The sequence below is a fragment of the Natator depressus genome, chromosome 3 (genome assembly GCF_965152275.1).
Source record: "Natator depressus isolate rNatDep1 chromosome 3, rNatDep2.hap1, whole genome shotgun sequence".
NCBI classification, from domain to species: Eukaryota; Metazoa; Chordata; order Testudines; family Cheloniidae; genus Natator; species Natator depressus.
The window spans coordinates 147,245,846-147,390,024 of NC_134236.1; the positions used below are offsets into that span (position 1 = coordinate 147,245,846).

Below are 144,179 nucleotides of genomic sequence, written 5' to 3' on the forward strand. Positions count from 1 at the left end.
GAGCCACCAATGTGATGTGACCATGAAAAGGGCTAATGTAATCCTAGGATGCATCAGGCAAGGTATTTCCAGTAGAGGTAGGGAAGTGTTATTACCATTGTAGAAGATACTGGTGAGACCTCATCTGGAATACGGTGTTCAATTCTGGCATCCTATGTTTAAGAAAGATGAATTCAAACTGGAACAGGTGCAGAGAGGGGCTACGAGGATGATCAGAGAAATGGAGAACCTGCCATACAAGAGGAGACTTAAGGAGCTTGGCTTGTTTAGCCTAACAGAACAAAGGATGAGGGAAGATACAATTGTTCTCTCTAAATACATCAGAGGAATAAAGAGCAGGGAGGGAGAGGAGTTATTTAAGTTAAGGTGCAACACTGTCACAAGAACAAATGCACATAAACTGGCCCTCAACAAGTTTAGGCTTGAAATTAGACAAAGGTTTCTAACCATCAGAGGAATGGAGTTCTGGAATAGCCTTCCAAAGGAGTAGTGTGGGCAAAAAACCTTTAAATTGGAAATTTGCAGAAAAACCTCGGAAAGGGTTTAAATTCGGAAAAATTATAAACTGATTAATTGGACATAAAATGAGTGACAATAGTATCAGGACCCTTTGGAATGCTTAGGATAGTAATTTGTTTTAGGAATAAGTCTTTAATTAAATAAAAATTAAGAATACTGTAGTTTCTAGGGCACATAGGGGTCCATTGCATATGATGTAATAACTTCACTTTCTGTGATGCAACGGTGAATTCCACTTCCTGTGGGGAATGACTCAGCAAAATCCCAGACAGATACATTGTAGCCCATAGGAATACATGGGACTTTCAAACAGGAAGTAGCTAGGGTTCATCCACAGGTCAACTGAAAAACTGAGTAGGAATACATTGAGCCCATAGAAGTCTATGGGAGGAGGACCGACAAGTACATGTGACTAACTGGAAGCTGATTGGCTGAGCTTGAGTGTCATGTTGGTACACGACATAAATTAGCATATGCAAATCCCTGAAAGCTGATTATTATCGTAATTCAGCCAAATTATCGCTAATGAGCTGCAAATCATATATAAAGGTGACAGCCAGCAGGCTAAACCCTTTTAGGGGACAGGGACCTGAAGGAGAGCGGAACGCTGCAGGCCACCCGGAAGAAAGAAGACGCCCACAGAGCTGCAGCAACCACACCAGCGGAACCCTGCTGGGTAAGAAAGCTAACTATTTCCTTACAGCAAGCAGCAAAGAAGCTAGCTACCCACTATCAGAAGCATCGACAATGCTCCCTAGAGGCCATCGCTCGCAAAGCAGCTACTACTGCAGCAGCACCACAAGCCACAGCAATGGCATCCCAGCCACGCCGCACGGTAGCACCGCAACGCACGCTCGCTCGCCTCGTTCCCGAGCAGCTCTTGCAGTTGGGGTAACAGCAGCCCTCCCAGGGTTCCAAGGTTGCCCCGGCAACAGCCGCTTCTGCTACCCAGACAGCAGGAGGCCACTGCAGCAGCCACCGCAGCAGCTACCAACGGGCTTCAGTCCCTGCCACCACGGAGCAGCATTTACCTCCACAGCAGCTTGCGGTGAACTCACCAGAGAACCTGCGCTCCCTAAATTTACAAACGATCCCTAATGGAGACAGAGCAGAAGGACCTTGTAAGACAGTTCAGAGGGACTTTTGAATTTGTAAGTTGAATTTTCTTCTATTTTAACATCCTAGAGCAGTGGTGGGCAACCTGTGGCCCGCATGTGGCTCATCAGGGTAATCTGACTGTGGGCGGCGAGACATTTTGCTGACGTTGACCATCCACCGGCACAGCCCCCCGCAGCTCCCAATGGCTGCAGTTCACTGTTCCCAGCCTATGGGAGCCGCAGGAAGCAGCAGGCTGCAGGGACATGCTGGCCGCCGCCTCCCACAGCTCCCATTGGCTGGAAACGGTGAACTGTGCCCACTGGGAGCTGCGGGGGGCCGTGCCTGCAGACAGTCAATGTCAGCAAAATGTCTCGCCACCCACAGTCAGATTACCCTGATGAGCCACATGCAGCCCACGGGCCACCGGTGCCCACCACTATCCTAGAGCGTATGGGTTTCAATTGTAAATAAAGCTGAATGCCTGTGGTCTGAGTTCTTCTCCTACCCATTTAGTAATTGCCAGGCCAGTGCTTACTAGATGCTTAGTTTTAAGTATTTAATATTGAATGTTTAATATATGGTTACATGTTCAATTATTATATTGTTATAAGTTATAGAATATTAAGTTAATGATTATATTGTTATACGGTAACTCCTCACTTAACGTCATCCTGGTTAACGTTGTTTCGTTATTATGTCGCTGGTCTATTAGAGAGCATACTCGTTTAAAGTCATACAATGTTCTGTTATAATGTAGTTTGGCCACCCCCTGCTAGTAGGTAACTACTTTGTGACGTAAGCCAAGCGACACTCCTGCTTCAGTGTGGCAGCCATTGTTTACGCTGTGTCAGTATTCCCTGAACATTTCTAACCCGTTGTGATTGTATCACCCAGTATCATGAGTCAAAAACGCCCAGCAAGTGATAGTGGAGTGCCTAGCGGTAGCAGTAAGAAAACCAGGAAAACCATTAGTTTGGGTATTAAATGAGATGTTTTAAGGTGTTTTGATGCAGGTGAGTGTGCAGTAGACACTGGCATCGCTCTAGGTCTTACTCTGACCACTGTGAGAACAATTCGGAGTAATGCCAACAAGATCAGGGCTACTGCTCAGTGTGTAACACCACTTAGTGCTACTAAAATAAGTTGATCAAGAAGCAGTTTGATGGAAAACATGGAGCATCTTCTCGCAGTGTGGATAGAGGACCACAACCAGCAGAACACACCTCTAAGTTTGCTAGTGATACAAGCTAAGGCAAAAAGTTTGTATGACAATTTGAAGAGAGACCAAGGTGAAAGATCATAGACAGGGATGTTCATGGCAAGTCAGGGATGGTTTGATCGGTTCAAGAGGTCCTTCCACCTGCGTAACATCAAGATGTCCGGTGAGGCCAATAGTGCTGATACTGCAGCAACTAAAACATTCCCCAACTATCTCAAGAAAATAATCGAGGAAGGCGTCTATTCACCTAAGCAAGTCTTCAATGTTGATGAAACAGGCTTCTCCTGGAAAAGAATGCCTGAATGGAGTTTCATTTTCCCAAGAGGAGAAGACAGCTTCCGGATTTAAAGCAGCTAAAGACCACCTAACCTTGCTTCTAGGTTGTAATGCTGCTGGAGACATGAAGATGAAACCCCTGACAGCGTACCACTCTGAAACACCATGAGCGCTCAAGGAATTTTCAAAGGAGCACCTTTGGGTCATTGGGAAATCGAATAAGATGGCGCGGATAACTGGAGCTATTTTTTCAGAATGGCTGACTCTCTCTGCCGTCCCTGCATGGAAGGAATACCGTGCCAAGGAAAATCTTGATTTCAAGATTTTATTACTTATTGATAATGCACCGGCTCATCCAATCAACCTGGACAACCTGTGCGAAAATGTCAAAGTTGTCTTTCTGCCACCTAACGCCACATCACTCATCCAACCCATGGACCAAGGAGCCATCGCTGCATTTAAGGCATATTACTTATGCAGTACTTTAGACCAGCTCAGTCATCATAGGCACCAATGGGGAAGACAAGCCTACATTTCGGCAATTTTGGCGTGACTACAACATCCTCAAGTGCATCAATAGCATTGGTGAGTCCTGGGCTGAAGTTACTCAGGCAGGCATGAATGGTGCGTGGGGGAAGTTGTGGCCTGAATGTGTCAATGATTTAAAAGGATTTAAAGATGTCCCTGATATGAAAAAAGATATCCTCGGCTTGGCCAAGAAAGTGGGTTTTGATGAGGTGGAAGAAGCTGATGTTACAAAACTTCTGCAATCACACGGAGAAGAGCTACAACTAGAGGTGATGAGAGCAATGGAAGAAGAGGGCCAAGAAGTAGAAGAACCAACCCATTGAATTTTGACTATCAAACGTCTTTCTGAAGCTTTCCAAATGATTGAAGCTGGCTTGCAAATCCTTAGTGATGACTATCCTAACAGGAAACGCAACTCCAGAGTGATTAGGGGAGTTGGTGATATAACAAATTGCTATAAAGAAAGAAGAAAAAAAAGGAAAGCAAAACAACAATCTCTAGATGTGTTTTTTCGAGTTGGGAAAGTTCAGCAAGAGGAGCAGCCAGACGATCCACCGTCATCTACCCTATGACTTCACCACCTCAACCAAGCTTCACAATCATCATTGGTGAGTACAGTATTAAATTGTTTGTTTAAAGTTATTTAAAACTTATACTGTATATGTATATAATGTCTTTTGTCTGGCAAAAAAAATTTCTCTGGAACCTAACCCTCCCTGTTTATATTCATTCTTATGGGGAAATTGGATTTTCTTAACAATATTTTGCTTAGTCGCATATTTCAAAAACGTAATGATGACATTAAGCAAGGAGTAGCTGTGTGCCAGAGTTAAATTGAAATTGTTATTGTTGTGTTGTGTTTTTATTTGTCGTGCCGCTTCTTTCCCTTTTTAATTGTAACCTTATTTTATCTATCTGTACTGTTTTACTATAACCACTCACTTCTAAATAAATATTACTTTTGTTTTCAAAGATTTGCTGCTTGACTGTCTATTCTTGATCAGAGGGCTGTATCCATGTCCTTTCAAGAGAAAGTTAGCCAGCCATGGCTTTCCCTGGAACCTCCTTTAGGGCAGGCCACAACCTTAATTACCAGAATAGATAAATTAAATATAAATTAAAAATAAAGGTTTTAAATTAAGAGCAACATTTGTAGGCAATATCATTGGCTTAATGCAATTGTTTTCAAATCTTCCGGTAACACTGACTCTACATGACCTAGCTGCTTCTGATAGGAGGAAGAGCTCTGGATGGTCTCTCCAGGGTTCCTGATTCCTCTGATGCAGAAAACCAGGTGCTGAATGTCATCTCACTAAGAGTCTGCTTTCGGAGCTGGCCCTGGCCTGTGAATGGCCTTCCTGGACCCATCCTTCAACAGACCTTAGTGGTTCACATTACTTTATGTTCAGGCTGCTGAGTATTTTTTTACATCCTTGGGTGAGGCAATGGGGATATGGAAAGGGAATGGAACCTCTGTAGTTGGGTTTTGGTCCAAGTAAAAGGTGCTGATCACAGGCACATCCAACAGCACAGGACAAGCACAGTTGACATTGGAAGTACCTAATTCAGCACTGAAACAATTATGGCACAAAAATCACATCATAAAGCAGCAAACCTTTAAAAAAAATCCCCAGCATGATATTGCAATGCAAGCAGGTGGCCTTCATTACTTTGTGAAAGCAGCTGCACCATATGTTACTCCCCTGCAGGTTAAAAGGTGAGCATTTGGAAATGCTAGCTATGACTTCTTCCACCTTCAGCTACACATATGAAAATGTCTGATATTTGGCTGCTCTTGGGCTGACTCTAGGAGAAGGAAGGGTCACCCTCAGTTCTTGTGGCCCAGGGCCCTCCTAATATTAACAGGGTTTGTTTTAACTTTAGAAAAAATCTAGGTTATCCGTTAGGTCTCGTTACATCACCTTCATGTCATCTCAGGCTCATATTTCTGATCATCCACTAGGGGGAGCTAGAATGTAACTTGCTGCCAGGCAGATCTCTTTAAAGCAATTGATGAAGCATAACTATTTAAGGGATGTTTCAGAGTAGCAGCCGTGTTAGTCTGTATTCACAAAAAGAAAAGGAGTACTAGTGGCACCTTAGAGACTAACCAATTTATTTGAGCATAAGCTTTCGTGAGCTACAGCTCACTTCATCGGATGCATTCAGTGGAAAATACAGTGAGGAGATTTATATACACACAGAACATGAAACAATGGGTGTTATCATACACACTGTAAGGAGAGTGATCACTTAAGATGAGCTATTACCAGCAGGAGATCGGAGCGGAGAAAACCTTTTGTAGTGATAATCAAGGTGGGCCATTTCCAGCAGTTAACAGGAACGTCCGAGGAGCAGTGGAGGGTGGGGGAAATAAACATGGGGAAATAGTTTTACTTTGTGTAATGACACATCCACTCCCAGTCTCTATTCAAGCCTAAGTTAATTGTATCCAGTTTGCAAATTAATTCCAATTCAGCCATCTCTCGTTGGAGTCTGAAAGTACCCCTCCTCTTCCTCATGAATATCAGTGCTAAAACAAAGCAGTCCCCAACATTTGGACTGACCCCAGGCCTGATCCTGTGGGGGCCTGAGTCCCTTTTACTCCCACTGACTTCAATATTTTTTGGTGCCTTTCCAGAGTTGCACAGCATCTTCTGGATCACAGAGGCATATGTAAGGTCCTCATTTATCCTAGCACATCTCAGCCCTGTTCTCTTGCACACTATTTGTATCATAGGCTCTGACTCCGTGGGTGCTCTGGGGCTGGAGCACCCACGGAGAAAAATTAGAGGGTGTTCAGCACCCACCAACAGCCAAGCTCCCCTCCCAACTCCCCAGCACCTCTCGCCCACCCGCAACCCCATGGATCTACTCCTGCCCCTCCCTCCCAGCGCCTCCCACCCACCACGAAGAACAGCTGTTTCACGGTGTGCCTGAGGCTCCGGGAGGGAGGGGGAGGAGCGGGGACGGGGCGACCGCAGGGGAGGGGGCAGTAAGAGGAGGGAAACAGGTAGGACAGGGGCAGAACAGGGGTGGGGAGAGGTGGGGCAGAGGTGGTCTGGGGTGGAGTGGGGGCAGGACCTGGGGGACGGGGGGTTGAGCACCCCCTGGCTAGCGGGGAAGTCGGAACCTAGGATTCATATCAACACAAACACTTCTCAGTGCATATGACATTCCAGAATTTCTTTCTTCTAGTTTATTAATTATATTAACTAGGGAAAGGCACATTTTACATAAAAATAAGAATTGCCCTGAACTTTTGCTCCATCTCTTGAAAGGAACTTTTATAAAGTTAAAAAAATATGTAGTCCCTTCCCCAACCCCAATTTTTCACCAGTTGCTTTGTACTTTATGAGACCAGTTAGGACTTCGCATGGAAATGTTGAAATGCTACAAGGTCTTACTACATGTTCTTGTGTCAATAAACAGGAAGTCTCACGTAAGAGCCTCTGTGGGATTCTCAGTGAAAGCCTATAGAGCTGAGCTAAGATGGGTTTGGGTTTTTTTTTTGTTTGTTTGTTTGAATGGGAGGCCTAAAATGTGACTTCAGAATCCATAGTTAGACACTGATAGAAATGTCTGATTGACTTCACTGGAAACTGTGAGGTGCTGAGCACTTTTGAAAATCAGTCCACTTATTTAGGTGCTTTAATATGAACGTAGGGGTCTAACTTTAGACACCCAGTTTTTAAAATCTTGGTCCCAACAGGCTTAGACATTTTGCATAAAGTTTTGGTTGCTGAACTGAACAACTTACAGTATTTTTATTTTTTTGATTTGGCTATTACTAGTTTTTCTAGGAAGAGGATTGAAAAAGGAGAAGAGATGTTTGAAAACAGAGAGGTTTGGAACAGAAGAGAACAAAGACAGAATGATGGAGAAGAGAGGAACTGGGTGGGTCATGTTCCTGTACCAGATATGAGCTGGTCACAGAGCTTCTTACTGAGGAAGATACACACCAGATGTGTTCATTGTAAGATCCTTTAATGCTCTCCCAGGTACTGCTGAAGTTACCTTATTTAAGCTGTTACACCCAGAGAAACCTAGTGGCTGAACAGTATAATACAGTTGAGCATTCCACTACAGGGTGGCAGGAGGAAAGAACAGAGACATAATGGAATAGACATCTGAGGGTACGTCTAAAGAGCTTGTGGCAGTGAGTCTCAAAACCTGGGTTGACAGACTGTCAGGCTCACAGGGCTCAGGCTACCATGCTAACAACAGCTGTTTAGACACTGAAGCTCAGACTAGAGCTACAGCTCTGAAGCCTGGGGGAGGGGAGTAGCCCAACACTGCAAGCCCAACTGAGTCTGTGTAACAGCATGGCACCCACCTCTCATGAGCACCCCATTCTGGTCAGGTGAGTCTGCAGTCTTTATCCAGTTCAAATAGTCCCTCAACCCTGGTATGAGGGCTATGCTCCTAGGGCTTCCTCCCTGGAGACTCTTCATCCTTTCTGGCCCTAGCTGTTCTATCTTCAATTCTACCAGCTAGCCAGGAGCTCTCTCTTGCTCCCCGAGTCCCTGCCAGCAATTGATCTGTCTGTGGTCCTGTTGCTTTTTCAACCAGACAGAAACACCATCCACATTCCTTCAGATTCAGGCAATCACTGATTGACTCTGCCCCTGCAGCTCCTTTTATGTGAGTCTGCTGGGCCCTGATTGGCTGCTCCCTGCAGCCTCTCTCCTTGGCAGCTTCCCCACAACCACTATAGGCTGCTTGAAGGACTTTTCTTCTGCTTCTTTCAGGGACAGAGTGTGGTAGGACCCTGAGGTTTCTAGCAGGAGGCCTCTGGGTCTAGGCCACCCCATCACAGTCTGTCAACCCAGACTCTGAGACTCGCTGCAGCTCACTGTGTAGATATATCTTGAAAGGGGATAGTTAAGCTGAGGGATGCTGTGAAGGAAGAAGAGATGCAGGATTCAAGTGGAGGAAGGAATGACATTGTGCATTAATACTTCAGCGTGTATCCAAATCTCTCCACCAGCAAGGCAACAGTTACTATGATGCGTTTGCTAGTTTCAGAGAGCAGAATAGTTCCTGTAGTGGGGCAGCTGCCCCACTCCTGCAGAACAGGGGATAAAAGCAACCCTGGAGAAAGCTGCAGCAGGGAAAGGGATTAAGAACAGCTGGGTGAAAGCACCTGCGTAGCTGATCACAGCTGTGGCCAGCTCAATTAGGGCCCAGCTGGCCCTGATAGGAGGGCTGGGGGCCAGGAGCTAGAGAAGTCTCTCTCCAGCGCTGTGGGAAGGGCTAGCTGCCTGAGAGGAAGGTACCTGAAGCAAAACAGGGCTGGGGAAGAGCAAAGGGAGCTGGGGAGCTCCAGCCTGGTAAACCCCCAGGCTGCAGGCCTTGTTTAAGGCCAAAAGGTACTGGGGCTGCAGAAGGGCAGCCTGAGGATAGGAAAAGGCAGCAGGTCCTACCCCTGTGCCAATGATGAGTGGCCATTACAGACTGCTGTCTGCCCTAATGAGCAGGGGCTAGCTGATGACTGGCAATAGCCACTGAAGCAGGGTGGGTTTAGAGGGTTGGGGTTTCCCCTGGGAGGGGAGACCCAGGGTGTGGGGGTACTGCTGGGGCAGAACCCCAGGATAAAGGGTATCAGGGTCTGGGAGGGACACTGGGCCAGTGGCAGGCGAGACACCGGCCTGCAGAGGGTGTGTCATAAGCAGGAGAAAAAAAAGCTAATTCCCAGATGACCAGCAGGAGGTGCTGTACTGGTGAGTCATTGCATCGCTACAGTTCCCTTTCTTTTTATTCTTCTTGTTTTTGAGTTTGGAGCTGAACTAGTTTAGTTATCTTGAGATTTGTTTATTAGCAGACCCCTAAACAAAGCACAAATGCTAAACATGAGTTTATCCAGAAACACAAAGTTTCAGAACAAACCCATGTTCTCTGAATTACTACAATACAGGAGCCGCAGGGGAAATGTTGAAGAAAAATATTATGGGGGAAGGATGGAAACAGAGAAGCAGGAGAAGAGACAAAACTGAATATTTGAAGAAACATTAAAAACAAAGGAAGATGGAGAAAATCCATCCTTGCAGAGAAGGAGCTGCTTGCCAGTCACAGTCAGGAAGTGCTGCTTGTAGAAAAGTTAAATCACACTTTTGGGCCTTATGGAAAAGTCCTATAGGATTTAATAGAACATGATAACTTTTCTATATGTTTTCTGCAACATCCTATTGAATTTAATAGAAATTTACACCCTTCCACAGATTTATGTAGGCTGGTTTTACAGATAAAACCCTGCATAAAAAGCCTTCATTCTCTATTATATTCTACAAGCTTTCAGAGTAGTTTGACAGAATCCTATTACATTTCTATAGAACCTTATTGGTTTAATCTCTAGTCCATTCCATAGGACTCCCCCATAAGGGGAAAATGGTCAGTTAATCAGTAGTGGTGGCCCAAGGCATAGGACTAAAAGCCAACCGGCCAGAACACCATGCTGTAGGTCAGGGGTCGGCAACCTTTCAGAAGTGGTGTGCCGAGTCTTCATTTATTCACTTTAATTTAAGGTTTCACATGCCAGTAGTACATTTTAATCTTTTTTAGAAGGTGTCTCTCTCTATATAAGTCTATATATTGTATAACTAAACTATTGTTGTATTGTAAAATAAACAAGGTTTTCAAAATGTTTAAGAAGCTTCATTTAAAATTAAATTAAAATGTTGATCTTATGCCGCCAGCCCGCTGCTGGTCTGGGGTTCTAGGCTGGCAGTGGGCTGAGCAGGGCCTGCGGCCAGGACCCCAGCTGGCAAGGGGCTGGCAGCCAGAACCCCAGACCAGCAGTGGGCTGAGCAGCTCAGCCCGCTGCTGCTCAGGGGTTCCATCCGCTGGCTCCTGCCAGCTGGGATCCCAGTTGCTGGACCTGCTCAGCCTGCTGCCAGTCTGGGGTCCTGGCCCTGCCCACATACAGTGGGTACCTACCTTCTCCCTGGTTCTGGCCATTCTCTTCCCCTCTCTCTGCACTGAGCTGAGGGTGGGAGTGCACTGAGCACAGGGCTGGGGGTGAAGGAGCAGGCTGGGGTTTGGGGTGTAGGGTTTTGTCAGGAGCTAGAATGAGGAAAGGGGTTCAGGGTTAGGGCAGGAGGTTTGGGTGTGAGCGCTTACCTGGGCAGCTCTCATTTGGTGGGAGGGGTGCAGGTGGGAATGTGGGGGGGCGGAGGTGCAGGAGCTCCCATTTGGTGCTCAGGGTGGGAGTCAGGGTGTGGGGGGTGCAAGAGTCAGGGCAGAGGCCTGGGGCATGGGTGGGGGGGGGCGTGGGTAAGTGTGGGGGTGCCAGAGTCAGGGCTGGGGTTGGGGGTGGGGGGTGTGAAGGAGTCAAGCAGAGGGCTGGGTGTGTGTGAGAGGGCTGCAGGGCTCAGGGCAGGGGCCTTGGGGGTGTGCGGGGCTGCAGGGCTGGGGGTGGGGGGGGGGGGAGGGCTGGGGGTGTGGGCTGGGGTCGTGGGGTGCTCATGGCAGGGGGCTGGAGGGGATATGCCCCACTTCCCCAAGGCCTTGCCCCTGCTTCTTCTCTGCCTCCGCCAGAAGCAGCGAGCATGCTGACTCTGCTCCTCCCCCACCCCCTCCCTCACAAGGGCCATCAGCTGATCGGTGGGCAAGAAGGGAAGGACGGAGAGGAGGAGAGGCAGGAACCCAGCACACTGTGGGAAGAGGCAGGGGAGCCGGCAGGATCAAGCTTCTGCCCCTTGCCCTCACAGGAGGGGGCAGGGAGCGGAGAAGAGAGGGCCGGGCCGGATTTTTAAAGGCACGCTGCTGCCTGCCGGGACCCCGGCAGGCTGCAGTGTGCCATCTTTGGCACGGGTGCCATAGGTTGCCGACCCCTGCTGTAGGATGTATGGCACTCTGGCTGGCTAGGAAAGGTGCAGACAAAGCAGCAGAAAGACATTTGCCCAACCACCGGCTCTTCTCCTTACACAACCCATTTAGGATTGGCTGGGAACTGATGGTGCAGTGTCTGTGGAGGTAGCATCAGCCAACCCTTTAATCTATCCCTGTGGAATGTGGGAGAGTTCAGGTGCACGAATTATAGACCAGTGGTCGTGTCAGGGTACATGGATTTCTCTCCTCTAGTTTGACTCGGAACATGCCAATGGTTGAATGCCAAAAAATGTGTTTACAGTACCAGTTCTCCTGAGGGTAGGCCCTGTATATTAGGGCAGAGGCCAAATTACCTGAGCTAGTTAGGAAAACTGTTGAGGATGGTGGGGTGGGGAAATAAGACAGAGGATTTACCTGCACTACAGCTGCACAGCTATGGTGCCTTAATTGTGTTACGGTAGCATCACGGTATAGATGCTTCCTATGGTAACAGAAAGTTTGTTTTTTTTTCCATTGTTATAGTTAATCCACCCCTCTGAGAGGCAGTAGCTAGGTTGACATAAGAATTTTTCTATCAATGTAGCTACATCTACACCAGGCAATAGGTTGGCCTAACTATGGTGCGCAGGGTGTAATTTTTTCATACCCCTGAGCAACATAGCTTGGTCGATCTAATTTTTCAGAGTAAACCAGGGCATAAAAGGTGATTCAGACTTAGCCTGTTCAGTGGCAGAACCAAGTAATGGGAGCTGAGGGAATAGGAAGAGATGGGATAACATGGAGATTCCGCACAGTTCTTATGAAGATGCGGGGAGCCTCCAGCCCAAGTGGAGGAAATTTAAGCTAATTCTTTGGTTTTGGAAGTGCTTCTAGATAAGATCTCTTTAGCAAAAGATTCCCAAGGGAGATCTCAGTACTTTGCCTGTTTTGTTTAGATATTTAAAATAAAGTCAACACACCTAACTCTTCCCTTTGATATCTCAAAATTACAGTGTCTTATGTTTACAGTGACAGAGTTCAATTTCTCTCCTCCTAACTTTTACTGAGCTTGACTATCTGCAAATTGTCTGTTCTAATCGCCTCATGGTGGCTTATTTGGTCTTTGGCTTTATTGGTTTGGTCCTGACTTTAGATTCTCCATAGGTAGAGCACATTCAGCATGGCACTGTCTTACATTTTGTCTCCTGTTCTTTCTATTAGGAGTGTGTTTGCGGTGACGAATGTTTATAACAACATGACCCAAGGAATTTCATCCTCCCCTGGAACATTGTGTAGGAGATCTTAATGGACAAAGAAAAACGTCTGCTGGGTTGTAGCCAAAAGCTTGCACTTGCTTAAAAAAAAAAAATCATGTTTAACCTTCTGGTATTGTGTACAACACAGGTTTTTTAACAAAATATTCACTTCTTGGTTTACAACCTAAAATGGAATCAATGAAAGAGGAATGAGCTCTTTGCTTGCCTTTATGGCAAATCTCTTAATCATGACAAGTTTAATTCTGCCTCTTGACCAGATGCCTTACAAGGCTGTACTGCTCAGTTTATGCTTGTACAAATACTCATAAGTGGTAAAATAAATTAGGGGTAGATTGAAGAAAAAAACTAAATGGGATAAAAAGAGATGATGATTTTTTATTTGCAGGTGCAATGTTCCTGAAACTTCAAACAATGGTGAAAAGTTGAAACCCAGTTTTCACCCAGGAAAAATTTCCATTGACTTGAATAAAAGCTTCTCCTGAGTATGAAGTGATGTCCCAATTCAGCAAAGCACTTATGTCAATGGGGGTTAAACATGTGCTTAAGGGGTTTGCTGAATATGGGCCTGAATAAGGACTTCAGGATTTGGCTGAATCTGATTTTATATGATTCAGGGGTTTGGGCAAAACTGAACTTTACTGTAAGATAGCATGCCAAAGCAGGACAAATGGCAGTTAATTCATTCCAGTGTCTTTATTGTGAAGAAAATAAATACACTCAAAGATGGATTGAGGCATAGATACTATGTAGGAATAGGGCCTAAACTCCTTGTGTCATGATTAATTCAGAATCTCAGCTTTCATTTAAAAAAAAAATGCAAGCATCTAGCACTCATGACTGAAGAAAAGTTTGAAACATGATCTGAGCATAACTGATGCAGCTATGTGTGTCCAGTCTGCAGTCCGCCTGAAATAACAGCTCTGAATGTGGTGAACTACCCCATGTAACTCAATGGACTGTTAACTCCAAGACCCACTGTTCAGAGTGTGGAGTCGGGGAGGTCCATCAACACCAGCCCAGCAGAGCACTGTGTGCCAGAAGGCTAAAAATACAGCAGCCCTGGTCCCCCAACTAAGCGGACACCCCTTGCTGCTGGAGTAAGTAGTGCACTCCCCACTTCTGCCTGTCTCCAAGGGTGAGAGGACCCAAGAGCAGGGTACACTTCCTGCGGCTCCTGGAATGAAGAAGGATGCCCCTTGCGCATGCACCTGTGAGAGAGCTGTGCAGGAACTGGAATTTTTCTCCTGCAGAAAATTTCACATTTAAAAAAATACATCCATTCCAAATTGGAACAAAAGGTCAGCTATGTAAAAACCTTTCACAGGAGAGCTGAAATGGAAATTTCAAAAATTTCTGGTCCCATCATCTTAGGCTCCCAGCTGTCTAGTACACTGCCTGGCAAACTTCTGAGGAGCTTGGGAGCCCTGAAGGCTGCTGAGGTGGGCTGCGGAAGTGGCCGGAAACCAGGCAAGTTTCTATCCAAAGTTTTGTTGAAATCAACACATTCCCACAGTTTTGGATGAATCTGCATTTTCTGATGGGGGGGAAAAACATTCCACTGGAAAACTTCCAACCAGCTCAAGCCTTCATCACTACCATACCTAACGTGGGAAAGAAAGAGCCAGTGTAAGGCAGGATCATGGGGTTGGGGGGGGCCATGAGGGGCCTTGCTGTATGGTGTGCCTCGCATCCTGGCTTGCCTTAATCCAGCCCTGAATATACTTTTAACAATGTAAGGTTGCCCATCCAAAATTAGATATGCTCACTCAATGCCATGTAGCTATTGAAATACTACAGGCAGCTTGATCATTGTTTTTAAGAAACAAAGGGTGCCTGTTAGTAACATTATACTTCATTTATTAAAAACCCTTTTTTCCATTAGACTTGTCTGTCTTTTTTTTTTATCTGGAGAGGAAAGTGAATTCTCTTGGTATATTTGCTTTTATTATATATTTTAGTTGTTTAAACTCATGTTTATCAACTTAACTGACTTATCCTGGTCTACACGACAAGTTTAGGTCTAATTTAGCAGCGTTAGATCAATTTAACCCTGCACCTGTCCACATGACAAAGCCATTTCTGTCGACTTAAAGGGCTCTTAAAATCTATTTCTGTACTCCTCCCCAACGAGGGGATTAGCGCTGAAATCGACATCACCTGGTCGAATTTGAGGTAGTGTGGATGCAATTCGACAGTACTGGCCTCCGGGCGCTATCCCGAGTGCTCCATTGTGACTGCTCTGGACAGCACTTTGAACTCCAATGCACTAGCCAGGTACACAGGAAAAGCCCCAGGAACTTTTGAATTTCATTTCCTGTTTGGCCAGCATGGCAAGCTCATGAGCACAGGTGACCATGCAGTCCCAGAATAGCAAAAGAGCTCCAGCATGGACCGAACGGGAGGTACCAGATCCTTCACTGTATGGGGAGAAGAATCTGTGCAGGCAGAACTCCATTCCAAAAGACAAAATGCCAATATATTTGCCAAAATCTCCAAGGACATGATGGACAGAGGCTACAACAGGGACCTGCAGCAGTGCCACAAGAAAATTAAGGAGCTCAGGCAAGCCTACCAAAGAGGGAAACGGCCACTCTGGGTCAAAGCCCCAGACATGCTGCTTCTATGATGAGCTGCATGCAATTCTAGGGGGTCCCCCTACCACTGCCCCACCCCTGTATGTGGACTCCTGCAAGGGGGGAGTCTCCTGCAACAGGCATGAGGATTTTGAGGATGAGGATAGCACACAGCAGGCAAGAGGAGAAACCATTCTCCCCAACAGCCAGGAACTGTTTATCACCCTGGAGCCAATACCCTCCCAAGGCAGGCTCCCAGACCATGAAGCTGAAGAAGGCACCTCTGGTGAGTGTACATTTGTAAATATAATACAGGGTTTAAAAGCAAGTGTGTTAAATGATTGATTTGCCCTGAAGACTTGGGATGCATTTACAGCCAGTACAGCCCCTCTTTTTTAAATGGCCAACCCAACGGGTGCTTGGTATGGGAATGAAGGGTATTGCTGTTTGAAACCATTTCCACATGTTATGAAGGTTGAAGAAGCAGAGAGAGTGTGGCTTACCATGGCTGCCTGCAAGCTGAATTCTGTTGCTCGGCCCTGTGTGTGTGAGATCTCTCACGCCAGACCGGCAGACCCTCAATTTAAGAGGCAAAAAGCAACCTTGTACTGAAAGCACATCTGCTATGTAATATTAACAGCTTGGTTCACCGTGAAAGAGTTTACCCATTGTTCTCTAAAATGTCTTTTTAAATACTACTCTCCCTTTTTTCCTCCCGCAGCTGCAAATGTTTCAACGCTCCCACTAGCCTCTCCATCCCAGGGGCTAGCACAGATAAGAAGGCAAAAAAACCCACACTCGTGATGAAATATTCTGAGCTCATACAGTCCTCCCGCACTGAAAGAGCTCAGCAGAATGCGTGGAGGCAAATAATGTCAGTCCAGGAAAGCAGAAAATGAATGCGAGGACAGATGAGGTGGGGGGAGCATGATGAGAGGAGGCCGGATGCAATGCTGAGGCTACTGGGGGATCAAACTGATATGCTCTGGCAGCTGGTGGAGCTGCAGGAAAGGCAGCAGGAGCCCCTGTGTATCGCCCGCACTCCTACCGAAGTTCCAGAGCCTCCTCATCCAGATGCCCAAGCAACAGAAGGCTGGCATTCAATAAGTTTTGAAGTGCACTGTAGCCTTGTCCTTCCCTCCTCCCCCTCCCCTCCTGGGCAACCTTGGCAGTTATTCCCCCTATTTGTGTGATGAATTTAATAAAGAATGCATGATTTTGAAACCATGACTTTATTGCCTCTACAAGTGGTGGTTGGCTTACAGGGAAGTAGAGTGAACCAAGGGGGTGGGTTTTCATCAAGGAGAAACAAACAGAACTGTCACATTATAGCCTGGCCAGTCATGAAACTGGTTTTCAAAGCTTCTCTGATGTACAGCATCCCCTGCTGTGCTCTTCTAATCATGCTGGTGTCTGGCTGCACATAATCAGCAGCCAGGCCATTTGCCTCAACCTCCCATCTAGCCATAAATGTCTTTTCCCCCTTACTCTCACAGATATTGTGGAGCAAACAGCCATAACAATGGAAATATTAGTTTCGCTGAGGTCTAACCGAGTCAGTAAACTGTGCCAATGTGCTTTCTATCACCATTCTGCATTTGCTCAGCCTATAGCTGAACAGCTCCTTATTACTGTCCAGGGTGCCTGTGTATGGCTTCATGAGCCATGGCATTAAGGGGTAGGCTGGGTCCCCAAGGATAACTATTGGCATTTCAACATCCCCAATGGTTATTTTCTGGTCTGGGAAGTAAGTCCCTTCCTGCAGCTTTTCAAACAGACCAGAGTTCCTGAAGATGCAAGCGTCATGTACCTTTCCCAGCCATCTCATGTTGATGTTGGTGAAATGTCCCTTGTAATCCACCAGTGCTTGCAGCACCATTGAAAAGTACCCCTTGCTGCCAAGGTGGTCCGGTCCCAAGATAGGGATATGTGTTCCGTCTATGGCCCCACCACAGTTAGGGAATCCCATTGCAGCAAAGTCATCCACTATGACCTGCACGTTTTTCAGAGTCACTACTCTTGATAGCAGCAGCTCAGTGATTGTGTTGGCTACTTCAATCACAGCAGCCCCGATGTAGATTTGCCCACTCCAAATTGATTCCTGACTGACCAGTAGCTGTCTGGCATTGCAAGCTTCCAGGGGGCTATCACCACTCGCTTCTCAACTGTGAGGGCTGCTCTCATCTTGGTATTCTTGCACTTCAGGGCATGGGAAAGCAAGTCACAAAGTTCCATGAAAGTGCCCTTACACGTGCTAAAGTTTTGCAGCCACTGGGAATTATTCCAGACCCGCAACACTATGCGGTCCCACCAGTCTGTGCTTGTTTCCCAGGCCCATGATCAGCAATCCATTGCATGAGCCTGCCCCATTGCCACCAGGATGTCCAAATTGCTGGGACCCGTGCTTTGAGAGAAGTCTATATCCATGTCCTCATCACTATCACCACCCTGCTGTCGCCTCCTCGCCTGTTTTTGCAGGTTCTGGTTCTGCACATACTGCAGGATAATGCGCAAGGTGTTTACAATGCTCATAACTGCCGTGGTGATCTCAGCGGGCTCCATGCTTGCCGTGGTATGGTGTCTGTAGGAGAGCAGAGTTGCAGCAGAAGCGGTGACTAAAGACGGATGCCACAAGAATAGATATTTATACAGAACAACGAGAGGACCTGCGAGGTGGATTCAGGAGAGCAGAGTTGCAGCGGAAGCGGTGTCTGACGACGGGTAGCAGCACCCAGGAGGACCAGAATGGATCCCCTGAGCTGCAGGAGAGAAGAGTTGCAGCAGAAGTGGTGGATGATGATGGTTAGCAGACCTACTGCACCGTCTGCTGCCAGCAGCACCCAGGACACAACAATGGCAGTGTCGGTGAGCTGAGTTGAGCGGGCTGCACGCTTGCCGTGGTATAGCGTCTGCGTGGAAAAAAGGCACGAAACAATTGTCTGCCGTTGCTTTCACTGACAACATGTACCCAAAACCACACGCGACAATGTTTTTGCCCCATCAAGTATTGGGAGCTTAACCCAGAATTCCAATGGGCGGTGGAGACTGTGGGAACTGTGGGATAGCTACCCACAGTGCACCACTCCGTAAGTCAATGCGAGCCATGGTAGCGAGGATGCATTCCACCGACTTAATGCACTTAGTGGGGACATACGCAATGGACTGTATAAAATCGATTTCTAAAAATTGACTTCTATAATATCGACCGAGTTTCGTAGTGTAGACATACCCTTAGATGCAAATGAGATCAATTTGAATTACAGAGTCAAAATAGTTCAAAGTTGCAGGGTGTTTTTAGTGTCATCAAAGCAGTGTTCCTGCAACGAATAGGGACATTATTCCTTATATATAAATTTCTCTTCAGGAGCTACGGTGCCTCTGCTTTCTTAGATCAACTGTCATATTTCTATATAATTAATCTATCCGTGCGCAATCCTCTTCCACATATTGGGAGGAGAAACAGCAGAGTTTGGTTATGCCTGATGTATGATTTTAATCTCTCCATGATATTCATGATTGGAGACTGGAAGAAAAAAACTGAAATCTAAGTAGTAACCTGACCTTATAAACTAACGAAGTTTTATCTGTAATCATGGATATGCAGAACCAGAGTTGAGCTAACATTTACTTTTTATTACTTGTAAGCACTGATGATCTTAGTGCCGACAGATAAAGACAGCCGTTGCCTCAGAGATTACAGTGTAGGAGGCATAAGAAATGTAATGTGTTGGTTTAGAAATAATGGCCAAAATTCTCAGCTGTGCCAGATCTCTTTCAATACAGCAGGCAGGAAAGGGTGGGGGACAATCAGGGAGCCTGTTACAGCTTCTTGGTTATCTGCTTAGTCCTGGCACGGGTTAGAACACCTTGTGGGCTGTTCCAACATACACCAGATACATCAATTTTAAGGCCAGAATGGGCCATTATAATTATTTAGTCTGATCTTCTATATAAGGGCACATAGACCCTCACCCTATGATTTCTGCCAAAGTCCAAAAGGACTGTCCGCCAGCTGTGGATAGCCAGAGCACATCACACCCTGGCCACAGAGAGAGAGAGAGAGAGAAGGTGACAGATGAGAAGAGGCAGATTTGGAAGTCATCAGCAAAGAGACTGAAGACATGGAAATAAGGTGTCAAGTAAGAGGAAAAAGAGAAAGTGTTGAAGGATTTGAAGGATTCCTGCAGAGATTGGGAGTGAGGGGTGCAGAAAAGAGGAGGAACTGCCAAAGTGGATGCTGAAAGAAAACAGGGTCATGAAAGCCAAGGGAGGAGAAAATGGCAATGGGGAGGGAACGATCTAAGGCTGCAGAAAGATCAAGGAGGATGACAAAGGAGTATTGGCCAACAGGCTTAACCACAATGAAGTGATTAGTGACCTTGGTGGGTGTAGTTTCTGTGGAGCGGGTGGAAAGTAGGTTGTGGAAATCCAGGACAGCGTTAAGAGAGGACCCAAGGCAGTGATTGTAAATAGCCTATTGGGGAAGCTTACAAGTGAATAGAAGAACACTATTTAGAAAGAGTGATGGGGCTGATGGTGAGGATTTCTTTAGCACTGGTGATACAAAGCATGTTTGTCCACTGAAGGAAAGGAGCCAGACACAGAAGGTCAAGAGTAGCTAGGGTGAGTGCTGGTTACAGAGTGACTGGTGTGTGGTGTGCTGGCATGCCTTAATACAAGCTTCAGCTCTAATATCATGGCAAAGGTTCTGATTCTGATTCTCAGTGCTCATTTGTAATCACCTGCAAATCATTATTTAATACATTGCTTGGGACCTGATCGGAGTGATTTCCCCATTTGCTAGTTTTAAACAAAGCTTAGGCAGGCTATAATGCAGCAGTAATTAATGACACTGCACTGCCAGTACTTAACACCATCTGAGACAGACCCTGGCTGTAGCTATAACACTGGACACTCCACTATGGAATATGGAGTCTTCAGAACAAAGAAACACTAGGTTAGCAATAGCTCTCAGGGATGGTCTTTTCCCTCTTTCAGGCCTAAGTGTGTCTCATAATTTTTCCTACAGGTACGAAGTGCTAGTGCTGTTTACTGGAGAGGAAAAAAAGCAATTTTACTCAGAGCAGGTTGTTTCTTATGATGATATTAAATGAAATAGCAAATGTTATCTGTTTGCACATACAGTGCAAAGATGTTCGCATTTATATAGTTTGAATAATTTAAAAAGTTGTCTGTTACATTCATACTTTTTAGGCCCAGATACTCAACAGTATTTAGGCACCTAACTGCTATTGAAATTGTGAGTTAGGTCCTTAAACATCTTGGGGATGGGAGTTAGATGTCTAGTTTGCTTTGAGGTACTGGCCTTAGCCCCTTGTGACTAGGTGATTATGTCTCTCTGCACTCATGCTGCTGGTGCTCCCACAGCTGTTGTTGGCAAGGGGTTAATATTTTCCTTGGGACGTGTTGTAAACACATGTATTCCTCCCTCTCTGCCATTGATTTCATTGGTTCTGGAATCTGCATCTGGTTTTTAGAGTTATGTTTTCTGACAGTGTTACCGCAGCAGTTTCTCCTTTGTTTGGGTTCATGCTAGAAATATACGGGATCGTATGGTGAAATATACAGTGTAAGTGTGACTAATTCCCTGTGGGTTACTCACAGGCTATACCTAGGAAGAAACTAGTGTTCACAAGCCTCTTGAGAAGAGAGAATTGCAAATCTTTAATAAAACAATCAACATTTTAAGTTAGTCCCAAATATTCGGGTTTAACCAAAGGCAGAAAACAACCTGGTGTTGCACCCCCAAAAGGTTTTTATCAAGGTCAGCTTGGCTTATATGCTACAAAAACATCCTCAGCTTTTCAAACAGGCCAATAAATTGGTCTCTGGGGAATCAGAATCTTGCAAATAACCCCCTTCCCTCACACTACCTTTTAGACTTGGGAGGAAATAGTGAGTCAAAAATTATGCCTCTGAACCAACAAGCTGCTAGAAGAGTTCAAACTAGTGTAAGCATGGGCAAGTGGGGTAAGTTGAACAGTAAGGCAACATTCAGATCAAGATGATGTCATGGTCTGATTTGGAACATTTTTAATACAGAGTGAAAAGTGCACAATAAACTCTCTAGAAATGGTCTGGCAGCCAAGCAATTTCATTTTAATATAGGTGACGATATGGTCATTTTTAATAGGTTAGTCTGTAGTGAGCCAAAGTAGGGCCCTATGAGAAGAGAAGTGAAGCTTTATAATAGTAGCTTGTATATAGTCAGGGACTAATTTCCATTTCAACACTAATAGCCTTAAAAGTAGACTGAGGTCAAGGGAAAACAGAAAGGCTTATACATTTTTATAAAACAATGTAACACATTTATTCCAGAACCAATTATATCTAACATTAGAGACCAAGTGGGTGAGGTAATATCTTTTATTGGACCAATTTCTGTTGGTGAGAGAGACAAGCTTTTGAGCTTACACAAGCTTGTGTCTCTCACCAATAGAAGTTGGTCCAATAAAAGATATTAACTCACCCACCTTGTCTCTCTCATATCCTGAGGCCAAAATGTCTACAGTAACACTGCATCTACCTAACATGGACAGTTATGAAACAAGAAGCTTGTTTAATGGCTATCAAATTATATTTCAATAGACTGAATAAAGGGAAGTATGTTCTTCTAGTTACAGTTTTTTGTTGTTGTTGTTTTGTTTTTTGAATTAAACAGTAAGCTGTGGCAAGCAGTGGATTTCTGGTCAGTTTCTGTAGCGTCAAAAAGGAACAAAGTCCAAAATCACATCAGCTCAAATAGGTCCACAATGTAATGAAGGTGGCACAGAAGTGCTGGTAAAACGAAACCTCTTTATTTCTTGGCCCAATCACATGACCAAAGACAGGATTACAAGAAGTTTTAACTCTGTCACATGGCAAGGGCGAGAGTCCACTGGCTTTGGGCACTATTCTTATATATAATTACAGCTGGGCAACATTTTCCAATGTTGTATCTGAAGAAGTGTGTTTTTTATGCATGAAAGCTTATGCCCAAATAAATCTGTTAGTCTTTAAGGTGCCACCAGACTCCTCGTTGTTTTTGTGGATACAGACTAACACGGCTACCCCCGATACAAGTTGTGGAGGGTTCCCTTCTCCCCACCCCCCCAAAAAAAAAGGGTTTGTAAGAAGTCTAAATTTCAATAAATAAAGAAATGTCAATGACACTTCCATTATATTTTCCGATTTTTGAACAATTGACGGATCTGCTAAGCAGGGGACTACAACTCCCATCAGCCCCCTCCCCACTGCAATCCGCTTCCTCCTGGCCAGGGCAGGGAAAGGGCCTGTTCCAGGAAGTGGCCTGGCTCCATCTGGAAGCAGTGGCTGCATGGCTAGCCAGGAGCTGCAGAGAAGCCAGGTAGAGATCAAAATTCCCACTAACTACATGCAGAGCTGTGAATGGAACAGGGGTGACTGCCACACATCACAGCTGGGTACAGGTCTGTGTGGACCGATGCGGGAGCAACCGCAGGTAGGCAGGGAGCCAGTGCAGAGGGGTCCTACTAAGAGACACTATCTGAGTCTGGCTTGGAAAACCCACAAGTTCTTGTTTGCTAGAATAGAGATTGGGCTGGAGAGGGAACCCCAGGTACTAGGCCTGATGAGCCCTAGCTCTTGACGGGACTGCCACCAGGGGCCTAAACATTTACCACCATTGCTTGCGTTGAACTATAACTGTTTAAACCTCTGTTCCTAAGGTATTTGCAACCTTTCCCTTTCCTGCCATCCCTGGAAAAAAACCCTTTCCCTTAGCCATGTGTCTGAGGGTCTACAGTGCAGCTGTGAGCATGCTTCCCAGTTCAGATGGACAGGCAGGTACTAGCTCTGCACAGGCTTCTGGCCTGACTACAAACCCAGCCACACCCCCCTGGCTAGCCTGAGCCACTGCCTGTACTGCACCAGCTGCACTGCTGGTTCTTTCACGCTAGTTCAAGCGGAATTACCCCATGTCTGTCAACCAAGCAAGGAAGCACACTTCCAGCTCCCGCGTAGACACACCCGGCATGGTCACTGGAACCCGCAAGGGTTAGCAGCAGCCACAATGATTAGCTGCTGAAGCATCGCCAGCACTTGCCTTGGAGCCCTGGTAGACTTAGCACACTACCAGCAGCTGGTACACTGCTTTGGTGCACTCCCATTACCGAGCTGCCCCCATCACTATAAAACTAGAGAACTGGTTGAAATATTTGGATTGTTTTTTAAAACAACAGTTGTCAGAAGTTTTAAATGTTTGATAAAAACCACAAACATTCACCAGCGTCCAAACATCAGGTCCAAACACAGAAATGTACTGCTTGGTATGTCTGCCTTTGCCACCTCAAATGGCATTAGATTGGAAATGTGGAATGTCACTGGGCTGGGCTTCTCCCCAGCACCATAGTATGCGCTGCAACACCCCGTCTCTTCCAAGGAGGTTTGTTTCCTTAATAAAAGCAAGTAAACAGAAAAACAGTCTTAACTCAGGCCTTATTTGCAGGTGTCAGCTCCACCCCTCTCAGAGGCCTCTGGCAGGCTCTGCTCCTGCTTCGGGACAGCAACCTCAGGACCGTCTCCCTGAGCACCTGGTCGCCTTTGCTCCAGGGGACTCACCGCAGTTGTCTCAGTCAATCCCCACTGTTCCTGCCTCCTAGCAGCCCTTTATAGGCCAAGGTGTAACCCAGTCCTCTTTAACTGGCTACCTTGGATTCACTTACTTTGGTCCAGGGGAGCTGGGCCTAGTCTATCCACAGAGGACCAGCTACCCTATGACAGGAGGGCAATATAGTGTAGTTTAGCAGACTTACTATCCCTGAGCAAACCATTGTGGCTTTTTCTGATGGTTTCCTGTTAAGGTCCTGGCCCTCCAGCCAGATTCCTCTGGAGTCTTGCCTCTTCCAGCGCTAATGATGTTCTTCAGGTTCCAAATAACATCTTCCCCCAGCACTAAAGCAAACAGAAAACTCCCAAAGGTCTTCTGCCCCTTCTGGGACTTGCTTTCAGTCTGCCTCTGAAACAATGGAAGCATCCAAAACATAAATACCACTGGCTCTCTCTCACTCCTGATGGGTTTGAGGTTTCAGCCTCTCCATCCTTTCCTTAGGACACGGATTCACAGGCTCCTCTCCTCAAGTCCTGCCCCGTTGCAGGGCCCACTACAGTGTAACCGTAGCTCCTGCAGCTATATCTCTTTTCACCTTTCCTTACCCAGCCTCTCCTCCCAGAAGAGGCCTTCCACACCCATCCTCTCACCCGGGCCTCCCCCCTCTGACTGCCCTGCACTCTTTCTATTAAGTTCGTCCCTCAGCCTGACCAATGGAGCTACGGTGATTGACAGTAACTGAGGATCTGCCCTGTGTGGTTTTCACAGAGTAGCTGCAGGCGGAACTTTATTACCTTTCTGTGGAGTAGGGATATATTCGTCTTACTTGCTTTTTCAGCCTACAGCCAAGAATTCTTCCTTCCCCCTATATCTTTATTTGAAATAACCTCACACCCAGAAGTTTGGATCCAAGCTAAACTTTCCCAGGTTGCAGGGCAGTTGGATCCTGTGTTCTGGTACAAGCTAACTCAGGGTGCATTTGCACTGCAGTAAGGGTTGTGATTTGCAGCTCCCGTAGATGTGCCCATGTTAGCTGTACTCTAGCTAGCTCTCCAAAAAAACAGAAGAGAGGACGTGGTGGCATGGGCTTCAGCACCAGCTACACAAGTCCACCTGGCACCCCTGGATACGTACCCACTTGTGCAGCTTCTATTGTTAGTGAGCTAGCTAGAGTACAGCTACTGTGAATACATCTACACAGGCTGCCATTCACTTCTCCAGCTGTACTGTAGACATAACCTCTTTGACATGCTGGAGCGGGGGGTCTTGGAGCCTCTCATCAGCTCTTTGATAACATTCTGCTACCAACCTCAAAGGATGTTTGGGTTGATTTCCCGGTCTGTAGTGGAATTCACTCCCCTCTGTACGCGGCTCAGTCATCCTTGCAGATGACTTATCCCTGGCCCTATAATAGATTTCTGAAGAGCAATTTTTATTTGTTTTACCTTTTAAATGGTCTAGAATTGTCCCTGACTCGAGTGTACACAACACCCAGGGCTTGCCCACAAATCAGGGTTATGTGTGCATTTGGTATGTGGATGTGCAAGCCCTGAACTCATTCACACGCAGTCAGTGTTTTCCATATAGAAGACAGACGTAAGCATGTTGTTGAAAATTTGGGCCGTAATATTTTACAAATTATAATAATCATCAAAAGATTTTAAGTTACATTTACTGAGCCGCTCTCCCACAAGTGATTTATAGTTAAGTTTACATACTCTCCAGAGTCTAGGGCTTTTTAGATGGAACTGAGTCCAGTCTTGCCAACTAGCACTGGGATGCTGGTTAACCTTCAAAGAAACTGAATTGAAATCATGTAACTGTTTTCATTATAGCCTCCACCTGGACTTACATCACAGACCCACCTAATAAACAAAAGCCCTGTCCACTGAGCCCTTTCAGGCTATAAGTTTTCAGTTTATGTAGTGATTTTTAGTAAAAATCCTATTTTAAAAAAGTAAAACTTTACTGTGAATGCCTTCATATTTCTTAGAATACCCTCCCCATCTCTATTGTATTTTGCTCTGTATTCATAGAATATCAGGGTTGGAAGGGACCTCAGGAGGTCATCTAGTCCAACCCCCTGCTCAAAGCAGGACCAATCCCCAATTTTTGCCCCAGATCCCTAAATGGCCCCTTCAAGGATTGAACTCACAACCCTGGGTTTAGCAGGCAACTGCTCAAACCACTGAGCTATGCCTCTCCCCCCCACCCCATTATTCTTTGCTAATTTTGCCAAACAATTTTTCTGCAGACTTTGGTTTACTTGACTCTCTGGCTTGTACTTCTGACATTTGGTTTTAAAGTTTGGACTAAAGAATAAAAGGTCTCACATTTTCAAAGAATGTGTAATTTGCCTTAATGGGTTGGTGTACTACACCTGTGTCTATCTAGTGGCACATGTCTTCTTTAGTAAAGGTACAATTGCTAGGGGATTCTTTCTTCTATTATCCCTCAGAATGATAGTTTAGCTGAGAACTACAAAACTAATTGATTATTAAAATAATTTTACTTATACTGATGAAGGGAATTGGGCCTCAGGGTGGAATCTGTTTTACATGTCCTTGGCCAGTTGGAATACTAAGTTACCAAAAGCATAAATCCATTTTTCTAGCCTTAATGTACTTCAGTGAACTTTCTACTAAATGTAATAATTGTAGAGCTTTAGGCAAAAAATGTTCAGACTTTGGCTTTGATGGAGTAACACCAGTTTACACCTGCAGAAGAACTGTCCCATGTGTTTGAGAACCTGAGCTAATATCCAATACCTTAAAGAACAGCCATATTTGGGACCATGTGGTTTACTAGAAGAAAAGGGCAAAAAACAGTTTTTCCAAACTGCAAAAGTTTTTGAATATTTTTCTTGTCCCAAATTGGGACAAACAGTTCAAATTTTTCATGAGCCAGTAATCCAAATTTTTTGTGGATTCGGTCAGTTGAAACATTCCACTTGAATAATTTCCAAATGTTTTGTTTTGATTTTTTTTTAAATTAACCTTTTTCAATATAAATGAAGTCTTAAAACAAAAAGTTGTTCCAAATTAGAAAAATAAAACTTTTGGAAATTGTCAAAACATGCCATTGTGATCATTTAAAAAAAGATGTAATAGCTTTTTTCAAATTAGATTAGTCTAAGCCGACCCTTTCCCACAAATAGTTTTGGGTTTGACAAAATGGCATTTTCTGATTTAAAAATAAATAAATAAATATTATAAAAAATTCCCAAGCAGTTCTACTTACCAGTACATTGCTGAGTAGTCCATTGGCATGTATTATTTTACATGCCTAGAATCAGAGACATGCTGCTTGTGCCAGGCTTGACATTGCTACTCACGACCACAGCATTACTATGTATGAGAAAGGTGTGATATGTGGTCCTGTTGTTGCGATTCCACTTGTTTTTACAGAGATGTCACAATGCAGTTGTGGGCCCTCTTTTCTAATACTGGCCTTAAAGTGTTGCCTGTGATCCAGAAGGTTTCTCAACTTTTTTGACACCAGAGACCAGCTTGCTGCCTTCCTTAAACTGTCTCATGAAGATATCAGGGACTGGCCTTGGTCCACAGACTGGTCATTGAGAAACACTGATCTAGAGTGCTTAAAGCACTATTGTTACATGAATGCTATTGTCTAGTTAGGCTGCGTTTTTTGTTTAATGAGATGGCCCATTGTCAGAGGGTGACACTGGCCTTTTAAGAGGGAGAGGTTAGTTCACATGAGAGTGGTCAGCTGACCCCAACTGGGCTTAAAAGAAGGCACTGGGGGAGAGACCGAGATGGCAGAAGAGTAGTCAGGAAAAAGACACATGAAGGCTGCCTGGGAGTGAGAAATTGACAGGTGAAAGCTTCCAGAGACTAGGAGACTGTAGGAGGTCCCTGAAGAAAGGTGTTAGTGGTTCCTGGGGGAAGACTGAATGTGGGAGACCAGCAGAGGAGTTACCTGCTGATGTCTCCAGGCAAGAGAGCCGGAGACAGGAGAACAGTGGAAGGACCTACCTGCCAAGAAGTTAATGGAACAGAGGAAACAATGGATGCTTCGCTGGTGAAGGTGAACTCCCAGCAGACAGGCTGTTGCACTCCAGCTGAAAGGGGTTGGTGGCTTTCCTAGCACAAGGACAGTAGCGGATCAAAGGAGGGCCCACCTGTGGAGAAGCTGGAGTGTGGTATGGGCTATGTCAAGGGACTAGAGGATATAGATTTCAAGGGCTGTGTACACTGAGTGTGAGAAAGGGACTCTGTCTGGAACTTTAGTTAAGGACTGCTTTGCACTATGTTTTGGTAATAAGTTGGCCCAGAGGAGTGTATTAATGAGTCAAAAAGCCTTACATGGAATTACTGGAGACTCTGAAGAAGGCAAACTGAGGTGGGCATGCCTAATTTACTGCAGCCTTCTTCTGGAAGGTGCTCCAGGTGGTGTTGCTTTATGACATCCATCATATGGCAAGAGCTGTCCTGTTTGAACCTGTTATTTAATAACAGACGTTGTTATGCCACTAACTAGTTTATGTTGCGATGCCAGATAGGATGATAAGCTATGTGTACTAAGGTGAAGGAAACTAATGCATGAAGCTGTATTTGACAGCTGAAATGTGGCAACTTTTATCAATCACACATACTCCTATATCCATAATGCCCCAGTTATGGAAATAACTCTTGGTTGAACTCAGAGCATCTGCAGGGGAGGTGCAAGTCTAGAAAATCCAGTCAGCTATACTTACAAGTCCTGCCTGACAAAGCAGTGGAGTATTGGGAATTCCTACTGGTGCACTGAGAAGTTGACTTGGAACATACATGCAAATCTCGCTGACAGGAGGATTTAACTCTTAGGCCCAAACCCAGTCCACAAGTAGTCAAGTTGGATGTTGGAGAGAGATACAGATGAACTGAACTGGGGGAACACCTTCAGGCTGTGGATTCCCCTGGCCCCAGCTCAGCAATGCCCCACCTCCTCCCCCATGGTACCAGGTAAGAAGCTCATGCAGGTTGTGTACCATCCCCATCTGGTTTCCACATCCAGTCTCCTCCCATGAACCATTTCCACAGTACAGGAGGCACCATAGAGAATGGGGTGGATTTGCCTCAGTCCCCAGTTCTGTCATCCTTACATTTAGTAGTACTTTATTCAAAAGTAGCCCTGATAGAATGAATGGGGCTGCTTGAGGTGTAAGATACTACTCACTGTAAGAAGGGGTGGTAGAATCAGGCCATTACTGATCAGTAGGAATAGGATCCAGTCTCTAAAGTCAGTGGGGAAAACTGATCAATGGAAAGAACAGGTTGGTAGGATAGCCTAGTGGACGGAGAACTAGGCCACCTGGGTTGAAGTCCCAGCTCAGCCACACCCTTCCTCTGTGACCTGAGACAAGTCTCCCCAGTGCCTCAATTCCCCATGTGTAAAATGCAGCTAAAGCTTCATACCTCCCAGAAGATTTGTGAGGTTGAAATCTGCTAATGATTGACAAACACTCAGATACCATGGTGATGAGGCCATAAAAGCACCTGGATAGATCAGACTTCTGTAGTAGCAGGACTAAGTCCCAAGGGAGTGAAGGTACAAATCAAGTACATTTATAATTCTGCTTAGAAAGAAATCAGCAGAGACACAACATAAGTTTTAACATGCTGTTTTGTAGCAAACCACAGTCTGGTCTAAACTTGTTTTTAGCATTTCAATTATGAATGTGATAGTTGCAGAAAGACGGTCATTTTAAAGCATATTCAAATAATTCTTCATTAGCGCACACATTTGCCCCGTAAGTATAACATAAATACCCTGATTATTAAGTGGATCTTAATCCTACAACACTTATGACTCAGACTTTCCAAAAAAAAAAAAAAGTTTTTACAATACTGTTGAGCTCATGGAACAATGATTAAAATAAGACTAAGGTTTATTTTTAACTAGAGGGTACAGTACAGAAAATAGTTTGTCTTCTAAAGAGGGTTTTGTGGCTGAAATGCATAGTATGTCTACTAAAAAAGAACAAAGGATATGTAAAAGGATCCTCCCTAGCCTGCTAAAGTTCTTTGAAAATAGGATGTTCTTGTACATAAATGTTATAGATGAGTGCTGGTATATTATTGTTCTACATTAGTGCAAGTGCAGTTTAGCTTTGTCAGTATTTTATGTTGGTAATGTATCAGGGTTCTGTTTGTGTGTGCACCCATGCCATTTAAAAAAAACAAACAAACTAACAAAAAAAACACACCTTGAAAAACCAAAGACCAGCTGCTCAGCTGGGGTAGGCCCCTTGTCTGGTACCATATATAAGCTTATGAAACTAAACTGTGTAAGACCTCTGCAGTGTGCCTCGCATTTCAACAGGGACTGAAGCAGTGGTGGTGGGAAATCTCTTTCCCTGGACCAAAAGCAAGGCAACAGCTGACCCCAAATATATTGATTTTGAACATTATTTTTGTCACACTGTAACTGCCTTTTTCTGTCCTGTGTTATCTCATGGTAACCTTAGGTATCAGTCCCAATCCTGAAAGTTAATGGGCTCGTGTATAAGTATTGTTTGTTCTCTCTGTGTTAACAAACCTTGTTCCTGTTTGATTACTAACTCTTCCTTTTTCCTGCTCTTTGTTTACTATAATACATTTCCTGTTTATGAGTTTATAATTCCCAGACAAAAAAGTTGTAAATATGCATCAAGAACTTAGAGGGAAGACTGTCTCAGTAAAAAGTTTGTGTAGTTTCAACCACGCCAAGCATTTGAAAGTTCCATCATCTCCCCTCCCCCCGATCTCTTGGCTTCTCCCTTCCCATTATTCTAAATCTTTCTCTTTTAGCTCTACTCCCTTTGTCTTCGTGCACACTACTTTCCCCTCTACCCTAAAAAATCCTCGCTCAAACCCTCTTGCCAGTCCTGGTGATAGTGGCCATGGATGCTAAGTACCTGGGAGCTAGCAAATGAGAGAGGACAGTCCACAAGAACCGTGGGGGAGCCAGTGCAAATGAAACCCTAGAGGAGGCAAGCATTCAGTTCCAGCAGTAACAGTGAAGCCAGAGGCTGCTCTACAGTAAAAGGGACAGAAGCAGGGAAATCTATCCAATGTAGCATAACCGACCCCATTGCAGGATGTCACTGCACGTGCAGTACTGCCAACCCCAAGTGTTTAAAAAAAATAAATAAAAAGTCAGGCCCCCACAATCATGGGATTAGCGTAAAAATGAGTTAGTTAGTTAGTTAGTTAAATAAATGTTGTGTTCTCTTTATTTGCCTCTTGGTGTGGGAGCATTAGGGTTCATATTGCCAGCTTTTCCCCCCAAAAATGAAGGCTAGAAACTTTTTTTTTTTTAAATGAAAGCTGGTAATATCCAGATTCCAGCTTTAAGAAAAATAGCAAATATTGCACAAATCATGATAAAATCATGAGAATTGGCAACACCTTGAGTGTCATGCACCAGCCCCTTCTGCTGTGTGGTCGTGTGCAGGGTCTCCCACCAGCTCAGAGGCAAGTGTTGCAGGGTGCTCCAAACAGAAGGCTCTACAAACTGTAGCCCACAATGGGGTCCCCAAAACACTCATCCATTTGAGCACAACGATCCTTTATTAGGGCTACCAGAAACACAACAGGCAATTCTCCAATGCACGACGTGTGTTAGTGATTACTGTAAATGCACAAAACAACACTTCCTAACCCAGGCCCCAAGAGCAGTGCACGAGAGGGGTCTACAAGTTGGGCTTCTCAGGCACAGTTCCAGGGATCCTCCCTCCAGACCACACTCCACACAGAGGCAATCAGACATTGGCCTGCAGATTTCCCAGGCAGAATGCAGCCTGTCTGTCCAGCCCTTGCTGTTTCATTGGAACCTGGCCGCCCTGATCTCCAGTTTGCAGGCCACTTCTAGGTATATGCTTGTTTGCAACTACTCCTGGCCCCCTGCTGCTAACAGGCTACTTTCCTTCTCAGTTCTTGGGCTGCCTCTGCCCAGCCTTCCTTCCACAGACAGTTCCCAAGTTGCTGCCTCCAATCTGCTGTTCCTCTTCCCTTACAGCCTCTAGCTCCCTCTTGACCTCAGGGTTGTATTTCGGTACAGGAGGGATTATGGAGCCCTTTACAGGCTGGATGTTGGACTGGGAAGTAATGAGCCAGCATGTTCATGACACTAAATCAAACCCTCTAGTAATAGGGTTTATATTTTAAAGGGATAGCATCCCTTCAAGGAATCAAGTGCCATTGGGGCATCATTTGTATATTTGGTGGGAGGAAGTTGTGAAAGCATCCATCTCTCACCAGCCACCACAGGCCTCCATAATCAGCTGTGTTAGAGAGGGCACTAAGAGCTAAGGCAGCTCGGAAGGTGCCACGGCTAACAGCCCAGATCACATATGACAGGAAAGAAGAATATTGGGGGAGACCAAACAAAGGACTTGTCATTGCTATCCTGCTCCAGCTCCAGCAGGCAGTTTCATGCAGTTTTCATTGTCTCAAAGATGTATCAAACTACGGGGCCTTTAGCCAAACTTTCCCAGCCCAGTGTGGTCTGGTGAACAGATTTAAGTGGCTGCTAAAGTCCCAAAGACTGTTTCCTCATTAAGGATTATGACATTTGTCCAAAGGCCATTCAGAGGTCCAGTTCCCTGTTTTTTGCATGTTAATTAACCAAAAGAGTTATTAAGCAGCATACAAACAGAAGTTAAAATGTTACCTTAGTTACACAGCACCTTGTGTCTTTGCTTGCTCACTAGGTATTCAACAATTTCAAACATTTCAGGGCCAAGTCTCTGATTTACAAGAGGCCATGCCTACTCTTAATTGGTTTTGAGGTAAAATAGCATCCTAAAAATCCTCCTCTTTACAATTATTTCAGTCTATCAAAAATGTTTTAACATTTGGGGTTATAGTTCCGTGAACATACACAGATTTTAAAAGAACGATTGAATTAGAATTGGACACTTACCTACTTGTTGCTAAATACCATTATGTAGTAACTTCAGTGGAAACAACAGCAATTAATTCACACTACCATCATCAAGTTATATCCCTAACATGGTAAATAAATTTGTCACCACTGTATAATTACAAGGTAATAACATTTTACATCCAACCTGTAAAGTACATTTCAAAGGATCTCAAAGTGCTTTAAAAGACATTAAATTATGACATGTCACAGCACTTCTATGAAGGTAATTAAGTTTTACCCCTGCGTAAACTAAGGCACAGGTAAGTTATGGCCAAAATATTCAAACTTGGGTGCATAAAGTTAAGCACCTACATAAACAACTTCAGTTGGAGTTAGAAAATAAATTTGCAGTTGGAGTGCTTGCTACCCCTGAATGCATCTGATGAAGTGAGCTGTAGCTCATGAAAGCTTATGCTCAAATAAATTTGTTAGTCTCTATGGGGCCACAAGTACTCCTTTTCTTTTTGCGACTACCCCTGAAAAGCATGCTAATTCTTTAGATGCCTAAACAGAAATGTAGGTGCCTAACTTTAGACTTGAAGTTTTTAGACTATATGACTTGTCAGTGCTTCCAGTGAATCAGTCGCAGAACTGTGAATAGAACCCAGAGTCATAGATCCCTCTCTCTTGACCTTACTGTTAGAAAACAGAATCAAAGACCTAACGGTAGGGCAGTAACTCTTTGCCAGAGGGTTTTCATTTTCACTGATTTCCTTAGGTAAAAATGCACACATCTGAGTTTTCACATTTTTGTCAAAGACTTTGCTCTATTTTTAAGCCTTTATTTAACCATATGTAATAGTTAGTGAGTTTTATGCTTTTAAAATAAATGTACAACATTCTGCTCATTATCCCATTCCTTTACTTGCTACTGTGTTCAGCTTGTCCCATTCCTGGAATGGGTAGTCATTTGCTTACAACTTAGACAGAAGATAATAATCAGTTTGGTTGCCAAGACTTAAAATAGTTCAGGGTGGTGCTTGTACTTTTTTTTTTTTTTTTTTTTTTTACATACACACACACACACACACACAAACCCAACAAGCCGCAGTCCATCGCAGATATATCTGTGTATCTAAATATCAGTTTTCTCTGCATAAGAGGGAATACGTCCTAAATCACCTCCCTAGACTTGTTCTTTGTATTGGAAAACATACAATTAGTGTCTGGTTTTAGGTCTCAGAGTTCAGACAGAAAAAGATACAGCAAAGTCCCTGTTACAACTTGGTCTAAGGTCTAGTGGCAGTAGCATGTGCAATTACAACCAGCAGAGCTACTGCAGTCCCCACATGGAGTCTATCCCCACATTTGTATACTGTTTTCCTTCTTTCTTCTAAGCTGCAATATAGCCATCTGGGGTGGTTAAGAGTCTCACTGAATGACCTGCTAGTGTCTAACCCTGCATGTGTGTACAACAGAAGGTGCTAGAAGACACTGTCTCTTCCGCTCCCCACCTTGCATCCTTTAGTCACTAGTCATAAATGCAGTCCTTGTGTTCTCATGGTGCACGTATGCGTAAAGGAAACCTGGCACAACCCCCTCTGCACTAGCTAGCACAACTGAACCAGCATGGCATAAGCATACACTTTACCAAACTGTTTATCGCGGTGTCTATCACAGGAGGCATTTAGAGAGGGAGAGGAAGGGTGAACAGTGCCAGCTGTGTGGGGAAGGGGGAAATCTCAGCAGTTTTAGAGGGGACTATAATGTGTTCATTAATTTATTTGTAATACTGTAGCACTTAGGAGCCTTAGTCATGGACCAGGACTCCATTGTGTTAGGCGCTGTACAAACAGAGATCAAAGAGACAGCCCCTGCCCCAAGGAGCTTACAATTTAAGTGTAAGACAAGACACCAGATGGATACAGACAGATTGAAGGGACAGTATAAGAAGCAACAGTGAGACAATACTGGCCAGCCTGGTAGGCAATGGTCTCTTACCCCCAACAGCTTAACTAGTGTCAAGCTTTGAACGCTCACCACAGGAATCAAAAGTAAAATACGTATGAGACAGTGTGCCTAATTGCTGTCTAAAGTTCAAGCCCAGTTTATGGTAGACATGTACTGCAAAAAATCAACTTAAAAACTATTATTCTTCTGTTTCCAGCAAACACACAAATATATAGAGAAAAGCCCCCCTACCAAACTATCTACATTAAGCAGCCCTGTGAGCATGAAGACTCCATTAAAATATTGTGCAATATAGCACGCCTGAGCTTTATGGGTAGTTCTCACTGTGGGAGGTAAACAATTGAGTCATACCCAGAAGGAACGTGAGTGAGTGAGTGGTTTTAAAAGGGAAAAGATAGTAGATAAAAGTGAGTGAAAAATCTGAATCTATACTTTACAATGATAGCAAGCTTCAGCTAGGACTGTAAGCAGCTGCACATATATTAGCATTAAGGCCCTGATTCAGCAAGGTACTTCAGCATGTGCCTAACTTTAAGCATGTGATTGGCCCAGCTGAAGTCAATAAGTCTATTCATCTACTGACTGTTAAGACAGATGCTAAAGTAGCTTGCTGAATCAGGCCTAAAAATCACATAATTCCCCCCTACTAGAATAGATTCTAAACAGACTCACCTGCATCTGACTGGAGTTTTATTGTTGTCTGTCTTTCTGAGCCAGCTTTACCTACTGTCTTCATTACAGCCTTCTCCAGAAGGACAGAACACATGAAAATGTTTGCTTTCAAACATTCCAACAATGGCATGAGATACTATAGTAGTAAACCAGAACCCCCTAAAGCAGATTGTAAGTAACCTCATTCTTTATAGTTCCAGCAAAGTAATCCCAGGCCACAGATGTCTAGCCTTTCAGCTGCTGTGCATGTTGCTTTGATTCTTATCATAATACTGACAGCCATTGTGTAATTGATTGCACATTTTTTATCTAGATCAGCTGGCTATTTGCTTCCAGTTCTAGATAATGCCTATAAAAGCAGGCACCCAGGAAACGATAGCCTAACATGTGACATATGTTTGCATGACCAGATAGGCAGGTCTCACTCCCATTATATCAGTTATGTATTTTTTGAATGTACTGTTTTTTTTCTTGCTCTGGATGGCTTTGCAACCAAATCACTTTAGTTAGGCAAGATGACTTGACGGTGATTTTCTGAACAGTCAGACTATACTACAGAATAAATTAAATGTCAGGCCTGACTACTTTGGGCAAGATTTTTCCCACTCCTTGAAGGAGTGTGTAGATGAGAAATGCAAGGAATGAAATTTCCCTTGCGTACTTCTCATATATAGGCCAGGCACAATCACTGCCTTTCACCCCCAGCATGTTAGACTGTTCCCTCTCGGTATGTCTACACTGCAGTTAGACACCCGTGGCTGGTCCATGCCAGCTGACTTGGGCTTGCAGGGCTCAGGCTAAGAGGCTGTTTAACTGCAGTGTAGATGTTCCAGTGTGGGCTGCAGCCTGAGCTCTGGGACCTTCACAGGATCCTAGAGCATGGGCTCCAGCCTGAGGCTGGATGTCCACATTGCAATGAAGCAGCCCAAGCTCTGCAAGCCTGAGTTAGCTGGCATACGTCAGCCACGAGTTTTTAACTGCAGTGTGGACATACCCATAGTACCTCAGGAGGGGAGCAGAAAGTAGGCAGAACTGTGGCTTCTTCTCATAGTCTGATGCTTTGAAGGTCTCCCTTTAAATAGGCTGTTTTTGCTTTCATTGGCAAAATTATGCAAACAAACTTATTGTCCCATGTTGAGAGTAAAATGCTACCAATGAATTCTATGACATGCATGTATGTCACTCACAGTCGAGGGAAAGATTAACCAATTTAACTTGCTGCTGGATATAAAAGAGACAGACCCAAATTCTCCCCTCATTTTGGTCTGGTATGCATTAAAACAGCAAGTGTATTGTGGGACCCAGTTGTAATATGGTAGTCCTCCACTCTTTCAGACATAGGTCATATGCCATATAGATGGGCCAACCTGTTCTGAACTTCAGAACAGCCTTAGAGCCCTAGTCTGCCCCCCATTATATGGGTGGAACTCACGCTGACTCCAGTGAGAGAGTCTTTGCACTTTATCAGGGCTGTACTGTGAGCCCAATGAGCATGGTTCAGTTCTACCAACACTGCAAGATCAAAAAGTGGTTTAACTTGGGAGTCTGCCATATTGTAACCTCCTCCTCCAGTGTGGTAGCTGCTATAGTGTGGATGGACCCTTACACAGGTGTAATTCCTGTTGAAGTCAGTGGGTTTGCACCCAGGTAACTTAGCAGAATTTAGCCCATTTTATTCAAGTTTTAAAAAATTTGGTCCTAATGGTGTTCTGCAAAATTACCATTGTACTTACCATATATATCATCGTTTATAGCCAATTTGTTCCTATGCTGATTACGTTACCCAGATCATCTGAAGACATCTGTCCATGAGGTTGCCTTGGGAAGTAGAATGGATTAGTGACTGTTTGTTATGTGGGTGGCTGAGAAGTGCATATTTTCCAGCAAAAGTCTTAGCATTGACCCTGCTAGTTAATAACCATCTTTCCAAAGATCAAAGGAAAGAACTTGATCTGGAGCAGACTCTGTCATACCTGGTAATTTACATTTTCCTGCCTAACGTCCTAGCATGTTTTTAATGATTTATCTCCTTTAGATGATGGATAATTCTGTGACTTTATCAAACAAAATTGGTACAAAACTGTCTTCGGACGATAACTGTGCATGTTAGGTTTGTACTGTCCTTGATGTGTTGATGGGAATTCCAGGTATAGTTTGAGAGTGGAACACCCTTGGGAGATGAAAGAGCCCTTGGCAGTGGAAACCAATGAAGTTCCATTGTGCAAGAGAGCTGCAGGACGCACAGAGGCTATTCAGTGTTTAAGCACACCCTGCACAATGTATAACTCAGTCTCTGCTGACGGATCCCCTATCAACCCTTAGGACATTAGGATTGCTGGGGCTACTTAAGACTGCAGTGGCAGAGCACCTCCACAGTCACTCTGCAGCCTGAGGTGGAGAGGATCTCTTACCCTGACCTCTCTGTGGAGATACCCGGTACTGAGTACACCAGGTGCTGATGCTAATTCAGGTTACGAGCTGGATGGATTTAAGCCTAAATTTATTATCATGTTTACGTCAACAGTTCAAGATTGGACATATGATCCCATAAAGATTGTAGATTTGAAATTTGATCTGAACTCTAACATTACAGGGTTCACCTTCTGCTTAAAGGAAACTGCAGGGGGAAGGGAACAGAAAGGTGACAGAAACTAAAAAAATAAATTGAAAAGTCATGTATAACAGGATAAGAGATCAAGCAGGGAGAAAGGAGACAGACTGTGAGACAAAAAAAGAGAAGGATGAAGAAAAATATTCTAATTATAAAATTGATTTTGTGTGTGTGTGTGTGTGTGTGTGTGCATTTAGTGTACAGGCCACACACTTTTGCCACATGGATTTTGGGAGGGTGTTATTCTATCCCTTATACATAGAACAGGCTTTCCCATTAGCAAGGAAAACATTTATTTTAAATATTGAATCACCCTTGACTAAAACATGGGTTTCAGTTACAGGAAGATCAAGTTCATGAACTCCAGCTAGATTTGTGAAACCTGCAATCTCCACAAAAATAGTTCACAAGGTTCACAAAACATGGAACTCCAGGAAGTTCACCTATCCCTAAATCACCAACCATTCCACCGAGTAAGCTGCTTTAAACTGCACACAAAAGGAGATATCTGCTGGAGCTAACTATGCACCAATACTAAAGGAAAAACAGATACCACAGCTAACCCATACTATACTAGAGCTATCACCTTTCTGCAGGGTGCTCAGATAGCACATTGACGAATGTGGTAAACAGGAGTAGGCCATTAATGCCGTGCTAGGGTCAGATTCAGCTACATCGGTGTGCAAAGGAAGGAGGCTAAGTAGCCTCCTTCATTTGTGCATGATTCTCTTAAGAGGTGGGAAGAATTCTAGTCCAAATGCTAGACTTCCCTTCTTTCCTAGGAGCTCAAGGGGCTCCAAAGGAGATAGAACCATGGCTCTGCCCTCCAGTGCAGGAGCCATCTCAGAAAGAAGGGTATTCTACACCCTTGTAACAGAGTGTGTGCTCCCTTTGCATGCTGGGGCCCTTCGGGAGGCATTCTGCCCCTTCCAGAGAGAATGCTGGTGGGTGCTCCCACTGAGATGATCTAGCACAGCACTGCACCTTAACAGAAGAAATGAACATTCACAAGAAGGTGCTAATTGCTGATGGTTTTGCAGCATCATCTCCCCAGCACACTTGGAGGAAGTTACTGATTTAATTCTATTAGAAAAGGAGTACTTGTGGCACCTTAGAGACTAACAAATTTATTTGAGCATAAGCTTTCGTGAGCTACAGCTCACTTCATCCGTGAGCTACAGCTCACTTCATCAGAGGCATCCGATGAAGTGAGCTGTAGCTCACGAAAGGTTATGCTCAAATAAATTGGTTAGTCTCTAAGGTGCCACAAGTACTCCTTTTCTTTTTGCGAATACAGACTAACACGTCTGCTACACTGAATTCTATTAGAGTTTAGCCCGCCCCACCCCACTTCCTATGATGTGGAGTTCCTCTGTAGGCAATGTGGTGTCTTTTTTGATCTTTACACAATAAAAATAATATGAAGAAACCACCAGGGTGCAGTTGGGTCCAAAATAACCATTTTACTAACTCTACGTGAATGTGCAAGGCCTGCCTACCTAGCTACATACTGCTGCTCTCTCTGGTTTCTGGCGGCTTCTAAAATATAGAACCCAGTAAGCACCAGTAGAGGGTTCACAAACTATTTGAAGAGATACCATCCTATTCCTTATACTCTACAGGGGGATTCCAGGGAAGTGGCTAGGTGGTGATGCCTCTGGAAGCACAGGTCTGCAGAAGCCATGGTGCCAAGGGGGCCAGAGTAGACTGGAGAGCAGCATGCAGCCCCAAGGCCTCTATATGGATGACCATAGCATCCTATCCAGGGCTCCAGAGACTCAGGGGTTATTTGACATGACCTTCCTGGTTGTTCTATGGGAACAGAAGAGCAAACACTGCCTCCTAAACAGATGAGAAAACTACATGGTTATTTATTAATGTAAATTCATGGAGTTTTGAGTCTGCTATGTTGGAATACCCTGAATCATGTGATTGCTACCTGAATATGCTATCTGATAGCATCTATACAAGGCATCCTGAGCAGAGCTTTTCTGATTTAACTTTGTCCTTGTTAAGTACTCTTCTTTTTCAGATATATCAGGAGTTCTCAAACTGGGAGTCGTGACCCCTCAGGGAGTCATGAGGTTATTATGTGGAGGTCGTGAACTGTCAGCCTCCACCCCCCAAACCCCGCTTTGCCTCCAGCATTTATAATAGTGTTAAATATATAAAAAAGTGTTTTTTAATTTATGGGGGGGGGGTCGCACTCAGAGTCTTGCTGTATGCAAGGGGTCACCAGTACAAAAGTTTGAGAACCACTGAGATATATGCTGCTGTGCTACTCTTTCCCATGCCACTGTTTGCACAGTGCAGTTTACTTTTTTTTTTTAAAGGTGGTTTCCTTAGTAAAGTGCAGCTGTTTCCAATATGCATGTATTGCAGTGCAAGCAGTGAGAGGCTCCCCAATGCATGGGGGAGGCCTGCTGGTGAATAGCAACAGTGACACAAGCATTTATATGGCAAAAGCATGTTTGCACCTACTGAATTGCGTTTCTCAGCTTGTTGGAAACACATCGTAGGCAAACTACTATTAAAAAATGTTTGTGTGTCTTGACTTTCACAATAACAGAATTATAATTTTTATTCTCCTCTCACATCAGTTCTATACTGCTGAACCCACACTGATTTCAGGGGAATTAGTTCTGATTTACACCAGCATAAGTGATATCAAAATCGGGCCTGTTGATTTTATTTATTATAAATTGTACAATGGGTCAGAATTTTGACGTCTGTGGAGATACTCTGGATTTCACAGTGTTGTAATGGAGATCAGCATCTGGCTCAATATGTCTGTCATTTTCATTTGCCATTAAAGGTTTTCTGACATTTTTCAATTCTGACTCTTGAAAACCCCTTTGGGGTTTATATGTGCACCTATTACGTGGCTATAGATATTGTTTTGACTGGGATTCTTGCAAGATGTACTGCAACTGCTCAATTTTGAAAACATCTGGGGCTCAGGATAGAGCTTTCAGTGTTTGTGCCTGTCTGTTCAACATACAGCTGTGAATTCAACTTCTGTGGCTTCTCTACATAGTTTCACCCAATCCTGCATATATACAATTACCCAGAAGGTTTGCCACATTCTAGAACAAACTCATTCTATTTGTTGTGGATGTTTATGTGACCAGATATACTGTGCTGAACAGTATTTGAAAAATATTTGAGGCATGTGCTCCATCCCAACCACTCATTCCCTTTCCTTGACCTGCCCTTTGTGGAGAGCAAGGAATGTTAAATATTTCTTGTGGGTCTGCCCAGCCTCGTCCTTTATTTACACTTACTTTCCCATTCCCTTTTCCTGGGGCACCTTTCAGGATATTCTCTTTCCTATTCAAGTAATAAAGCTCTGGTAGGGCTTGATCCTTCGTCAGTGAGAGATTAACCATTAAAGGTTTGATCCTGTGCCCATTGAAGCTTCTGTGCAGAACTAGAATTAAATAGAAAAAGTGTTGAAGAGCATGTGGAACTAAATGATGCTTGGTCATTAATGAAACCTTATTTTGAGACTAAGCTCTCTTCCTTGCTGCTTACAGGAGGTTTATTTTTAAGCCATGTGTAAGAGTTAGTACTACCAACACTTTTCTTCTTGGTATGGATCGGGCCCAGCCTTGCTGCTATTGAAATCCATTGGCTTCAATAACCGCAGGATCAGACCCACTGTTTTTAATACAGATTCCATATTTAAGAACAAACCTCTCAGCCAAAAGAGGTCAGGCTTGCCTACACCCAGAGTTTAACAACAGGTGTTATTTTAAACCTGTTGAGTTGAACTCATGCAAAAGGCTGTGTGGACACTGATTTTGGTTTAAATCAGGCTGATTTCAGTTTAGCTTATGTCACTTAGGAACAGCTTTAAACTAAATCAAATAAGACACTCAAACCAGAATGTACACAGCCTTTTGCACCGGTTTTGGGTGGAGACTCATCCTTACGTAAGGGAGTTTTAGTCATTCTAGCAGAGATATACAGTTGATGGGAAGATGGACTGACATGAAATATTCCAAAATCAAATGATCACACTGAAGTCCTTAGGATACTTGTTTACTTAAGTGGGAATGCAACACTTCAATACTTTCTTTTAAATGCTTTCAAATCTTAACAAACCCCTTGTTGAGGTAAAGACAGTTGTTATTAATGCTGCAGCTATAGTAGCTGTATGTTCATTTCCATTTCAGAATTTAGTTGTTTTGAAACCAGGTACATCCTTTCCCTCTTATGTATTATTCTTTAAATTAGTGCTGTGGAAATGGGAAGCTGTTTTTCTGCTAAGCTGATGTGAATGAACAGTTCTAACTAAAGCTAAACCTACAGCAGAGGAAGGAGAAACTTGCAAAGCTTTTTTCCAAAGCATTTCTTTCATTGTAAGTCATCTCAGATTTAAACTCTTTGGGGCAGGCTTGGGCTGTCTCCCTCTATAATGCACAAGATGAAGCACACTGTTGGTACTGCATACACCTGACTAGCTTCTGAACATTCATACTCTTAGGAATTAAAACATTATTGATTACTATTTTGCCATTAATGGGCCTGATTCTATTATCCTTACTCATGCTGAATAGAACTTGCAGACGCAAGTATCCCACTGAAGTCAAATGGCTACTCACCAAACTAAAGGCTGAAGAATTAGAGCTGAATTTGCACCAGATGTCCCAGCTATTATGCAAGATGGACCTGAATTAAGACTCCCTGAAGTGTAAGGGTGTTTGCAATTCAAACCTGTGTCTGGATTCAAATGTTCCGGATGCCACTGATTTTATAATGGATTGAACCAAATATGCTGACCCATGTTTTCAAAAGTAGCCAGTGACTTTGGGTGCCCAAATTTAAGACACCTCAAATTGCCTGATTTTTGGGAAGGGCTGAACACCGACCTTCTGAAAGTCACGCTCCTTCCAGGGTGTCTCAAGTTGGGCATCCAAAGTCATTAGTGGCATTTGAAAATTTGGGCCCCTTTAACTGTGGGGTTTGAAATCCAGATCAGGCCTAAAGGTTGTGACTCTACTTGCTAGCTTTTTCTTTTTATTAAGTAAATGACAACACCTGAATATAGGCTCACAGGCCAGTATCAGAGGCTCAGCTGCTCAGGATTTTTCAGCACTCAACGACTGCCTGTCTGCCTCCAGCGGTCATGAGGTTTGTAGCCAGCTGTTGACTGCCTGCAGTGCTGGGCTGTGACTTGAGCTTCAGCACAACCACTCCCAGCCTTAAATCGCAGCTGAATCTTTGTGTGCTTCTTGGTGATAAAGGAGACATTTGCCTGCAGAGAAAGATACAAAGCAGAGCTGTAGCTTCCTCATCCTTTCATCTACAGAGCAGGATAAGGAAACTCTTGGCAGTGGAGAAGGCCTACACAGTTAATATATTTACGTGTGCCAGGGAGAAGCCTGCCAGCCCTGTGGCCTGAAAGTTTCACTGTGAGAATATATATCCCAACAACAAAATGTGCCTAAGATTGAGCCAAAACAGCACAGCTATCTTTTTCTTTTCTGACCACTGACCCATGTGATTGGCAACATTTCTCCTACACAAATTGTTAATAAATTTAGCCCTTGCATAAGAAGGTTCTTTGGGGAATTCTAAAAATGTTTTGTTTCCAGAGCTGTTTAAGGGGGGCGGGCAGGTGGACGTTTGCCAACATTCTGGGTAGAGCCAGTTATCAACATATTTAGATTCCTTATAGGTTTTGCCTTGTTTGAGGTGAAGTAGTCTGACTTTCACGTCACTGCGTAGAACAGCTTGGATCACACTGAAATGCCATGTTAACTGAGAGCAAGATTGTGCCTTGCATGAGTATGTGGGGGGTGGGATGGAAGTGTAGGGAGAGAACACAAGAAACCTCTTGCCTTTGAATCCACCCCACAAGCATCAGGCAGAATAGCAATCTCAGCACAACACAAGGACTGCTCCCCTCTTAGTAGCCCTGGGCACACAAGAGGAAGGATGGTCCAGTGGTTAAGGCACTAGTCTAGGTGTTGGGAGACATGTATTCAAATCCCTCCTCTACCACAGACTTTCTGTGTTAGCTTGGGTAAGTCATTTAGTCTCTTTCTGCCTTAATTCCCTATCTGGAAAATAGGGATAAACACATTAAAGATTGTGAGGTGTCAAGATACGACAGCAGTGAGGGCCATATAAGTACTTAAAATTGTACAGTCCACCCCAAAGTGGGAGGGCATAAGAGCTGACTGACAACAGAGAGAGATCACACTGTGTCATCCCGAGTGAAATAGAAACCAACCTGGGGTGTGTATTTGTACATATTCCCTTTGCATGCCTGCAACAAGAGGAGGAATTACCGTTCCCATGGAGTACGGCAGCTCTGCATCACTGCTGGTGCAGGACTGCATACAATGTATAGAACCTGCCCTTTCGGCAATTTGAGGCCAGCTTTTAAAAAAACTGGTATTAGTTAAAGTCTGGAATGATGTCTGTTAACCTGCAGTCAGAAGGGAACAAGGAATTTAAACTAGAGCGGTAAGCAATTGATGCAGCACAGTGTTCTTAATTTGGCTTATAGCACGTCCATAAACCTGATGCTTCCTGATAAATTTGTTGAGAGTCCTGGAGAAGTGGAAGAGAGTTCCCAGTTGAGCAACTGAGGCAAAAGAGAAACTATACGAGGAAATTAAAATAGTAAAATCCAACTAAACCCTGCTCTCCCTGCTCCAATCTAAATCAGGAAACAGAAGAAGGTTTCTGTGAGACAGGGGAAAACCTTGACATGTTTATTGTGGGCTCCCTCTCTTTTGAGTTATCTCTAGCCTGTCCTTTCTTTAAACTGGTGATTAAACAGTCTCACTGATTGTAATTGGACAAATAATGCTAAGCTGTGAGCAAGCAGGCCTCCTTGAAATTGTTCTTTCTGCACTGAGCCCTGGAACAGGAATCTGAATAATCCAACTGGGAATTGAGCAGGATCCAGAGTGCTGCAATGAGACCCCAATAATAAATACTGACAAAGCTAAAAAAAACATCCTGGCTTGTGGCAATTTATGTTGTTATATTTGTTTGATAAACAATTTTTGAACTGCAGCATTGTTTCTTGCTCACTGAGATGGTTTATCACTTATTATCTCCCATAGTTCAAAGGATGCTTCCAATGCAGTTGCTGTGGAATCCAAGATACACAACTTTGTTTACAGAATGAGCTCGCTCCATTAAACTGCTTCCCTCCCTGCCCCCTGGGTAATTAGCATTTCTCAACATTCAGCTTGCTAACAACATTCAAAAATGGGATTATAGCAGTACTTTATATGATGCTTTTTGTTTCTGATTGAAAAACACTGTGTGAATGCAGCGATGTCTAACTCAAAAAAATGAAGGTGATTGCAGACTCTTGTGAGGATTATTTTGGCTGCTGCAAGCATACGGTACAATTGTTTTCTATGCATGGCCAGATCTAGGAACTATGGTGTATTTTTTTTCACTCTGGATTGTTCATCATTGCATATTGGAGAATGGTTGACTGGCAGTGTGGGTGCAAACTCTAGTTCCACAATAAAAACATAAAAACAACAAGGAGTCCGGTGGCACCTTAAAGACTAACAGATTTATTCGGGCATAAGCTTTCGTGGTTAAAAAACCAACTTCTTCGTGCCCAAATAAATCTGTTAGTCTTTAAGGTGCCACCAGACTCCTTGTTGTTTTTATGGATACAGACTAACACAGCTACCCCCTAATAAAAACATAAATACTCATCCTTTCTCTTTGTAGATGAGACATTTCTCTCTAATAGCCTCAATTTGTAATAGTAGGTAATACATGCATCAGAAAAGGGTGTGGGTGAGTGTACACACACATCTAGTCATCCTCTAGGCCTGATATCAGACAGGTTTGAAAGACAAATAGCTGCTTAAGCTACAGCCATACCAGGAAAATGTCAAACTGATTTACATTGTTCATAGTCTTGGTTACTTACCAATATTAATTTACAGTTAGATAATGCAATACCTACATGTAAGTCTACTTAGAACTACTCTGTTGCTAAGAGTCTGTCAATTAGAAAATGTTTTGTATTATCCCCTTATCTCTCGTGTATTTTTTAATCATTAGATTTTTCACTGAATACAAGTGTTTGCTATGGGTGTTTTGGTTTTGTGGGGTGGGGGGGTTGGTTTTTGGTTTTTGATTTGGGGGGAAAGGGGGATATTTGTGTGTGTGTGAAAATAAAGGAGATGGGCCTAAACCACAAAGTTCAAATCTAGAGCCATTACTTTCACAAATTTTTGGTGTGTTTGTATCAAGGGTTATGGTCTGACATATTATATACATGAAGGGAATAGCTGTGACATTCAGTCCCAATCAGAACTTCCTCAGTTATCAAGGGCATAGGACGAGTGATACAGAGAGTAGTTATGTGGCTTGTTTTCTAGGCACTATAATCTAGTGGATTAGGTATAGTGGTAAGCACAGTATTCAAGAGAATTTGCTTCGAAAGCTTTCTTCTGAGGCTGACTTGCTGTTTCAGTCACTTGAACCAGTCAATTAGGTTTAAAAAAGGATCGTTGATTTTGGATATACAACTGAAAACAGGTGGTACCCGTTCTCAGAGGTGCTGAACACTCAGCTGCTCTCAGTGATTTCATAAGCAGAGGCCATTTTGAAAATGTCTACCTTACCTTCTAAGAACCTCTAAAGTACAGATAAATATTATCTACTCCTCCTGAGACTGGCTAAGAGACTGGTATCCCAAGAAAGCAAGCAAGGAAGAGGAGCTGCCTCCAAGGGAGGAATGAAGCTAGTTGCTGAAATGCATTTGAACTCCAGTTCCAACATTTAACAGCTGCTTCTCTCATATAAGTAGACATAAGCTAATCTAAGACTTTTTAAATTATACTCTCAATTTTCCGTATTAATACAAGCAATTCCTTTTAATCCACAAACTCCATATTTTCACTTTGTGTTGAAAGAGTAAGACTTAGTCAACCTTCAATATACTACACATTCAACAGATCTGTTGTATGGGCAATTAATAGCATCCAGGGGGAAAATTTTCCAACTTAAATGAAGTCATAGGAACACCTGTGATTTGCTCTCAAGGATTCCCCAATCCAGATGTGGTGAAAGAATTTACCAGAAAATAAATTATGACATTTCTGTAGATAAACTGTGTGTTTTTTATTTTTAAGTTACTGGTTCCTTATACAGTACAGTTCCTCATCCTCATGTTTCATATACACACTTAGGCAAAAGGTACATTTCAGCCAAATTCATAGGCCACCCACCAGATAAAGCAGTACTGTTCCTACAGCATGAAGAAAGTGAAATGTGCTGCTGAAGCAGTGAAGATGGAAGTCCCATATGCCGTCATGTTGAATGTGTGCGATTAGCAGGAGTATGGAAGTAATTTCTGTGTATTACCAGCAGAAAGTGGGAAACAGTGACTCTGAAAAAGATTTGGGGGTCATGGTGGATAATCAGCTGAACAGGAGCTCCCAATGTGAAGCTGTGGCCTAATGAGCTAATGCAATCCTTGAATGCATAAATAGGTGACTCTCGAGTAATAGAAGAGAAGTTATTACCTCTATATTTGGCACTGGTGCGACCGCTGCTGGAATACTGTGTCCAATTCAAGAGCCTACAATTCAAGAAGGATGTTGATAATCAGAGAAGAGCCACAAGAATGATTAAAATATTACCCCAAAAATGAGTTTTGGGCACTGCTACACTAACCTGCCTATTGCCTGTTTAATCTTTCCTTCCCAAGGTAAAAGTTCCCAGGGTTGCTAAGGAAACACTAAAGGACATGGATATAATCTTCCGATAAAGTAATTAACACAGGCAATATTCTTTCCAAAACAAAGGTATCTTTTTATTAAAGTGACTAATAATCCCTAATACAGTGTATCCTAAAAATCCTAAATAATGCTCAAAATCCCTGAGACACCAATCCCTGATGGCAAGTTAAATAGCATATAATTCAAATGATACTAAGCAAAGCAATTTGTTGCAAGTGGCCAGTTTGCAATAAATTGCTGACAGTGGATCTTAAATTGCTTTAAAGTTTACATAGATAAAATACAATTAAAACACACACTATATACTATCCTATACTATACGATACTAAGTGGCGGGACCTATTGTGACCTGTGGAGGGTGAGGAACCCCGGTGGGCCAGCCTGTATTCCACCTTGGTCTCATGGCCTGCCATGGATGTTAGTTGGCAGCTCCATCATGGAGCCAAACCAGACAGTCTCTACGGAAAAGAATAAATGGACACAAATCAGACGTCAAGAATTATAACATTCAAAAACCAGTCAGAGAACACTTCAACCTCCCTGGGCTCTCAATTACAGACTTAAAAGTGGCAATTCGTCAACAAAAAAACTTCAAAAACAGACTCCAACGAGAAACTGCAGAACTGGAATTAATTTGCAAACTGGACACCATCAAATTAGGCCTGAATAAAGATGGGGAGTGGCTGGGTCATTACACAAACTAAAAACTATTTCCCCATGCTAATTTTACCCCCTACTGTTACTCACACCTTCTTGTCAACTGTTTGAAATGGGCCACCCTGATTACCACTACGAAAGTGATTTTTCCTCCTGCTGATAATAGCCCACTTTAATTGAATTATCTCATTAGAATTGGTAAGGCAACCCCCATCTTTTCATGTACTGTGTATATATATCTTCCTACTGTATTTTCTACTCTATGCATCTGATTAAGTAGGTTTTAGCCCACGAAAGCTTATGCCCAAATAAATTTGTTAGTCTCTAAGGTGCCACAAGTACTCCTCATTGTTTATGCCTTTTTGTGACAGTCTCAAGGAGCTCAATCTATTTAGCTTAACAAAGACAAAGTTAAGAGGTGATTTGATTACAGTCTATAAGTATCTATATGTGAACAAATATTTAATAATGGGCTCTTCAATCTAGCAGAGAAAGTTATAACATGGTCCAATAGCTAGAAGTTGAAGCTAGTCAAATTCAGACTGAAAATAAGGTGTAAATTTTTAACATTGAGAGTAATTAACCATTGGAACAATTTACCAAGGGTTGTTGTAGATTCTTCATCTCTGGTAATTTTTAAATCAAGATTAGATGTTTTTCTGAAAGATCTGCCTTGCGAATTATTCTGGGGAAGTTCTATGGCCTGTGCTATGTAGGAGGTCAGACTGGATCTTGGAATCTGTGAAAAGGTGAAGTTTCAATTCTTTTCCCTGTTTTTTGTTAAAGAAGAAAATACTACCATCAACATGTCCCCAAATCCCTTTCTTTTTGAGACAAAGATATCATCACTGGGGCTGGAGGTCGCATTCAAGATCTCACTCTGAATTTCTTGGTCACATTGTTCAACTCAGGTGAGATTTCCTGGCACTTGCAGATGCCACGAGGTTTGGAAGGTTTTTTTTTTTTTTTGGGGGGGGGGGGGGGCTCTTGTTGCTACATAACTTGAAATGTCTAAGTTACACTCCTGTTTTTGACAAGAAAATGAGCCTCCCTCCATGCCTCTGCTAGCATAAACTCCACATGTCCTGTCAAATTACCTTCAACTTTGTACATTTGAAGTGTTCAGATCTCTAAGCTGCAATATTATCTTGGTATGAAATGATTACTCCCTGCCCAGCTTCCATTTCAGAAGCAAAAAAGTTACAATCCATTTGGTAATTTCATTTTTTAAAATGCACACCCCTAATTTTGTATGTTAAATAGAAAATGTTAGCACTTTTTTTTTTTTTTTTTAATTTCTACATGTTTACAAGTTTGGTATTCCCTACTCCCCTCCACACACACTACTTTAATTTTGGTTGAAACAGAAAAATGCAGTAGAAATATGAGGCAAATTGTAGCTGCAAGTGGCTGCTGTGGAGAAGTTACATTGTTTGAAAGCTGAGCTTCACCAGCTTGTCTTCTCTGTAATTGTGTTGTCTCCCGCAGAGAAGACTACCAAAGAGCACTTTCTTTAAACCATGTCTGTTGCAAGGCAAAGCTGCTGCTTGTTCTGCCAGTCCTTGGTTGGGTTAAACTGGATTTGTACAGTCTGATTTAGAGTGATTGTTAGTAATAAATATCATTACTATATTTTGTTTTTTATTACTTCCTTTTTACTCCTTCAAATTCCTATGGCCCAGATCCTCAGGCTCCTATTGATTTCAGTGCGAGTTAGATTCCCAAATATCTCTGAGAATCTGGGCCCATGTGACACCAATCTTTCCTCTGGTGGAAGAAGACTGGACATGACTTTTTCTATCAAGAACTGGCACCATGTTGTGGGACAGATTTTCAGCTGCTCCTCTGTAAACTACCCCACCTACTCCAGCCCAGGATCAGCCACACACCATGCACTTGATCCCTCTCTGCCCTGTAATGCCAGTGGAGGGGAGTGGGCAGCGTAGAATTTGCCCCACTGGCTATATGCCACCCAGTGATTCCTTGTTGTCGGGAGTTGCATCCTCACCAAAGGACCAAAAGTTAAACCAAAGTTTAAAAGTTATTTTGTGGCACTAAGGCAGCACAAAACTGCCTGAGGCTTTGTCTACACTGGCAAATGAAAGATAAAACTTTTGTCATTTAGAAGTGTTAAAAAAACACACGCCCCTGAAAGACAAAAGTTTTGTCGACAACAAATGCTGGTGTGAACAGCACTTTATCGGCAGGAGCGCTGTCCTTGTAATACCCTGTAGTCCAGAGCTCTCCTTTCTGCCACCCATCTTGAGCACCAGCCCTCCCTGTGCATCCAACTGCCTGCAGCTAGTGTCACCTATTCAGAAGGGCCACCCTGCTGCTTCCTCCTCAGACTAAGTGCACCAGACCACATTGACTTGCTTCTGCTTCTCAAAAGGCATCAGAAGTTTACTGTCTTTGTCCCAGTGGAAAAGCTTTAAAGCCCCATTAACAACCTCTGTCCAAAGTATCTTTTTAAAAATAACGTTTTCAAAAACGGAGGAAATCAGAGTAAGCCAAAGGGAAGCACTAAGAAATCATCTCATGTAAGGCCTGGTGAAGAGCCTCCTGAGGTAGGGTAAACACTTTAAGTAAAACAGTGTTTGTTCACTGTTATAGGACATGTGGCATAGTACCACTGCAAGAGGTTCTCTCCTTCCGTCTGTCAGCACCACTTGTCTCAGTCCATGAAGTTGGCTTCACCCCTTTCAGGTAGTGTGCTCCTTGTTTGTACTGTTTAGGTCTAATGATCCCTATTCCCATTTTAGACCTGAAAGCAATCTCTCAAATAGTACATGGACAATGATACTCTCGGTCACACCACCACTCAGTAAGCTTATTTCTCTGCCTCCTTTCCTTACAATTGACTGTCACCTTGGCAGTATATTTGAACTGCGTTCTAGCCCTCCAGTCTGCATTTGAGAGACATGGACCAGACCAAAAGTTATTTGCTCATATCAATGGGTGAATACATGTTTAAGAAGTAGGTAAGGGTCAGCTACTGCTTTCCCCAAACAAAATGGCTTCTCCTCTGCTGAATTTTGGGCAAATAAGTTACATTCCCTTTTTTGTTCTACACAAGGTTCTTGTACTAGGTTTTCAGACGAGTTTATCAACCCCCTTGGCATCTCCATTTTCTCCTGGCTAATTGTTTGTTTAATTAGAGTATGCCACAGGCTCATATTCTAAACCCCTTTCTATTTTAATTAATTAACTCAAATATGATCTGTCTCTGATGGTATTCAATCCATCAAGTGCTCTAAAAAACTTCTCTCCTTCCTTGCTATTTAAACCTATCAAATACTTGTAAAAGTTCTCCCTTTGTCATCATTTATAACAACAATAGTTACTAAACAGCATTAATTGTAATAGGTTTAACTTAGTCTGGTAACAGTTGCTTCCTAAATCAATTAGTATTTCAATGACATGTAAATGTAGTGAAGTACAATTACTATTAGACTGTGGCAGGAGAGCTTTGGCTGTTGTACACATTCCTTCCAGCACTGTAAAAACAAAAAAAGTGGATGCTTGAAAATACCCAGGAGACCCATATCATCAAGAATAAGTTTACTGCATTATTGTTAGGTTGTGTGGTTTTTGGAAGCATTTGGAGTTTTCAATAATGCCATAAGATCATGCAAAACCAAACCCCTCCTCCACACATCATGCACGTTTTCCTGCGTAAGAACTCTTCTGACCATTTCTTCAGTATACACTGGTTTAGAGAAACTATGTAAATATCCCACTTTTCTTAAGTAAAAATATTTATGCGTGACTTTAGGGTTCAATGTGCATGAGTTTGACGTCCCTTGACGCAGATGACTTCTACCCACAATTCTAGCGCAGCAAAGGCAGTGCCACTGCGACAATCCCTACTCTGTACAGGTGGTTTAAAAAAAAACTAGAACCGCAAAACTTCAATAAATTCTGAACGCTGTGAAATTTCCCCAACCAGCTATTACGCTATACTACCTCGCTAATATGCCTTAACTCCAAGTTGGTGGGAGCACCTGGAGAGTTAAAAAAAAAAGTTCATTCTCTATATTGATATAATCCTTGTCCTCTCTGCTAAGAGTGCCAGTAAGCATTTCAGCTGAGATGGTGACTTTTAAACATAGGTTCATTAAGCCTGAGCTAAGACCATAAACTCATTTGACATAGGCCACTAAAGAGCAATAATTTTCAGCCACCATCAATCTGGAATAGACTAAAACAGGCAGTGTTGGAGTGAAAAGTTGCCATATACTCATACCAGTGTCCTATACCATCAATCCCTTTGCTATAAGATAATTGACATTATTGAAGGGGTTTTTTTTATATCTGTATATAATATTTATAATGAACTCTGCTTTTCATATATAACAATGGATTTTTCCCCCAGAAAAAAGCAAACAGTGAAACAAGTGATGCTACCATAGGATTAGTCAAAATCTATGTTAGATAACCCATTTGGTAGTTCCATGAGTTGTAGGGTGCTTATAAGTTTATATTACAGCACAGTTGTGACAACTAAAAGGAACTCACTTTTCTTTGGGGAATGTGAACTCTGCTCCATTGGTGCAATGAGCCCTGCATTGAGACATAAATAGGAAATGCCACTGAATTTTCTTGACTTTCAAAAAATGACACTAGACAGCTGTGCTGGTTAAAGCTAATATTGCCAGAACGTTAAAATCACTTGAATTTCCCTTCAGGACACTAGATAGCATTAAAGAAGTCTTCTTTCAACTTACAGCACAGAGGGTGCGTGGACCTAGAAATGTACTGTACACTAATGTAGTCTAAAGGACATTGCATTATTCTGTTGAATGGCTTATTGAGTTATCAGTTATAAACTGATTGATCATCTCTCAGATGATCAGTACAATTTTGCTACAAGGAATGGTTAGCTGGTGAAGTTCACACCATGCTGGGAACAAATTCTGTATACTCTCTATATCAGTGGTTCTCAAACTTTCGTACTCCTGACCCCTTTCACACAGCAGGCATCTGAGTATGAGCCCCCCCCTTAAAAATTAAAAACACTTTTCTTTATATTGAACATTATTATAAATGCTAGAGGTGAAGCGGTGTTTGGGAGTGGAAGCTGACACCTCGCGACCCTCCATGTAATAACCTCGCGACCCCCTGAGGGGTCACGACCCCCAGTTTGAGAACCCTTGCTGTATATAGTCCAGACTTATCCTCTTTACTGGTAACGCAAAACGATAAAACAAAACACAAACGTCAATCTAGGCTTTCTTCCCAAGCTTGGCTGTTCCTTAGACTTTCCATGGAGGACCTCTTCTGTGCCACTTCCTCATTCTCTCTATCTCAGAGAAGGAAAGATGTTCCAACCCCGCTTACATTCTTGTTGTATGTAACAAGATGCATCTGTCACTATGACTCAGCTGTAATTAACCTGCATCTTTTGCAGGGTTCAGACACCTGACAGCAAGATGATTTAGATGAGCTGTGTATCATTATACAGGATATTAGGCCAATGGAAAATAGGCATCTAAATATCTTTGAGGTTCTGGGCCTTAGTGTCTGCCATCCTTTTACAGATATGTGACTGGTTTGCTTTTTCTTGTTTACTCTGTAGTGCAATACACAGTTTCCCATTTATAATATGGCTGAAAGGCATGATATGCCCATTAGTATGTTTCATCCACTGCTAATGAATGTGAGTGTGCAGTTCAGTTTTATTGCACTGAAAGAACCTACGGGACAGCGAAACAGAGATACCCCTTTGGGGGGTTCCTGGTTGACCACGTCTGTAATCATTTTAGCAGTTTTAATAGCTTTGTCTAGAGTAACTTATAAAAAATAGTCTTGTCAAAAGTTATTGGAGTCGTTAACAGGATGACATATTCCTACATTATGTTTGTTGCTATTCATGGAAAAAATTAAGGTAGCGCACATGTCCATGTGGGAGGCACATGTTACTCTTCCCACTGCTCTTCATTTTCATTACATAACATATTATGCTATTCTCAGGAACATGTATGTAGGTAAGTCCCATTTAAAACCTTGAATTTTCTTAAGGAGTAAAAGTCAAATGGAAGGGGTATGATCATTTTGCACCTTTGCCCCATCTGATCTCAAGTTAAAGAAGGGGGTCCTGTGATTAAGTTCAGACCAAAGAGTGGCTTTTTACACCAAGCTAGAATTTGGTTCCTAAACCTTGCAGGAAGTGGTGTTGGTGTTTCAGTTGGCACTCTGACTCTGTACTTAAACATGGAGCTGGGTCAATGCTCAGAGGGCACTGAGATGCCACCTTTACAAGGAGATGTAAAACCGAGATGTTAACCATTTGTTCTTAAAATTTGCAAGGCTTTGGGTTTTTTTGTTTTTTTAAGTAGGCTGTTAATCAAGTGTCCTGGCCAGATTCTAACTCCAGTACTCTAATGCCATTCTGCATACATGAAGGTTCAATATTCTTCACTTTCACCCCTAAATTACTGTGTATTGTGCAGCTGCTAGGCAGCTGTTACATTCCGCCTTGTGCACAACTGCCACAGGGAATTTCCCTAGGGAGCATTCTATTATCTGTCATCTAAGGGCATGCTTGTCCGGGGTTTTAATGTTTATTAATGGTAAAAATGGCTTGTGGTCTGTCACAAGCAGAATGTTATCAAGATCTTGCAAAATCTGCAAGCATCTCACACACCCACATGCTCACCAAATATTCTGTCTTTCTATTTGGGCATTCTAGATTTGTTCGAAAGCCATCTGGAACAATGTGTTGCCAGCTTCTGATCATCTTCATTTAAGTAAAGTAAGTAAACTAGCAACTCAATAAGACCGCAGCTGCTGAAATGGCTGTAGACTTGGAAACATAATGAGGAGGTCAATAGATGCTTTAGATCCTCAAAAGCATATCCTTGTGATTTATCCCCATCTGTTTTAAGTAGGTTTATAAATAGCTTGGCCTTTTGAAGTCAGGTTTGAATAAAATTTATATCCTACTGAGGAACTGTGTGGATTTCTACATGTTTTTAGGTGGTGGCATTTCAGCTATGACTTTGACTTTTTCTTAAGCTGCCTTCACCTCTTCTTTATCAGTTGTGTGCCCTAAGAGCAGAAGTTGGATTTGTCCTCAAATATATTTTTCTCTTTAATTTTGGTCCAGCAATCTTTGTTGTCAACAGGATTTGTTTTAACCTCATTATGCTCTTCTGATTTCCTAGAGGCAAAAATGTCATTCATATTAATTGCCACTCCTTCCAGAATCTCAGTCATTTACTTTGGAAGATTTCTAGGGGGCTTGTGATAATGAAAGCAATCTCTTCCAAAGAGCATTATAAAAAGTGCCAGCCTAGAAGAGTCATGGCAGATTAAAGCTTGCCAGAATGCCCCAGCTGTATTTACACTAAAGTGTGTAACTGAGCTCACAAGATTATTAACCTAGTTACAAACCACAGTGTAGGCAAGGCCTAGTAGTGATTCTACTCAATTCCACTCCACAGTGCCAGTGCCAAGCTGACAACTTTTATAACATCCTTTAAGAAAGCACAGCTTTCAATATCACAAGTGTACCCGAAATCTCTAATCCTTGGCTGGACCCTAGGGTTATATGCAACCAGCACAGAAGTTTGCTCCTTATCCAGACTCCGATTTACATTCATGTCACAACTAACATGTTAGAAAAAGATTAAATTGTGGTGTAGACAAGTCCTTAGTGAGGTGATCATTACTGGAGCAGTTAACTTGGAGATTCTCTCTTACACAAGGAGGAAAATATACCTTTCCCTCATTCACTGAATTTCTATAAGTCTGCACAGATATGGATGTACTTTTTAGAAGGCAAATACAGGTACCATAAGGGCACATCACAATCCATTCAGAAATGTGTTCTGTTATGTCCTTCTTCTCCCCCTCACCCAGTTCTTCTTTTATTGTGGGAGACAGCAGGATTGGCACTCTTGTGGCTGTGCTGAATGCCTATGGCACAGCCACCTCTTTCAATAAAATCCACACTGGTTCTTCTTTAAGCTGGTTATTATGACTGCACGCTGTCCAGCTTCCTCTGTGTGTTTTATGAGACCCAGCTCAATGGTTGTGGTTCAGCATAGGTGGTTACTCCACTAGCGATAAAGGTGTCGAACACATGGAGGCAGATTATAAGGCCCAGTCTACACCTAAAACTTAGGTCGACCTAGTTACATTGCTCAAGGCTGTGAAAAATGTCATGCCCTGTGAGACATAGGTTGACCTAACCCTGCACTGTAGATGCAGATAGGTTGTTGGAAGAATTCTTCCATTGACTTAGCTACTGCCTCTCGAGAGAGTGGATTTACTACAGTGATGGAAAAAACTCTTCCATCAAGGTAGGAAGTGTCTACACTACGGCAGCACAGCTGCAGGGCCATAGCTGTACTGCTGTAGTCGCTGTAGTGTATACATACATCAGTTGGTGCAAATCAGTAAAGCTCCTTTGAAGTCAGTGAAGCTACATTGCTTTACACGAGCTGAGGATTTGGTTCATACTCTTTTAATTAATTTTTTTTAAGCAAGTACAGGCTGTGAATAGACTCAGCCATAGGCACTGACTCTGTGGGTGCTCTGGGGCTGGAGCACCCATGGAAAGAAATAGTGGGGGCTCAGCACCTACCAGCCACACACTCAGCAACTGTTTGGCAGCAGGGGAGTGGGGGCAAAGTGGGGGCAGGAGAGGCGGAATGAGGGCAGGGCACTGCTGGGAAGTGCTGGGGCAAAGAGTTGGGGTACAGGAGGGAGTTTGGGTGCAGGACGGGGCTCAGGGCTGCGGCAGGGGGCTGGGTTGCAGGAGGGAGTGCAGGGTAAGGGCTCTGGGAGGAAGTTTGGGTGTGGGAGGTGGGTCAGGGCTGGGGCAGGGGGTTGGGGTGTGGGAGGGGGTTCGAGGTCTGGGTTTCAGGTGGCACTTACTTCAGGTTGCTCCTCGTAGTGGCTGGCATGTCCCTCTGGCTCCTAGGCAGAGGTGCGGCCAGGCAGCTCTGTGCGGTGCGCACTGTCCCCATCCGTAGGCACTGCCCCCGCAGCTCCCATTTGCCACAGTTCCTGGCCAATGGAAGCTGCAGAGCCGGTGCTTGGGGGCAGGGGCAGTGCACAGAATCCCTGTGGCTGCACCTCCACCTAGGAGCCAGAGGGAAAGCCAGATGCTTCCGGGAGCCACGCGGAGCAAGGGCAGGCAGGGAGCCTGCCTTAGCCCTGCTGCGCCTCCGACCGAACTTTTAATGGCCCAGTCAGCACCACCGCCAGGATCCCTTTTCGACCGGGCATTCTGGTTGAAAACCAGATGCCTGGCAATCCTACTCACATTCTGCTCAGAATCACAGTAATTTGTGCCCCTTAATCAGTTTTGGATTTAAACAACAGTAATACTGCAAACTTGAGATTAACAGTTCAAGCCTGTTCAAGAATGTCATCTTTAGACACAGATCCTCAGAAGCAGACATTTCCCTCATTCCTTTGCTACAACAGACATGCTTCTAGAGTAACTTTTGTCCTTACACTTCCTGTGCACGTCTCCAGTGGATGGGCAGACTTCAATCTTGCGTTCTCCCTTTTACCACATTTCTGACCATAAAACTATAGGTGGGGTTTAAAGGAATTTTTTGCAATACCTCTCCTTTTCTCCTATGAAAATGTCTTTGCTCCTTTTGCACCAGGTTTCCATTACTTTCTTGTTGGGAACTTGCATTCCCATGAGTTCACACTGCACATCTTGCCAGTGGATTGACTCGTACTTCTCCATGCACTGTGTTAAGCTTCATTGTGATTCAAAATGTATGTAAGCTCTAATTCCACTCAGGCCATTCCATGGGTTTAGCATGCTGACAGTCATGCCTTGCATTGCACTTTAGCATTCTCTTTTCCTTACTGTTACAGAAGTGTTCTATAAAAAAGAAATATAAATAGTTAATAGACAAAGTCCCTGTAGATGGTGCTCAAGAATATGCAGCATTGTTCCTAAGTTTTGCAGGCTAATAAAACTGGTTGTTGTACATTGCAAATGGCTTCTTGTGTGCAGTTCTTACCACTCACTTCTGCTGCTTAAAAATGTCAGCTTTTGACTCCATGCCCTGTTGCATTGGTAAAGAACAAGTCACTTTCTTCTAACACTGAACAAGGAACCTTATTAAAGTAAGGAAAACATTTTTGTCACTAAAACTAATCTGTCTTTCTGCTTTGCTAGAGAACTTCTGACTAGAACTTTTCCTAGCTCCCCTTCTCTATGTATAAAAAGGCAGTTACTTGTATCCTCATATATCTTTTCTCCTTTCTTTCTCTTCTCTTTTGGGGCTACTTCCATACAGCTCCCCTTCCCCGCCCCCCAAGCATGGAACAAACTAACAGTCACAGTGCTACAGGCCCTACCTTCTCCTCATGCAAATTCTTCCTAGAGGCCCACTTCTTCTGGAAGGTCCACTGACACTAACCCACAAAAGGAAAATCCCACCTCCTGCCCAATGTTACAAAAGGAGAAGAAAAACAATTTAAACAAACAAATAAAAAAAGTCACCCTGAGCTAACATTGGGTCTCCCAGTGCATGATGTCTTATTGGTGCAGAGCTCTTATGCCTGGTCTATACTACTGCTGTGGGTCAATCTAAGGACTGGTTTACACTACATCATTAGATCGACATTCCCTTCACTGGGTTGAATTTATAATGTGCGTGTCTACACTACAGAGCCCTTCCCACTGACCTAAAGGGCTTTTCAAATTGACGCCTGTACTCCACCTCAGCAAGAGGAGTAGCGCTAGATTCGACCTTCCAGGTCAAATTAGGAGTAGTGTAGACACAGCACAGTGTATTTCAACTTGTTTGGCCTCCGGGAGCTGTCCCAATGTGCTCCAATGTGTACGCTCTGGACAGCACTTTCAACTCCACTGCACTTCAGCCAGGTAAATAGGAAAAGCCCTGGGAACTTCTGAATTTCATTTCTTGTTTAATCAGCGTGGAGAGCTCACCACCACAGCTGACCATGGCTGCCCAGGTCTGCAAACGCACTGGAGCATACAGGAGACACTGGATCTGATTGCTGTGTGGGGAGAAGAGTCTGTGCAGGCAGAGCTCCGAACCAGCAGAAGAAATGCTGACATCTACGCCAAAATCGCACAGGGCATGGGGGAAAAAGGCTACACCAGGGACACACAGCAGTGCCATGTGAAAATAAAGGAGCTCAGGCAAGCCTACCAGAAGACAAGGGAGGTGAATAGTCGCTCTGGTGCTGAGCCACAGACATGCCACTTCTATGAGCAACTGCATGCGATTCTAGCCGGGGACCCCAACACTGTTCATGGATACCACCCAGGGGACCCAGGCGGCCATAGGCAACAACGAGGAGGACATTGTTGATGAGGAAGAGGAGGAGGAGGAGAATGTGCAGCAGGTAAGCAGAGGATCCATTCTCCCTGGCAGCCAGGAACTTTTCCTAACTCTGGAGCCAGTCCCCTCCCAGGATCCACTGGTGCGGGACTGCGATGGCGGGGAAGGCACCTCTGGTGAGTGCACACTTGTAATAACACTACAGGGGTTAAATGCAATTGTGGTTACTGTTTAATTTGAGGTAAACAATTGGGATGCAGTGGCGGGCAGTGCAGCCATGCAAAGGGTGCTCCCCGGAAAAGACTGTTTATGTGCCAAGAGTTTCCACAGTAAAAAATGTCCCTGGGTGTGACCTGACACTGCTTACCCTTTCGTGTGTGCTTACTATGCTTGCCTACAAACCGAAATCTGCTGCCCAGCACTCTGCCATGTGTTGTACCTTACTGGCAGGCTCTTCTTTTAAAACACAAAATTTGGCTGAGTACCGCAGGGAATGTATTTACTGCTATGAATTGTTTCATTCATTGCAACTGTTAACCTTTTGTTTTCAACAATGTATGCTTTTCCTTGCAGCTGCAACATGTTCTCTGGATGCTTCCTCCACTCCAGCACAAAGGCTGTCCCAGATTAGAAGGCGAAAAAAGCAGACAAGGGAAGACATGTTCTGTGATTTGATGTGTTCCTCCGAGGGTGACAGGGCCCAGCTCCATGCATGGAGGCTCACACTCTCAGAGAGCATGCGCATCAACCAAGAGGGCAGGAAAGCAAGCAGGGAACAAGAGTGTAACACGCAAGAGGAGATGTTGCAGCTTATGGGGGCGCAAACAGACATGTTGAGGCATCTGGTTGAAGTGCAGGAAAGGCAGCTAGACCTTAGAGTCCAGCTGCACCCAATGATGAACGAACTGCCCTCCTCACCAAGTTCTATATCCTCTTCTCCCAGATGACCTAGAATAAGGGGATGGGGGGAAAGTTCCGTTATCCCTTGAACTCAACTCCAGGGGATGGTTGATGGGGCAGAAAGCTCTCATTCCCACATCTTAGATTACTAGACAGTGCAATTGTAATAAAATATGTGTCCTTGCCCCTCCCTCCCTGTGTTATCAGGCCCTTACCTGGTTATCATTGCTATTCATTGCTGTCTGTGTTCAGTGTTTATTAGCATAATAAAAATGCATGAATTGAGTATAAGAGGCTCTTTATTCACTGTGCACATTGTGGTTGGTGGAGGTTTAGTTTACAGGGCAGTACATGCAAAAAAGGGGGCAGGTTCTTAAGGAAAAACACACAGAACTGTCACATTGGTGTTGGATCATTCATTAAACTGGTTTTCAAAGCCTCTTAGAGACGCAGTGTGCCTCAGTGTGCTCTTCTTATTGCCCTGGTGTCTGGCTGCTCATAATCTGCCTCAGCCCCCCAGCCCACCAGAAACTTTCCCCCCTTACTTTCACAGATATTATGAAGAACACACCACGCAGCAACAACAATGGAAATATTGCTTTACCTGAGGTCTAACCTAGTGAGTAAACTGCGCCAGGACCCCTTTAGACGTCCAAAGGCACATTCTACCACCATTCTGCACTTGCTCAGCATATGGTTGAACTGCTCCTTACTGCTGTCCAGGCTGCCTATGTACAGCTTCATGAGCCACAGGAGCAAGGGGTAGGCTGGGTCTCCAAGGATAACTGTTGGCATTTCAACATCACTAACAGTAATTTTCTGGTCTGGGAAGAAAGTTCCTTCTTGCAGCTTTCTGAAGAGACCAGAGTTCCTAAAGATGTGTGCGTCATGTACCTTTCCCAACCATCCCACGCTGATGTTGGTGAAATGGTCCCTGTGATCCACTAGCGCTTGCAACACCATTGAGAAGTACCCCATGTGGTTTACGTACTGCTTGGCTAGGTGGTCTGGTGCCAAGATAGGGATATGCATTCCGTTTATCACCCCACCACAGTTAGGGAACCCCATTGCGGCAAAGCCATCCACTATGTCCTGCACGTTTCCCGGAGTCACTATCCTTCTTAGCAGAAGTGAATTGATTGCCCTGGCTACTTGGATCACAGCAACCCCCATTCTAGATTTACCCATTCCAAACTGATTCCCGACAGACCGGTAGCAATCTGGCTTTGCAAGCTTCCACAGGGCTATCACCACTCACTTTTCAGCTTTCAGAGCAGGTCTCATTTTGGTATTTCTGTGCTTTGGGGCTGGGGAAAGCAATTTGCAAAGTTCCAGGAAAGTGGCCTTATGCATTTGAAAGTTATGCAGCCACTGCTCCTCATCCCATACCTGCATCACGATGCGGTCCCACCAGTCTGTGCTTGTTTCCCTGGCCCAGAAGCAGCGTTCCACTATGTCAACAAGCCCAGCTGCCGCTGCCAGTATGTGCGAATTGCTCCGTTCCATGGCTTCCAGCACAGCAATTTGCATGATATCACATTCTTCCGCGCAGCTGCTCCTGGGTAGGCTCTGCAAATACCGCAGGATGATGCGCAAGGTGTTTGTGACACTCACAACAACAGCATACAGCTGAGCAGGGTCCATGCTTGCTGTGCTATGGTGTCTGCACAAGTAACCCAAGCTTAGGTGCGAAAATGATTGTTTGCCGTTGCTTTCAGGGAGAGAGGGAGGGAGGAACCAAGTGCATCAAGGGAGGCTGACAATATGTACCCAAAACATCTCACGAAAATGTTTTTGTCCCATCAGGCATTGGGAACCTAACCCAAAATTCCAATCGGGAGCAGGAACTGTGGGATAGCTGCCCACAGTGCATCGCTCTGTGAGTCGATGCTACCCATGGTCATGGTGATGCACTCCACTGACGGAATGTACATAGTACATACACCATCAATTTTGTAAAATCGGAGGCTACAGATCAACTTTAATAAATCTGAACTAATTTTGCAGTGTAGACAAGCTCTAAGCTACACAATTTGAGTTGTGTTAGTAGCATAACTCAAGTCGAAGTAGCTTAGATCTACTTACCGCGGGGTCCACACTATGCTATGTCGATGGGAGATGCTCTCCTGACGACATTGCTTCCGCATCTTGTTGAGGTGGAGTACACAGATCGATGGAAGAGTGCTCCCCATCGATTGAGCGTGTCTTCACTGGATCCACTAAATCGATGCTGCTGCATCAATTGCAGCAGCGCCAATTTAGCTCCATAGTGAAGACCTGCCCTTAGTTTGTGAACTCCTCAGGATGGGGGTTCTCTCTAGTTTTGTACTGGCTATAAAGCTACAGGAGTCTCTCGCTGTGTGCCAAAACAACTTCAGAGAGAGACACCATTTTTCTTGGTGTTTTCAAAACTGAAGGAAAACAAACAAAAAACAAAAGAAAACTACCTTTCCAGGTTGATTTTTTTATTTAAATAATTAACCACAAACACAGATTCCTATAAAGGAGACCTGAAGGGTTTCAGACAGCTGAGCCTTTCTTAGACACTATTTCTGTCTCTATTCATCTCAGAATATGCATAAGAGGGGGGAAAAAGACTAGTCACAACACCAAGTGAATATTTTGCTTAGAGAGTCTCTTTCCAGCCTCCCACCTTCTAAGCTCTTCTTATTAAAACACAATCCACCTGCTCTCCCTGCCTGAGTCCTGGACGAAGCACAGTTGCCATCTCTTCTTCCATGGTCAGAACAGAGGTATGGAAGCATCTGTGCCTTGTTAATCCCTACTGGCTTCATCCTTTCCCCCCACCCTACCTTTGGGAGCATGTCATTAAATAGAGTGGTGTTTCTGGTTCCAGTGCGTTCCCTATTGTCATAAATATAAAGAGAAGGGTAACCACCTTTCTGTATACAGTGCTATAAAATCCCTCCTGGCCAGAGGCAAAACCCTTTCACCTGTAAAGGGTTAAGAAGCTACGGTAACCTAGCTGGCACCTGACCCAAATGACCAAAGAGAGGTCAAGATACTTTCAAATCTGGAGGCGGGGGGGAACAAAGGGTTTTTCTGTCTGTGTGATGCTTTTGTTGATTTTACAGAGGTGATTCTTTTACCTTTTCTTTAATTAAAATTCTTCTTTTAAGAACCTGATTGATTTTTTCATTGTTCTTAAGATCCAAGGGTTTGGGTCTGTGTTCACCTGTACAAATTGGTGAGGATTCTTATCAAGCCTTCCCCAGGAAAGGGGGTGTAGGGCTTGGGGGGATATTTTGGGGGGAAGATGTCTCCAAGTGGGCTCTTTCCCTGTTCTTTGTTTAAAACGCTTGGTGGTGGCAGCATACGGTTCAAGGACAAGGCAAAGTTTGTACCTTGGGAAAGTTTTAACCTAAGCTGGTAAGAATAAGCTTAGGGGGTCTTGCATGTAGGTCCCCACATCTGTACCCTAGAGTTCAGAGTGGGGAAGGAACCTTGACACCTATTGAATCCCCAGAGGATCTTCTGACCCCCATTACAAGCCCTAGGATCATCAGTGGGTGCTTAATAAATAATAAATGAGAAGCATACAAAAAGACCCTCACTTTAGTTCTTATTTTCAGAGACCACCGATGTCTGTTCTCTAAGAATTCCTCCAAAAAAACAAATACAATTCCTAAGATTTTTTATTTTATTTTGAGGAGGGGTTTTTTCATCTCAATCCATAGTGTAATGGAAGTGACATGGGTTAGTCAGTAAAACATATGTAGTACATTCCTCTGATTTCATGCAAGTTCTGTGTCTCTCCATCTCATAGTATGTAATTCATATGAAAATTCATCTGAAAATTGATCGTCAGAAAGCCTGGTCTCGTCCAGCAGCTCAGCCCATTAACACAGCACAAAGATACACTGTACTCCACTGGGCAAATACACCAGACAAGCTGGAATCTAATCTGGAAACGTTTAATGGATTTAGCAGTAGAAGTGCCAGCTACTGTATTTCATTAAATGGGAGGGGACTTTAAACTAAATGAACTAAGTTGTCTAAAATGTAATTGTCATAAATAACAATGAAAACAAATTAGGTTTGAGTTGCTCCAGTCACTTAGGCAAAGTCATCATTAGAAAAATGAACAATCATAATTTATGGTAGGTCAGGAACTATTTGTGTCGAGAGGTGGCTCAGGGTATCAATTCTCTCAAGTTACTATTTTTTAAAAAAAGAAGTAACTCTGATCGTGTTCTCATTCCTTAATTTAAGTCAAAATTCAAGCAAAACACTGGAAAGTTTACTTGATGTTTTAAGGAAGAGAGGTTCATTTACTTCGTTTTAATTCCTTGCCAAGGTACTGAAAGATGGTGCATTTCAGCTAGGAAGATCATTATTTTATTGTTGAGAGCTCGTCTAGTCTTTGAGAGAGACCAACAGGGATAGATAGAAACTGAGCTCAAACACTGAAAGTCACAAGAGTGATCTGAGTCACATTATAAAAAGAAAGAAATTCAGTTGCGGCTGTACAGGATCAGGTGTGATCCATCCTAGAGACTGCCCTTATAATACCAAGCATGCTCCTTTGGTAGTCAGATACCACAGTGCAAAATGATTGTAAAATACTGCCAAGTCAGAATAGTAGCATTTTATATCGGCTTGACACTGTTGGAAAGGTTTACACAAGATGCAAAGTGGCAATGATTTGTGCTCTGGAATTTTATACTTTTGGGGCCAAATTTTCAAAACTTAAGTTCTAGATTATGCCTGTAGAAAGTATTCTTATATGCACACTCAAATGCATTTGTGTACTCAGATCAGGTAAATGCATGTGCAAATGAGTATATATATTTATAAGTACCCTAGCATTACACGTAATTTGTCTTGCAGCTTTTTTTTCCTTTGGAGCGGTGAGCAGTTTAGGACCTGAGTTTTTAAAATATGGCCACTTAGGCTTTCACACAGGTCTAAGCACTCTAACATTACATTAAATTGCTTCTTAACATGTGCCTTATTTATTGGAGGGTATTTATGGCTAAAATGGAGGGAATTTATTGTTTTTATTTACAATATTATAGCAGTGGTAGATTTGCTTTAGTTAAGGTTAAGCATCATCTTCTGTTTAAAGGTGGATGGTTCTATGTGTTCTAAAATCCAGATGCTGACTCAAATTTGTTGTGCCTCATGGAGGTGCTGGGTAGTTTAAGTACTCCAAATTTAGAGTCATTTTATGTAGGGGTTCCTGAGATACAGCACCCCCTAAAAAAAGCATTTTACAAAATCATTTTTCTAATTTTTTGTCCATATGTGGGGTGCAAATGATAGCTCTGATCCTTTCCAAACTGATCTCAGTCACTCAGTATACATCTCAGCTAGCATATGGTACCTATTGCCCCTTTGGGGAAGCAATATTGAAAAGAATATTAAAGGTAAAGTTTGTAACTCCAGGTCAGTGCCTGCCAAACTGATGCCCCTAAATCAGTGAAATGTGTACTTGCAGAAAGACTAAGGCTCTGTTGAAACAGGAGGCTGTTGTAACTGGCGGGCTCATGGTGACAGGCTGTGGTCATTGAACTTAAGTGGCACCCATGCACTGTGAGTTTGAATCCTATTACTCTTGAGAGTATCACAGAATGTGTTTTGTGCACACTCCTTGCATTCTGCAGGGGCTCATTTTGGAAGTTTTGCCTTGAGACCAAAATTTCTGGTTTAAGAGTTTCAGAGTAACAGTCGTGTTAGTCTGTATTCGCAAAAAGAAAAGGAGTACTTGCATCCGATGAAGTGAGCTGTAGCTCACGAAAGCTCATGCTCAAATAAATTGGTTAGCCTCTTAGGTGCCACAAGTACTCCTTTTCTTTTTGGTTTAAGAGTGATATTGTTCGAAGTGCTCGAAAATCCAAATGCAGACTCTGATTTTACTTCAGAAGTATTATCAAATAAATTAGCATAAATGAAACAGAAGGAAGAAGACAGGCACGATAGTGAGATGATTTTTCCTGAACAATGGAACTGACTGTGATCAAAGGAAAGCAGGTTGCTGGGTCACTTAAGGGGTTCCTGATATACAGCCCCCTAACATGGGCTGTTTATAACATAACTTTTTTGGTGGAGAGCTAGGAAACCTGGGGGTCTGGAGCAGTTGGGGGGTGTTGTCTGCCCCATATTCTCCCTGTTTGAAGACTCCTATCTCCTCCTCTTCCTTGCTCCCCTTGTAGTTGCCAATCTGGATGGTAAGGGGAGATGCTTTCCATTCATAGCCCCATTTCTCAGGGCAAAGGCTGGGAGCCAGAAGGGGACACACTTCACACAAAGCGGGAGAGGACCAGAGACCTCCAGCCCCAGGGAAGGCAGGGACCTCCCATGTGTGAACCAGGATTTGAGGTCGCCCTGCACCTCTCCTTGACCATCCCATGTGAGCAAGCTCCTGAAAGGGCTGTTCCCCTCTCCCTGCCCTAGTATGTGTGAGCTGAGATACCAAAGGCCAGAGGCAGTGGGGGGATAAGAGCAGCCACTGAGATAAATGAAATCGTTCACACATTTATGAGCTATTATTTCAGGTTGCATCCATCTCCAGGAGGTGGGTCTCATTCAGTTGAGACCATCAGATTGAGAGGAATGGGCCACTTCACACCTCTTTGAGCCTCCTATGCTGCAAATAGCCAAGCCTCTTCCATGTACACTAGACCCAGAATTGGGGTGGGGACTCTGCATCTCCAGTCTCCTGCCTCTCCCTGACTCCAGTTGGTACATGCACTTCTCACAGCCCCACCATCCCTCCAAGCTTGCCGGGGCACGGAGTGACGAGGAGGAGGGTGGAGCTAGTCTGAGTGTGGGGATAGTCATAGCTATAGGCATGATGGAGGGAGAAGTTGGGACAGTGTCAGAGCAGTGGTGGAGGTTTCTGAGAAGTTTTAGCGGATATGGGGGGTTCAGAGCAATATGAGGGGGAATCGGAATAGTATAGGGAAAAGTGGGATGGAAAGCAGGGTACCTGATGTGCAGTGGTGAGTGTTAAGGGGCTTCATTTCTGTCCCTTCCCAAATCCCTTACATCAGGGACGGACAAACATTTTGGCCTGAGGGCTACAGCCGCGCTGCCCAGACCACCAGGACAGCTAGCTGCGCTGCCCGGCTGGAGCCAGCCACGCCACCGCACAGCACAGAGCATCGGGTCAGGCCGCGGCTCTGCAGCTATGCTGCCCGGCAAGAGCTCGCAGCCCCGCCGCCCAGAGCATTGTGCCGGCAGCGCAGTGAGCTGAGGCTGCAGGGGAGGAGGAACAGCAGGGGAGGGGCTGGGGGCTAGCCTCCCGGGCCAGGAACTCAGGGGCCGGGCGGGAGTGTCCTGCGGGCCGTAGTTTGCCCACCTCTGCCCTACATCCATGACCCCCTCATGTCTGTTACCCCCTTCAGAAAATATCTCCATGCTAATCCCTTCATTCAGTCTACATCCCCTCTGCAGCTCCTCCAACTGCTAGTCCCATGCTGACTCCTGCCCCTCTGTGGGGAGGAAGGCAGAGGAGAGAGGATGAAGTTGTTCTGGAGAGGCAGAGACAGGGCAAAAGAGAAGATAATACCAGGGAAATTAAAAGACTATCATGCAGCCAGAGCATTCTGTGGCCAAGATAATCATTGCCAACGAGCCAGGGGCAGTGGAGGGGGAGAGCTGAGCTATGGTACATGGGGTGCCAAGAAATTATTTTTTAAAAAATAAGGAAATTAAGTGCTGTAAACAGAGTTATGGTTGCCCAGTGTAGCCTCATGCCTTTCCAGAATGTGGCAACAGCTCAAATTAAACCTCTAACAAACTGGAAATAAAAGCTAGGGTATCACCCTGCAATGCAACCTTAACTCTGAATTGGAATTGGCAAAAGCCACTGGGAATGGTTCAGTAAGGGGGGGGTGCAGAGAATAACTAAGTACCAAGGTAAGAAGAGAGGTCTCCATCTTTTTATGTCTACAGCTCAAGACTGAAAAGGAGTACTTGTGGCACCTTAGAGACTAACAAATTTATCTGAGCATAAGCTTTCGTGAGCTACAGCTCATTTCATCAGATACATTCAGTGGAAAATACAGCGGGGAGATTTATATACATAGAGAACATGAAACAATGGGTGTTACCATACACACTGTAACGAGAGTGATCACTTAAGGTGAGCTATTACCAGCAGGAGAGCGGGGGCGGGGGGGGACCTTTTGTAGTGATAATCAAGGTGGGCCATTTCCAGCAGTTGACAAGAACGTCTGAGGAACAGTGGGGGGTGGGGGGGTAATAAACATGGGGAAATAGTTTTACTTAGTGTAATGACCCATCCACTCCCAGTCTTTATTCAAGCCTAAGTTAATTGTATCCAGTTTGCGAATTAATTCCAATTCAGCAGTCTTTCATTGGAGTCTGTTTTTGAAGTTTTTTTGTTGAAGAATTGCAACTTTTAGGTCTGTAATCAAGTGACCAAAGAGATTGAAGTGTTCTCCAACTGGTTTTTGAATGTTATAATTCTTGACATCTGATTTGTGTCCATTTATTCTCTTACGTAGAGACTGTCCAGTTTGACCAATGTACCTGGCAGAGGGGCATTGCTGGCACATGGCACATGTCACATGGCATATATCATATTGGTAGATGTGCAGGTGAACGAGCCTCTGACAGTGTGGCTGATGTGATGAGGCCCTATGATGGTGTCCCCAGAATAGATATGTGGACACAGTTGGCAACGGGCTTTGTTGCAAGGATAGGTTCCTGGGTTAGTGGTTCTGTTGTGTGGTGTGTGGTTGCTGGTGAGTATTTGCTTCAGGTTGGGGGGCTGCCTGTAAGCAAGGACTGGCCTGTCTCCCAAGATCTGTGAGAGTGATGGGTCGTCCTTCAGGATAGGTTGTAGATCCTTCATGATGCATTGGAGAGGTTTTAGTTGGGGGCTGAAGGTGATGGCTAGTGGCGTTCTGTTATTTTCTTTGTTAGGCCTGTCCTATAGTAGGTGACTTTTGGGTGCTCTTCTGGCTCTGTCAATCTGTTTCTTCAGCAGGTGGGTATTGTAGCTGTAAGAATGCTTGGTAGAGATCTTGTAGGTGTTTGTCTCTGTCTGAGGGGTTGGAGCAAATGCAGTTGTATTGTAGAGCTTGGCTGTAGACGATGGATCGTGTGGTGTGGTCTGGATGAAAGCTGGAGGCATGTAGGTAGGAATAGCGGTCAGTAGGTTTCCGGTAAAGGGTGGTGTTTATGTGACCATCGCTTATTAGCACCGTAGTGTCCAGGAAGTGGATCTCTTGTATGGACTGGTCCAGGCTGAGGTTGATGGTGGGATGGAAATTGTTGAAATCATGGTGGAATTCCTCAAGGGCTTCTTTTCCATGGGTCCAGATGATGAAGATGTACCCATAGCAGTGCTACTGATTTGAAGGTATACATTGTCCCCAAATGTGAAATAGTTATGGGTGAGGACAAAATCACAAAGTTCAGCCACCAGGTTTGCCATGACATTATCGGGGATACTGTTCCTGATGGCTTGTAGTCCATCTTTGTGTGGAATGTTGGTGTAGAGGGCTTCTACATCCGTAGTGGCCAGGATGGTATTTTCAGGAAGACCACCGATGGATTGTAGTTTCCTCAGGAAGTCAGTGGTGTCTCGAAGATAGCTGGGAGTGCTGGGAGTGTAGGGCCTGAGGAGGGAGTCTACATAGCGAGACAATCCTGCTGTCAGGGTGCCAATGCCTGAGATGATGGGCCGTCCAGGATTTCCAGGTTTATGGATCTTGGGTAGCAGATAGAGTACCCCAGGTCGGGGTTCCAGGGGTGTGTCTGTGCGGATTTGTTCTTGTGCTTTTTCAGGGAGTTTCTTTAGCAAATGGTGTAGTTTCTTTTGGTAACCCTCAGTAGGATCAGAGGGTAATGGCCTGTAGAAAGTGGTGTTGGAGAGCTGCCGAGCAGCTTCTTGTTCATATTCCGACCTATTCATGATGACAACAGCACCTCCTTTGTCAGCCTTTTTGATTATGATGTCAGAGTTGTTTCTGAGGCTGTGGATGGCATTGTGTTCTGCACGGCTGAGGTTATGGGGAAGTGATGCTGCTTTTCCACAATTTCAGCCAGTGCATGTCAGCGGAAGCACTCTATGTAGAAGTCCAGTCTGCTGTTTCGACCTTCAGGAGGAGTCCACCCAGAATCCTTCTTTTTGTAGTCTTGGTAGGAAGGTCTCTGTGGGTTAGTATGTTGTTCAGAGGTGTGTTGGAAATATTCCTTGAGTCGGAGACATCGAAAATAGGATTCTAGGTCACCACAGAACTGTATCATGTTCGTGGGGGTGGAGGGGCAGAACGAGAGGCCCTGAGATAGGACAGATTCTTCTGCTGGGCTAAGAGTATATTTGGATAGATTAACAATATTGCTGGGCCACTGTTGTGGCCCCTTGTGTTATGTAGTAGTTTAGATAGTTTAGTGTCCTTTTTTTTTTGTAGAGAAGCAAAGTGTGTGTTGTAAATGGCTTGTCCAGTTTTTGTAAAGTCCAGCCACGAGGAAGTTTGTGTGGAAGGTTGGTTTTTTATGAGAGTATCCAGTTTTGAGAGCTCATTCTTAATCTTTCCCTGTTTGCTGTAGAGGACTGGATTCCTTTCTGGAAGATATGCTTTAGTCAAACACAAATTAGGCTCAATGCAGGAATAATTGGATGAAATTTTCTGGCCTGTGTTATTCAGGAAATCAAACTAGATGATCTAATGGTCCCTTCTGGCCTTAATAGCTATAAATCTATAATAAATAGACACGAAGAAGGACTAAGAGAACATGCCATTTTTGTGATGTGTTCCACAGATTTGAATTCCAGCATTTATCTGCATGCATCCCAGCTGCATTCACTGTGCTATGTGTAGCTGTACTGAAAGTTGGAGCAACTTGGCAGAGCTGTGGTGTGATATGAGGAGAGGTAGATATGTATCTGAAGGGATCAAGTAGGTCTTATTTCAGCACTGAGTTTTGTAAAGGTTGAGTCGGAGGTGCACAAGAGTGTCTTCTTTCCATGTGGCTTGTCAGCAGTCTGATAGCCTATGTGACAGCGGTCTCCAGGATTTAGTGACTGGTAAGTGAAGGCAATGTCTCAGAAGGAATCCACAGGGCAAGGGTGGAGGGGAGATGACATTTAGCAAGTCTGGGGAGGGGTGGGTTATGTGGAATAGGCTCAGTGTTTTGGTATAGGCCAGCTGTAGATAGCCTCTGCCCTGAATCTGAGTTTTGCCTAGAGCAAAGAGGAGTTGGACTTTGTCCTACAGTGCTCATGTGCTCTGTGTTCTACATTATCTCTCAGGGTGGAGTGCTATTAGGTGTATTATTGACATGTTCGGCATCACTCAAAGAGGGCAGAGTTAAAGGTGTGTTGAGTAATGACATATACCTAAACCTCTGAAAACCCAGGAAATATGGAGTTAAGGTATATGTTACTCGGTACACTCTGGCAAGGCCTTAGGCACCATTAGGCAACTGTAACTCTAAGTTAACAAAGTTTTGGGGCATTTCATAATACAGTAGGTTGTGATTAGGGAATAAGGAGTTCACATCCAAGGACCTGATTCTCCACTGCCTTGCACACTGCTTCATCATTTTCCACCTGTGCAAAATAAAGACTGTGTAAGTGTAAAATGATTCCATTCTGATTTGGTGGCAATTTAACCTCATCTTGCCCAGGTATAAATGACCATACACCGTACAAGTCAGTAGAGAATCAGGCTTTAAACATTTCAAGGTCAGATAAGTCAAATACAAAGAATTATAGTCTAAATCCAAGTCTCACTGTTTAATACAATTTACTCATGATAAACTTCATTCACATTTACTATATTATATAAATAAAAGGTAATTGATTGCATGTTAGGGGGAAGGCAGTGTAGCCTGGAGATTTTGAGTTCTAATCTCGACTCTGCTGCTACTTCACAGTCTGGTCATGGGAAAATCCATTCATCTTTCTCTTCCCGTTTCCCCATGTGTAAAATAGGAATAATAGTATTTATCTCAACAGAGGCGTCGTGAGGACTAATTAGTTAGACTGTCCAGTGCTCTGAATATGCATATGCTAAGTATTATTATTAATAATTATCCTTCCAATAGTATATGGTATGACCTTTAGTCCCTGTTTCCAACTGTTCCTACACATTTTAATTGTACCATTAGATTTTTACTATTACTTCTTTAGTCACACTTTCTAATATGATGTTTTTATTACATAATTACAAAAGCCCACTGGTGGCCAAAGTTACACCTATCTCTAGCTATTTTGGTTAACTCAGCAATGTATAGCCTAGTGCATAGGTGCTGGAACGAGGAGTGTTGGGGCTGCTGCCGCACCCCCTGGCTTGAAGTGGTTTCCATCATATACAGGGTTTACAGTTTGATCCAATAGCTCTCAGCACCCCCACTATACAAATTGTTCCAGGGCTAGTAGACAAATTGGCTGTTTCATACTTTAAAAGTTCAAACCCAGTTACCAATGTACTTTGAAGATGAATTGTTCCCCACAAGTACAATATAGATGGATTTCTTCCACTTTTTGAAAGCCAGAACAGATATGTGATCCAAAATAGAAGAGTAGCTGTGAATAATTCATAGATGCCTAAATGCCAAGGCCAGAAGGGACCATTGTGATAATTTTGCCTGACCTCCTGTACAACACAGGCTGTAGAACCTCCCCAAAATAATTCCTTTTGAACGAAAGCATTTTTTTACAAAAAACATCCCATCTTGATTTAAAAATTGTCAGTGATGGAGAATCGACCAGTGATCCTCACTGTTAAAAATGTACGCCTTATTTCCAGATAATAATTAATAACTAATGAAGTGTTGTAATGCAGGAAGACAGATTCTGATTTCATTTACGCTGGTGTAATTCTGGAGTAACTACAGGGCCATCTTTAGGCATACTCAGCATATGCGGCTGCGTAGGGCACCTGAAAATGTGGGGCACCTCTGGGTCTTAGTGTCCACCCGCCTCCCTCTGTCTATCCGCGTTCTGACCCTTCCTGCAGGCTCCCACAGCTAGCTGCTGCAGCCTGGTGAGTCTTCCTCCAGAGGTTTCAGAGTAGCAGCCGTGTTAGTCTGTATTCGCAAAAAGAAAAGGAGTGCCTGTGGCACCTTAGAGACTAACCAATTTATTTGAGCATAAGCTTTCGTGAGCTACAGCTCACTTCAGGTATATCCTGTCAGTTTCTGAATGTACTGACAAAAATAATTGTGCATTACTGTAATATTTACTCAGAACATGTTAGTCTACAGGACCTTAGTTTAAAATTTGCTTTAAAAATATTTCATTAGAAGATTGCTGAAGATTATAAAATCACATCTCTAAAAAAATCCTTGCATCGATTTTTAGATGCGCAATCTGAGTTTTCATCTTTAGCCTTAAATGCTTGGATCTTCAGACATAGTTTTTTAGATAAATCCTTCAAAAGACCACCCTTATCTAAAATATACATTTTAATTTTAATTACTATAGTACAAAAAACTTGTTTCCAAAGTTTTCCTGTCCTTTTTGTCCATCCGTTTTCTCCCTTCACCGCTCTACCCCCCCCACCCCCCATTGAAGAGAGACATTAAAGGGACAACACCGCTTTCCTTCCAAATAGCTGGACAAATAAGTTTCCCTTTCTTTACTTCTGACTATTTGATGAACTAGTTTTAAGAGAACCCTCTAGCAAAACCAGTACTTTAATAAGATATAAAATCCTTTGTTATGCCTAAAATTTTTGGAATTTTTTAAAGTTTTTTTAAATTTTAAATTTTAAATTTTTTAAAGTTGGTGAAATTTCATAAACATGTCTATTGTGATGGAGATCACACAAAGTAAATTAGCGTTCCCTTTTTCTAAAAGCAATGAACATTGTTATGAACACACTAAACCTCTGTGACTGATTAATTTAAAATAATGTCTTTGTTTCAGTGAGTTAAATATGTAGTAATCTGGAATGATTACTTAATGAAGGCTTGAGAGTACATTTAAAATATAAAATCATCTTAGAAATATTGATTAAGAAAATATAAAACAGAGAAGAGCTGCATCATGTATTCCATAATATTTAATGTTGTATTCAGCAGGACAGCTGTGTTGCCCTTACTACAAAGTTTTTGCAAATAAATCTCTGACAAACTTCAGGGCATATCAAAAAACCCGTGACTGACATCTTTTATTCCCAAATTTAGTGCTTTTAATTAGGTACCTTCTGCATGTCCAGTCTTCACCATCTGGCATGCAGTGGAAAACATTCTCCATTGTCTTTTGACAAAACTACTCTTCTGCAATTTCTTTCTAATGTCATTTGCTTCATTTGGGTTCAGGGATTTGGCTGGAAGGGGGGTGAGCAGGGAGGGGGAGGGAAGAGAGGAGGGAAACAGTGGGGAGAGGGCAGGGCCTGGGCAGAGCGGGGGTGGGGCCTGGGGCAGAGCAGAGGCGGGGCCACAGGCAGAAGAAGTGGGCAGGGGAGCTAGCCTCCCCAAGCAGCAGCTTCACCCACCGCCCATGACAGCAGGTAAGAGTGGGTCAGCTCCCGCACACCCAGCGCGCACTGCAGTGTCCTTAGGCAGGGGCTGTATTCACAGAGCCAAATGCACCAGCGGCGCACATTCTGCATGAGGGAGTCTCTGCGGGGAACTGTGATTCTCCACCGCCGTGAGGCGGGCTGGGCAGCTTAGTATCCTTGCTGCCTCGTCCCCTCCACCCGCAACGGGCTGCAAGCCCAGGCTGCCGTTGGGCATAGGGGCACCAGTTTAATAATACTGCGTAGGTCCCCATAAATCCTAAGGACAGCCCTGAGTAACTCCATTAACTTTGGTGGAGTTGTGGCAGTTTTATGTCCCTGTGAGTGAGTCTGGCCCAGTGGCTCAGCAGTTCTTAGAAATGCTTGGCCATACACTCTAAGAGAACATGTAAAAGTGAAGAGAATCAGAAAGCATTTGTGTGATAACTTAAACATGAGGGGGGAGGTGGAGTGCCTGTCTAGGTGGAGGGCTGACTATTTGAGCTAAAATTCTGACCTTATTGCAATCAATGGGAAAACCTCCCATGGAATTCAGTGGAGCCAGGATTTCACCATTAGAGAATAGGTTTTCCAGGTCTGCTTAGTTATTTGTGTGCTTGAAGTTTTAGACATGTAAGAATGACTATGGCCTTAAAAAGAGCTCTGGGTAAACAGAACCGTGAGTGTGCATAGAGCCCCAACAAAGTCACTGGGAGTTGACCTGTGTAGCTCCTTGCAGGATTCAGGCCTATGTCAGAATGGGTGTTGGGCCTCACTGTAGAGAGAGAAATATTCTGTTAAATTTTATTACACTTATTTTGCGCAATATAAAAGAAACAACCCACCAGTAGAAGGGAAGCAGACACATTCAAACACTATCTGGTGCAGTACTGTATCTAAGCTGTGAGATGAGAACGGGTAAAACTGACATCTTAGAGTAAACTCAAAATAAATCATAATTTGGATCCAATGGCTAGTTTCAGTAAGTATTCTTACAATATTCTTGTCAGCAAGTTAAGGAAGTATGGGCTGGATGAATGCACTATAAGGTGGGTAGAAAGCTGGCTAGATTGTCGGGCTCAACGGGTAGTGATCAATGGCTCCATGTCTAGTTGGCAGCCGGTGTCAAGTGGAGTGCCCCAGGGGTCGGTCCTGGGGCCGGTTTTGTTCAATATCTTCATAAATGATCTGGAGGATGGTGTGGATTGCACTCTCAGCAAATTTGCGGATGATACTAAACTGGGAGGAGTGGTAGATACGCTGGAGGGGAGGGATAGGATACAGAAGGACCTAGACAAATTGGAGGATTGGGCCAAAAGAAATCTGATGAGGTTCAATAAGGATAAGTGCAGGGTCCTGCACTTAGGATGGAAGAATCCAATGCACCGCTACAGACTAGGGACCGAATGGCTAGGCAGCAGTTCTGCGGAAAAGGATCTAGGGGTGACAGTGGACGAGAAGCTGGATATGAGTCAACAGTGTGCCCTTGTTGCCAAGAAGGCCAATGGCATTTTGGGATGTATAAGTAGGGGCATAGCGAGCAGATCGAGGGACGTGATCGTTCCCCTCTATTCGACACTGGTGAGGCCTCATCTGGAGTACTGTGTCCAGTTTTGGGCCCCACACTACAAGAAGGATGTGGATAAATTGGAGAGAGTCCAGCGAAGGGCAACAAAAATGATTAGGGGTCTAGAGCACATGACTTATGAAGAGAGGCTGAGGGAGCTGGGATTGTTTAGTCTGCAGAAGAGAAGAATGAGGGGGGATTTGATAGCTGCTTTCAACTACCTGAAAGGGGGTTCCAAAGAGGATGGCTCTAGACTGTTCTCAATGGTAGCAGATGACAGAACGAGGAGTAATGGTCTCAAGTTGCAATGGGGGAGGTTTAGATTGGATATTAGGAAAAACTTTTTCACTAAGAGGGTGGTGAAACACTGGAATGCGTTACCTAGGGAGGTGGTAGAATCTCCTTCCTTAGAGGTTTTTAAGGTCAGGCTTGACAAAGCCCTGGCTGGGATGATTTAACTGGGAATTGGTCCTGCTTCGAGCAGGGGGTTCGACTAGATGACCTTCTGGGGTCCCTTCCAACCCTGATATTCTATGATTCTATGATTCTAAGAGTTGGGCCAGAGCTGCAAAATTTGGATCTGGACTTCTGCAAAACCTTGGGGATGTTTGTATCAAGAGTTATGGTTCTGACTCCTGTCTGGTGTTAATGATTCAATCTGGATGGTGTGGGAACAAAACAATGGGTATATTGTAGCTGTTTTATAGACCCTGAAAATATTCTTTTCGACTCTAAAGATGGTATAAAAAAATTTTTTTAAATATATGTACAAGTTCAGGATTATAAAACGTTGTTAACATAAAAAAGAGAAATCGATAGCAAACAAAATTCTGCTGTTAAAAGAATTTCTGTCTATGATTTATTTCACTAGTTTATAATAAGTTAAGACCTCTGTACTCTCAGAGAAGAAAGAGAATTGAAAATCTGTGAGTAAGGAATTTAGGCACTGAGAGCCTGAGCCAAAAGCTGTTGAGGTCAGTGGGAATCTTTCCATCAACTTCAATGGTCTTCAAATCAGGCGCTGAGTAATCAGAAAAAAATTAGTTAAAATTTCTACAAATGCTGAAACTCTTCCTGGTTTTGATCTACAATAAAAATAGACTCTGTCCCATACATTCATTCATAATTCACTAAGTCAGACCCCCAAATATGTCTGAAATGTAGGGATTGTGATAGCAGACAATTCCATATTGAATTCGTTTTAGATATAGCAACTGCTGGAAAGTAATATACTGTGAAGTAGATTTCACATCTGCTTTTGAGTTATTGAATTATCTTTCTCAAAATTGGGTAGTTTACAAATATTTGCAGAAACCATAAAGTACTACAAGTATTTTTCTTGCTGGAAAATGTAAAATGTGAAAAGGGGGCAGTCCTAGCTCACTGCCTGTTTTGATAGCAAGCTATTTTTTTGTATTATGTAAAAATGGTGAGCTGGAACTAAAAAGAAAAAGTCTTTTTTGCTTTTTGATGCTCTTTCTACTTAATTACCTCTTGCCCCACTCCAACTTTTACTCTATGGCAATGTCTACGCTGCAAGTACGAGGTGTGATTCCTAGCTCAGGGAGACTTACACACACCAGCTTTGCTTGAGTTAGTGCATTAAAAATAGCAGTGCGGCCGTGGTGGCACTGCTCAAGCTATCCACCCAAGTACAAGGTCCAAGATCCTAGGTATGTATTCGGGCAGCTAACTGTAGCCATGGCCACACTGCTATTTTCAGGTTGCAAAGCAAGTGCATGTACATCTACCTGAGCTGGGAATTACACCTCCCAGCTGCAAGGTCGACATAGCCTACATTTTAGAGTACAAGCAATAGCACATGATCCAAATTTAAAAAGACAATCTCCTCTCTGAAGTCTAGCCATTGATCTTGGGACTTTTCCAGACACTATGCAATCTAGTCAATACAGTTGTAGAATTATTCTTTTTTCAACTGTGTAGAATTATTTCAATGGGCAAAAGGATGTCTTCATCCTATGTTATCTCCATTTTGCCTATATATGGCTAGCAGGAGCAAGGGCAGGCAAACAAAAGGATTGAAGATGTCTCAATTGAAATAACATTGTCAGCTCATGCTATTTTATCACGTCTTGAGCTATTTCATGTTTCTGTTAAAGCCACAATTCCTGTAATCCTGTGACTATCTAAGAATCTCAGCTTTCTTTCTTCTTCTTCTTTTTTTTTTTTAAAGTAAGCTTCTTGACCAGGGGTTCTCAAACTGGGGGTCGTGACCCCTCAGGGGGTTGCAAGGTTATTATATGAGGAGTCAGGAACTGTCAGCCTCCATCCCCAAACCTCGCTTTGCCTCCAGCATTTATAATAGTGTTAAATATAAAAAAATGTGTTTTTTAATTTATAAGGGGGGGTCGCACTCAGAGTCTTGCTCCGTGAAAGGGGTCACCAGTACAAAAGTTTGAGAACCACTGTTCTAGACCTCTTGGTTCCAGAGAAAAGTTTGAAAATGTAACCTGAGTGTATCCTAAAGGCTTGAAAACTAGAAGGTTAATAAAAAGAACACATTTATTTATTAAAATCTCGTCATTTTCAGCAAATCTAATGATTGTGTGGCTTAACTCATGATTTTTGAACATCTGTCACTACTGAATATATTTGAGCTAAATGGAAAAATTCAAGATCTAGTTTATTTTTAAATAACATTAAAATTACAAAGTCAATCTTGTGTTATGATTTTGGCTATTGTTAATAAGCTGGTGTATAATTACTTACTGACACAGTTTAGCAAATTTGTATCAACTGATAAAATCATAAGTACTATATATTTAATTGATTTTATAATGTATAGATGTCTTATAAAAGGGCACAACTGAATGCCCTTATGATATGTAACAGAGATCTGCTGAATTTCTTGGCATGTATCAGGTGAAAGCCACATCAAATTCTGGTTTTATAATGAGACATATCACAGTCTAGGTAGCAGGTCATAAAAAGTTCAAGTAATATTTATGAAAGTTGCCATTCATTATAAAGACCTGGTTTTAGAGAATGCCTTCAGGATTGAATCCTGAAGACCTAATTACACTGCAAGCTTACGGTGACTTGCCTAGCAGTGAAAACCAGCCTCATTGTCCCTGGGCTCCTTTGCCACCCTTAACCACTTTCCTGGTTTCAGTCTGTCAGCCACTTTTACCTTGCCACATTATTTCCTGAACCATAGTTCAACACACACACACACTTGTTTTTCTTTTTCTTTCTTTCTTTCTTTCTTGGGGTGGGGTGAGGGGAGCTGAGGGGAAAATGAATGTGTTTTTGTTTTGTTTTAGCCATTAAAAATAATTTACCACCTTCACTTCCCTTGGCCAAATAAAAGTGAGAGGCCACCAGTACCAGTCACCCATGAACAAACAAACACAATAAATAAGAAAAAGAATAAACCAAACAAAAGCAGCAGACTTAGAACTAAGCAGTTCCCCATTCATTGTAATAGGATGATGCATGCCTAGCACCAGGTGTGTGGGAGTATAAACAGCAGCACTCAGAAGCCTCTTCACCTGGCTCAAAATACTGTTTGCTATTGAGCTCTGTTAGTTTCCCTTGGATCCAGAGAGGTAACAACACCTCTGAAGTAAGAGAGCCTGTTTGTTTGTTTTTTAAATAGTATAAGGGGACATGTAAGGAAGGAATGACTTCTGTAGTGTGTGTTCTGCAGCTAGTTTCTCCTAACTTTATCTTGAGGTCTTGATATTAATTTCAATTTCTAATTTTCATGCAAATTAGAATTATATTGACCTGTGAACAGGACCTTAACCCTCTCGTAGTTTCCCCCATGGCCTGTCTCCTCCTGAAGGATAGATGTCTCTGTCATGAACTTAGATACTGTATCATTTAACAATCAATTAGTTAGTTTGGTAGCATTACTGAGATGTGGGAAGTGGATATTTGTAATAGTTACAAATAGTATTCTTACAATTTTATTTTGAGTCCTATGAAATTTGGTGGGTTTTTTTTTTTTTTTTTAAAGCCCCAGTTTCTGGAGTTGTGAATATAACTCTCCGCTTTGATGCTTAACAAAAGGAAAGTTGTTAGTCCTCATGGTTGCAGAGAAAAGCTTGAAAACATGTCCCCTAATGTCCCAATAAGTTGGAGGCAAATAAAAGGAACCACAAAATTTATTATTTTTTTTAATCTTTTTTTAGGACCTGAGTCATGATTTTTGGATGCTTGGAGTTGGCAATGCAGTGAAATAGAGACAACAATACTACATTTCATATGAATAGCAAAGTAGGTGCTTATAATGTTTTAATTAGAGTAATCCATCTATTTTTCTGACCGATTCTTATCGACTTGTGTAGAGCCTTGAGCTTCGTGGTTAGAAAAGGAGGTGGTGGTTTATAAATATGGCATTTCTTGGTCAAACAAATTGGCTAAATTATTTGGAATTTACAATCTTGGCAAAAGATGATTTCCCCTTATAATGTTAATCTCTTCCTATGCAGTGTTATTTCCAGAAAAGAATACATAGGGAACCCCTCATGGACTGAAAAGTTAAAATGATGCAGATAATAGACCAAAACTGTGTAAACAATAATGCATTATCACAAGAATGTAGTAAAAATATATATTCCAATAGCTTAGGTCTGAAGACTGCACCCGCAGCCAGTCTTACATATATGCCAGTCTGACATAAGAAAATGAGCAGCATGTTGTACATGAATACACAGCTTTATGTATTTCTTATCTATGGACCCACTGAATACTAGACAAGCACATCTTTAGCTATGAGAAATCCATATGGATGAATATAAATTTTGCACAGAGACAGCTACATTCCCCTTGTATGTTAAAATGAAGTAAAATAAAAACTGGACTTTCCCATAGTAAGACCCATAACTTCTAATCACTGATAGAATGGAAAAATCTATCCATTCAGATATGGCTAAAATGATTATGTGAGTCCTAGAAATAATATTCCTTCTTTCCATAAGTGAATGTTGTTCTAGTAATTTGTAGCTTTTCTTGGATTATTTGTTGTTTCGCAATGATCGGAGGCTTCTTATTTCTAGCCTTAGCAGTGCTTATAAAATGACATACATTTTAACAAAATTATAGTTGTCTGATCATGATGGCTCAATTCCAGATAACATGGGCATATAGAAAACTGAGCTAGACCCCAAAATTTCAATTTCAAATTTGAAAAGCTGTACATTTTTCAGTTTAGCATGCTGTGAAGTGAAGGATCTTGGCACAAGAGACTGTCAGAAGTGCTTTGAAATCCCTGAGTGTAATAAAAATGCCTAAAAGTTGTGCATTCTTGACTATTTTTAACCCTAAAAGGGAGTAATGTTTGAGATCCCCCTTAATTTTGTAGAAGACTAAATTGCAGAGATGTGTTAAGTGCAAGGCAGGAGAAGTGGCAAGTCCTCTCTTTCTTGGCTTTGTGAAGACAAAATTTGGAAAGGAAGAAGTGGGGGAAGGAAGGGGATTAACACTTCAGTAGCATCCAGGAGGATTTCACACTACATGTACAATTCTTGAAAATCTACAGAGAACAAAGCAAGGGAGGAGAGTGAGTGACCAGCTGTAGTCTCTTCCCCAGACTGGTAAATTCAAACTATGGATAAAGGAGGATGTTCTGTAAACTTCATTGATGCCTTTAAGCAATTAAACCAAGTCTAAAGATTGAGTGTGTGTGTGTGTGTGTGTAAAGGGGTCACATTTAAGCCCTAAGGCTGGACACAGTTTAGCTTTGAACCCTAACTCTACATTGTGAGTCTTAATTTATGCTAATATTGCTATTCAAACTTGTCCTTGCCTTCAAAGCCCTCCGTAACTCAGCCCTGGTTTCCATCTGCCCTCTTCTTTCCTACACCACCTCCTATGCTCACAATAGCTCCAGGTTAGAATCTTGGATTCTGATGCTACCCACACTTACACAGGTGCTTCAGATTCAATGTGTGTGTAAATGCCAGCAGGCTTGAGGCCTTACACGAGGACTATAGTTATTTACTTTAACAGCTGAGTGACTGTGTTTTAAGCAAGGGCATTTTTGAAAATGTTCTGCTGGGCTGCTCGTCAAAGTCCTGTTGCTGTGGCTTATATCCCCCACTACTGTGCAATGGGCGGAGGAACATCTGCTCCTCCCACCCTGCACAGATCCTTCATCTGGAGTGGCAATTCTGTGGTATTGTATGGAATGGTAGATGATTCAGTTGTTGTAAAGCACCATGTAAGCAACAAAAAAACCCACGCTTTTTTAATGTAAAATTCCTTCTCAGAACCTTACTGACTGACTGAACAAATAATGTAATCAAAACTCGGTTATAGAGTACACTTTGATCTTAGCTCCAAGAAGTGTGAGTGACCCACATACAGTTCAGATTCATGCTAGAATATCCCATGATCATAGCTCACTTCTTGCTGTCTAGGTCAGGTAAGGAAAAGTGTTACTAAACAAACATTTAAGAATTTCTCTTCAGCATTTTTTTCCTATTAAAAAACCCACCCTCACCAACCTTCTCAAATATTGGATTAAGCTATTTCGATGCTGGTATAGCTTTTAGATATAGCCAGTAAAACAAACCAAACACGTCAGGAGAAACAGGAGACAAAAAAACCTCACTAAAATGTAATGTATGTAGATAGTTTTCAATATTTAAACTGCTAGATGTACAGTAAGTTATTGCAATCAAATAACTTGGAGACCGTGAAGTCCAAACTGCCAAGGAGTCATTCCTCTGCATAGCAAACCACAGCTGGGTCTTAAGTTTTCCAAATTAAAAAAAAAAAAAAAGGTAATGGTAACTCATACCCTTGTGTGTGTTCTCACAAGTGTTCCCCAAGAAATGCTTGCAGTCAGGAAGAAGCTGTTCTATTTTTGGCTGGCTCTCAGCATTGGGGAGCTCCATCTCTCTAAGCAGATTAGAGGCAAGCATGGCAAAAGAGGTAGGAAAAACATTTAAGGCAGCTCCCGATACTGCACTTCACTATCTGCTACCAAAGGGAAAACCTACAGAAGGCCAAAAGGCAAAGATAAGTAAGCCACATAAATACAACATGTAATCACTGTATTTCTTCCTAGAGCAAGTATTGTATGCTGCACATTCTGACCTTGGCTGAAGTGCCCTTTTTCAGAGAGAAATCATTCTGACTGTAGTAAGAATTCTCTACGTTTCATGCTCCCATATTAATCTGCACATCGAGGCTGAGAGAAACACAGCTCAAACTGTAATTGGGAATCCCAGTAAGCACTTCCAGCTTCTCAAAGCAGATGGATTAACACGTTAGCACTCTCATGCAATGAATTATCATCTGCTCCGGATTATCTCTCCTATGTATGAAAACATCAGTGTCTTTCCAAGTCCAGTGTTAGGTCTTCTATCTAGAACTGCATGACTGTTACAGGGAGAAAAAAATAGATCCCTTTCTGTGATACACTAGGGGGAAGTATGTTTTAAGGAGACAAACAGCTAAAATATATTTATGCTCATTTGAAGCTTGTCTCTTATGGTTGTCTCAAGAGCAGGTTCCACAAAGGGGACTTAGGCTAAGTGTTGCAATGCCTCCCTTTACGTGCTCTGCCATATAGTAGAATCCACAGTCCTGAGTTAGCTCAGGCTTCCTTTACAATGCATAGGGAGAAACAGGAGCCAAAGAGTGGGATTAACAAATGCCAGCATGCTGAGTGGGGAGCCACCTAAATTAACCAGCAGGAAATGCTAAGCAGATAGCCCGGCCCTAAACCCTGCCTAACTCCAAGTCTGAGGGAGGCACCTTTCTCCAGTTGGGGTTCGCCACCCTGAACCCTCTCTGGAGTTAGGGCCAACCTGTCTTAAAATCCTTTCTCACCAAAAAATGTAGGATGTAGTGGTGTTGGATACCGCCCCTTGTACCCAATAGCTCAATGGTTAGAGCACTCACCCAGGATCTGAGAGACTCAAGGGCAAATCTCCACTCTCCCTAAGAGGAGTAGGGACTTGACCCCAGGTTTCCCACCTTCCAGGTGAGTGCCCTAGATGCTGGGTTGTGGGGTATTTTGGGATGGGTCTCCCTCAATCTCTCCTGTTGAAGCTGTTACACTTTGTATACAATCAAATGTTCACTGGAGCAGGGGCTTGAACCTGACTCTCCCACATCCCAGGGAGTGCCCTAACCACTGGGCTAAGGAATCTTTCTTTCTGTCTCTTCCCCCAAAGAATATTGGGAAAAGGGGGCACAACCACCTCCAGATATGTTTTGTGCAGGGCCCACTCCGGTAGAGATGTTCTAAGATGGCCTCAGAGCACACCTACCAGACCAGGCAAGACAGGCAGCGGATCGTTTAGCTGGTAAATCCTGCCAGGGTTCAGGTGTGAGTGAGATGCCGTGTGTCAGGATTTAGGCAGGTGTGTGCATTCCCACTGGCAGAAATTTAGGCACCAGCAGAGTTAGGCAGCAGCTTAGTGGTGGGTTTGAGAATCTACATTTTGGACTTGGGTTTAGGCTCTTAGGCACCTAAATCCCTTTGTGGATCTATCTTGCTGCACTAGGAAATTGTTTTTAAACAAAAAGGGCCAAATTCTCTTCTTAGTAAACTCTGTTCTCTCTAAATCTGGACTAACTTCATTGCATTTACACCAGCATTAGCTAGAGTAGACTCTAACCATATGTTTTTGGAAAAGTGCAAACGGACATTAAGCAACTGCTACCAGGTTGAACTGTTGGTCTTTAACCTGCAAGTTGCCCTTCATGCTGAATTTAAGTTATCAACCAACATAGAGAAAATAAATGTCATACTCAAAGACAAAAGTTTATCTTCTAAATCTTTAAGGTCCAAATATTACCTCTTAGTCATCTTACACTCGTGTGACTCCACGGATCTCTCTGGAATTGTGCCTGATTTGCATAAGTATAAATGTTTTCCCTTACAAGTGCAGTACATGCAGTAAGGGAAAACAGGCACAAACCAAATCCACAGTTCTGATCTCTGGGTCCAGATCCAAATTTCCTGGAACCAGTTCTTGGATCTGATAAATCTGTGGTGTGGCTGCAGATCCAGCTGCCCAAGTATGTTTTAAGGGCTATTACCCCACAATGATCTAGTCATGATGCAAAATCATACACTTTTATATCACAGAATATGATCCTTTGTATGATTATTTTTGAAGTCCACCTATAATGTAATCAAATGATTCATGTTACTGTCTTAATGGATAACAAGTAATGGAACACTAGGCACTAAATAAGGAATGTAGCCACAGTGGGAAGTGCTAATTATACCAAGTACATTGGGGAGAGAGGCAGAGGTAGGAATCTTGGTTTATGACTTGTGGGGATTAGATTTTTGTGGTGGTGATGGGAGGGTGTGGCAGACAGAAGAGATGCAATGTGATGTTGCCTGCTCTCTACAGATCAACCCCCTCCAGCTCCACTGATGCTATATTTATGTTTGTTTGAAAATACAGATTTCAATGATAGGAGAAAAGCTGAAAAATGGGGGCCAGGGAAGAGAAGGGTTCCCATGACAGCACAGATCCGGAGAGCTGTACTGGGATGTGGGGCAGGGGTCGGGGGAGAGAGTGTCAAAGGGGAACCCCTTTCTTCATCCCTGCATCCCCTTGCAGCTGAGTGGAATTTGACTGATTTGTAGGGAGTTCTTCAGTCTTCTTCTATAACCTGTAATGGCCATTTGAGATCACATCTATTGCCCATTCTACAGGGGGCAAGATAGATAACTACCATGAGTGGAAATTCCACAAGAAGCTTACAGTGTTTCCTGCCCGTTTGCTGAGTTATTCCCATGGAAGTAATTTATTGAGCTTTAAGGTAATGTTGTCTTGGTCAATATTTGCTCTTCACGTCAATAAATAGTAATTCCTCCTGAAGTGAAGAAACCCAGTCTCTTCTTACCTCATAGTAAAGGCATTTTGAGAAGTGCCCCACATATACAATGTCACTCTGGTAACTGTGCCCTTTGGAGCATCACGGAGGAACTGGCACAACTTCACAGGGATTAAAAAGGATCATGAAGTTTAGTTTGTTTACACACTGAATTACTATTGTAGTCTGGTTTTTGTGGTACCTTTCAGCACATTGCTATAATAAGTGGCATTTACATTTTCATTTCCAGTTCACCTTTAAGAGACTGTGCCTTTGGGAATGAACTTCCCTATTTGTTAATCTTGCAGAGCTTGATTTATTCTAAATAGCCGCATAATTTAAAATTGGATATAAATAATATGCCAGTTTACAGTTCCAAGTTTGCAAACATTACCAGGCATATTGCCAGATCCAAAGCCCATTGAAGTCAGAGAGTCTTTCCACTGACTTCAGTGGGCTTGGCTCAAGATCACAGTATTTAGCTACCATGATTAGTCCACTGCAGTAAGCAGTACACCCACTAGTTAGGCTTTCCAGGACTGGACTTTAAATTAGTAACTATTAACTTTCACATTAATCTATCTTGCATACATTGCAATTTAAAAGCATGGAAGCCCCTTCAACTTGCCCCTCTTGTTTTTGGCGGGGCGAGGTCAGGAATGGAAGCTGTGGTCCTGTCACCAAATATTCCAGAAATATTATTTGCAGAAGGGTCTGTACTCTGAAAGACTGTACTTTTGTGTTCCTGGAAATCTGTCCTATTATTCATCAATGCCTGTGGTATTTCACAACTTGGAAACACAGACCCACGTAGAGTAGGTATTCTTAACCAATATGAAACTACTGTAAGATGTCATGAATCAGAACTTACTGGCCATCCTCCCGAAAGACTTCATAAATTCAGACTCATTTTCAAAACAAACAATATACACTGGGGAGCAGGGCCAAACTAAGGTGAATCTAAAAACTTAAGCCTAACAGAAATGGGGTCTTGCCCCAGGTACAGACTTCTCCAACCATGCCCAATGGATGTTTTCGAAACTAGAGAATTCTTTTATTCTTATAAGAATAATTATCTGTGCATTTCTGTGCACTCATCTCCTGAGTGAAATGATCCCTCCCTGAGTAAGGACTGCAGGAGTTGATTCATTCTGAGTAAACTCAGACTAAGAAACTTTCCTCTTTTGAAAAAATCCTCCAGGGAATTGAGTGAAATCTCTGTAATTTTCTTTTGCAGTGGTGCATCTTTTACTTCGAGTTGTAGAGGGCATGAGGATGTTGCCACTCTTTAGCCAACATCAAACATCCTGACATTATGGGCTACATTTCAAAAACATCTGCCAATGTGACCTATGTAAAACTGGCATGATCAGCATGATAAATCCCAAGAGCACATAGCCTCTTTGTAAACCAAGTGTCACCCGCATCCATCTCTGGCTTGGTCCTTACGATGTTCTGACTGGATATTCTATTTTTGTCCATCATTGGCAATCTTATCATATCACCAAAACTTTTGGCATCCACATGATCACTGGCCATGTAGTGGCATTCCTTGGCAAACTCGCGTCATAATTTGTTGGTCTTCCATCCTAATGATACGTCCATACCAAGAAAGCTGTTGAAACCAAAGCAGTGCTGACAAAGGCAGTTGCTGATCTTGTCCTGCCACTTAATTAGTAAAACTGGTAGTTGCACACTAATAGAAATACAATACCTCTTTCAAAAACAACTAAGTTAACACGAACGAGGTACCTTTTTAGTTCATGCCAGCAGCATTTGCATGGGGGAGTTACTAGCATGGTGTGCAGTGCGCACAGCAATTTGCGTCCCTATAGTCCAAACTGCAGGGCCATGTAGACAGGTGAAGCCTTAAGTCTTGTGGTCAATTAAGAAATGCTAGTTATGTCATTCAGCATGACTAATGTTTAAAGATTAATATAAATCTTTCTTCACTAAAATGTGTGGTGTTGTAATACTGGATTACTAAAATGGACACTTGCAGCAAATGACTTCTCTAAAGATATGTGGGGTTTTGAAATATCCGGTGACTCTCCAAATCTCAAATATTGTGCTGTGAGGATCTGAGCATGGCCTGTAAGTCTTATGCAGGCAAAACTCCCATTGACTTCAGCGGGGCCTTTCCCATCTTGGGGCTTGTCGACACTAAAGCTTTTTACCTCAAGTTAATTAATTGCTGACTAACTATAGGTATTTAGCACATTTGTAAAGACTAGGCTGAACAGTTTCCAAATGTTTGTTCCAGGATATGATCCATGTGTGTCTTTTGTACTTTGAATGGAAGCTTAGATTCTGCAGATGGTGATGCTCTTGTCTGGGAAAAACTTCCTATTCCCCCTAGGTGAATGGATTTTTTTTTTTTTTTCCACGCTACCTTGTCATCATCTGTGCAACTTGATCAGTATTCTAATTACCAGTACATAGCCAGATAGAAGGTACATCTTCATTACGTAACAAAAATAATGGTAAAAACATAACAGTAACCAGTGTGTACATTACAAACAAATCACCATGGAAAACTGATACTTAGGATGGGGGTTTCTGATTGCTAGTGTTAGTGCTTTCTGAAATTCACTGTTGATTTTAGATGGACTCACTGTCAAGCTATATATTACAGTTTTATCAGTTAAAAACATTAAAAATATTCAGAGCATTTTTCCTCCAAATTTCCCCCCCTGTAATCACTTTCAGTCTAGTGAATGGTCTGTCTTGACACACACAGCTATATGATGCAAAAATGCAATCTCTAGCTGTATTCTTAAGTCAGAGCAACACCATGCGTTGAGTGTCTTCTGACAGGGGATGGATCACTGGACAATTGACTGTTCCGTTGATTCCCTCTGGGGCACCTGGCATGGGCCACTGTCAGAAGACAGGATACTGAGAGAGGTGGACCATTGGTCTGACCCAGTATAGCCATTCTTATGTTCTTGCCCATGAATATGGGGACATAATCGAACAGAAAAGCTGAAAACCAAATTAAATTCCAAACAGTTCTTTTCAGTGCTTTTAGTTATTAAAAAATGAGCAGTGAAATATTGCTTCAAGTTAGTTTTATCACTTTTACTGGTTTCAACCTAAAACTTAAAATGCTTTTTATAATATTCGTAGGACTATAGTACATAAAGGTAATCTTCATTCATTCTGCATTTTATTTAGAGGATCTGTTGACATCAATGGAGAAAAGATGCAGAACCCTGGTTGAGCACAAGTTTGTGACCAAAGTTGTATTACACTGATTGGAAGATTATTTTCCCCTTTCAGTGTATCGTCACAGCTGTTGGGGAAATACAAGTTATGATTCAATAAGCACTATTATAAGAAATACAGAGGCCTGATTCTGATTTTACACCCATCTTTCACTAGCATAGTTCTGGTAACCAAAGTTATTCCTGATTTGTACCAATATGAGATAAGAATCAGACCTACAACACTTAGGACATGATCCAAAGCCCACTGAAAACAGTGGGAGGTCTTTAAATTTTTTGCATGGGTTTTGGAGTAGGCCATTAGGGTTATGTCGGAACTTCAGGGAACTTGCATGATTGACACCCATATGGGAGACCTGGGTCAGCCTAACTTGGGTGTGGACAGCCAAAGTGCAAAGCCATACTTTGAGTGCATCCGTATTTGTGAAAGACGCTAGGACTGCTGGGGGCACATACCATCATTCCTAGCGCTGCAATAAACTGTGCCAATCTATGAATTCTTTTGCAGTGTGTCATGGGACACCTTGTCTGTCCTTTCTGGGCCCCTGTGTGGACGTGCTCTTAGCCCACCAGGTCAGGAAAGGAAACTCTTTCTGGATCTGCACAGTCTAAATTCTTGGTTTCAGCCTCTGTTCCAGCCAGTGGCAAGGCCTGGATCCAACTCAGAAGGATGACCTGTTCCAGCAGTTGGCATTAGTGCAATTCTTATTTCAGAAACATTAGGTCAATGCAGGTCATGACACACAATGGTGGGCATTTTGGCACTGGTTTGTTGTACTGAGAAGGCAGTGACATACCTTGCTAAGAAGATTCTGCAGGATGCATGCAGACATGGAGAAGTGGAGATGGCTGATGCAGGTTTAATAGCTGTGGGATCCCCCTACACTGATCAGAAACTCTGGAGTAGGACCACAAGCAAAGAGTGGTGGGACTACATCATACAGATGTGGGAGAAACCAGCAGTGGCTTCAAAACATCCATGTGAGGAAGGCCACATTCCTGAAGCAGTTGGTGGTGCTTGCCCCTTCACTTCTTCATTGAAGACAAGACCTTAGAGAAGCTGCAAAGAAAACAGAAGATCTTTCAGTCCATTTAATAAAGTATTTACCATTCCTGTCAGAAGGCAGGTGAAATAATGACTGTGGAACAAAGAAACTTAGGGTCAGATTGTGGTAGGTCCTGACCTGAACAGGTACTAGACATGATACCATACTGGAGTGCAGATGCTGCTCTGCCCCACACCCCAATGCTTCCGTAGCTACTTGAAAGGGTGAGGGAGGACAATGGGGAGACCACAACCCTGCTACCCTGTATACTGGTCAGCTGGGGTATGGTGAAGGTGTTAACAGGCAATGTTGAGGGAACACAACCCATTGCAAGGGTGGCAAGACAACTGCTGCAACATGTGCTTCCTAGGAGACCACAGGGGGAATTCTGGCTGACTCAGAAAAACTGAGCTCGTTAAGACAGAATTTTGCATTCATCTGCATTGAATAAAACATAAGAAGTTGTCCAAACTTGGCTCATACTGCTGTTTGCAATGGGGTTTCATACAAGTGAAATGTCGGGAACAGCACTGTCTTAGGTAAGCAGTAATCATATGAGGAATGTATTTGTGAAATCTAGATGCAGGACTGAGATCTGGGTTGGTACCTTTGCTTTATCCTCTGAACTCCCATTTTCAATAAGTAGAGGTCATGTAAAATGACTAGCAGCCCTCGTCCACACCCAGCAGACTGAAGCATTTCCTAATTAGGTTATATTCAATCTTTATAATGTGCTAGTAATAGATGTGATACTGCAGTGTAATCTCCACTGATATTATTCACTTCCCAGGAATGTACAGCTGAAGCTGCTCTGCTGGCTCTGACTGAAAACAATGGGTGTGGAGCTGACAAATAAAGTAGCTGTTTTACATTCCCTGAGCTATTCTGATTCTATTGTTTAAGTGATGTCTGCTGAACAGGTACTCACATTAGAAAACCAAGCACAAGCACAATTTTGTCGATGTGGCAGCTATTTCTGAAGCTTATTAAAGCTTGTTAGTGCTTTTCCCATGCAATTAAAAACTGGACTTGCCTGTTGTAATATTGCCTGGCAGTTATGAATGGTTTCAACTCCCATTTTATACTGAAAAAAATGAGCTCATACTATATAATTGCAGGCTACCCCCAAAAATATTTTTATTCAGTATCGTCAGACTCTACATCAAAGATGACACAGAGCCTGATCCTTCACGATGCTGAGTGATCTCAATTCCCACTGTAGTCAAATGGAGTGAAGGGTACTTGACAGCTTCCAGGATTAGCCCCTAATGTTTAAAGCTGATGGCAATTTTTGTATGGAGCAAGACAAGTTAGAATGTTCCAGTTAGAATTTTGGCTTTCTTCTTGTTTATAATCTTAGCAATTTTCATCAACATTACAATATTTATTCTATGTCTTGCCCATACACTCCATGTACATTTCTTAACAATTGCCATATCCCTCCTTATTTTTCTCCTTCAAAGCTCACCAGACAATAACCATTAATTGTCTTTATTAAAAACAAAAGCTTATTGAGTTGAATTTGTTCATTTAATATATACAGTGACCTTGATTCCTTCCCCAGCTGGCACGAGCGTATTCAGTTTGCATCCTTCTTCCAAGAGCTCTGCAGAGAGAGGCAGTTTGAGCTTGCTGTTGGGGATCCAAAGGCTGCCTGTGGACATGTGTGAATTAGCACGTACCATGGCCAGCTTAACCGTGCTCCCGCCCTCGTCAAGACCATCCACTTTTGGGGCAGTGCTAGCTATTAAAGTGATCCTCTGAAGGTCCACTTGCTGACATTGGGGCCTTAGATATAATAGCAAAAGCCAGAATAAAAGGGCAAAATCTTGCGTGGCACTTGCATATCAATATGTTATGATTCAGACGACATAAATAAGGTGAACATGGCTAAAAACAAAATAATCCCCCTTTCAAACAAGGGGTGAATTAGTCTTTCTCTCTCCCACATCTGTAGTATTAACATTGAAGAGGAGGATCACGTTCAAGCTAAACAAGAGACTCTGGACATCAGAAGTAACCGTATCAGATTCTTAAAAATGGGTTCCAATTATTATAAAAAGACTTTCAATACTGTTCTCCAGATATTCTGTTAAATATCCCACTGGGATATTTATGGTCAAAGCTAACCACGTTTCTTTGGACTTTTAATGATTTCAGCGATCTAAAGAATTTAGATGAAAAGCAGAAGTATTTTTGCTTTTAAAAAAAATCAGTAGAAAAGATCCACTGCTCAGCCTGCTAGTAATTTTATTTATAGAAATTCCCAAAGTGGCAGTTACTGAAATAATCTGTGGCCAACAGGCTAAAGAAAACTTCAAAAAATTCAAAAAAGTCTCCTTCCAAGAACCATATAATCACTTCCATGAAATTGTGTTACGTAACCCCTGGGCATTGTATTGACGTGGTATGAACAAATGAGAGAAGGTGAATTACTGGAGGTCTATGTATCTTCAGTAATCCACTTGGATTATAAAAAGGTGAGAGCAGAAATAATCACACATTCCAGAATGTAACCTTTTGAGTGCACTGTGAAACGGTATTAAATGGCTTTTGAAAAATATTGTAGGCTTGGAGTCAAACTTCCTTATTTATGACCAAAGCTTTTCGTGAAAAGCATTTACATTACGGTGTAAACTCTGAACTTCTTGAGTTTACACTGTGCGCTGTACTGCTGTAGTGTAGACAGTTGCTACAGTGACAGAAGGTTTTTTTCATCACTGTAGTTAATCCATCCCCTCAAGAGGCCGTAACTAGGTTGATGGAAGAATTCTTCCATTAACCTAGCATTGTCTATATCAGGATTTAGGTTTAACTACATCTCTTGTGATGTGCATTTTTCATACCCCGAGCGACGTAGATAGGTCAACCCAAGTTTTTTAGGTGTAGATAGGTGTAAAGGGGTATACTTTAATGACCATAAAGCCCTTGTACATGCCTTGTCAATTTCAAACTGACAATTTCAAAACACAAAGGAATCCGTTTACAAATTACATTTAAGTTCTGTGCTTACTAAGTGCCTGCTCCTGCTCCGAGTGAAATAAATGCTAAAGTGCCATTGACTTCAATGGGGCATATATAAATCCATTACAATTGCCATATGACATACTAGAAGTGGGATTTAAGTACTGAGTTGAACTGGGACTAGTATGCCTAATGTCAATTAGGAACTTTAGCTAAGATCAACCTTTCAACTCCAGCACAAGTTCCTACCTATGAAAGCTTTAAATTACAGAGAGAAAGCATAAATCCTTGGAGGGAATGGGACCGGCATTTCCACTCCTACTTTGCAATCCATTTACAAGTAGCAGTATGTTGTTATACAGTGTTATCGTTGAGATTTTAATTACACAAGAATTGGGGAAACTAGGAATTCAGGTTCCCGTAGCAACCTTGATTCTTCCTCTGATATGTATACCCGACAGTAGGGGGAAAATGCATTTTCTATTCAACTACTCCTCCAGTAAGACTATACAAACAAGTTGAATTGTGTGTTATGCTTAAACTGCCTTTTTATAAGATTATATACATTTTGAGCAGGACTTTTTTGCACTATTAATTCTTTATTTCTTTACAATATGATCTAAGCAGTATTATTACTTATCTATCTCTATAGTTGTGCCTGGCACATTACAGGATAGATAAAGGATTCCCCATCATGAAGAGCTAACAATCAGGAGGATACTGGAATGAATTGGGGGAAAGGGAAAGATGATGGTAAGGATAAGCATATAAGGAAAGTAGGATGAATAGGATTCCTACCAGAAATGGGCTTGAAGGAGAGGGTTACTTCATGGACAAGTGGTGAGAGAATGATCCAAACTTAAGGGACAATATGAAAGACTGTATAGCTGAGGGTAGGAGAAGAGAAAGGGAGCAGTAAGAGGAGAGGACTTGGACAAATGTGGCATATCAGAGGAGCAAAAGAACACTAAGTCAACGATATAGGTGAGAGTGAGCTTGTGCAGATCGTTGAAAGAGAGGATCTTGAATCTAATGATCCAAGAGACAAGAAGCCAGTGAAGGCATTCAAAGGGACTGGGATGTGTGCCGTGACTGAAACAGATTTTTGCAGGAGCCCTTGTTAAATGTTGGCAGTCAAAGGCACCTGTGTCTATTTGACTATCAAGTCCTCAAAAATGGTTGGTTGGATTTTCTTCAAACTACCGCTGACACAAACTTCACCTGTGAATTAACAAGTAGCATGACAAACTTGAATCCCAAAGATATATTTAAGTGGCTTATAACAGGGTCTTTAGAATGAAAGCACAGTCTCAACAGTAGTCAGCTTAAAGACAGATAATGCATAAGTGCATTCTGGCAAACAAAAAACTATCGCAAAGGCGGAGGTGAACATTTCAGAAGTAAGAAAGGGACTCACAGAAGTAAGCTTTTAATAAAAGATTCTTTTTTCCCCTTAGGTTTCTTGGTGGAATGAATTTCCACCCCATCACAAACTGGCAACTCCTGTATCCTATAACAGTTGGGGTAATACTGAGCTAAGAAGAATATATATATTTTTTGTAAGTAGCATTACTTGGGGCCTGAAAGTATCTGTTTTCTGCACAGGAGATACTTGTGTTTTTCAGACAGTGGGTCCCATTCTTCCCAAACTGTTCTCTGGGTGTGAATGGAGATGATGTGACAAAGACGGCTTAAAGCCAACTTTGCGCTACCCACAGTCTATGCCTGGCCTCCTGTTTAAGTTGAGAGCAGCCTAGATGCTGCTCTCAATTTATGTAGACTGTTGCAGCAACTAAGAATCCCTGAAGTACCTCATGCTCTGGTTATGCCACTACTACTCAGCGCTGCCAGGGCATAGAGCCATTCCAATTCTCCAGCAGCAGTGGGACTACGCTCTAGTTCCAGCTGCTGTCGGTACTTTCATTGTAGCTGGGAGGCCCCACCACACAGAGAGTAGCAAGGGAAATAACTTCCTGCACAAAACTCCAAACTGTCAGCAGTCCAACTGAGCAAGCAAATTCACCTCCTGGGTGTGAAACCAAACATGGAGTGTGTTTGTCTAAACATTTTAAAAAAATAATTATACACAAATGAAAACAGTAAGTGGAATGGAAAGCCCTTGAACTCACCAATAGCATTTCCTATCATGAATGCTATTATACACAAACTTTTGTAACAAAATAACTCAACTTATTATAAAACAAACATGAAAGCCTCCAGCCTCCCATGTATTCATCTCCGGAGAAGCACTTGGTAACAAATAATGGAGTTGTATTCTGCCCTCGCTCTCTGTGGGCTGGAGTCAAAGAGCATGGGCTGATTCCAGTAACGTCAATGCAGCACTTGATGCCATTCAAGGCATCTTACAGATTCATCCCAATTTAAAGCAGAGGGAGTTCGGAGCAAATCACCACTACAGCGGGCCATTAAGACGGTGATAACTCAGATACCAGAATAATTCACAGTAACACAAGTATGAAAAGTGACAAGAATGTATTTAAAAAGAAAAAAGTTTGGAAATTCAGTTATATACTGAAGACTAGTGTTTACCTCTTCCATCGAATGAGAATCAATCACTGCAGTTTTCCTTTAACAAATGAAACATGTTTTTCCCCTCTCCAGTACTTGCTGAAGGGATTTTTATAAAGTTGACCAAAAAAATTCACTTCAGCACTGAGTGTATGAGACCTCATTTGAAAGGTGGTAGGGTTTTTTGAGGGAATTATGAAAATTGCAGGATCAGGGCCTTAACTCTATGCATAAGGTGTGGTTGGATGGCTGTGCCCACCCAGAGCCCTCATGGGGCCTGTGTGAGGGTGCAGTAGTCCACCTGCATGTTGGACACTCCAAAATTAGGGCTGCACAGTGAAAATGCTTTCTCAGTCCTGTGACACTGTATTTATATAAACTGTAAAAGGAATTACTCCCAATTGCCCTGAAGTAAAGTGCTTAACAGCCACTGACCATAGAGGGGAGAAGTATACATACTGGGTATGCATCTAGCATTTATACTTATAAAAATACCATGCATAATGAAAACTGTGTAAATATTTATAAAAATACCTTTGTGTAAGGTCTGTAACATATTTAATATTTTCAATCAATTCACATGCAGTGCTTGCATGTCTGTGCCAAATGTAACATTTTGAAAAATGAACCTTTAGTAAAACTGTCAGAAGAGTTGTGTTAAGTTCAGGTAGCTGCCAACAATAACTTCTGGGAGCATATCATTGGAAGAAGCCAAACAATGCTGGGGTCTCTATCAGAATTAACTATGGCACTTGTAAAAATATTAACATCATTTTAGTATTTATGGGCTTCCTATCCCATAACCTGCAGGACTCCCAACAACTATTTTCTTAGTTAACATTCTGGTTAAAGCATTTTCGCTTTCATCAAATAGATGAAGTTTCCTTTTAAATCTGGTTTCAGAGTAACAGCCGTGTTAGTCTGTATTCGTAAAAAGAAAAGGAGTACTTGTGGCACCTTAGAGACTAACCAGTTTATTTGAGCGTGAGCTTTCGTGAGCTACAGCTCACTTCATCGGATGCATCCGATGAAGTGAGCTGTAGCTCACGAAAGCTCATGCTCAAATAAACTGGTTAGTCTCTAAGGTGCCACAAGTACTCCTTTTCTTTTTTCTTTTAAATCTGGTGTTCAAAATGATCTTGGTTGTGAGAACTCCTAACAAACACAGAAGTGTCTCTCTAAAGTGTGTGTTTGTATCTTTGGGCATAGTAAAAGCCTGAGCTCCGTTGCCAATTCTTGCTATGTTTGGGGGTTTTTTCTCTTAAAATCCCAGCTCCTGGACTCATGGCACTCCATGCAAAATCTCACCACTCCTTTAAGACAAAATGGTCTCCCCAGCCCTCCTGGTTGCAGAGAAAATCTTGCAATCCTGAACTGTAAAGAAGCAAAAATCAGGAAGCAAATGAAAAGAACCCCAAATGTGGTTTCAAACTCATTTTCCGCAGCCAATCTTGATTTTTTTTGGGGGGGAGAGGTCTCCTGACTGATTTTTTTTTTTTTTTTGAATGCCTGGCATTAGTTCAGATGCAGCTCTAACTAGGGAGCAGTTAGCAATGCCTCCATAATGCTGCGCAAACTAGCCATCACGAGAAATATTTAAAATCAAGTGTGTCTTGAGTGTATTCCAGCCAGCCCTGGGCTGTGCCAGGTTTTCAGTTCAGCTGCAGTTTGCCTCACACCAGAGAGCTGCCTAGCGCCCAGTCCAGCCCTCTGCAAGCACGTGGGCTTAGCCCTGAGCGGTGCCGGTGTGAGCAGACACCCAGGCTCCAGAGGGAAGCGCTGGCCACACGCAGGACCTGCTGCAGACATCAGGCTTGCAACAGCCTGTGGATGCTGCTGCTGCTTTCTCGCCTGCAGCCTCTGGGGACGAGCAAGGCGCAGAGTAAGGCGTTTCCCATCCAATGCACCAGCCCGGAGAAGGGGGAGGGCGCGCGGGGGAGGGAGCTGCCGGGTGACAGGCGGTCACAGGTGCTGCTCTTGCCTCTGAGTCACGGGAGAGGCGTCTCTGCGCCCCAACCAGCTGCTGCTCCCCCTCCCCCTCCTCAAGGCTGCTGCGGCTGCCAGCCCAGGCAGAGCCAACTCCTCACAGGCGGCCTTGCTTGCAGGAGGCGCAGCCACCGAGCCGCGCAGCCGGGGGAAGGAGCAGACGCCCTGGGAAGCCGGTAAGTTGCTGCGCACAAAGGTCTGCGTCCCCAGCCCCTGCATGAGCCTCCTGGCCTGGCAGGCAGGTGGTTTGCGGGCAGCGGGCGTTTTCTTTCCCTTGCATGATGTGGAGATCTCGTATTTTGGGCTGCAAGCGGCGGCAGGGCGGGTTTGTAAATACTAACCCCCAGGGAGCAGCACTCCCAAGGCGCGAGCGGGGCAGAGTTCAGCTCTCAGAGCTGCTCGCGGCATCGCCCCTCGGCTTCCCCTGGGCATGTCCAGTGAGCCCGGATCCGCCCCATGCAGCAGGACTCCAGTGTTGTGCTCGGGGTGCGCAGGGCGAGCCAGCTCTGCGCTCAGGGCTGCCCGGTGCAATGCGACTAGTGATCCTCTTCTCCTTCCTCCCTGCAAAACAGACACAATTCTGCTCCCTCCCAGAGCCACCCAGTCCGTCAGGGCTCAGATTTCCCGTTTGCCCTCTCCCTGTGAAACAAGTCCAGTTCTGCTCCAGCAGGCAGCCACCTGGCATATATCTGCTCCGATATTCTGCAGCATGTGCATGAAACGGGCACAGTTCTGCTCTCCCCGTGCATCTTGGCTGATACTTTGCTCTCCACAGGGAACAACTGGCAAAATTCTGCCCTGGGATCTTATCTACCCAGCTCAGCGTGGCTCTTCTGTTCTGCCCTTCTGTGTGCACAGAGTGGGCAAAATTCTGGGTGTGGAGCTGCCATAAGCATCACAGGTTTTTTTACTCTGCTCTCTCAGGAGCCGATTACAGGAGTCAAGATGCAGTGTGTTTTGCCATAACACTTGGCAACTTAGAACAATTGCACTGAAACAGCTTGGCTACTGTCTGAATTAATTTTTTAAAAAAGCTGTCAATTTCAGTGACTTCAGAAATTAGCATTCAGACAGACAAATGTAATTGATGCAATTTATTACTAAAGGTGATACCTGGTTTCATTTCCTACTTTCAGAGTCACATATTTGAATAAAAATAGAGTGGTGTTTGGGTTTTTTTGTTTCTTTTTGGCAGGATGTCATTTTTGCAGTGCAGTTCTGGATTGGGTCAGTTTAAAAATAAATATCTACTTGAATGCTGCATTTCTGAATAGCTACGTAGCTGTGACTTGAATGCATCAAAGCTGAAAAGAGAGGCTATGGTACAGTGTAATATGGATTGTCTGACAGATTGTAAGTCAGGAACTCACCAAAGGGGTTTATTAGGATGCTATCTAAAAGTAAAGCTGAGGTAAGATTTTGAAAAAAATTACTTCACATGAAAATAAAGTCCCAAATGCAGGAAGCAATTAGTGGAAGAGTTCATCACTGTAGATTGTAGTTGTGATTTAAAGGTATTTAGAATCTTAATATTTATAAAATATTGTTTCATTTAACTAAAATGAGCTTGAGCTTTTACTTTTCTTTGAAAGCATTTGGGAAATTGCTCCACTGTCACCAATCATTTCAGTGGGTCATTCATTATTCCTTGCTAAATGTGGATTAGAGAGGTATGCAGGGGACAGTATGTTTGAATAAACAATTAAAAGCATGAATTTAAAAACAATTGAAAACCTTAAATGGATGATTCCTAAAACTCATCTTCATTTGAAATCTTAATGAGGTCATTCTTATAAAATGATTGTGCTTCACTTAGGATTTTTTTGAAACATGGTACCAATAAGGGAATTGTGGTTCTCAGTGAATCTCCAAGAGCAGGATTTTGTGCATTCTTCACAGGAAAAGAAAGCACAATATTGGAATCCAAAATGTCACCTGGGTGACTGCAGAAATATAAACGTGTACATAGTTAAATTATTACTGTGTTGCAAGGATTTTATTTTTAAATGGTGTTGTGAAGGACCTAGTTTTTTTACTGTGTTCATATTTAGATTTATATTCTCACAGCAGCATGTTACAAGTAGCATTTATAGCACCGGTATTTTGAAAAGTGACTAAAGTAGATCTATACAGCCAAAATATTCTTTGATTTGAGCATTTGTTTCTACGTTGGAATATGCTGGAATAAATTGGTTTTTAAACAGGTTTTTGTTTGTCTCTTCAGAAAAATAGTAAAGAGTCAGATTTTCCCTGGCCCTAGTATGGGTGAGCAGTGTAGGGAGAGGAGGCTTCACAGGGTCCATCCTCTGCACAGATCAAGGAAAATTACAGTCCTCACTCTCATGAGCTCAGCGAGAGTTCACTTGTGCAGTGTCAAGAGTACACATCACCCCCAAGAATGAGGGGACACATAGCTGTGGCTCCCCCCTTCCCCCCCCCCCCCCATTACAGCCTTCAAAGCAGGCCAAATGCACCAGGAGGAGAAGGGTCTGGAGTTTGCAGCCTGGGGGGAGAAGAGGGGAGAATTATCTTTTAAAGTGCAGTCTCAGCCCAAGCTTTCCCTGGGGCATTGTGGCTCTGCACTAGCCCTTCAAGTGATGTGGCTACATACTGCAATCTAGTGCCAAAGAACTGTTTTAAAACTCTTCCAAACCACTTGTATCAGCTCTGATGTGACCAAGTAAAGTCATCGGTTTGGCAAACAAAACTGTTCTTAGTTTTTTTTTCTGTAAACCAGAGCAACATACTTAATAATCTGTTTCAAATAAAATGTCTTCCTTATGGGTGAAATCCTGGTCCCCGAGCTCAAGTCTTGAGTAGGAGTTTTGTACAGGGAAGAGTTTCTCTTCATGTCTCGTTACCAAGTTCAGAGCACCTTCCTGACTCGCTCTAGTTCTCCTCCTTTTATTTCTCCTTTTCAGTGAGGTGGTATTCCAAAGGATCAAGAGAATTCATAAACTTGCTGTCCATGCATCTACCACGCTCCCGTTCTGCCATGAGTAGAACTGCTGCTCCACAGGGACTGCAGAGTCCACTCTGTGGCCTCTTCGTATCCTGACTCCACTGCACAGCAGAAGCACAGTGTTCGTGCTACTGCAGGATTTGATCTAATTGCACAGCTAGTGATGCAAACGTAAAGTAGTGAAAAAAATGCAGCAAGAATTACATTACACTCGAAACAGCCATTGCCCTACTCTGGGGGTTCCCAGATTATCCTGAATAGAGTCACTCTGCCTCCTTTAGAATGGCCTTACAAGGGCACATCTTCACTGCAGAGTTAACTCTGGGTATTGTCAGCTTGGTTAGCATAGCCCAGGTGTGAGCAGTCACGCTGCAAAGCCCACTGCAAAATTACTGCGTCCTCACTGGTGCGCCACTCAAGTGTGTCGCTAGGACTTATGGGGTATGTGCTGCAGTAAATGGTGCTGCTCTGATTCTTTCCCAGTGGATTGTGGAAGAACTTGTCTTTCCTTCTGGGCACGGGGGGGCAGGGACATGAACAAGAGAACTGTCAGCCCTCAAGTGACTTTTTTCCTGCATCCTCACTGAAAAGTGGACGAGTTACCAGCCCAAGTGAAAGGAGCCCCTGAGGTCTAACCCACTCTTCCAGCTAAGACAGAATTTAAGCACTGCAAAACTCGGGTGAAAGGGTTTTTTGTGTGGACGGGAGAGAGAGATTAGAGGCAACACTAAAATAAGAGCCCGAGTTTGCTCTGCAACGAAGACAGCACGAGGGAGGACACAATAACACAAATGTGCCCTTGCTGTGGGAACGCTCACACCAGGCTAGTCTAACCCATTTGCCAACTCTATAGTGAAGACATACCCTAAAATGTGAATCCATTTCAGTATGCTTTGCAATGGACCTACTCCTTTATTTAATGTTATTAATTGTATTTTTGGATGCCCTACTTGAGGTAATCATTACTTCCAAAATCTTGCATTGAATTTAAAATAGTATTAAGCTCATCACGCTATTAATCCAACATGGGACTCTTACAGGAATCAGGTATAACAGAAGCAATCTTGGAGTAGGCAGACAACAGTGATATTTTTGTGGTTTTGGAAGTAACTCAGTGAGTTTTGCAAAACAATACAGATTGAGTTAGTATACAAAAATGACAGGGAGCTAGAGAGCTAGCCAGGGTGATAAGAGGAACTTTATGCTGCCATGGGATAAGTGCCCAGGTATTGCAAGCTAAGCATTCGTTTTCACACTAATACTGTTTGAGTCCACAAATTACTAATTACGTTTATAGGCAACCTTTGCCTTTGGTGGTGTCAGTGAGCTGGAAATGTTTTTCTTCTTAAAAGTCTAGGAAATGATATACAAAAACCTACATTTGCTAGGACTGCACATTCAAGCACCCAAAAGCCCAAGAATGCAAAAGTTATGGTTGAAATACTCAACTTAAATTTTACCTTCTTGCATGTACACAGTGATCATTTTATTGAAGGTATATGCTACATCTTTGCCTACGGTTGTAGAAGAAGCTGCTATATATATTGGTCAGAAAACTTACGCAGCCTCATACATATAAAGATAGCATGACCGTGCATGCAATGGGATAGAGTTAAGGGGGTGTGTTCAAACTTAACTTTTACATTAGATGAAATGTAGATGCTTAACTATACGCTCTGAATGTTGCATTAATGTTTTATGCTTGCATTGAATTGGGAAGAAGTTCAGAAATTCTGTTTCACTACTTAGATCGCTATCAGAGGAGGTAGTAAAGGCATTCTCTTTGCAGAACAAGTTTAGATAAGACATTAGATGAAGTGATGCAGGCAGTTATCTTGCTGAGGGTCAGACTGGGTGATACAAGTGATCTTTTCTGTGATTCTATGCCATTGCAAATAGTGACTGACCTTCTGTAGAGATAAAATTGCTGATTACAAGCTGAAGTCATCCAGACTGAGTTTCTCATCCAAGCTTCACAGAAGCTGTCCAGATGTACTTTTATGGCAGTAAAAATATTTTAAAGGTAACATGCAAAGCATTTTTTTAAAACTGGGTTTGTTCACTCATTTTGTGTGGTTTTTTTTTTATGGTGTATAAAGAAGGGCTAAAAAGCAGTAGGAGTTGGAGTTTTTTTTATGTTTTTATCTTAGAAATATTTGAAATATCAAGTCTGATCTTCATTGAGATCCAAGAGAAATCTTCCAGCAAAACAGAGCATGTGTATTATGAGCTCTTGCATCTTAATGGCAGAACTGAGGCATTGAATCTTTAATCACAACGTTCTTTCTCCGAAATGTTAATTGGACATTGGTGTGAAATCTTAACTATAAGAAACAATTTAAAACAATCTGACTAAAGAATGTTAATATTGTTTGTTTGTTTGTTGGCTTTTAAAAAATCTGGGAAGTTAATGACAAAAATTTAGATTAAAAGAATGTTAAGGTTGCAAAAGTTAGGAAGTGCCAGAATTAAGGTTGGTTGTTACCTTAATTTGATTCCCTTGTGCATATTTACTATAAAACCATCAGTCATAACATAATCTCATACTATTTTTCGCCACAGGACTTCACCTCATTCAGTGCACAACGAATGAGGCCAGAGGTTTCAAGAAGAGAGAAGATATTTTCTTATTTTAAGGTACTGGGCCAGGAGAGCTGGGTTCTATTGCTAAGCTGCCACAGACTTCCTATATAGTGTTGAGTACCACTGTCATAATGTGTATGCACAATGGGGCTGAATTAAGGTTGCACAGGAAACTTTAATCCTGGCATTTCCTAACTTCTCATTCCTTGACTTTGCAATCTTAACATTCTAATTTTGGATTTTTTCATATGTAATTTTAATTATGAAGAATTTTGAACATCATAAGACTTTACTCCTGCTTCTTGCACTATCCAGCAAATAGCCATTATTCTAGTAAAGTTCCTTGTTCAGTGTTGAAAGGAAGTGACTCTGATTCACATGAGAGGGCCTACTACAAGAGGGGCTGTAAGAGACAGTTGATTATTTCTTTAGTACTTGGGAGATGCTCGGGGACTATGGTGCTGAGGGCATATACATATTTTAATTTTAGTTTGGTTATTGGTGTTTGTTTGTGTCCCCCCCCCCCCCATGTGTATTCTTGCCCTTTTTAAAAACATAATAAGAACAGCTATACTGGGTCAGATCAGTGGTCAGTCTAGCTCAGTATCCTGTCTTCCGACAATGGCCAGTGCCAGGTGCTTCAGAGGGAATGAACAGAACAGGGAAGTTATCAAGTGATCCATCCCCTGTCATCCACTCTCAACTTGTGGCAGTCAGAGGTTTAGGGACACCCAGAGCATGGGGTTGTATCCCTGACCATCTTGGCTAATAGCCACTGATGGACTTATCTAGTTCTTTTTTTTTTTTTTTTTAACTTTTTGGCCTTCACAGTATCCCCTGGAAACAAGTTCCACAGGTTGACTGTGTGTTGTGTGAAGAAGTACTTCCTTATGTTTGTGTTAAAATTGCTGCCTTTTGATTTCATTGCATGACCTCTGGTTCTTGTGTTATGTGAAGGGGGAAATAACACTTTCTCCACACCGTTCATGATTTTATAGACGTCTACCATATCTCCCTTAGTCATTTCTTTTCTAAGCTAAACAGTACCAGTCTTTTTAATCTCTCCTCGTATGGAAGCTGTTCCATACTCCTAATAATTTTTATTGCCCTTGTTTATACTTGTTCCAATTCCACTATATCTGTTTTTGAGACGGGGTGAGCAGAACTGCTTGCGGTATTCAAGGTGTGGGCGTACCATGGAGTCATATAGTGACATGATATTTTCTGTCTTCTCTGTCTCTTTCCTAATGGTTCCTGAAGTGTTCATTTTTTTTGACTGCTGCTGTGCATTGGGCAGGTGCTTTCAGAGAACTATCCATGATGACCACAAGATCGCTTTCTTGAGTGGTAACAGCTAATTTAGGCCCCATCATTTTTTATGTGTAGTTGTAGTTGTGTTTTCCAGTGTGCATTACTTTGCACTTAGCAACATTGTATTTCACTGCCATTTTCTTGCCCGGTCACCCAGTTTGGTGAGCTCCCTGTGTAACTCTTTGCAGTCAGCTTTGGACTTAACTATCTTGAGTAATTTTCTTGGTAAATCTGACCTTTCTAACTGTATTCAACAAAACATTAAGAAAACATACTGTGCTCAAAAAACAACTATTCTTCTCTCCATCCAAGGGTGTTGGAATGGGGGGGGAGGGTGCACGGGGGCCATGGCCTTCCCACTTTTTACTGGCTGTAAGGGCGAACGACGGGGAGTGGAAGGAGAGAGGAGCAAGTGGGGGTGGGGCCTCGGAGGAACAAGCAGCGCAGGGGTGGGGCCTCGGGGTAAGGGGTGGTGTGAGGTTGGGGGCTCAGAGAGAGAGAGAGCAGTGTTGGGGGCAGTGCAACGCAGCGGGACAGAGCCACGGTTCAGTCGCCTGTGCACCCCCGCTTTTAGGGCACTTCCACAGCTCCTGTCTCCATCTGTATGTGTATCTCTCAGTATTGTGTATATGGGCCTACTACAAGAGTAGAATCAACCCGTTTTATATTAACATCTCTTTAAATGCTTTTCATACATCTTTGATAGAAACCCTCTAAATGTACCATTAACTCAATTTAACTGTTGTAGCTAAATATGGTTTGATTTAGTTTCCTAAAATGACTTTAATTCTATTTATTCTCTGAGGTAGATAAACGAAACCTGGAACACGGGCAAAGATTAGACAGAGATATGTCACTTTTTTTTTTTTTTTTACTGTACGCTTCAAAGTGCACATTCCAAATATGCCAACATTCAGTTTTCAATTTGGCACACCAGTAATTAAGTAACAGTAGCATGCTCAGACTACCTATTGCCACTGCTTCTAATGATTCATTGACAGTGGTAAGTAGTGTTTGGTATCAGTTTACCATCTTTGTTTTCAGGTACAGTTGATATACTCTCTTTTGGGGATACAGTGTTGAATTTTTCTATAAAATGTCTCCCGACCATAAGACTCTATTCCTGTCTTGTATAACAACTATAAATTATTGACATCTCCCTTTTCAGTTTCAGACTATATCTATACCAGTATAAATCTTCTTAATTTTACAAAAACTGTATGATGGCATGATGAACCAACCATGATGATATTCTTCTAAATGTGAATACAAATCTGGCTGAGTTTGTTGAGAGAATTAAGGTCATGTAGTCACACGGAATTTAAAAACAAAAAGCCTAAGAAAACAAAAGCCGCATATGTCAGAGTAATACTGAAGGAAGGGGGAAATGCCACAGGATCTGCTCTTAGTTTTTAAATACAGCAGTGCCTAGTCATGGAAGGTGGGGGGGAGGATGGGGGAGAAAGGCATAATATACCCTCAGATAGCTGTCTCTCCATCCTTGGTTATACTTAACTTTTTCTTCACAAAGATATCTCAGCTCCTGTGTGCATGCCCCACAAATCAGAGAGAAGGGCTACTGGTGCAATTTTTGTATGTACAGATATGTTCAATTATGTTAAGTTCCTTTTGACAGCCCCTACCTTTTATCTCATTCTTCTTTCTAGCTCTTTTGGCCTTTAGATTGTTTGTTTGCTCTTGGCCCTGAGACTTCTTAAACAATGAGAGAATTGTATGGCCAGAATGCAAGTGACATTGAGAGGATAATGTGACTGATTGTCCTACATGTGAGGCACTTGTATATTCCAGCTTGCAAAGGATTGATGCAAAAGTTTACTACCCTTGATCAGTTTAACTTGGCTGCCTGTTTGCTCATGACTTTTTGGAATAGGACCCTGGAAGAATAACCACAATTCAAGAGGGTGTGATACATTGTGACCAAAGACACTTCCTGCAGTTTGGCAACATCTTTCAGTGATGTATGTGTAGATCAGCTTCCTGCAGCTCCCATTGGCCGGGAACAGTGAACTGCGGCCACTGGGAGCTGCTAGCGGCCATACCTGCGGACACTCAGGTAAACAAAGCATCTCGCGGCCCTCCAGGGGCTTATCCTGAACAAGCCGTGAACCAAGTTTGGGAACCCCTGGTGTAGATATAACATGCACACATGGGTTCTTCAATACTAGTAGGGTGCATAAGGAATGGAATGGAAAACAGTGCTCAGAATATTATAATGATGTTATATAAATCAGTGGCACTCCCTCGCCTGGAGTGCAGTGTTTAATTCTAGTCATCCCATCTAAAAAAGATATAGCAAATATTGGTTTCCTTTTTAAAGGCATACAAAATGAATGATATAGAGAGATTAGATAGTGTGAATAGAAGAGCCTGTTGTCAAAGACATGATACCAGACTAGACAGCACTGGTTTTATGGCAATACTATGTTCCTATATGCACCTTTCCCAGTTGGCAGGATTTGATACACTTTCACTGACGTACAGTACATGAGCAATATGCATTTGAGGGGCAATGCTTTAAAATAAAGTACAGAAGACCCTAGACCTGTCCCTGGAATCTCCTAAGCTACCTCCGTTCACTTGTGCCTAGGGTCCATAGCCACATCAACAAAAGCACTGATTTAATGGTAGAGTTGAGTGGTCAATTACAAAACAAAATTCACTTTAATTTCATTCTAAGAAGTTGCAACATTCTTCATTAAACAATTATTTGACAGTTATTACTCAACCACCTCTGAGCAACAGTATCAAAATTACTAATGGATCTAAAAGGATCTGCGCAGGAGATGAAAATCAACAAACAGGATAAACCAGTGCAAAATAGTAGTTTTATTGCAAACAGCCATCTTTTGTCTAATGTTAAGTAATTAAAAAGTAAAAATTTATTTTTATTGACTTCTGCATATCATCTTACCTTGAAACGACTCAAGAGCTCTACGTTGGCAGAAGACTATACGCATTTCCTAATGTTAATGTTGGCATTGAATAGCAGCTGGAATGCCAGGATGCTACTTTTGTGACTTTGAAGGAGACTTTGAAGGAAATTGTGGAGTGGCATGTACTAAAACTGTAACAATCTTTTCGTAATTTTAAATACTTTTAGTGATGCCTTTGCCTAGCAGAAAGTATATCCATTAAAATTTACATCTTTGAATTGTGTTTGAATAAGTCACTGAAAATATGACAGGTTTCAGAGTAGCAGCCGTGTTAGTCTGTATTCGCAAAAAGAAAAGGAGGACTTGTGGCACCTTAGAGACTAACCAATTTATTTGAGCATAAGCTTTCGTGAGCTACAGGATGAAGTGAGCTGTAGCTCACGAAAGCTTATGCTCAAATAAATTGGTTAGTCTCTAAGGTGCCACAAGTCCTCCTTTTCTTTTTACTGAAAATATGAAAAGAGAATCTGTATGCAGCTGAACAACGTCTAAGGAAAGAAATACATTTTAGGCCCCAATTCTCAGATTAAGCAAGGATTTAACTCCCGTTTAAATGAATGGGCGTTTTGTATACATAATTAGAATTGGGCCCTAAAATACCATATTCTCTCACTTCCTCTGACCCACCCACACTTCACATTTGCAGGGAAAGACTGCAATACTCTACAATTATCGTTACAACTTCCTCCTGTAGTACTGCAAAAGAGATACTCTAGCTGTTGTTACAATGTCAGTATTAACATCAAGTAAGTGTGGGGGGAGGGGAGACTACACACAAACTACATTCAAAGAATGTTAAATTGGAAAAGTCAAGCACTCCTAAATTAGGACAGGGTAGTCAATAGGCGGACTGTGGACCAAATCCGGACTGCCAGATGCTTTTGAAGGGACCGTGAAATCTTTTTATTTACCTATAGGGTTGTCGATAACTCACATGATTAACTCAAAAAAATTAATCACGAGTAAAAAAAATTAATCGCTGTTAATCACACTTTTTTTAATCTCACTGTTAAACAATAGAATATCAATTGAAATTTAATAAATATTTTGGATGTTTTTCTACATTTTTAAATATATTGATTTCAGTTACAACACAGAATACAAAGTGTACAGTGCTCACTTTATATTATCACTTTTATTACAAATATTTGCACTGTAAAAATGATAAAGAAATAGTAGTTTTCAGTTCACCTCATACAAGTACCTAAGTGCAGTCTCTTTATTGTGAAAGTGAAACTTATAAATGTAGACTTATTTTTTTTGTTACATAACTGCACTCAAAAAAAAATGTAAAACTTTAGAGCCTACACATCCACTCAGTCCTACTTCTTGTTCAGCCAATCACTAAGACAGACAAGTTTGTTTACATTTACAAATGCTGCCCACTTCTTGTTTACGGTGTCACCTGAAAGTGAGAACAGGCGTTTGCATGGCACTTTTGTAGCTGGCATTACAAAGTATTTATGGGCCAGATATGGTAAACATTCATATGCGCCTTCATGTTTCGGCCACTATTCCAGAGGACATGCTTCCATCCGATGAAGTGAGCTGTAGCTCACGAAAGCTTATGCTCAAATAAATTGGTTAGTCTCTAAGGTGCCACAAGTACTCCTTTTCTTTTTGCGAATACAGACTAACACGGCTGTAACTCTGAAACCTTCCATTCTGAAGACGCTCATTTTAAAAAAAAAAAATGCGTTAATTAAATTTGTGGCAGAACTCCTTGGGGGAGAATTCTGCCATGTGTTTCATGTTTATAGTAGTCTCGGATGATGACCAAGCACATGTTGTTCGTTTTAAGAACACTTTCACTTCAGATTTGACAAAACGCAAAGATGATACCAATGTGAAATTTCTAAAGATAACTACAGCACTCGAACCAAGGTTTAAGAATCTGAAGTGCCTTCCAAAATCTGATAGGGACAAGGTTTGGAGCATACTTTGAGATGTCTTAAAAGATCAGCACTCTGATGCGGAAACTACAGAACTGAACGACCAAAAAAAAAAAAAATCAATCTTCTGCTGGTGTCATCTGACTCAGATGATAAAAATGAACATGCGTCGGTCCGCAGTGCTTTGGATCGTTATCGAGCAGAACCCATCATCAGCATGGATGCATGTCCTCTGCAATGGTGGTTGAAGGTGAAGGGACATTAGAATCTTCAGCGCATCTGACATGTAAATATCTTGCAACGCCGGCTACAACAGTGCTATGCAAATATCTGCTGTCACTTTCAGGTGACATTGTAAACAAGACGCCGGCAGCATTATCTCCTGCAAATGTAAAGAAACTTGTTTGTCTGAGCAAATGACTGAACAAGAAGTAGGACTGAGTGGACTTTGTTTTATTTTTGAGTGCAGTTTTTTTTTGTACATAAGTTGAATTTGTAAGTTCAACTTTCATGATAAAGAGATTGCACTACATTATTTGTATTAAGTTAATTGAAAAATATAATTTTTTGTTTTTTACTGTGCAAATATTTGTAATCAAAAATACCATAAAGTGAAGACTATGCACTTTGTATTCTTAAATTAAAATCAATAATTAAAATCAATATATTTGAAACTGTAGAAAACATCCAAAATATTTAAATAAATGGTATTCCATTATTCTTTAACAGTGTGATTAATCGTGCAATTAATCGCTTGACAGCCCTATTTACTTATGCTAACATTGCCTGTTTCTGCCTTTAAAAGCCCAAGCTCTCAGCCCCACAGCTGACAACTTGGGCTGTCAAAGGCAGCAACAGGTGATGTAAATGCAGGGCTGACCACCTGAGCCCCAGGGCGGCAGGGCTCTGGGCTGTCAGTGCCCCACACTGTCAGTTAAGTTGGTGAGGACACGCACTGCTGACAGGGGGGGCATAGTGTGGACATGAAAAATCATAATTACTGCAGTGGTTGTATGTCGACCTAACTTAAGTCAACTTTAATTTTGTGATGTAGACTTGCCCTTCTCATTATGATGATTGTTATTGCGGTGTGAAAAATGTTTCTCTGGAGTCTGGTACTTGACTATACCTAGGGCTTGACCAAAAAGTGTGGACCTTGACAAAAAAATATTTGGCTACCCCTGAGTTAGGAAATGTCAGAATTAAGGTTGTCTGTCTGTACAACCTTAATTTGGCCTCGTTATGTGTATGCACGATCACATTAATGACCTCGTACTACTTAGCCCCACCTCACCCCTCAGTACACAGGATGGACTATGCTCTGGGTTGATCCCACCCTCTTCTGGCTCCTTGTCCCAATCTGCCCCTCCACCCACCCACCCACCCACACATGTAGCTCTTGCTCTTGTCCCTTCTGCATTCCAGTCAGAGTGCATTCTCCACCATGCTTTGTGGGTGTCAGCAGGGGAGTACTGAGAGCACAGGAGACAGTCTCTGCTCTCGCTTCCAGTGCTCAACACCACAGTGGCCCACAGCTGCAGCAGCTGAGAGCAGCAATTGCAGGGAAAGTCTCCTTGCTCAGCTCTAGGCTGGAGCACGCTCTGTTGTTTTGTGGGTATGGTGCATTCACATGGGAGCCATAAGGGGATGAAACTTGCTCAGTGCAGATGAAATCTTTGGCGAACTTAGCTCCCAAAGTAACAAGTCTTTACTGAGCATGCGTGAATTGCAAGTTTTCAAAGGCTTCTAATTGGGCCACTTTGAGCAGCTTTTTTTCAGGAACAGCAAAAGGCACATCTCTTACACAAAGGCAAATTTCAAACTCATGCTCCAAAGCATAGTCGCACAAGAACTCAACAAAATGGTGGTTTTGCCCATGTTTTAAAAAAAGATTTATACAATGTATTTTTTCCCTAAACTTCATTCTTGGAAATGGCTCAACCATTTTTGCTCAAATTATCCCAAAATATTCAGTCTTAGGCAAACACCTGGCTGGAAAATTTCAACCCAAATGGCTACAGATTGGCAAAGTTATAAGCAACTGAAAGCAGGGTCTTATAATGGAAAGTGTTGGCCAACCTGAAGAAAAGACAGCACTACCTGTAATACATGCTGTAAGAAAGAATGTATTGACCACAAGTACTGTAACACGAAGGAAGTTGTATTTATCGTACTCTGTATGGAGGAGAGGGTTTCAAGGTGGGGTTCAAGATGTTTGTCTAAAATGGCAAAGTCAGTCGGATGATTTGATTGACTGATAGTGTTTCTTTGATATGCAATACTAGGGGTTGTCAGTTTTAGAATTTTCAGTGTGTAGTCCTTGGGTTTATGAGCTCCCAAAGCATCTCAAGCCTAAAATTACAGTTGCTAGAATAGGAAAATTATATGGGCACACAACTCAAGATAAACGGCAGTTTGAGAGTGTTGTTTATAAAGACTCACATCATCTTGAAATGTAATTTAAATAACTGAACCTCAGCTAATTTAAAATGTATTAAAAATATTTAAATCATCTGCTGTCATTAGTCTTTCACTCAGGCCTGTCTAGGCTAGCAAATTGGGTCCGTTTAACGATGCTGGTCAGGTGTATGAAAAATCCACGCCCCTGAGTAGCGTTGTTAAGATGAGCTAAGTCCCCTTGTAGAGAGTGCTAGGTTGATGGAAGAATTCTTGCTTAAAAAAATGCTTTAATTTATCTGAAGACTAAACCCAAAGTTTTTAAAACTGGCTGCCTAAAGTTGAGCACTTAAATTCACTTACTTTAGGTCCCTAGCTTTAGGCACTCAAGTTTGAAAATTATATTGATAGTATTTTGTAATCTAGTCAAAGTGAATGAGTTAAGATTAGCTGAATGTGTACTATTTTGGTTGCATATTAGTTGAGTACTACTCAACTTCCAATTTTAAAGTTTTCAGACAAAAAGCTTTTCATGGCAGCTTGACAAGAAAGTGAATAGCTAAGAAAGGCTATATTCGATACTCCATGCAGGATTTCAAGTAGAAAGTCAAAAGCAGATTTTGAAAAACTAGGGTTTTCCTTTGCTGTTACCAGCTGAATGAGATTTTCCTCTGACTATTTTAAGGAGTGTTACCCTTTCACTCTTCACAGTAGTCCTTTTGACTATCGAGAGAAGAGCCAATGAATTTGAATAAATGGCTTTTACAAATTTGGTATTTTGTCCTGGATTTAAAAAAATGTTTTGCAAATATCTCTTTTTTTCTATTTGGGGGGAGGGGGAGAAGAGTCTTGTTTTGAGCTCAGCTAAGCATCTTACCGTTAACTTTCTTTTGTCTGGGAATTACTGAAAAAACTAAGGTGAAGTGAAGTTTGTACATATTAATAACTTCCAGGTAAAAAGCCTTACAAGGACATTAGTCAGCCAAAAAAATATTATTAAAGAGCCAGGAAATCATGCAGCCTGCAGGAGATGGAGTAAAAATGTGTGCCATGGAACATTGGTTTTATAATTAGTTCCTTTTATTTCTGGTTCCAAGTGGGATGTGGTGTCACTTTGCTAACTTTTGATCTTTTCATGTAAGGGCTGTATCGTGATCTGGGCCTAGGAAGTTGACATTTGGATATTTGTTGGCACCTAGCTTCTCGGAGGCCTTTATAGGGGAATGGGACTGATTTGCCTCCTCTGTGGATTTTGTCTAAGTAGGAATTTGTGCAGTAGGTTTGTTCCATGTATTGTGTATGATCACAAAGCACTGAGGGTATGTCTACACTGGCAGAGTTACGTCGCTGGCAGTTTCAGCGCCGCTTAGAGAGCGTTGAAGGGAAACCGCTGTTGTGTGTTCACACTGTCAGGTGCCTGCACAATAGCATGCTCACACTTGAGGCACTTGCAGCGGTATTCAGAGCGGTGCACTCTGGGCAGCTATCCCACAAAGCATCTCTTCCTCTTCTGCCACTAAGAGTTGTGGGAAGGCGGAGGGGGTCGTGGGACATTCTGGATCCTGTCCCAATGACCCGTGATGCATTGCTTCGTATCCCAGCAATCCCTGTACTTCTGTCTGCATTTGGCACATCTTTCAAAGGTTTGTGTACTGTGTGCTCTGCCTCTTCGGTCTGCAGGAATGGATCCTGCACTGTTGACCAATATGCTGCTCGCTCTGACTAACACGTCATGAGTGGCAGTGGAGTTATTCCTTAAAGTACAAAGACAAGAGGAGTGTGACATTGATCTCGCCACGCGTAGTAACTATGACATGAGATTGCTTGTGGCATTCATGGAGGTGCTGACCATAGTGGAACGCTGCTTTTGGGCTTGGGGAAACGAGCACTGAGTGGTGGGATCACATCGTCATGCACATCTGGGACGATGAACAGTGGCTGCAGAACTTTCGGCTGAGGAAAGCCACATTCATGGGACTGTGTGATGAGCTCGCCCCAGCCCTGCGGCAAAAGGACATGAGAATGAGAGCTGCCCTGTCGTTGGAAAAACTCTTGGTTATTGCACTGTGGAAGCTGGCTACTCCAGACTGCTACCAATCAGTTGCTAACCAGTTTGAAGTGGGAAAGTCTACCTTTGGACTTGTGTTGATGGAAGTGTGCAGAGCCATTAATCACATCCTGCTCCGAAAGACTGTGACTGTGGGCAACGTGCATGACATTGTGGATGGCTTTGCACAAATGGACTTCCCTAACTGCGGAGGGGCGATAGATGGCACGCATATTCCAATTCTGGCACCAGATCACCTAGCTACTGAGTACATTTATCGGAAGGGGTATTTCTTTATGGTTTTTCGGCTGCTTGTGGATCACCGTAGGCGTTTCACGGACGTTAACGTAGGCTGGTCCAGAAAAGTGCATCATGCTCGCATCTTTCGGAACACTGGCCTGATCAAGAAGCTGCAAGCAGGGACTTTCTCCCCAGACCAGAAGATCACCATAGGGGAAGTTGAAATGCCCATTGTGATCCTGGGAGACCCCGCCTACCCCTTAATGCTGTGGCCTGTGAAACCATACCCGGAGAACCTTGACAGAAGCAAGATGCGGTTCAAGATCAGGCTGAGCAAGTGCAGAATGACTGTTTGAGTGTGCTTTTGGCCATTTAAAGGCCCGCTGGCGCTGCCTATTTGGAAGGTTAGATCTGGCCGATGACCATATTACTAGGCGTATAGCCATGTGATGTACGCTCCATAATATTTGTGAAGTGAAGGGTGAAAGCTTCACTCAGGGCTGGACCACTGAGGCTCAGCGCCTGGAGGCTGAATTTGAACAGCCAGAGACCAGGGCTATTAGAGGGGCGCAGCATGGCTCCATAAGGATCAGGGATGCCTTGAGGCATCAATTTGAAGCTGAAAGCCACTAATATTTGTTGCTGTGCTCGGGAGTGCAGTTCTTGTAATGCTAGGAGGTGATAGTGATTGGTGCAGACGATGCACTATGAAGGTTTAAGACAATTGCCTGCCACTTTGTGGCGCTCTGTTTTCTTTCAATTAATGGAATAAAGATTGCTTTCACATCAAAACAATTCTTTTATTAAAAAACAACCTGAGGAGAGAGACAAACAAAAAAACACGTTAGCACTCTGGGGGATCGGCGAAGGGAGGGTCCCAGGAGGAGGTGGGGTCCCGGGACAGTTAAAGATTTGTATATGTCCAAGTATTGTATGCAACCTTGTCCTTTGGAATACAGTGCAGCGCACACTTTACTTCAGCAGAGCTAAACTGCAGAGGGACGGGTGTTGAGTGCAGTGGGTACTAGGAGTCCCCAGAGCTGTCCTGTGACGGGGCAGGAGTGGAATTCAGTGGGTACAGACTGGAGGTGATTGTGGATAAGTGTGTTGGCAGTGTCTGCGGGGCGCATGGGAAAGTTTTTTGCTACAGCGGCTGCAGGGGAGGACGGGTGCGTAGTTGCTCGGTTTGCAGTGCTAGTAGCGCCTGGAACATGTCCGCTTGGCACTCCATAACGTTTAAGAGCCACTCCGTGGCTTCATTCTGGCAATCCACCTTCCCCTTTCAGTCCCTCTTCTCACTGTCCCGCCACTCCTTCAGTTCTTGTTTTTCGTCTGTGGAGTGCATCATGACATCACACAGAAAGTCCCCTTTAGTTCTTTGTGGCCGCTTTCTAATTCTGCACAGCCATTCAGCCGGCGATGATAAAGAGGGAGGGTGGGCTCCCAAGTTCATATCTCTGAAGCCAAAATGCAACATTTTACAGAAGCAGTATTGGTTGCAACATACAGATCTCTGATTCAGTGATTTAAGACACTGCCGCTATTCACATATCTATCCCTAACTAGCTGACCCCAGTCAAGCATATATGAGCCACAAGACCCCCAAAATGGTGAGTAACCACAGGGGTATGGGAAATTAGTGTTCCAGGGCCATACTGTCCACTGGGCAGGTGGCTCATGGGGAGAGCCAGCACTGTTGGGGGGCATTATAATAATTATTGCCCCCCACATTTTCCACAGGCTTTGTTCATTATGGACAATATCTCGCTGCTGAGAATGAGCAGGGAATCAAGGGAGGGTCTTCTCCAAGACTCTTGCATAAGGGCCAGGGCAGAAGCCACTCACCTGTGTGCAGCAATGGTTCCCTCTCTTAATGGGGCAAGAAACAAAGCAGCCCTGCCAAAGAACCTGTGGCAGCGGATTGCTCAGTATCTCCATGAGAGTTTCCTGGAGCTCTGAAACAGATTCCTGTGAAGTGAGGGAGTCCGTCAACACCCTGTTCTGCCGCTCAGACTAGGCACATGGTGGTACGTGCATCATACAGACATAAGCCTGCTTTCTGCAATCCTCCTGCTCCTAACAACTTGCCTCAGTGATTCCCAAAATCAGAGCCACTTACCAGGGGCCTCCTCTCCTGTTTGCGCTTTGCCAAGCTCTGACAGTTGTGACTGGCTAGCCTCTTCTGGGGTAGAGAAGAGCTCCTGGCTGCATGCATCTCTGACCTCCGAGTTGTCCTCTGCCTTTGGGTCTCCCTCCCCCTCCACATCCTCGTCCAAGATTTCCTCCTCCTGGCTCGGTAGTGGAGGTGGGGTTGCCACCAAGTATCATGTCCTGCTCTTTGTAGAACTGGCAGCTCATGGGCGCAGCGGTTTGCCTCCCATGTCATGGGGTAGGCATTCTGCAGCTCCTTCACTTTCACCCTGCACTGCAGCATGTCCCAGTCATGGCCCCTTTTTGTCATGCATCGTGAAATCTGTCTGTAGGTATCATAATTCCTACGGCTGGAGCGCAGCTGGGACTGGACAGCCTCCTCCCCAAATGGTGATGAGGTCCAGTAGCTCAGCGTTGCTCCAAGCGGGGGATCGCCTGGTGTGTGGAGCAGGCATGGTCACCTGGAGAGATGCGCTGAGACCACTGCATGCATCAGCAAGCAAACAGGAAGGGGACTTTCAAAATTCCCAAGAAATTTACGGGGTGGGGCTGATGGTTGGTTGGTCACCCGAGGGCAGGGCAGTAGAGTTCAAACCGATGACCAGAGAGGTGAGGACAGGCATTGTGGGACACCTCCTGGAGGCCAATCACTGTAATCGCCACAGTGTCTACACCGGCACCGTGGCGCTGCAGCCCCGGCGCAGAAAGCTCTACGCCTCTTGTCAGGGTGGTTTTTTTTACAGTGCTGTAACTGCGCAGTTTTGCGCACCCAGTGGCGTGGCAGTGCGTGCATCTTGGGAGTTACAGCGCAGAAAGCTGCTTTACTGTGCAGAAACTTGCCAGTGTAAACAAAGCCTGAGTCAGCACAACCTTCCTATAGTAAAGATTAATGTTCTGTGGTCACTGGTGCGATCAAACTCTTCGTTATGGATTTCCTTAAGTTATCATTGGGGGGGGCAGCATTGGTTGTATAAGTACCTTAACTGTGAATTTCCTCCATGCATTCCAGTACTTTAGTTTCTTGAAAGATGAATCTTTGCTCTAGATTTCCAGACTTTCTAATGGTGGGGGGAGATGTTAATCTTTTTTTTTTTTTTCTTGATGACTGCATTGATTTTAGTAAAGGTTTTAATCCTTAAATTACTGCTATGCACTCTCCACCCTAAAAAAGGGTTTTGTTTTTTGCCTTAAATTTCCTTTATCCCTGTAAATAGCTTTAACATGGAACTAGGAAGAATAGTGGACTTGAGTTAGAGAGAAAGCAAGGTCATTCGCTCTCTTTCCTGCTGGTTTCCTATGTTCTGCAAGAGGGGAGCACCTTTCACGTAGACATGGGCTGGATGGGGACTTCCTCCTTTGATCTCAGGAGATATGTAGAAGGCAGAGGGGTGAATAGGATGATCATAATAGCTGGGAGAGGGAGCAACACATCAGTGGCTGTTTCCATTCTTTCTGCCTGCAGACCTCTTGAAGCCCATGTGATGATTCCTACTCCAGCTGAACTTTGGAAGTGTGCAGGAGTTGAGGCCTCCACATGGGTAAAGGCATAAACCCTAATTCAGTAGCATCACCTGTAGACCCTTAAGAAGCTCATTGTTTGTCATCCCCTGCCCCAAACCTTCTTTTCCTCCCTCATGAATCTTAAAGGACTCATTGGGGTCCCCTCACAGCTAAGGGCAGCTCATTCAGCTGGGGTTAGGTATGATCAGAAGGGAACTTGGTGGAAGGCATCAGAGCAGGAGACATTCTCCTCTCTCGTTTCTTTGAAGCTAAAGACTAAAGAGGAAACCACCTCTCCTCTGGTTGCTTTGTTCTGCTGCCTAGCCCCCTTCTCTGTTAGCTGCCAATGAGGCTCTGCAACTCCTGGCAGCCTAGTCTTCAGTTTCCGTTTTAAAATAATGACGTCAAAATATATCAGGGACTTAACTGCTCTACTGGAGCTAGAGTTTCTGAGCAAGTTCCTTGAAGGAGAAGTTGCTGGGATTTCCACCACCGGGAAAGGAAGTGGAGTGTTAGTTGAGCCTCTCGCATGCATCTGACAAAGTGGGTATTCACCCACGAAAGCTCATGCTCCAGTACATCTGTTAGTCTATCAGGTGCCACAGGACTCTTGGCCACTTTTACAGATCCAGACTAACACGGCTGCCCCTCTGAAGCTTCGCAAAGGCATGGCCTCTCTCTGCTTTGCTGCTGGCCTCCCTTTATTTTTCTTACTGACCTGGTTAGTTGGTGTCTGGTAAATCTTTAAAACACTGGGTATTTTAATGCCCTAAAGGGGAGGGGTGGGATGGGAAATAACTCTTCCCAGAATCCTGACTTGTAGTGCAGAAGTAACTCAATTATTGAATTACTAACTCTTTAATATTAATAGATTATGGGAACGACGATTAAGATGGAATACCATGGACTGCACTAATGTTTCTGGTTAGTTCTGCTGTGCAGTAGCTGAACAGAGACCGTATTCTTCTCAGAGTTATTTATGCACTGTGAAAATGTCTTAAGGACAGCTTCCTAAACGTCCTACTTTTCCCAAAACAGTAGAAGTCTGTCTAAATATAAAATATTTAAAAGTACAGGATATTCTTTAACATTAGTCATAATATTCATGGTGGAAACAAATTCTGGTACAAATCTTCTGGTTTTTCACATCAGATACTGTTGCTGTTTTTGAATTTTGCACTAATTCAGTTTGACACAAGGCTCCATTTTCTGATGAGGTTAGAGCTATGCTCTGTCTTGAAACTGCAGGAGCAAAGGAAAGTGCCTGATGACAGGAAGACTAGGGACATTTTTAAAGAGGGTAGTATATGAGAGTGACTGTGTAGGTGTTGACCAGATCCAGACTTGAAGGTCATGGGTTTAAATTTTGCATAAGACTGAAATTTTGCATAAGATTCTGAAAAAGATTTGGGGGTCGGGGTGGATAATCAATTGAACATGAGCTTTGTGTGACACTGTGGCCAAAAGGGCTAATGAAATCCTTTCATGCATAAAGAAGGGAATCGTAAACAGGAGTAGAGAGGCTATTTTACCTCTATATTTGGCTCTAGTGTAAATGTTACTTGAATACAGTGTCCAGTTCTGGTGTCCACAATCCAAGAAGGGTGCTGATAAATTGGAAAAGGTTCAGAGAAAAGCTACGAGAATGATTAAAGGATTAAAAACATGCCTTATGGTGACAGTGTCAAAGAGAAGGTTATGAGGTGATTTGATTACAAGTATCTACATGGGGAGAAAATATTTACTAATGGGTTCTTCAGTCTAGCAGAGAAACACAATCCGATGGCTGGAAGTTGAAGCTAGACAAATTCAGACTGCAAATAAAGTGTACATTTTTTTAGTGAGAGTAATTAACCATTGGAACAACTTACCAAGGGTCGTGGTAGATTCCTCACCACTACCATTTTTAAATAAAGGTTGGATGTTTCTCTAAAAGATCTGCTGTGGGAATTATTTTGGTCAAGCTCTGTGGCCTGTGCTATACAGGAGGTCAGACTGGATGATCACAATAGTCCCTTCTGGCCTTGGAATCGATGATTCTATAAAATATGCCAAATTTTCCCTTTTTCCTATAGGACAAACCCGTCTGTATGGATTGTGTCTGTGCTTCTGCTGTTGCTGTCTGTAGCATCCCCCTAATAGGCACATAAGTGAGTGCATGCTCAGTCAATCACTGCACTGCTCCTCTTGGGGACACACTTGTAATGTCTTTATCAGTAGAGTTAAAATGGTGTAAGAGGACCAGGCCCACTACTTGTAGGAGCAGCAGTGACATTAAAATTATTCTTTGCTTTTGCAAGAGTGCAGTGGATGATGTGGAGTTACATATAATGCATCTAAATCTTAAGGGTCCATCCTGCTTTAATTGGAATGAAGGGAAAAAGAGGTGTGATTTTTGATTTCACTTACACCAATTGTAGGTTGATGTAATTCCATTGGTTTCAACAGTTACTTCTAACTGAGTGAGATCCGAAATGGGCCGAAGGAACTATGTTGGTCTTTCAAGCTAGCAAAATGAGTTTGGAAAAGTGTACCTGTGTGCACAGTAGTTGAGAACCAGCTGCTAATCCTAACATTATTTACACCTAACATTTAATTGTAAAACATACTAACAAAATACTTAAGGAAACTAGAACATAGTGTTAAGAGATACTTGTTACTTTAGCACTGTGCAATGTACAATTTTTAATGTGAAGTAAGGTGGTTTCAAAATTGTTAAAACACTTTTGTGCCCTGAGACTTTTTGTATGCTAAGTTTCATCAGGGAGCAAATGATTATTGCTAAGCGATTATGAAATTAGGGACTTACAATGGAAAGTCCAACAGCAGTGCTCCAATACATGGAAAAAACACACAAGAAAGCTTTTCATATCTTCTCCCACATGGGAAAAGTAAATATTCTCAAGTATGAAGGGCATTCCACCAGAATAGTGTTAAGATTGGTTTAATCAAGCAATAAAAACACACCAGTCTATACATTTTACTGAAATAATAAGTAAAGACACTAGAAGTGCACATGTTGGAAGAGTCAAAGCATAGTGAAGATTAAGGCTCTCTCTGGATTTTTGGTAGTCTCAATATTTGTATATTGCAAGTTTAGCTTTCATTTTAAAATGAGGTTTTTAGTCTTTCTGCTCGCATTGAAATTTTTCCAGATGTGACCCACTGAAATGCTGACTTCCGGAGTTGATAAACTCACTGAAACAGTAGCTTTGAGAGGTGTGAATTTAGGAGGGTTAATTCTGAAACCCAGTGACTGTTATATAAATGTCAGCTGCTGTGTTGCTAATAAAAGCTTTACTTCTAATGCGCTTTATTCAGAGTGTTTTGAGTTGTTTGAAAGGGCGTGCTACAAGAATACAGCTGCAAGATTTAGAAATGCCTATAACTTTGGTTTTTTTATTAAATATTTTATTTACTTTTGTTTGGTCTTCAACATTGGACTCTGAGGGAGACAGGTGATGTGGGAGGATTAGACCGTCTCTATAGAGGGGTGAATGTGGTACTCTCATGTGGGTAGTGAAAAGCTGAAGAAGATTGGAGAATTTTTTTTAAGGTAAATAAATCAAATTAATTTAAAACTACTCAAAAATACCAAATGTTCATTATTCTTGTATTTTGAGTAAGTTTACATAAAAGTAAATCCCACAGTATTTTCCAAAAATTTCGTTGGGTTCCGGAAAAGAAAATTCAGCAACTATCCGGAGATCTTATAGTAACATACACAAACCATGAGTTTATTAGTATTCTTGTGACTGTCAAACTTGTACAATCAAGTTATCTAAAGAGGTGATATTTTGTGTGTGTGAGAGACATACACTGAAGAATATTATTAATTATCCAATAAATCTAGTTTATATATAATGACATTTTTAAAGGTATCCTCTAGAAAGATTTTTGTTGACTTCACTAAATATTTTTTCTGTATGAAAAAAGAATCCTAGAATGTGGGTGGTGGAGGAGGACATGAAAGAAAAAATACAATAAATCTGATATCAGAGGGGTTACCTATAGAGGGCTGTTGTGTGAGTCTCTCACCTTCAGGTTCAAATTCTGCCTTGGATTAAAAATGAAAATTTATGGGTTTTGGTCTTGTTCTAATTCACAGTGAATATTTGTTCCTCAAGTTATAAGTCTGCCTAACTTGGCATGATTATTCTTGGCAGTTTATGCTCAAAAGAGGCACAAGATTAATATAGTAAGAGTGTTGTAGATCAGTTTTAGAAATGCTCTGTCAAAGCAACGTGTGGACATTTTTACAGTGACTGCTGCAGTATAAATCAAAAAATAAGGGTATTCTGCCGCCAGAAGGAATCTGGTGGATCCAGGGAAGCTCCATCCTAGTGACTCCACGGTAGTTTTTTTTTCCCCAGTTGACTCCATGAATTTCTTGCAGTTTGGACCAAAGAAGCAACAATGAAAGGCTGATGCCCTCACAAGATGTGAATTTACCTTCACTGAAGTTTCAGGAATTTGTGGGATTGGAAGGCTGTCTCTTTGGGACCCCATGTTCCTTCCCATTTGAGAGAGACCTTTCCAGAGTGTTTTGGGACCTGTGCCAGAGAACCACCTAAAACCAAGCCTGATTGGCCCAAAAAAACTTGTGAAAACCTCAAAAAAAAAAAAGGGGGGGGGGTTTGTTTATTTGTTTGGGTCTTGGTTGTTTTTTTTTCCAGCTTCCCCACAGGCAAGCAGGAAAAAATGCAGGCCACATGACTGCATGAAAACAGCTGTCCCATGCCACAAAAACAAGCCAAAAGTTACTTAAAATAATCTGATTTGGCAACCTCATGACCTTTCCTGTTACTATAGATGAGACACGACTACTTGCTTTTCTCTTATCACATTCAATCCTATTCTTCAGGAAATGGGTGAGGAGCATGTCATGATTACATCACTCTGCTGTTTACCAGACTTTCATCCTCCCTCTGTTAATTAATGCAATTTTCCTTGACAATACTTCAAAAGTAAAATCTGGATATTCATGTGGATATTGGAGCACTTTGAAGTATCAGCTTTTACCAGAGTTTAAGCTTTGTTCTCAGGACAAAAGTTCCAGAAGGAGACCTTATGGAATGCAGGCAGAAAGCAAGTAATATGTACAACTCCTGCTCCTAGAAAGCTCACTCTCTCACAGATAGGTGCTGCTTCGATTCAGTCCTAGACTGCCACCTTAATTCCAGGCTGCCTGCAAAGCTGTGTTGACAGAACTCACGCTGCACATGGGCAAATTCTGGGTTATCAAGTTGACTGGAGCCACACTGTGAGGTGTAACTTTTACCCTGCATAACTTTTGAAATATTGCTCCCCCAAAGGGACAGTGGTTGATGGACACTAGCTGAGATCAGTCCCAATCTGATGTGATAAGTTTGGGAATGATCAGAGCCATAGTACGTGGGCTCACTTGAAATTCATGCACTTTTTTTTATTAAAAAAAAACATGATTTTTAGGGGGCTGCATCTCAGGAACCAGTTGCTCCAAAAACCTTAAATTTGGACCGACATCAGACCCTAGTCCGACATCAGACCCTCAAAATGTACTTCATTTTCCAAGACCGTCTGAGAGAGCCTGGAGATCACAGAGCTTTAGAAAAATGAGCTGTTAATGAGGTAGTTCCAGTCTTAATTATAGTGGTGCTGCTGCCACACTCTAGTATTTCATGCTTTGTACCTTTATTGTTCTTGCCAAACGTAGAATAAGGTCCGATCATGTTTAATTAGTTGAAATTAGTCTGCTTTTGCAAAGCAGTATCTGAAGCATAACTGGTTTTCAAAGCAATACCAGGCACTCAGAGCCTAAAGATTTAAGTGGCTTTGGGCATTATTCTTATATACAATTAAAGCTGGGCAACATTTTCCAATGTTGTATCTGAAGAAATGGTGTTTTACCCACAAAAGCTTATGCCCAAAGAAATCTGTTCGTCTTTAAGGTGCCACCAGACTCCTTGTTGTTTTTGTGGATGCAGACTAACACAGTTACCCCCTGATACTTTCCAGAAAAAGATATACCAGGTACATTATATATCTGACATGACATGACTCCTGTGGAGGACTCTTTACCAAGTCATGTTTATTGTCAGCAAACAGATTCCAAAAGGAAGCAGCAAGAATTGCGTTTCTCTCTGGCATAGTGCAGTCATATCAGCAAAGTCCGAGGCAAGTGATAGGTGACAGTGACATATCCCAGCTAGAAAGGCAGTGTCTGACACATGTCTTTCACTTGTATGAGAAATGGAGCACCCAACATGCAATAATCCCAGTCCGATGATGCTCACACATGAACTCTCATTGAAATCATGCATTGGGAACGCAAAGATTGGGCCCATTTTGAACACTTCGTTTTCATTCTGTTAGGTTCTCTTCCATATGATGATCTAAAACAAAACTGAAAAGAATTTTTAAATTATTCTAACGACCTATATTGAATTATACATGATTTATAAAAAGTCCTATTTGGGGAAATGATGCAGAGCTCAAGTAAAAGAGCTTGGTTTTGCTCAAAAACCTTATTGTGTATGTCTACACTGCAGCTGGGAGGTGTGATTCTCAGCACAGGTAAACAGGTTCATGCTAAAAATAGCAGTGTGGACGGTGCAACATTAGTGAGAGCTTGGGCTAGCCACCTGAACCCAAACCCAGGGTTTGGACTCAGTTGGCTAGCGAGAGCCATCGAGTACTAGTTGAGTGCTAGCAAGTGCCGCAGTGTCCACACTGCTGTTTTGAGTGTGTTAGCTCAAGCTGAGCTAACATGAGTCTGTCTACCCATGCTGTGAATCACACCTCCCCAGTTGCTGTGTAGACCTACTCATTGAGGTCTGCGGGAGAGCAGAGTTTTTAATCCAGTTCAGGACTTCACCACTCTCCCACCCATGGTGATTTATCTTTTCTACTTTAATCTTTGGGGAAGGGAAGACCTACAACATAGAGAGGTTCACTCTTACCCATGAATAGGATTCATACAAATTGTCTTGTTTTCCATTGCCTTGCACTTTGTTTTGTCACTTACACATATATACAAAGTTTTTACTTGGGCATTAAAACTTTCTCAACACCCATGTTTCTAAGCCCTGATCTACACTATGGGGTTAGGTCGAATTTAGCCGCATTAGGTCAATTTTAAAATGAATGCGTTTACACAACCAACCCCATTCCGTTGACCTAAAGGGTTCTTAAAATCAACTTCTGTACTTCTCTCTGGGGAGGGGAGTAGCGCTAAAATCGAGCTTGCTGGGTCGAATTTGGGATAGTGCAGATGCAATTAGACGGTTTTGGCCTCCAGAAGCTATCCCAGAGTGTTCCAGTGTGACCACTCTGGACAGCACTTTCAACTCCGATGCACTAGCCAGGTACACAGGAAAAGCCCTGGGAAATTTTGGATTTCATCTCCTGTTTGGTCAGCGTGGTGAGCTCAGCAGCACAGGTGACTATGCAGTCCCCCCAGAATCGCAAATGAGCTACAGCATGGACCGAAAGGGAGACACTGGATTTGGTTGCTGTATGGGGAGAAGAATCTGTGCAGGCCAAACTCCGATCAAAAAGAAGAAATACTAATTATATATATGCCAAAAATCGCACAGGGCATGATGGACAGAGGCTACAACAGGGACACGCAGCAGTGCCGCGTGAAAGTTAAGGAGCTGAGGCAAGCCTACCAAAAGACAAAGGAGGCAAATGGTCGCTCAGGGTCAGAGCCCCATACATGTTGCTTCTATGATCAGCTGCGTGGCATTCTAGGGGGGGACCCTACCAGTACCCCACCACTGTCCGTGGACACCTGCAAGGGGGGAGTCTCACGCAACACCAAGGAGAATTTTGTGGAAGAGGAGGAGGAGGATGTGCAGCAGGCAAGAGGTGAATCCATTCTCCCTGGCAGCCAGGACCTTTTCATCACCCTGGAGCCAATACCCTCCCAAGGCGGGATCCCCGACCCTGAAGCCGGAGAAGGTAGATCTGGTGAGTGCACCTTTGTAACTACAGTACAGGGTTTTAAAGCAATAGTGTTTAATATTTGATTTGCCCTGAAGAATTGGGATGCATTCGTGGCCAGTACAGCTCCTGGAAAAGTCTCAGAGTAGCAGCCGTGTTAGTCTGTTTTCGCAAAAAGAAAAGGAGTACTTGTGGCACCTTAGAGACTTCTATACTTTCCACAATATGCATCCGATGAAGTGAGATGTAGCTCATGAAAGCTTATGCTCAAATAAATTGGTTAGTCTCTAAGGTGCCACAAGTACTCCTTTTCTTTTTGGAAAAGTCTGTTAATGTGTCTGAGGATGGAGTGGGAATCCTCCAGGGACATCTCCATGAAGCTGTCCTGGAGGTACTCTGAAAGCCTTTGCAGAGGGTTTCTGGGGAGGGCTGCCTTATTTCATCCTCCACGGTAGGACACTTCACCACGCCAAGCCAGTAGCAAGTAGTCTGGAATCATTGCAGCACAAAGCAGGGCAGCGAATGGTCCTGGGTTTTGGTCGCATTCAAGCAACATTTGGTCTATATCTTCCCGTGTTAGCCTCAGGAGAGTGATATCATTCATGGTCACCTGGTTGAAATAGGGGAATTTTTGTAAGGGAACAGTAAAAGGACCACGTTCATGCCGGGCTGTTTGTGCTTGGCTAAAAGGGATCACCCCGGAGAATAGCCACGCGGCAGGGGGAGGGGTGAAGGGATCATCCCAGAGAATAGCCACGTGGTGGGGTGTGGGGAGGTGTGTGCTGCACATCCACCCGAAAAGCGCAGCCCCTCCTTTTAATTGTGAAACCTAACCGTCATTGCTTGCTATGGGAAAGGATGGCGCTGTAGTTTGAAACCATTCCCACATGTTATGAAGGCATAAGAAGCCAATCCCGCGTACCAATAGGCTTACTATGGCTGCCTGGAAACCGAATTCTGTTGCCCAGCCATGTGTGATGTGTCACCATACCGGCAGGCGCTCAATATAAAAGGCAAAATGCAACCTTGTACCTAAAGCACATGTGCTGTCTGTTGTGAATTGCTTGATTCTCTGTGAAAGAGTCTCCGTTTTGTTCTCAGAAATGTATCATCTTGCATTTTACTCTCCCTTTTTATCTTCCCCTGCAGGTGCAAATGTTTCCATGCGCCCCCTATCATCTCCGTCCCTGAGGTTATCGCAGATTAGAAGGCAAAAAAAATGCACTCACGGTGACATGTTTTCCGAGCTCATGCAGTCCTCCCGCACTGATAGGGCACAGCTTAATGCATGGAGGCATTCAGTGGCAGAAGCCAGGAAAGCATTAAGTGAGCGTGAAGAGCAGAGGCAGGAGGCGATGCTGAGGCTAATGGGGGAGCAAACGGATATGATGAAGCATCTGTTGGAGCTGCAGGAAAGCCAACAAGAGCACAGAGCCCCGCTGCATCCATTGTATAACCGCCTTCCCTCCTCCCCAAGTTCCATATCCTCCTCACCCAGACGCCCAAGAACGTGGGGGGAGGCTCCGGGCACCCAGCCACTCCACTCCAGAGGATGGCCCAAGCAACAGAAGGCTGTTATTCAAACAGTTTTGATCTGTAATGGGGCTACAATAAGCAATGTGGCCTTGTCCTTCCCTCCTCCCTCACCCCACCCGGGCTACCTTGTCAGTTATCTCCGTTCTTTTTAATTAATAAAGAAAGAATGCATGGTTTCAAAACAATAGTTACTTTATTTCCTTTGCCAGCTGTGATTGAAGGGGGGAGGGTGGTTGGCTTACAGGGAATTAAAATCAACAAAGGGGGGTGGGTTTGCAGCAAGGAGAAACACACAGAACTGTCACACTGTAGACTGGCAAGTCATGACACTGGTTTTCAAAGCCTCTCTGATGTGCAGCACACCCTGCTGTGCTCTTCTAAATTGCCTTGGTGTCTGGCTGCTCCAAAATCGGCCACCAGGCGATTTGCTTCAACCTCCCACCCCTCCATAAACGTCTCCCCCTTACTCTCACAGATATTATGGAGCATACAGAAAACAGCTGGACTGGAGACCAGTTGATGGAACTGTGCAGGACCATTAATTGTATCCTGCTCCGAAACACCATGACTCTGGGCAACGTGCATTAGATTGTGGATGGCTTTGCACAAATGGGCTTCTCTAACTGCGGAGGGGCGATACATGGCACACACATGCCAATTCTGGCACCAGACCACCGAGCAACCGAGTACATTAATCACAAGGGGTATTTCTCCATGGTTCTCCAGGCACTTGTGGATCACCGTGAGCGTTTTACAGACATTAACGCAGGCTGGTCCGGAAAGGTGCATGACACGCACATCTTTCGGAACAGTGGCCTGTCAAGAAGCTGCAAGCAGGGACTTTCTTCCCAGACCAGAAGATCACCGTAGGGGAAGTCGAAATGCCCATTATGATCCTGGGAGACTCCAGCCTACCCCTTAATGCTTTGGCTCATGAAGCCATACACAGGGCAACTTGACAGCAGCAAGGAGCGATTCAAGAACAGGCTGAGCAAGTGCAGAATGGCTGTGGAGTGAGCATTTGGCTGTTTAAAAGCCCCCTGGAAATGCCTGTATGGGAAGCTGGACATGGCCAATGACAATATTCCTATGTTTATATCTGTGAGCTGTACGCTTCATCGTAATTGGGAAGGGAAGGGTGAAAGCTTCACTCAGGGCTGGACCACTGAGGCTCAGCGCCTGGAGGCTGAATTTGAACAGCCAGAGACCAGGGCTATTAGAGGGGCGCAGCATGGCTCCATAAGGATCAGGGATGCCTTGAGGCATCAATTTGAAGCTGAAAGCCACTAATATTTGTTGCTATGCTCGGGAGTGCAGTTCTTGTAATGCTAGGAGGTGATTGTGATTGGTGCAGACGATGCACTATGAAGGTTTAAGACAATTGCCTACCGTTTTGCGGGGCTCTGTTTTCTTTCAATTAATGGAATAAAGATTGTATTCACATCAGAACAATTCTTCTTTTATTAAAAAACAACCACCAGAGGAAAGAGCCTTGTGGAAGGCGTTCCGCAGCTCCTTCACTTTGACCCTGCACCGCAGTGTGTCCCGGTCATGGCCCTTTTCTATCACACATCTAGAAATCTGTCCATAGGTATCATAATTCCGATGGCTGGAGCGCAGCTGTGACTGCACTGCCTCCTCTCCCCAAATGCTGATGAGGTCCAGCAGCTCGGCATTGCTCCAAGTGCAGGATTGTGTGGGGCAGGCATGACCACCTAGAAAGATGTGCTGAGACCACTGTACGCATCACGGAGCAAACAAGAAGGGGACTTTCAAATTTGCAAAGGAATGTATGGGGTGGGGCTGACGGTTAGTCACCTGAGATCAGGGCAGTAGAGTTCAAACCGATGGTCAGAGAGGTGAGAACAGACATTGTGGGACACCTTTCTGATTTCAGAGATATCCTTTCAGGTGTTAATAAGTACAAGGCTGTCTTAAGATTGCTGATTGAAAGACTAAAATAATAGTTCCTAGATGAGTGAATTACAATTTTAGTGGGGTGGGTAACTGAAATTTTAGTATGACCATTGTAATGGCAGCTTTATCTCATTGTGCATTTAAGTAGAGGCAACTAAGGTACTTTGAAAGTATCTTGTCTCCTCATTGGTCATTTTGCCAGCGAGGTTCTCCTAGCTTCTTAACCCTTTACAGGTGAAAGGGTTTTTCCTCTGGCCAGGAGGGATTTAAAGGTGTTTACCCTTCCCTTTATATTTATGACAATCCTCAACATAAGAAGGGACTTTGTGGGGAGAGCAGACATGGAAGATATCTAGAGGCAGGGACTCTAAGTTCCTTCCATCTGTCCTAGCCTATCCTTGCAGTTCAGCTATCTTCGCCACCTGTCTAAACATTGCTGGCATACTTTTCTTCTAACGTTTCATTAAATTGGGGGAATCTAACTAGAGGAAATGAAAACGTTTAGGGACAGAATCCATATAAGAAGTGTTTCACACCTTTGGGAAGGGAAGTGGAGAGGAAAGTGTGCCTGAAAATGAACCAGTTCCCTTTATACTCCCTTCAGCTCACCAAGACATCAAATATTTGAAGCTTTCCATGCATTCCCTATCCCTGATAAATAAATATATGTCCAGTGGGGAGCAGGGTGTGTGATTTTTCTCATGTATTTGTGGTTTTTTGTCGTCTTTAGTTTCTTTTGAGTTAACCTGGGACAGAATGGGTAAATTTAATCTAAAAGGGCTGGGTTGAGCAGAGTTAGGGTAAATCACTTGAACTGAACTGGCGTGTGAATTGGCCTGAATCTTTTATGGAGTAATTAAATCTGTGGCCTGAATCAAAAGGATGCAGACTCTTTAGCAGGGAGCAACAAAAGAGCTAAACAGTACTAACTGATTTGGTTGGAGCTACTCAGAAGGGGTTTGGGGCTATATAAACACAGAAGTTAAGGGATCTTTTCCAGGAAACAGACATATATGTCCTTCTCTCATATTTTCCAGGGCCTGCTGCCTGCTGCAGATACAGAAATCTAGATGGGATTTCAGAGATAAGAGATGGTAAGTTCTTAATTAAGTATATCAGTACTGCTTATAACTAAGGGCTTGTCTGTACTGTACTGACTAGTTTGCCTTGACTTCAGCCATCAGCCAGCCATGGGTTGTAGCTGCACCAGAGCCTCTGATCTAGTTTGAGTAATGCATTTTCTGTAGAACCCATTTCTGTCTTGCATGATTACTCTGTTGGCCTTTGGTTTTGTAAGCAGCATAAAATATATTCTGTATGTATGTTGAGTGCCCAGCTTTTCAAGGGAGTTTGCCATTGTGCTAATTGAGGACCATTTCAATGCATGTTCTTGTTAGTGTTGACAAACAGGAAAGTATCTGAATAGCAGTCTAGTACCTAATGCATCTGCTGGTTTTTTAAATTCAAGACAAAGAGTGTCTTGTCAGGGCTTGAAAAATACATTCATCTAATGATTAAGTGACAAATCTACAAGGCAAGAGATTTTCCTGTTAAATTCTGAAGAGCTGAAGATTATTTCGTATGTTTCTAACTCTTGTGTAAATTAAGAGAACCTCCCAAATGTAAACTGATGCAGGCTCAATGCAGTGTCATTTTGTTGAGTTGGCAGATGCACAGATTAGTTGCTTTTAGTTTTGCCAAGCAGCATCAAAGTGAAGTCAACATGGTTCTGGTCACTTTTGACTGCTGCTCACAGGGTTCTGAACAGCAGCAGTGAAACTGAAGATGTCCGATGTATGTTGCTTCTGCTTGGGAAAGTTCTGAGCATGCACTGGAGTTAATCAGAGGAGAGAAGGTTCCAAGGGTAGGGGCAAAATAGTGGAGACCCTCTCCCTTGCAGGAGGCACCTCCTTCCCCCTAGCAGTTTGGGGATGAGACTTCAGATTTAAGGCTTGATCTGAACCCAAAAGTTACACCGGTGGAACTGAAGGTGTGGTGATGTGCCGATCTTGTTAAACTGGTGCAACTTTGTATGTAAAACAGTGCTAAAACCCCTGTTAAGCAGAGATGGCTATGAAAGATGGAGCCCTTAAAAGAGATCACTCTAATAAAGTGGTTTTCAAACTTTTTTCATTTGCGGACCCCTTTGGAAATCTTATAGTCTGTGAACCCCAGGTTGAAAACCACTGCTCCAATAGAAATCCCATCCTCACCCTCCCAAAAGATGGGATGGGTGTGGGGGCTGGGTTTCTTACCAGGGAATTGCGTCTGGCCTTGCTGGGGGTGGAGATGGGAATCCGCCTTTACCTTTTTTGTATTTACCTCTCCCTGGTAGCCCTAGTCCTCAAAAACTAGCTTGTAACTGTTTTTGAAGTACTGGCTGAGGTATAAACTGAGGCATCCGTTGAAAATTTTAGGCTGCATGAGGGAGGCTTATGCTGACTGTGCACTGGGTTGACGAGACTGCTGAAAGGAGTCTGAGACAGCATTATAAATGTTTGCTTGGTAACATAGACTGGAAGGTAAAACTGCTTGAGTGAAAACAGGGTTATAACTGAAAATGTGTCATTGAGGCGGAAATGTCTCAGGCCTGGTCTCTATTCAAAGTACATGGGGGTGGGGGAGTGGATTTTTGTTGTTGTTTTATTTTTAATTTGAAGGAGATCCTTTTCACCTTTTTTTTTTTTTTTTAAATTAAGTTTATTTGTTCCCTTTTTATCTATTTATTTTACCATTGTGCCTAGGAGCCTTAGTCATGGACCCAACCTCATTGTGCTATGAATAGCCTTGGCAGAATCCGGGACTTTTTATATCAACTATTAATACTGCATTTTTCATTTTTAAGAAATTTTTTAAACCATTTTTATTTTTACAGTTGCTGTAAATTTAGGCAGGGGAGGGAGGTATGGCTAGGGCAATGCCAACAGCGGGGTTGCAGGGGGCTACCAACACCAACAGCAGGGGTCCAAGACACTGAGGCACAAGGTGCAGGGCAGTATGTGGTCATGGCCTGGCAGAGCAGAGGCACCACCACCACCACCACCCCCCCCGCCCCCCAGTCAGGACTGCCAGAAGGAGGATGAGCGCATGGCCATGGGGTGTTCCTGAACAGTTCCTGCCTATGGACTGAGCCATTCAGCCACTGCACTGGGTGGCCTCCACCATGGCCGGAGGTTCGTTACTGTTGTCCTCCTCCTGACAGCCCTGGCCAGGGGTCTCTGCTCTGCCCTGCTGGGACTGCTTCCTTTCCCTCACCCCTACCTTGTCTGCAGGCAGTAGTGGATTAGCCATGGGCCAATGGGGCCCGTGCCCAAGAGCACCAGCAAAATGGGTGCCCCCGCACTGGCTTGCCCTGCTCTGTCCCCCTGGCGCTCCTGCCAGAGAGCGGGGTCGGAGTGCAGGGGCTTGTCCCACTCCGCCTGCCTGCTGCTCCTGCTGGGGAGTGGGGGAAGCCCCCGCAGCCCAACCCCACTCCTCCCCTGCAGAAGCGCCAGAGGGTGGGAGGGACTACAGGTGGAAGGGGTAAGAAAGGGCCTCCACTTGCTCTGGCCCAGGGACCCACAAACCCCTACTCTGCCTGCAGGGATCCGTTGTCCTGGGCCCTGCAGCAGCCCCAGAAGTTCTCTGCAGCTCTGCTGTCACAGATCCGCTCCCTTGCTCTTGTTACAGCAGGGCTGCAGAGGCTGGCATCATGGGCCGATCATCCTGAATGAGAGATGAGATTGGATGAGGAAGGGTCATAAAGTTCCTTGGAAGTGAGGACACATAGCTGACATTTATATGATGGAGAAAGGGAAGCCAAGGGAGGGATATGAAGGTCACTTTTCCAGTGCATGTTAGAAGTTAGTTAAGAGTTTTTAACTAGGCACTTAGTTTTCTAGTGTGCACTTTTAGGAACTGACTAGCAATAAGTCAAAAGGGTAAACCTTGCAGAGGGCTGACTTTCAAGCTGGGCCAGTCTTTCTTGTGGTGTTTGGCACCAACAGTGAATTACTCCCACAATGTTGCTCCTTCCTGAATCAATACTAGGCGCAGTTAATTGTGGATGTGAAATTTTGCCTGTAAAAACTGGAGGACTGGCTTGAAAGTCACACCCAGAAAGCCAAGAAATAAAAAAAAAATTAAAGTGAACTTGACCACCTTGCACATAAGTGATGTTTTCTGTTCTTAAATATGTACCTTTATTTTTAATGCTCATTTTAGTAACTAAATCTAATTGACTGCAGATAGCATGCAGCCTGCCTGAATTAATGTTGCTGTTAGAACCTGTAACCTAATTCCATTGGCTTCAGTAGAGTTTAACCTGGGATATGGTTTTTAACCCTTTCTGCACTTCCTTATGTCCTGTGATTTGTTTCAAATGTGCAATTTTGGATTGACATAGGTTTTTTTTTTTAACTCGATTATAATTGAAGTGCTAATGACAACTGTAGTTAAGGCTGAGGTGGGAGTTTCCTTTCTAAGATCTTTTCAGTTGTGCATAACTTTCTAAAATTTTGATCTTTCAGGGAAGCAAAAGAGGGCCTACAGTTAGGCTGCTAAATAAATGATCTGATTCTTTCCTTTTTTTGAGGGGGCGACAACAATGAGAGGTGGTGGATGATTAACACTCTTGAAAATCAGATGTCTTATTTAGATGCTTCAGTATGGGGGTAGGAGCCTAAATCTAGGCGCCACGGCTACACTACATCTTAAGTTGTCATAGTTATGTCACTCATGGATGTGAATTAGCCAAACGTAACTTATGCCGACTTAAGGGTTGGTATGGACAGCACTATGTCTGTGGGAGAGCTTCTCATGCCAACATAGCTACTGCCGCTTGCTGGGGCTGGAGTAATTAAGCCGACAGGAGACCTCTCTCCCATTGACTTAGAGCGGCTACGCTAGAGAGCTTACAGCAGGGCAGCTGTGCCGCTCGCTGTAAGTCATAGCCTTTGACACCGTTTTTGAAAATCTTGGCTATATGAATCTAACTTTGAATTTTCTCAGACCTATCTCAATCTTAATGCGTATAGGCCTCTGTGTTAAAAAGTGTGGGGTTTTGTTTAAAAAGTGTGAGGTTTTTTCTTTTAAATGTCAATGTGGAAACCTTTGAATATCATTGCTGCCTCTCCAGATTGAATATGACTGACAGAGTGAGAGAGAAACGGAGATAGTGAGTTTACCAAGTGAACTGTGCTCAGCAACCGTGTCTAAGGAACTCTGACTTCAAAAAACTATGAAGTCAGGAAGAGGTTAGCTAGCCCTTGTTAGACTAAAGCCTTTTATCCTGCTTAATGAAGGGAAGCAACATCATAAAGCTAATCTGCAGGCTGGAACTGTCAGTACCATTACTAATTGTTTTTGTAAAAGCAAGGCTGAGTGAACCATGAAGAGTAAGCTAATAACCTGCTTTGTTTCCCATACAGGTTTTCTCAGGTTTTGGAAGTAATAGAGTACTTGGTCACTGACTCCTCACCTGAAGGACAGTTGTATGCTTAAACTTGGAAGGCTCTGCATTGGGGTTCTTCAGCTCTCTTAATTTCCAGATTCTCTTTTCCAGAAGAAATGGACCCTATGTGTGAGAGCCATCCAAGTCAATAATGTGACAACGATAACATTGAAAGTCTGCTGGAGAAGAATCACTAATTCCTATAAGAAGTGGGTTGGTTTCTTTCCATCCCTTATAAAACAGACCACCTCAAAATCTGCAAACAAAATGCCAGCTAAGACACCCATCTACCTGAAAGCTGCCAATAATAAGAAAGGGAAGAAATTCAAATTAAGGGATATTTTGTCGCCTGATATGATCAGTCCACCACTTGGAGACTTTCGCCACACCATACACATTGGGAAAGAGGGACAACATGATGTTTTTGGGGACATCTCATTTCTGCAAGGAAATTATGAGCTGTTACCTGGGAATGAGGGAACACCAAGAGTTGGTCAGTTTGGTGGACATAATGAGTTCTTAAGGGCAAACAGCACCTGTGACTCCATGTTTACAGAAACTCCTTCACCCGTGCTCAAAAATGCCATCTCGCTTCCTGCTATTGGTGGTTCTCAAGCCCTTGTGTTGCCCTTATTATCACCACTGACATTTAATTCAAAGCGGGACTCCTTTGGGCCATCAAAGAATCCAAGGCTTAGTTGTGAGCCAGTAATGGAAGAAAAATTGCGGGAGAAAAGCAAACAGTTAGAGAATGGGGAAATGTACAAAGATGACATCCTATGGGAGCCGAACGGTTCTGGGTCGCATTATACTAATGGCAGAGAGAGTCATTCATCCAGCCTTTCTGAACAATGCACTGATTGGCAAACAGTTGACTTACTTGATGACAGTCATCTCTCATGTGAACTAACCAAGGCAGAGACTAAGTCAGAAGAATCCCTTTCAGATCTTGCAGGCTCGCTTCTTTCATTGCAGCTTGACCTGGGACCCTCACTTCTGGATGAGGTCCTCAATGTAATGGACAAAAATAAATCCTAGGACTGGTGTACTTTTTTGCCTCTTTGTAAATGATACATTTTTAAAAAAAAAAAACAAAAAACTGAAGAATATATATATTAAAAGATCAGCTGTATTTGCAGTTTGGGTTTTCTAAAAATAATCTTTAAAAATATTTTTTTATGTTTTTCATGTGGTGGTTTTTTGTTTTGTTTTTTTTTTAAGTATGCTAAACATCTCGTAGCAAGAGGATACATTTTAATAAAAGTTTTCAGCAAGCATACAAATGTCTTTCAAATACCAGTATTAGTTATCAGAAAATTAAGAAATGTTGTTGGGGGATGATAATACTACTTGTGACCATTAGCTTAATTGACCTTCAGTGGCTTTTGAGTAATCAATCTGTAAGCATCAGACTAGAGACTTAGGAGGTGAAGAATAAATATTAACTATTTCAACATTGCTTTACATCTAAGATTCTTTCTAGGAATCTTAAATAGTTTTCATTAGTACTATTTCTTTTAGTTGCACTGTAACTAGTTCTTCAGTGTTAAACTATTGCTCTGTGTTCAAATGTGAACAGCTTGGGGTTGTTCAATTTTAAATATAGGCCAGAACCTCAGGTGCTAAGGATCTGGCCCTATATCTATAGATCAGATCATAGACCATATGTTGTAAACACAGGTAACACAAACACAATATTACTGTATTTAAATTATTTTAAAAGTTAAAATATATATTTTTGTGCTTATTTGGCTTTTTTTTTTTTTTTTTTTTTTTAACTGCAGAGTCTACATTTACAGATAGAGTATCATCGAAGTAGTTGCTTGACTTCATTGGCGGTCCTCTGTAAACTGTATTTTTGAGTGTTTGAAAAAATATGTATTGATAACTTAGCTTTTTCCTTCATTTACTACCAGAAATGCTTAAACTTTCAGCTGATTGTCACCTTTTAAAGAAGGCACTGATTACTCACAGCGTGTAAAGAGACTGTGCTGCAATGTGATGTTTGGGGAAATGTGGATCCTTTACTACACTACATACATAAATTGCATAGATACTCTGAGCAATACAATAAAGAATAAATGTTTAAATTCCCCCGTCTCTTTGTGATTAAATACGTAGCTCTCACATGAAATATTGGGCCTGATTTAGGCTTGTCAGTTTTGGATGGGTGTATTCCTGGAGGTTTCGTCACATGACATCTCTAATTAAAGATTAATCTTTAATTCCTGGAGACTCCAGGACAATCCTGGAGGTTTGGCAACCTGAGGGCTGATTGTCCACTGCATGGAACAACATTAGTGGAAAATGAGTCATGCAGGAGACAGTCAGCCCCATTATCTTAATTAAATGTTAGTCTCTCCAAAGTTAAAAGTAGATAGAAGTTTTACTAAAAGGTCAAGTCTTTCTAAGCTAATTAAGAGAAAACTAATGCAGATGAAAAGAGTTTTTAATTGCAGCTGAGGGGTGAGGTTCTAGCCTCCACCCAGCTCCCTTTGTGCTGGATAAAAGGGCCAGAGCAGTATAAAGGGGCCTTAAACACCCATATTCAGATGGGGAGGATTCCTCCAGTACAGACACAACCATAAAGTTTCCTTTTGAGGACTTCATTGCAAGCCCCAGCCCCACTGTAGGGGTTTGAGTTTGGGGGAGGAAAGGTATGTCAGGTGGGGTTGAAGAGTACGGTGCTGCAAAAATTCTAGTTGCTGTAACTGTGTGTGTGTGTGTGTGTGAGAGAGAGAGAGAATTGTGGCAGGGAGAAAACATAGAAACCAAAATTTTGCAAATGAAACTTGATAATTTTGGATAAACAAATGATTCCTCTTCAAAACCTACAGAACCAAAATAACTTTCTGGAGTTTTTTTGTGGGTGCGTGGTGGTGGCTTAAACTAGTTCTAGCTTCTACTGCGTGGAATTAAACCCTTTTGCCTAGACCAATTGTTGGACTTCAGTTTGGCCCTATCCAACTCCCTGTTGGATTAAGGGCTCCATGAGCCATTCAGGGCCCATTATGGAGGGGCATTCTTCCCTGAGCTGGCTGAGGGAAAATCTTCAAAAGGACTACAGTTCAAGAATGAGATTGGGCTCTTTCTGAAAATTAGCCTGAGGAGCCATTGAGGCCAGCCTTTTGCCTTTGGCTCCCTGAGCACTGATGATGAACTGAATTCTGAGGATTTTCTTTTAAACCCACGTTTTTGCTTTTGTGCAAACTTTGAGATTCAACAGGAGTTGCCCCGAGCAAGGACTGAGTAGAATGGAGAGTCTGATCATCTGCTGGACAAACTGGGAACAGGAGCTCTGCAGCTGTATTACATTTGTATGGGGAACCCTGTGGGACTAGTTGGGGGAGAATGCATGTACCACCACCCATACTTTCCAGGCTTACAGAGATCCGTGGTGGAGTTGGGATTATGATGAGGTGTTTTACCCAGGCCGCCTGAGTAGCGGGAAAGAGCCAATTAACCCTGTGATAGTCTCCATGGGGGGGAGAGTCAGGGCTAATATGCTTTTAATTGATGGTGAAGCACAGCTGGGTGAGGGGAAGACTTGCAGTCACTCTGAGTTTAGAGAAGAAAAGGAAGAAACCAGGGGGGGCATAGAGGCCCTGGGATTCTGGCCATAGGTGCTGACTCCATGGGTGCTCCAGGGCTCAGCAGCCCTGCCGATCAGTGCCTCCTGCCCACCGCAGTCAGCTGTTCAGTGGCGTGCAGGAAGTGCGGGGGGTGGGGCAGGAAGAGGCAGGGTGGGGCCTTGGGGAAAGGGATGGAGTGGGGGTGGGGTCAAGCACTCCCCAGGAAATGACAAAGTCAGCGTCTGTAATCCTGGCCCTGAGGTAAGGGCATACCTTGAGGAGGGTGGAGAAGGAGCCCAATCAAGGTAAAGTGGGAAGTAGCCCAGGGAAACCAGCAAGGTTTGGGAAGGTGCAGACCTTCGCTGCTGTTTGTATGGTCCCTGGGCTAGAACACGGAGTAGTGGGTGAGCCTAGGTTCCCCTACTAGCCAGTGGGAAGTGGCTCAGGCTGGGTAGTGGAACAGGAGATTGGCTGAGACAGAGGCCCAGTGGGACTTTGATACCCTGGAAGCAGAGGACAGTAGTGATCTGGCGGGAGGGATAAGCTACAGAGAGCACCGTGACTCATGCAGAGAGAGAAGGAGGCTGCGGCTCACATGAATGAGTGACGGAAGAGGGGGGTTAGACCTGAAAGGAGCTAATCCCCACAGGCAGTTCGAAGGAGGTGCCCCAGGGAGGAGTGAATCCCATCACAGGAAGGGGGGCAGAGGGGGAATATGCGGCCAATGGTTTGGTAGTAGGTGGGAGATCCCCACATGAAGGAAGGGAGGGTCCGCTGGCATGATCACACAGAGGAAAGAAAAGGAGTACTTGTGGCACCTTAGAGACTAACCATTTTTCCTCAAATGGGCATAAAGGATAAAATCCTGACCCCATTGAAGTCAATGCGAGTTTTACCATAGGCTTCAATGAGGCCAGGATTTCACATAAACACTGTTGTTATAAGCTGCTCCTCTAGAACTGACCTCAAGAATATATATTGTATCTGTCTGCCAGGAAATAGTGATAGAGCCCATAGATGATCCAAATATTTTTATCATCACCCTCAAAAAGTCCATTAAGGATCACTACTAACCTTGTAGCATGGCTGGAATTAGTGTAGGAAAGAGCTGTTTTTAAAACTCCCACCCTCTAACAATCTGCTACGAAATCTGCCTTCGCTCCTTTAGCTAAGGTACTTAAATGACCCCTTTACTGTAGTAGTTGAGCACCTGATAATCTTTAATGTACTTCTCACAGCACCCGTGTGAAGTGGGGCAGTGCTGTTATCCCCATTGTACAGACAGAGAACTGAGGCCCAGAGAGGCTACGTGACTTACCCAAGGTCATGCAGGAAGTCTGTTGGAGCAAGGACTTGATCCCTGAGCTCTCAAGTCTTAGGCTAGTGCCCTAATCACAGGCCATCCTTCCTGTCCCATCATGGCTATGCTGGGAATTTGTTCTAGGCTACATACTGAGAGTCTCCCATTTGTAGGAAGTGTGGGAAGGGGAAAAGCCAATTTATTATACAGAGAAGAGAGACCACAACATCGTGGAAATTCTCATGAACTCAGGTTTCAGAGTAGCAGCCGTGTTAGTCTGTATCCGCAAAAGGAAAAGGAGTACTTGTGGCACCTTTAGAGACTAACCAATTTATTTGAGCATAAGCTTTCGTGAGCTCCAGCCCACTTCATCGGATGAACTCAGTACTTCTAATCTTTCCACCTACCAGTTGACTCCGCACTAGTGTGTTTGGAAGATATGGGGAGTACGGAAGAAGGATTTTGCGTTTCTATAACAGACATGCTCTTTCTCTGTGTAGGGCAGCTTCACACAAAACCAGGATTTGCAACCTTTCCAGAGCCTGCATTTGATCCGAAGTGTGATTTTTTTTGTATAAATAAACATTGCGAGGCAGTTGGATCACGCTCTTTAAGAAAAAGCAGCCTCTTATGTTGCTTTTAAGGTAATGTGGTTTTTAGCAAGTTGTTTTTCACTCCAGGTTAACCTTTCAACTAGTCTTACTACTGACTTGTCCTTTTAAGTTTCATGTTCTTTTACTAAATCCCCTGCCCATTTTGCTGAACACTCAACGCAGTTTGTTTAAACAGCTATGTGCAGGGCTTAATTTGTGCCAGGGCTGAGCCTCAGCACCTCTAGGCTTGGCGGTTCACAACCCCAGCACCTCCGGACGTGTCAGTTATGAAAGTAAAAAAAAATTGCTTGAGCCGCGGCACCTAACTGCTTGAGCCCCAGCACCTCTTTCATTACAAATTAGGCACTCGCTACGTGCCTATCTGAACCATCATTTATTTTTATTTGATCGCGTAATTAGACCTGCTGAATGTGTGATATGGCCTAGAGGCACTGTCGTGGAGTAGACTGATCTAAAGCCACAACCTTGACTGCAAGCAGAAAGGATGGTGAGGATGGAAAGCTTTTCAAATGCACATTTGCAATGAAGCAGAAGGTAAAGGAAATTAGTGGCAAAATAAGTTGCATCTTGTATAAATGTTTCTATTTTCCAAGTTCCCCCAGCATGAAAGTTTCCCTAATAGCACGTGCCGGATCTGTGAATAAGCTTAGGTTTACCAAGCATATGTGTAAGATTTTCCAGCACATTTTAAAACCGAACTGGATTCGGATCTAACATAATTTTTAAAATGCATGCTTCTGTAAAATACCTCTCTGTTTTACCCAGCTCTCTCTGATCTCATCTGGCATTGTAGCTGTCACAATATGCATTGTCAGTGATGTTGGAACTCATACTGCTCCATTTTAGTGTTTGGTACGTAGATGGCCTGATTTTCCATTGCTCTGCTCTGCCCCTTGTGTAACCACTGATACCAGTACAAAGTGGATGTTGAGAGCTACCATTTTTTATTTGGTAAGTGACTAGCAAAAAAAAAAAAAAAAAGGCCTCTCACAGAACAGGGTAATGCAGAACTGGGCCCAGAGTATCTAGAAAACTATTACTGCAATGATGGATGACTCAAAATACGCGTAACACTAGGTCTGAGCAGAGAATTAACTTCATAGTCCTTCTACTATTTGCATTGGTAGGTGTCAGCAAAGTAGTTTGGCTGTAGGGGTTAGGATTGGGAAGTTTTACTCTGGCATGTGCTGGAAGCTATCACTAGATAAGAGAATGGGATGAACATTTATGTTTTAAATCAAGCTCCTAACCCAAGTTATTGTAACCTGGTTTGGCTAACCTGAGTTAAAAATGCGCCGTGCCCTGCCCCTTTTCTGCGGGGTGGGGGGGCGCAGTGTAGACCTAACCAAAGAAGTACAACACATTTTGGCAGCTGGGATGTGAGTTGGTTCAAGGGCATATGTCAATGCTGGAATATATGAGGTAGGTTAGTAAATGTTAGCAGTGGGAGGGCTTAGGTGAAATACTTTTTTTGAGAAGGTAGAAAACCATCTGCATGGGAAGTAGTCCTTTGACATTGCAAATATAAATAATCCTGCTGTAAGCATAACAAACTGCTGTGCTATGTATCCCAAAGCCAAGTAAAACTAAGATGATGCGAAGGATGGCAGAGTTGGATGCACACTAGACTTTCAGAACTGGGTCCAAGGAAAGCAATTAACAGTCTTTTGTAAGCAAATTAATTGAAGAGCTGTGACCTAACTTGCTTTGTCTGCTTCCATTTACTTATCTAATGTTCATATGAAATGTTAATACATCTGTTTCCTATAAGTGTTTTTTTCATGTTATACTTTTTTTTAAAGGGGGGGGGCTGCCTGAGTCCAAAATCAAGGCTCTATCACTCACTCGTTGCTTCTCTCTAGTTGCAATTTTAAAAGTGCCAGAAATCTTAATGTGACCCAGGTGCCCCATGTTGGCAACAGATACAAGTCTATATCCCAGGGTCTGGCTAGACATGCCCAGATGGGAATGTTTCCCCTGTGATCACCATTTTCGTGATATTTCACCGAAGGGGGCCCTCTGTGGTCTCTGCTGAAAGCAAAGAACTCACTGGCTGTCATGGTTATTGTGGGATACAAGTATGGAAAATATTTTAAGAGTTATGTACCATGGAGAGTATTGTATTCCAAAACTGCAGGATGCGAAACTGGTCACCTGGGGCCGGATGGCTCTTAGAGCTGACTTAATCAAGAGTGAGAACAATTGACATCTTTCAACCCAGCCCAACCAAGTGTTTACAGTCTAGACAAGGTGCAGGCTTGGGTCTTTATAAATGAGCCCAAGACCATGAATGGGGGGTCTATGGAGCAAACAAAATGCCCCGATTTTGAAAAGAGACAAAAGATCTGGAACTGTATAATAGGAGAAAGAAAGGCACAAGATGGTATCCAGTACAGAGGTGACACTCTGCCAGCATGAGTGTCTCATGAAAAGGGGATCCTTTCCAGCTCTTTCAACTGGACAAGACCTGTGTGACTGACTATTGAGTGATAAATTAGACAGGAAAGGAGTTGGTTAAGTTTAGCTCTAAATTGGATTTCATGTTTATCTGTAACTGTATGTTTCCAATCCTTATACTTGCCTCTGTTTGAATCTTTATCTTGTGCATTGTCAAGTAACCTTCTGTAGGGTTTTACTAAAGACACAAGCACGTGCTATGGGCTTGGAAGAGAGTTGAACTGAGGTGAAGCTAGTGAACTGGGGTGCAGCAGCACCGGAAGCTCCCTAGAAGTGTGGGGGCCACTGGCACCCGAACCGTGGCCCTGCCTTCCTACAGTCTTTCCTCACAAGGCCCCCGCCTCTTCCCCCCTAAGACCCAGTCCCCTGTTTGCTCCTCTCTGCCCCCTCCCACTCCCATCGCTCGCCTTTAAGGCAGGTAAAAAGTGATGGGACCATGGCCTCCTGCCCCCCCAGCTCTGGTGCCCTCATGTACAGATAGGTTGGAGGGACCTGCGCCTGGAGGTGGGAGCAGAACTCTGGGGGCTATCTCCCTCCACAGAGTTAGGCCCAAGTTATCTCTGTTCCACTTCAAGGCAGAGCCTAAGGGCTGGGGTGTGCAAATTGGTAGCTTGCAGAGGGAAAGAGCATGGCTTGCGGAGCCAGAAGTGGAGTGCTTATGTTGCCAGCAGCCGACGATGTTGGGTGAGTTCCCACGATGGGCACAGACAAGGCTCCCTTACACTATAAGCAGGTGGTTGCAATTCACCCTGTACTACTTGGGTAACCCTGAATGTGTTACACTTAAGTAGTACTTAATGTTTCCTATTTACTTTTTTAGATACAGTAGATTATTTTCATCTCTAAAATTAAGGGGGAAAAATGAGCTGGATCATCGGCTGGTGTAAATCAGCATAACTCCATGAAAATCAATGAATACCGATTTACACCAGCTGAGGATCTGGCACACTGTCTTTTTATAAGACTGTTGCTGTGTATCGCCATTAATATTCTCTACTTGAATTTTTTTTTCCTGTCTGTCTCAAAGAAAATGGAAAAAATCTATTTTAATTTGCATTTCTTGAGACTCAAAAACTTCAGGAATCATAGAACTGTAGGACTGGAAGGGACCTTGAGAGGTCTGTCCAATCTGGGCTGTACAAGTTATGTGATTTTTTTATTTTATGTATTCTCCTCTGCTTCATGAATCTTATCCCAACTCCCAAGAAACGGACTGTACTTGAGTACAGACT

At 43.1% G+C, this 144,179-nt stretch overlaps 2 protein-coding genes across 5 annotated transcripts; both read left to right on the forward strand.

The window, feature by feature from the left end:
- Window positions 1-898: 898 nt before the first annotated feature.
- LOC141985160 (myb/SANT-like DNA-binding domain-containing protein 7) lies at window positions 899-60,723 on the forward strand. 3 transcript variants are annotated; one of them, XM_074949011.1, is made up of 4 exons: window positions 899-1,670; window positions 55,079-55,141; window positions 59,304-59,739; window positions 60,249-60,723. In XM_074949011.1, the coding sequence occupies exons 1-3, from the start codon at window positions 1,617-1,619 to the stop codon at window positions 59,703-59,705; spliced, it is 519 nt and encodes a 172-aa protein (XP_074805112.1). In that variant the 5' UTR covers window positions 899-1,616; the 3' UTR covers window positions 59,706-59,739; window positions 60,249-60,723. The 3 variants fall into 3 exon arrangements, 1 of the variants encoding a protein (XP_074805112.1); XR_012638880.1 differs by lacking the exon at window positions 899-1,670 and adding an exon at window positions 49,184-49,298; XR_012638881.1 differs by lacking the exon at window positions 899-1,670 and adding an exon at window positions 51,006-51,093.
- A 37,106-nt stretch (window positions 60,724-97,829) lies between these two features.
- On the forward strand, window positions 97,830-137,077 carry CDC42EP3 (CDC42 effector protein 3). Of its 2 annotated transcripts, none has more exons than XM_074947077.1 (3): window positions 97,830-98,333; window positions 130,611-130,667; window positions 134,982-137,077. In XM_074947077.1, exon 3 carries the CDS (start codon window positions 135,272-135,274, stop codon window positions 136,040-136,042), a length of 771 nt encoding a protein of 256 aa, XP_074803178.1. In that variant the 5' UTR covers window positions 97,830-98,333; window positions 130,611-130,667; window positions 134,982-135,271; the 3' UTR covers window positions 136,043-137,077. The 2 variants fall into 2 exon arrangements, with proteins under 2 accessions (XP_074803178.1, XP_074803179.1); XM_074947078.1 differs by having other exon boundaries at window positions 97,830-98,053.
- Window positions 137,078-144,179: the final 7,102 nt, after the last annotated feature.

Excerpts from the sequence above, each read along its gene's own strand:
- LOC141985160 (XM_074949011.1), top strand. The coding sequence starts at position 1,617 with ATGGAGACAGAGCAGAAGGACCTTGTAAGACAGTTCAGAGGGACTTTT. Across the intron at positions 1,671-55,078 it reads TCAGAGGGACTTTTGAATTT|ATTTGTTCGAAAGCCATCTG; the intron begins GTAAGTTGAATT and ends TGGGCATTCTAG. Across the intron at positions 55,142-59,303 it reads ATCATCTTCATTTAAGTAAA|CGTGGAGAGCTCACCACCAC; the intron begins GTAAGTAAACTA and ends TTGTTTAATCAG.
- CDC42EP3 (XM_074947077.1), top strand. The coding sequence starts at position 135,272 with ATGCCAGCTAAGACACCCATCTACCTGAAAGCTGCCAATAATAAGAAA.